The 144,179-nt window shown below is 41.5% G+C and overlaps 1 protein-coding gene across 2 annotated transcripts; it reads right to left on the bottom strand.

Annotated features, from left to right (window-relative positions):
* Window positions 1-31,494: 31,494 nt before the first annotated feature.
* sdr16c5a (short chain dehydrogenase/reductase family 16C, member 5a) lies at window positions 31,495-93,040 on the bottom strand. Of its 2 annotated transcripts, XM_026313658.1 has the most exons (8): window positions 92,759-93,040; window positions 91,546-91,873; window positions 85,493-85,624; window positions 82,429-82,528; window positions 79,680-79,824; window positions 52,350-52,475; window positions 32,094-32,693; window positions 31,495-31,854 (listed from the first exon to the last, which is right to left on the bottom strand). In XM_026313658.1, the coding sequence occupies exons 2-7, from the start codon at window positions 91,864-91,866 to the stop codon at window positions 32,597-32,599; spliced, it is 921 nt and encodes a 306-aa protein (XP_026169443.1). In that variant the 5' UTR covers window positions 91,867-91,873; window positions 92,759-93,040; the 3' UTR covers window positions 31,495-31,854; window positions 32,094-32,596. The 2 variants fall into 2 exon arrangements, with proteins under 2 accessions (XP_026169443.1, XP_026169442.1); XM_026313657.1 differs by lacking the exons at window positions 31,495-31,854; window positions 32,094-32,693 and adding an exon at window positions 41,713-41,896.
* Between the last annotated feature and the right edge of the window lie 51,139 nt (window positions 93,041-144,179).

Raw genomic sequence — 144,179 nt, 5'->3', positions numbered from 1 at the left:
GTAGTTGACAGATGTAATTCCCTGGTTGCCTGTGTTTAACTGAGCTGCACATATTCACTGTGGGTTTACGCATTGACTCTAAACAACCAGGAAAACTGGCTTAGCTGGCTTCACATCAGTAACTTCCTCTAATATGCCTAGAACTGTTCTCTTATTGAGATAAATATCATGCTTAGGGAGGTTCTGAATGGGGACTTTCACAATTTTTGTTAATCCGCAAGGAACATCTACCAAAGCCAAGGACAGTTCTAATCCCTCAGGACAGTTACTCACAACTGGTTGAAACAACATTAATCCGCCACTTGGCCATTCCCTGACTCTGCACTTCACCTCACAGATCTGACCTGCTGATATCATTACACCTTTCTTCCCTATTCTCACACTGCACTCAATCAGAAGTCGACATCTGAAGATCTGAAACTAAGGCCTCCACTCTACTGTCGCTGACACTCAATGCCTCTTTAAGCAAGGCTGTAATATCAGTCTCAGCCCTCTGCTCTTTGTTAGCTTTGATTATCTCTGTTAGGACATTGCTACCCAAAACCGGACAGTTGAGACAGTTCTGATTAACAAGTAATGGTACGTGTATGGTGACATGTCCACAGTTATCACCACAGATCTGGAGTTCAACATCTGCCCACTGCTCAAAGGGTACTTCTGTTCCATTAGCTGCAGTCACTTGTAATGGCTGATCTGAAAGAAGGGACTCCAGGGACTGGATTTGAATGGTGGGAAGTGCTTTCTCAATCCAGGTTTTCCCTACCATGGTCACTTGAGCGCCTGAGTCCAGCAGCATCTGGAGGGGGACACCGTTGATGGCACATGAGACCATGCATCACTTTCCAATTAATTATGCCAAGCATTTACTTGGAGATGATTGACCCATTTCGTCTTGGTTTATAGTGATAGCTGACTTAGGTCTGTGCTGGGGGGGCTCTTCTGTTACTCTGGTCACTGGCTGCCCCTCTCCAATAACCTCCCCCCGTTTCCCAGTATTCTCCTCTGCAAGCAACCAATGGCCCTGTGTCCAGTTTGACCACAGGCAAAGCAGTGAAAACAACTCATATTATTTTTTTGCACACAGTCCTGGCATCTGCCCTTGGTCCCGTTTGTGGGTACTTTAGGGTGGTTTGTTTGTGAGCTGGAGTGTCTGTGTGCTGCACTGTCAGGAGGTCTTACCATCTGAGCCAGATGTTTGTTAAGCGAGGACACTTGTACCGTCAGTTCAGCAGCCCCATTAGCTTGCAACTGCATGTCCATTTTAGCTTGCCTAGCCGAGTCACTGTCGAGCTAAGCTGCACTAACAGTTACTGGTCGAGGTTTAATCTTGCCAAGGCGCCATAGTCTTTCGGCCTCCTCACTAGTGGACTTGGTTATCTGCTCTAACAGGAAGTCATCACTAACCTGCAAGTCAGTAAATAGGGGTTTAAGGTCATGTCTGACATAGTAGTTTTCATTTAACCCTTGATACAATGCATGAAGGAAGGTTCCCTGGACCAGCTTCCTGTCATAGCTAAAATCTGCACCTGGTTTGTTGGGGTCATAAGGTCAAAAGTACAATTGTTGTCATTGTGTAACATGATTTGAAGACAATTCAATTCAATTCAATTCAATTTTATTCGTATAGCGCCAAATCACAATACAAATCATCTCAAGGCACTTTACAAAAACTAAAACTAAAAACCCAACAATTCCCTTATGAGCAAGCACTTGGCGACAGTGGAGAGGAAAAACTCCCTTTAACGGAAGAAAAAACCTCCAGCAGAACCGGGCTCAGTTTGGGCGGCCATCTGCCTCGACTGGTTGGGGTGAGTGGATAGAGCAGAGAGAAAAGAACAGCAACAATAAACAACAAATAGACACTGCAGGTTGGTGGGACCAGTAACTGCACATCAGCGATATACAGCTCCAGGACCAGGGACACCTGCAGAAGGTACAGAGAGAACAGAGAGAGAGGGAGAGAGCACAAACTAGGGGAGAGAGAGAGCACAAGGTTAGTGACATTCAATGGTGGAATATACATGAGGTGGGAGGAGAGGAAGAGAGGGGAGGGGAAAGGAAAGGGGGGGGGGGGTAAAGGAGCTCAGTGCACCGATGGTCCTCGGACAGTCTAGGCGTATAGCAGCATAACTAAGGGATGGTTCAGGGTTGCCTGAAGCCAGCCCTAACTATATGCTTTGTCAAAGAGGAAGGTTTTAAGTCTAGCCATAAAAGTATAGAGAGTGTCTGCCTCCTGAACCCAGGCTGGGAGCTGGTTCCATAGGAGAGGAGCTTGATAACTAAAGGCTCTGCCTCCCATTCTGACAATACCATGTTTGTGTTAGCAGGTGTCTATCTTACCAGATAAACCACATAACTTTTTGTCCTGTGTAAATGATGAGCTGAAACTTCTAACTGCACCCACACATCATGTGCCTTGTTTGTTCCTCACTATAAAAATGAAGGACTGCTCAGTGAAAGGAGGCGAAGGAGAGTCAAGGTTGCATGGGGGAGAGAAGAAAGTCTCTTCTCTCCATCTGCAACTGAGGCCTATTTTCACTGGCAGACATATACTCAAAGTTGTCGTGTGTTTCATTGCCTTCAGGGAAAAGAACCATGTCAGTGTAGCGTAAACCTGACATATTTATTGGTGTTTCCGCCCGGTTTCCAATACGACAGTTTGGATGAAGAGAAGGACGAGGACGCCGTGAATCTCTGCAGAGTCGGCCGTTAGACGGCTGGAGAAAATCCACCCGCGTGAATTCGTTGGGAGGTCGGCAGGACCCCGTCTGGAAAGATCCTCTCAGCCCTACTGTCTGATGGAAACCTTGAAGGCAACCTTCGCATCAAATCAGGTAAAAATCCGCGGGTGAAATTGTGTGAATGGACGTCAGAAAAAATAAAGTGTGAGTCTAAATTAAATACCGTTGTAGAGCGGGATTAGGATCAAATTGATTCGAATGCACGGACGGTGAAACACTGTTAGACAAGACCACTTGATACCTGTCAGGGACAGAGGGATAAAAGATCATGGCAAAATAATCTCCCATGTCAGGCACATGGTCGAGGTGTATCCAGTGTCAGGGACACTAGGAAGGCATTAAAACAGTACTGTGGAGTGAATGTGAATGCTTATTTGTTTGGTTATTGATGAATATTTGTTTGTTTGTTAATGAAAAGGGAATGTTGGACAGGCAATTGCCAACCGAGTAGAACGGTGTCACTTCCCTCTGAAACTGTGTGTTATTTGTTGGGCACAAGTAAAAATTTAAAAGTTGAGTGTGTTGGACGGCTGTATCCCCAGGTAATTAGTACCTGTAGAAGCCTGATACAGTGGACGATCCACACGCTGTTGTGACTGATCGTTTGCTTGTGCTAAGTTGCAACTATGGGAAAGGGAAACAGTAAACCCCAATTAACGGGGGATCCTAAATTTATGAACACTCATTCCCCAGGATCAGTAAGATATTTGAGTGAATGGAAGAAAAAGTATGAGTTTCTGGAAACTGGAAACCTGCGCATGCGATAAATTGGTAACTCAAAAGCAGAAGCTGCTATAGCAGGACCGTAGAAAATTGATAAACTTAAATTACAAATTATAGAAGCTGTTAAATGGCAGGAACAGGCAGAAAGAAGGCAGCTTTGTGGGTTACAGACAAGAAAGGAAAGAGATAAAAAGAAATGTGATAAAAAGTCCCTCATAGCAGCTCTCCAAGAGGATCCAGCTGATTTTGTAGGGCGCCCACAAGCACTAATTCAACAGGAAGAACGCAGAGAGCAGCAGAGACGTCTGCTTGCACAAGCCGCAGCAGTGGCTAGGGTAGGGGAGCTCAGTGCACCGATGGTCCTCGGGCAGACTAGGCCTATAGCAGCATAACTAAGGGATGGTTAAGGAAGGTTTTAAGTCTGGCCTTAAGAGTATAGAGAGTGTCTGCCTCCTGAACCCAGGCTGGTTCCATAGGAGAGGAGCTTGATAACTAAAGGCTCTGCATCCCAGTCTGCTTTTGGAAGCTCTGGGAACCACAAGTAGGCCTGCACCCTGAGAGCGAAGTGGTCTATTGGGATAATATGGTACTATGAGGTCTTTAAGGTATGAAGGAGCTTGATTATGAAGGGATTTGTATGTGAGAAGAAGGATTTTAAATTCTATTCTATATTTTACAGGGAGCCAATGAAGAGAAGCCAATATAGGAGAAATATGATCTCTCTTGCTAGTTCCTGTCAGGACTCTGGCTGCGGCATTCTGGATTAATTGGAGGCTTTTTATTAAGATATTGGGACATCCAGATACTAATGAGTTACAGTAATCTAGCCTTGAGGTAATAAATGCATGGACTAGTTTTTCTGCATCATTTTGAGACAGGATGTTCCTAATTTTGGCAACATTACGCAAATGAAAGAAGGCAGTTCTAGAGATTTGTTTTATGTGTGAGTTAAAGGACATGTCCTGGTCAAAAATAACTCCAAGGTTTTTTACAGTAGTGCTAGAGGCCAGGGCTATGCCATCTAGAGTAGCTATAATTTGAGAAAAGTTATTTCTGAGATTTTTTTGCCCAAATATAATGACTTCTGTTTTCTCCGAGTTTAAAAGTAAAAAGTTACTGGTCATCCAGGCCTTTATGTCAGTTAGACAGGCTTGAAGTCTGGTTAACTGGTTTGTGTTAACAGGTTTAATAGATAGATATAACTGAGTGTCATCCGCATAGCAGTGGTAATTAATAGAGTGCTTCCTAATGATATATCCTAAAGGAAGCATGTACAGGGTGAACAGAATCGGTCCTAGCACGGAGCCTTGTGGAACTCCATAACTAACTTTTGTTCGTATGGACATCATGGACATGAACAAACTGGAATCTGTCCGATAAATAGGATTGGAACCAATGGAATCAGAGAAGACTAGCCCCATGGTATAATTTGCATATTCGTACCTTAAAGCAGGCATCACGAAGGCTGGAAAGGAAGTGGCGTTCCACAAACTTAGAGGAAATTTTTCTAGCCTGGAAAAACAGTCTACTAACATATAAAAAAGCTCTCCGTAAAGCCAGAACTGCATACTATTCATCACTAATAGAGGAAAATAAGAACAATCCCAGGTTTCTTTTCAGCACTGTAGCCAGGCTGACAAAAAGTCACAGCTCTGTTGAGCCCAGTGTTCCCTTAGCTCTCAGCAGTGATGAGTTTCTTTACAAATAAAATCAGAACTATTAGAGATAAAATTCAGCAGATGCTTCCTATACCTGCAATAAATGAATCTTCTACTACAGTAGCTCTTGAATCATCTGTAGGACCTCAGTTATGTTTAGACTGCTTCTCTCCCATAGATCTCTCTGAATTTACATCAGTAGTTGCTTCATCGAAATCATCAACGTGTCTCTTAGACCCCATACCGACTAGACTGCTTAAAGGCACCCTGCCATTAATTAACTCATCTTTATTGGACTTGGTAAATTTATCTCTAGTATCAGGCTACATACCACAGGCCTTTAAGACTGCAGTAATCAAACCTTTACTCAAAAAGCCTAGTCTTGATCCAGGAGTCTTGGCTAATTATAGACCAATATCCAACCTGCCATTTATTTCTAAAATCCTAGAAAAAGCTGTTGCTAAGCAGCTATCAGACCACTTACACAGGAATGAACTATTTGAAGATTTCCAATCAGGATTTAGAGCACATCATAGTACAGAAACAGCACTGTTGAAAGTTACCAACGATCTTCTCTTAACCTTAGATAATGGACTTGTTTCAAAACTTGTCCTCCTAGACCTTAGTGCTGCATTCGACACCATTGACCACAACATCTTATTACAGAGACTGGAGCATGTGATTGGTATCAGAGGAACAGCGTTAAAGTGGTTCCAATCCTATTTATCGGACAGATTCCAGTTTGTTCATGTCCATGATGAACCTTCCACACGAACAAAAGTTAGTTATGGAGTTCCACAAGGTTCTGTGCTAGGACCGATTCTGTTCACCCTGTACATGCTTCCTTTAGGATATATCATTAGGAAGCACTCTATTAATTACCACTGCTATGCGGATGACACTCAGTTATATCTATCTATTAAACCTGTTAACACAAACCAGTTAACCAGACTTCAAGCCTGTCTAACTGACATAAAGGCCTGGATGACCAGTAACTTTTTACTTTTAAACTCGGAGAAAACAGAAGTCATTATATTTGGGCAAAAAAATCTCAGAAATAACTTTTCTCAAATTATAGCTACTCTAGATGGCATAGCCCTGGCCTCTAGCACTACTGTAAAAAACCTTGGAGTTATTTTTGACCAGGACATGTCCTTTAACTCACACATAAAACAAATCTCTAGAACTGCCTTCTTTCATTTGCGTAATGTTGCCAAAATTAGGAACATCCTGTCTCAAAATGATGCAGAAAAACTAGTCCATGCATTTATTACCTCAAGGCTAGATTACTGTAACTCATTAGTATCTGGATGTCCCAATATCTTAATAAAAAGCCTCCAATTAATCCAGAATGCCGCAGCCAGAGTCCTGACAGGAACTAGCAAGAGAGATCATATTTCTCCTATATTGGCTTCTCTTCATTGGCTCCCTGTAAAATATAGAATAGAATTTAAAATCCTTCTTCTCACATACAAATCCCTTCATAATCAAGCTCCTTCATACCTTAAAGACCTCATAGTACCATATTATCCCAATAGACCACTTCGCTCTCAGAGTGCAGGCCTACCTGTGGTTCCCAGAGTTCTCAAAAGCAGAATGGGAGGCAGAGCCTTTAGCTATCAAGCTCCTCTCCTGTGGAACCAGCTCTCAGCCTGGGTTCAGGAGGCAGACACTCTCTGTACTTTTAAGGCTAGACTTAAAACCTTCCTCTTTGACAAAGCATATAGTTAGGGCTGGCTTCAGGCAACCCTGAACCATCCCTTAGTTAGTTATGCTGCTATAGGCCTTGACTGCCCGAGGACCATCGGTGCACTGAGCTCCCCTACCCTAACCCCCCCCCCCTCTTCTCTCCCACCTCATGTATATTCCACCATTGAATGTTACTAACCTTGTGCTCTCTCTCTCCCCTAGTTTGTGCTCTCTCCCTCCCTCTCTCTCTCTCTCTCTCTCTGTACCTTCTGCAGGTGTCCCTGGTCCTGGAGCTGTTTATCGCTGATGTGCAGTTACTGGCCCCACCAACTTGCAGTGTCTATTTGTTGTTTATTGTTGCTGTTCTTTTCTCTCTGCTCTATCCACTCACCCCAACCGGTCGAGGCAGATGGCCGCCCAAACTGAGCCCGGTTCTGCTGGAGGTTTTTTTCTTCCGTTAAAGGGAGTTTTTTCCTCTCCACTGTCGCCAAGTGCTTGCTCATAAGGGAATTGTTGGGTTTTTAGTTTTAGTTTTTGTAAAGTGCCTTGAGATGATTTGTATTGTGATTTGGCGCTATACAAATAAAATTGAATTGAATTGAATTGAATAGCGAAGATCCTAAGCAGCCCAAACATCACATTCACACATGAAGGCATCAACGTGGCAGATCAGATGACAGAGAGACAGCCACACATGTGCAAAGGACAGACAGAGAAGGACACCAAGGTGTGCGCAGACTTAGCCAGTTCAGAGCTAGAAGGAGAAGCAGATGGATGTTGCTACAGGCATCCAACTGAGGGACTGAAAGCAGGATATGCAGTGGTCAGGGACACAGAAGAGGGATATGAGGTGATCAGGGCAGAACAGCTCAGGGAAAGACAGTCAGCACAACTGGCAGAGCTACAAAGCAGTAATTGAGGAACTCAAATGGGGTAAAGGAAAAAGAATTAACATTTACACAGATTCGGCCTATGTGGTAGGAGCAGCCCAGATCGAACTCAGGCAGTGGATCAGAGCAGGATGTCAGACAGCATCTCAGAAGTACGGTGGCCGACAAGGGCAAACGCGCTGCAAAAGAGAAATGCGCTGCAAAAGAGAAACGCTGCAAAAGAGAAACACTGCAAAAGAGAAACGCGCTGCAAAAGAGAAACGCTGCAAAAGAGAAACGCGCTGCAAAAGAGAAAGACGCTGCAAAAGAGAGAACACAATGGAAGTGCGCCAGGCCGATAGGGGGACCCCGAACTCAGGGGTGCTATGAACAGAGGCGAGAGAGACACATGTATTGATATAAGTCACATCTCATTTTGGAGGCTGCGTAATGACGCAGGTTATAGTGTTGAATTGCAACAGAATGAGCGACCTCTGATGATTGTTCTCATGTGCTAATATGTGCTAACAATGTTCTGTTACATTTGTTTACTTGATCAAAAGTGTCATACAACGTTGGGAGACGTGGGGGGGAGATCTGAAGGTGCAGTTTCCATTTATTACTTAACACTTGGCCGTCATCTTTTACAACACAACTTTTATAATACTGTAAAACATGACGGCCAAGTGTTTAAAAAATAATAAATGTAAAACGTACTGTAATGCCCAGCTAAATTCACAGCCAGCAGACGTTCTTTTGTCACTTTGCTTCATTAATTTTTTAGCCAGAACAGGTAACAGGCTTCTGTTTCAGCCGTAGCCACGCTAACTCCCCTCACCGAACAGCTCTCTCTCACCCTCCCTCTCCTCCCTCTAGCTCACCCTACCGACTCCCTAAAGAACACCCTGAACAAGACAACAACCTATAGTCATTACAGCACCTTCAGATCTCCCCCCCCCCCCCCCACCCCATGTCTCCCAACGTTGTATGACACTTTGACGACCTTGATGCTTTCTGTGAAAATTTCAATCTGACTATACTATAACTGAGTCAATTTTCCTAAGTATAGCTGGCAATCCTATTTTATAGGATCACAAACAGCAGACACACAACTGGATCCAAGTTCACAGGTGTTTATTCACAAACCATAGTACAGACAATGAGCTACCCCAGGGTATACTGCCTGTGTTCTTCTAATTCTCTACCTTTATACTTTTAGTCAGAGGGATGGATTCCACCCCCTTAGACCACCCTCCTTCATTTTAAGGTCACAGGTTTTTCCATTATTAGTTTCCCTTTTTTAGACATGTCTGTATACTATTTTCTCCTCATTCCTTTTTGAAGATGCTAGGGGACCATGCCCATGTGGTGGCAGCATAATGTTGTGAGGATACTTTTCAACATGGACAAAGAAACTGGTCAGAGTTGATGGGAAGATGGATGGAGCCAAATACAGGGCAATCTTAGAAAACCTGTTAGTCTGCAAAAGACATGAAACTGGGATGGAGGTTCACCTTCCAGCAGGACAACAACCCTATACACACCCTATACACCCTATACACATACAATGGAATGTTTTAGATCAAAGCATATTCATGTGTTAGAATGGCCCAGTCAAAGTCCAGGCATGAATCCAATTGAGAATCTGTGGCAAGACTTGAAAATTGCTGTTCAGACACTCTCCATCCAATCTTACTGACCTTGAGCTAATTTGCAAAGAATGGGCAAAAATTTCACTCTCTAGATGTGCAAAGCTGGTAGAGACATACCTCAAAAGACTTACAGCTGTAATTGCAGCGAAAGGTGGTTCTACAAAGTATTGACTCGGGGGGCTGAATACAAATGCCACACTTTTCAGATATTTGTAAAAAAAAAAAAAAAATTGAAAACCATTTATCATTTTCCTTCCACTACAGTTATGTGCCACTTTGTGTTGACATAAAATCCTAATAAAATACATTTATGTTTGTGGTTGTAACGTGACAAAATGTCGAAAATTTCAAGGGGTATGAATACTTTTGCGAGGCACTGGAGGTAAGTGTAGAACCAGTACAGAGGACTGACTTGTAAACTGCAACATATGTTTGGATTATGACTGAGGTAGAATTGATCATGAGGACTGGGTTGTTATCAGATTTTTGGTGCATGAAGCATTTTAAGGCCTACTAGTTTTGTACTAGCATGGTTTGGAGGTCGGACAAGCAAGCTAACATGAGGAGGGATTCATATTCCATTGTGTGTTGGTTTCTGTGCTTCTAATATCACAACCAGGCCTTTCACGTTTGAATCTTGGGCTAACTTGGCTAAGTGAGGGTAAAAGGTCAGTATTGTACAAATCAGTTCTTAAGGCATCTAACTTCAATACATTGTTCATTTATTGAATACAAAAAATGTTTCATGTTGGCATTTCTTCTGTTTTGTAAAGGTAAGCTCTTTGCACTGACTGTGGTCAATACAGACTGGATTTTAAATGGGTTCGTCCACATTGGATGTATATTGAAAGAAGTACAGAAGAGCCAGCATGCAGTCAACAAATAAAAATAAACTTTTCACTTTCCACAGTATGCAATATTAATATCTGTACTTCAGCAATTTAGGTTTCTAAAGTGTTTTGGAAAATGTGAGAAATGTAAAAAAAAAAAAGCTCAATTAAAATAGGCTGAGATATCAGCCTTCATCATCTTCATGTTTCTAGTATACAGTCAGGTCCATAAATATTGGGACATCGACACAATTCTAACATTTTTGGCTCTATACACCAACACAATGGATTTCAAATGAAACAAACAAGATGTGCTTTAACTGCAGACTGTCAGCTTTTATTTGAGGGTATTTACATCCAAATCAGGTGAACGGTGTAGGAATTACAACAGTTTGCATATGTGCCTCCCACTTGTTAAGGGACCAAAAGTAATGGGACAGAATAAGAATCATAAATCAAACTTTCACTTTTTAATACTTGGTTGCAAATCCTTTGCAGTCAATTACAGCCTGAAGTCTGGAATGCATAGACATCACCAGACGCTGGGTTTCATCCCTGGTGATGCTCTGCCAGGCCTCTACTGCAACCGTCTTCAGTTCCTGCTTGTTCTTGGGGCATTTTCCCTTCAGTTTTGTCTTCAGCAAGTGAAATGAATGCTCAATCGGATTCAGGTCAGGTGATTGACTTGGCCATTGCGTAACAGTCCACTTCATTCCCTTCAAAAACTCCTTGGTTGCTTTTGCAGTATGCTTTGGGTCATTGTCCATCTGCACTGTGAAGCGCCATCCAATGAGTTGGACCCCCCCCCCCAAACGTCTCCCAACGTTTTATGACCCTTTGATCAAGTAAACAAATGTAACAGAAGATTGTTAGCACATATTAGCACATGAGAACAATCATCAGAGGTCGCTCATTCTGTTGCAATTCAACACTATAACCTGCGTCATTACGCAGCCTCCAAAATGAGACGTGACTTATATCACTACATGTGTCTCTCTCGCCTCTGTAAAAGTTCTTTGTTCATAGCACCCCTGAGTTCGGGGTCCCCCTATCGGCCTGGCGCACTTCCATTGTGTTCTCTCTTTTGCAGCGCGTTTCTCTTTTGCAGCGCGTTTCTCTTTTGTAGCGCGTTTCTCTTTTGCAGCGCGTTTCTCTTTTGCAGTGTTTCTCTTTTGCAGCGCGTTTCTCTTTTGCAGCGCGTTTCTCTTTTGTAGCGCGTTTCTCTTTTGCAGCGCGTTTCTCTTTTGCAGCGTTTCTCTTTTGCAGCGCGTTTCTCTTTTGCAGCGCGTTTCTCTTTTGCAGCGCGTTTCTCTTTTGCAGCGTTTCTCTTTTGCAGCGCGTTTCTCTTTTGCAGCGCGTTTGCCCTTGTCGGCCACCGTACTGATTGGATCGGTAGGCAAACTGCAGGGGGTCCAGGAAGGGTCCAGTGATGTTCTTCAGGTCAGCCAACACCAGTCTCTCAAAGGACTTCATGACCACAGATGTCAGAGCCAGAGGTCTGTTTGCTTTTTATTGTGCACTGTCTCTCAGTTGTCCTGGGAAAGGTAGGTCCAATTTTTATCTGTTGACTTGGGGTTAAACAGAGAAATATATACATTCACAATTCGTTAAAAACAGCAAATATCCTAAAGTAATGTCTCATGCCTATAAAGATATGCACCGGATGTTTGGTGCTTGTGGTTCTTGTAGAGTTTTGCACTTTTCTCTCTCAGTCTCTCTGTCTTCCGTGGTGATTAGCTTTCAAGTATTGACAGGTTTCCATGATGTATTTCTTCACATCCTGTAGCAAAGTCATATAACAGATTACTTAAGTGACATGGTTGAAATATCAAAAAAAAAAAAAAAAAGCAAAATAAAGCAAGTCGACCTTTACTTGGCATCACAGCCAACTGCTTGTCAGCAAAGGGGGAACAGTAATACCTGAATTGCTTTATCTAGAAACCAATAACCAATGACAAGTCAAAATCAGCATCTCCATGTCAAAATATATGTTTTTTTAATAAGGTTTTTGACACATACACCAATGACAGATTTGGTGCCTGTCATCATTTTACCTAAAAGCATCCATCCATCCATCTTCTTCTGCTTAACCGGGGCCGGATCGCGGGGGCAGTAGCCGAATCAGGGATACCCAGACTTCCTTCTCCCTGGACACTTCCTCCAACTCTTCCGGGGAACACCGAGGCGTTCCCAGGCCAGCTGGAAGACATAGTGTCCTGGGTCTTCCCCAGGGCCTCCTCCCGGTGGGACATGCCTGGAACACCTCCCCAGGGAGGCGCCCAGGAGGCATCCGAAACAGATGCCCCAGCCACCTCAACTGACTCCTCTCGATGTGGAGGAGCAGCGGCTCTACTCCGAGCTCCTCCCGGGTGACCGAGCTCCTCACCCTATCTCTAAGGGACCGCCTGGCCACCCTGCGGAGGAAGCTCATTTCAGCCGCTTGTATCCGCGATCTTGTTCTTTCGGTCATGACCCAAAGCTCATGACCATAGGTGAGAGTAGAAACGTAGATTGACCGGTAAATCGAGAGCTTCGCCTTCCGGCTCAGCTCCTTCTTCACCACAACGGACCGGTACACCGACTGCATTACTGCTGCCGATGCCCCGATCAGTCTGTCAATCTCACGTTCCATCCTTCCCTCACTCGTGAACAAGACCCCGAGATGCTTAAACTCCTCCACCTGAGGCAGGATCTCTCTCCTGGCCTGGAGATAGCAAGCCACCTTTTTCCGGTCTCCAGCACACACTGGAGATCCTGGCTCGATGGAACCAACAGGACAACATCATCTGCAAAAAGCAGAGATGAAATCCTGTGGTCCCCGAACTGGACTCCCTCTGGCCCCTGTGCCTAGAAATTCTGTCCATAAAAGTAATGAACAGAAACGGTGACAAAGGGCAGCCCTGCCGTAGTCCAACGTGCACTGGGAACAGGTCTGACTTACTACCGGCAATGCGAACCAAGCTCTTGCTCCGTTTGTACAGAGACCTCAGCAAAGGGCCCCGGACCCCATACTCCTGGAGCACCTCCCACAGGTTGTCACGAGGGACCCAGTCGAATGTCTTCTCCAAGTCCACAAAACACATGTGGACTGGATGGGCAAACTCCCATGAACCCAGTGTTCCACAGCCAGGACGGAAACCGCATTGTTCCTCCTGGATCCGAGGTTCGACCACCGGCTGGATCCTCCTCTCCAGCACCCTGGCATAGACCTTCCCTGGGAAGCTGTGTGTGATCCCTCTGTAGTTGGAACACGCCCTCCGTTCCCCCTTCTTAAAAAGAGGAACCACCACCCCGGTCTGCCAATCCAGGGGTACTGTCCCTGAACGCCACGCGATGTTGCACAGGCGTGTCAGCCATGACAGCCCAACAACATCCAGAGACTTGAGGTACTCGGGGTGGATCTCATCCACCCCCGGTGCTTTGCCACTGAGGAGCTGCCGAACTACCTCAGTGACTTCGGCTTGGGTGATGGACGGATCAGCCTCCTAATCCCGGCCCCTGCTTCCCTTATGGAAGATATGTTGACGGGATTGAGGAGATCCACCGTCCGACAATATCCCCAGTCGAGGTGAGCAGCTCCCCACTTCCACTGTAAACAGTGTTGGTAGAGCACTGGTTCCCTCTCCTGAGGCGCCGGACGGTTTGCCAGAATCTCTTCGGGAGTCCCACAAGCCAACCAAGCTCAGTAGGACTACTTCTTCAGCTTGACGGCATCCCTTACCTCCGGTGTCCACCACCAGGTTCGGGGATTGCCGCCACGACAGGCACCCGAAACCTTACGGCCACAGCTCCTAGCCGCCGCGTCGACAATGGAGGTGGAAAACATGGTCCATTCAGACTCAGTGTCCCAGATGGGAAGCACGGGTATCTTTCGCTCTCTCGTATATATGTCTTATTTATTCTCTTTTTGTAACTTTATCAACTGTGTATATTGTGTTAAAACTTTAAGCATTCGTGTTCAGTGAATGTGAGAATGCAGATGGGAAGCACGGGACTGAGAGAGTAGGTCTTTTGGTGTGTTTGTACTAATTTTGCCTCATACTACTCTTCTTTAAAGGGGAATAAATTCCATCATTCATCCCATCCATTTGTGGTCATGCTTCTGTCCCAAGGTTACTGCTTGACATCTGCTACACCCACAGGAGAATTGCTTAAAAAAGGGCCGTGGCAGAAGGGGGAACAACATCATAGGGGGATCCTCAGATGAAGAATTACATTCTGCCAGCAGATACAGTGGTCTAAGGAACTCTGATAGCCAGGTATGTACCAACGCGCTGCAAAAGAGAAACGCTGCAAAAGAGAAACGCGCTACAAAAGAGAAACGCGCTGCAAAAGAGAAACGCGCTGCAAAAGAGAGAACACAACGGAAGTGCGCCAGGCCGATAGGGGGACCCCGAACTCAGGGGTGCTATGAACAAAGAACTTTTACAGAGGCGAGAGAGACACATGTAGTGATATAAGTCACGTCTCATTTTGGAGGCTGCGTAATGACGCAGGTTATAGTGTTGAATTGCAACAGAATGAGCGACCTCTGATGATTGTTCTCATGTGCTAATATGTGCTAACAATCTTCTGTTACATTTGTTTACTTGATCAAAGGGTCATAAAACGTTGGGAGACGTTTGGGGGGGGTGGTCCAACTCATTGGATGGCGCTTCACAGTGCAGATGGACAATGACCCAAAGCATACTGCAAAAGCAACCAAGGAGTTTTTGAAGGGAATGAAGTGGACTGTTACGCAATGGCCAAGTCAATCACCTGACCTGAATCCGATTGAGCATGCATTTCACTTGCTGAAGACAAAACTGAAGGGAAAATGCCCCAAGAACAAGCAGGAACTGAAGACGGTTGCAGTAGAGGCCTGGCAGAGCATCACCAGGGATGAAACCCAGCGTCTGGTGATGTCTATGCATTCCAGACTTCAGGCTGTAATTGACTGCAAAGGATTTGCAACCAAGTATTAAAAAGTGAAAGTTTGATTTATGATTCTTATTCTGTCCCATTACTTTTGGTCCCTTAACAAGTGGGAGGCACATATGCAAACTGTTGTAATTCCTACACCGTTCACCTGATTTGGATGTAAATACCCTCAAATAAAAGCTGACAGTCTGCAGTTAAAGCACATCTTGTTCGTTTCATTTGAAATCCATTGTGTTGGTGTATAGAGCCAAAAATGTTAGAATTGTGTCGATGTCCCAATATTTATGGACCTGACTGTATACTAGAAACATGAAGATGATGAAGGCTGATATCTCAGCCTATTTTAATTGAGCTTTTTTTTTTTTACATTTCTCACATTTTCCAAAACACTTTAGAAACCTAAATTGCTGAAGTACAGATATTAATATTGCATACTGTGGAAAGTGAAAAGTTTATTTTTATTTGTTGACTGCATGCTGGCTCTTCTGTACTTCTTTCAATATACATCCAATGTGGACGAACCCATTTAAAATCCAGTCTGTATTGACCACAGTCAGTGCAAAGAGCTTACCTTTACAAAACAGAAGAAATGCCAACATGAAACATTTTTTGTATTCAATAAATGAACAATGTATTGAAGTTAGATGCCTTAAGAACTGATTTGTACAATACTGACCCTTTACCCTCACTTAGCCAAGTTAGCCCAAGATTCAAACGTGAAAGGCCTGGTTGTGATATTAGAAGCACAGAAACCAACACACAATGGAATATGAATCCCTCCTCATGTTAGCTTGCTTGTCCGACCTCCAAACCATGCTAGTACAAAACTAGTAGGCCTTAAAATGCTTCATGCACCAAAAATCTGATAACAACCCAGTCCTCATGATCAATTCTACCTCAGTCATAATCCAAACATATGTTGCAGTTTACAAGTCAGTCCTCTGTACTGGTTCTACACTTACCTCCAGTGCCTCGCAAAAGTATTCATACCCCTTGAAATTTTCGACATTTTGTCACGTTACAACCACAAACATAAATGTATTTTATTAGGATTTTATGTCAACACAAAGTGGCACATAACTGTAGTGGAAGGAAAATGATAAATGGTTTTCAATTTTTTTTTTTTTTTTTACAAATATCTGAAAAGTGTGGCATTTGTATTCAGCCCCCCGAGTCAATACTTTGTAGAACCACCTTTCGCTGCAATTACAGCTGTAAGTCTTTTGAGGTATGTCTCTACCAGCTTTGCACATCTAGAGAGTGAAATTTTTGCCCATTCTTTGCAAATTAGCTCAAGGTCAGTAAGATTGGATGGAGAGTGTCTGAACAGCAATTTTCAAGTCTTGCCACAGATTCTCAATTGGATTCATGCCTGGACTTTGACTGGGCCATTCTAACACATGAATATGCTTTGATCTAAAACATTCCATTGTATGTGTATAGGGTGTATAGGGTGTGTATAGGGTTGTTGTCCTGCTGGAAGGTGAACCTCCATCCCAGTTTCATGTCTTTTGCAGACTAACAGGTTTTCTAAGATTGCCCTGTATTTGGCTCCATCCATCTTCCCATCAACTCTGACCAGTTTCTTTGTCCATGTTGAAAAGTATCCTCACAACATTATGCTGCCACCACATGGGCATGGTCCCCTAGCATCTTCAAAAAGGAATGAGGAGAAAATAGTATACAGACATGTCTAAAAAAGGGAAACTAATAATGGAAAAACCTGTGACCTTAAAATGAAGGAGGGTGGTCTAAGGGGGTGGAATCCATCCCTCTGACTAAAAGTATAAAGGTAGAGAATTAGAAGAACACAGGCAGTATACCCTGGGGTAGCTCATTGTCTGTACTATGGTTTGTGAATAAACACCTGTGAACTTGGATCCAGTTGTGTGTCTGCTGTTTGTGATCCTATAAAATAGGATTGCCAGCTATACTTAGGAAAATTGACTGTTATAGTATAGTCAGATTGAAATTTTCACAGAAAGCATCAAGGTCGTCAACACACGACAGAATATTTTCACGACCTTAGTTTCAGTCACAGAGTTTTCACAAAATTTAATGTAAATGGTTATTGTGTCTGAAATTTCATCAGTATCTTTGCAGAACTCAAAGAAAATGTCCCAGTTAGTGTCCATGAAACAGTCTGAGTTGTTCTTTACAGCTGTCAGACCAGACTGTCATGGTTCGGCCAGGCTCCCTCCTCAGACAATCAGCACAATCCATTTCACCTGACTCCTCACCACGATCACCTGCACCTCATCACCACAGTCATCCAGCCACGCATAAAAGCACACTTTATTAAAATAAACCTTCACTTAGTGATGATTTGAAATATTCCACAGACAACGCCACCCTGGGAACTACCCAGGGAAACACAAGGCACACTAGTACGTTTCAACTAATTGATCAGAGACCAGGTATGCATCAGTAAAATAACAATTTTATTGACAATTTTTTTAAGCAAAAGAAATTGAAATTTAATAATAATAAATATAACCGAGCTGAATAAAGTATAAGAGGAAAACCCGTGGATTAAGGGAGGGGACCAAGAGAGGGAAAACACACACGGCAAACACACTACAACAGAAGCTGGGTGCTACTAAAACACCAAAAAGCACCACCACCAAAGTCCCACACCAACACCCTTGTGATCCTCTTTTCCTAAACAAGAGACACACAAATTAATAAACATAAGCAGGCAAAAAAACAAACAACCAAAAAAGGACAAAACAATAAATCCTGTAATAAATAAAAAAAAATTCAATAGTTCAAATACTAAAAAAAAAACAAAAACAGATTATATTGCAGCGCGTGGCTGCAATCCAGATAACCACGAATCCGTGAGGCAACAGTTCCTATGTAGTGCTGACGACCGGCACCGTACAACAAACAGTGTAGTAAAGACTCCATTCCCCAAACTTCGGAGATCGGAACCAGAGTTTAGGCAGAATCAGGCAAACAAAACAGCAGCTCCTATTATTGGAAACAAAGTATATTAGTAGATGCTATAATTGTAATGACTTTTCGCTGCTAACTAACAGAAACACATACCCTAGAAGGCCGCTCCAACCACAAAAGATGAAAGGCGCATCTAATAGCTCGAGCCACACAGGAGGACAGGTAAACACCACGGAAGGCGCTTGCACTACTGGTGCTGCAATCAATAATTGTTTTTTTTTTTTATTATTATTTAAAATAGTGATGGGCAAATGATACCGAGGCTTCGGAGCTTGTGTCACTCTTCCTGAAGCGGAGTGATTCGAAACACTGTGTCGGAGCTTGTATCAAAACACCAGTGTCACGTGACTGATTTCACTGTTTCGCTTCGCGCTTCATTGCTTCAAAATGTTTCAAAGCTTTTCATTGGCTCATAGTTCTGTTCACCCTGTACATGCTTCCTTTAGGATATATCATTAGGAAGCACTCTATTAATTACCACTGCTATGCGGATGACACTCAGTTATATCTATCTATTAAACCTGTTAACACAAACCAGTTAACCAGACTTCAAGCCTGTCTAACTGACATAAAGGCTTGGATGACCAGTAACTTTTTACTTTTAAACTCGGAGAAAACAGAAGTCATTATATTTGGGCCTAAAAATCTCAGAAATAACTTTTCTAAAATTATAGCTACTCTAGATGGCATAGCCCTGGCCTCCAGCACTACTGTAAAAAACCTTGGAGTTATTTTTGACCAGGACATGTCCTTTAACTCACACATAAAACAAATTTCTAGAACTGCATTCTTTCACCTGCGCAACATTTCCAAAATTAGGAACATCCTGTCTCAAAATGATGCAGAAAAACTAGTCCATGCGTTTGTTTCCTCAAGGCTAGATTACTGTAACTCATTACTATCTGGATGTCCTAATATCTTAATAAAAAGCCTCCAATTAATCCAGAATCCCGCAGCCAGAGTCCTGACAGGAACTAGCAAGAGAGATCATATTTCTCCTATATTGGCTTCTCTTCATTGGCTCCCTGTAAAATATAGAATAGAATTTAAAATCCTTCTTCTCACATACAAATCCCTTCATAATCAAGCTCCTTCATACCTTAAAGACCTCATAGTACCATATTATCCCAATAGACCACTTCGCTCTCAGAGTGCAGGCCTATTTGTGGTTCCCAGAGTTCTCAAAAGCAGAATGGGAGGCAGAGCCTTTAGCTATCAAGCTCCTCTCCTGTGGAACCAGCTCTCAGCCTGGGTTCAGGAGGCAGACACTCTCTGTACTTTTAAGGCTAGACTTAAAACCTTCCTCTTTGACAAAGCATATAGTTAGGGCTGGCTTCAGGCAACCCTGAACCATCCCTTAGTTAGTTATGCTGCTATAGGCCTAGACTGCCCGAGGACCATCGGTGCACTGAGCTCCCCTACCCTACCCCCCCCCCCCCCCTTCTCTCCCACCTCATGTATATTCCACCATTGAATGTTACTAACCTTGTGCTCTCTCTCTCCCCTAGTTTGTGCTCTCTCCCTCCCTCTCTCTCTCTCTCTCTCTCTGTACCTTCTGCAGGTGTCCCTGGTCCTGGAGCTGTATATCGCTGATGTGCAGTTACTGGTCCCACCAACCTGCAGTGTCTATTTGTTGTTTATTTTTGCTGTTCTTTTCTCTCTGCTCTATCCACTCACCCCAACCGGTCGAGGCAGATGGCCGCCCAAACTGAGCCCGGAGGTTTTTTTCTTCCGTTAAAGGGAGTTTTTTCCTCTCCACTGTCGCCAAGTGCTTGCTCATAAGGGAATTGTTGGGTTTTTAGTTTTAGTTTTAGTTTTTGTAAAGTGCCTTGAGATGATTTGTATTGTGATTTGGCGCTATACAAATAAAATTGAATTGAATTGAATTGAATAGTGTTTCAGTGTGTGTCATTGGCTCATGGCGTTTCAACGCATTCTGAGGCAATGACAGCTTGACAGGTTTGACAGATTTGAGTGGTTTGGTGCCATACCAGCTATATAACATGCATCATTCTGCTTCAGGATTTGGAGAGTGAGAGTGAGAGTATTTTGGCAAGTTTCACGGCGAGTTCCCCCAATAAGCGACGTTCTAAAGTTTGGGATCATTTTGATCTCAAGAGGTCTGAACTTTTGTTGCTGTCATGGGATTGAAACAGTGCCAGTGCTTCAGTCGTGCTCTTTAGAGGTTGCTATGGCTTCAGTTGTCCACCAGATGTCACCGTCACTGAAGTCTCGAAGCTTTGAATCTTTTTCGGCACAATTGTCAGGAAAGCCTCAGTGCTTCATGAGGCTTCACTTGCCCATCACTAATTAAAAAAAAACAACTATGTTAAGAAAATACACATAGCAACTACCAGTTGCCTACCTGAAGCCGGTACCGGCAACGTGTAAGATGCTGCTAATTGAGTGAGTAAACTAGCTGTCTTTATACTGCACCCCTAGTGGTGATTGGCTATCCTAGTTCTAACAAAATTAGTCCTACTACACATAGAAAAGGTCGAGTGTCTTATTCAGGCAGGTGGGGCAGTCTACGTACTGCTGGGGGGTTGATATATATTGAGAAAGTTCGCATTAGTTAAAATTTCCAAGTATGAGGATTGGCTGGCCCACAGAGCGGGTGAGCATGTCGTTATAGCTCTGTCTGTCCTGTCCCCCTCTGCTTCGTCATTTGGGCCAGAAATCTGTCCAAACTCCCGAGGGAGATATAAGGGTCTAAAACAGAGGTCACTAACACGCGGACCGCGGTCCGGGTGCGGATCCAGAAGCCGCCCCATACGGACCCGAACGTACAGCCAAAACAGAAGATTGTGATTTAAAACCTAACGGGGCGCTTCTATTTCCACCGGAGCAGCTTTTTTAGACTTTACAGTGGTGGAAACGCACAGACCAATTGCATGCGAGTTGAGCCATCCCACGTGATACCACTCAGCCAATCAAGTCTGTGCATCCTAGGCGGTAAATATTACGACTCTACAGTGTAAACAGCGCTAGAGGCAAGTTACACATGAAAACAGTGTTGCCAACTTAGCGACTTTGTGCAATATTTAGCGAGTATTCAGACCCCTCTAGCGACACTTTTTGTTTTAAAAGCGACACCAGACTTTTTCTGGTGTTACTTGAGACTTTTGGAGACTCTGATGTGTCTGTACTGCACCATTCTTACACTTCTCAATTTGCCGCAGTAAGACGGCAAATCAGCTGCAGCCGCGAGCCCCTCCCCCGTCCCAAAGCCTTCACAGGCGGCCCAGTCCTCTCGCAGCAGTCCCTCCCTCCCAGCTGCAGTCACAGCAGGAAATGTTCACGACTCCGCGTCCCGACTGCAAATGAATCGCGCGTGCGATCATGTGTGTGCGTGATCTATACTATGCATGGCGTAATAAAAAATAAAATAAAATAAAAAGTAAAATGTTCTTTGTCTAAAATAAATCACTGCATTTGACTCAAACAGCCTCAGTCATTTACAGCAAGGCAAATGTATTTAGTTCTGAGAACTTATTAACTGCAGGCCGTCATGCTACATTATATGGCACAGTACAAATATTTTGAGTGTCTCTTATTCTGTCCCTTATTTCTTATAAAGAATCACAATTGTCTCTTACTTTCCATTTCTGAAGTTGGCAAAAGCGTCCATCACAATTACAGCATGTGCCATGGACATTATGCAAATTACGCGACGACGTCATTCAGCGACTTCTAGCGACTTTTAGGACATCCAATAGCTACTTTCCTTACTGACGAGTTGGCAACACTGCATTAAAAGACAGTACAAAGAAAAAGAAAGAGAGCGATACATGTAGAAAACAAAGGGAGAGAAACTGTAAAGTGAGACGGAGAAAGAGCGAGAACTTAGTTAATGAGAGAACATTATACATATCTACAGCCATACAGATATGTTCAGTTGTATGTTACATGACAATAAATATTGTCAGAAAGTTTTTGAATTGTACTGAATTCATTTGATTTGACAGTCAGGTGTTGATTACATGCAGATGTTGATAAAACTACTAGGCTACTTAAATATATATCACACTAACTAGTTAGACATTATGATCTTCCGGACCTTTGCTTCAAGAAATTTTCTCTAACTGGACCTCTTTAAATTTTAGTTGAATACCCCTGGTGTAAAAGAAACGGCTAAAATCTCATAATCAGGTGTGCACACTTGTTCCCGTACACAATGCTGTGTGGCCCATCTGTTATCGATAAACATACACAGACCCCCGCCAATAGAGTCATAAGAGCTTTGCTGTCCGCTTTGATCGTAGTGCACACAATATTGCTCTGTCTGAAGTCCCGTTCATACACCGCCCAGTTTAAATTCATACGGTTTATTATTGAGCGAGCGCACATTGGTTAAAGTAATTGCTGGCAGTGGGAATCTGTCACGGCGTCTCCATAGCCGGGGCAGCGGTCTCGCTCTGAACGGCGGCTGAGTTGCTCGGTGTATACCGCACAGTGCTCTCCGGGAGCAAAGGGGATAATGAATGAAGAGGCAGCTGATTGTGGTAGTAATTTATAGTAAGATACTCAGCTCCTCCAACCCCACCCCACTGCTGTCAGTAAGCCACGTGAGGACATTAAAGCTTTACTCTTCTGCACTGTTTTCAAGAGTGATACTGCCTGTTGGAATCAGCATTAAGCTTTACTGGATCTATTGTCAGAGCAGCCTTGAAGCTTGATGAGCACTGCAGCACTGCCACCTGCAGGCACAACAACAGTAACACAGTAATGTCCAGTATTCTGCATTCTACGTTGCTTCTTTCCCTCACTCCCATGTTGAGACAAGGTTAGAGGTCATGTAGAATGAGGTATTTCAGCTTATAACTTAATGCCCAAATTCATCAGTTGTCATTGATATAAGGGGCTGATATTTTTAAAATAGAATACATATTTTGCTGGACAAAATGGACATTAATGAATATTAACAAATTACATTCCTAAATGTTTGACATTTACACTGAAAGAGAAACTACAATTAGAAAGATTTAGGTCGAAAGGTGTCTTTCCCTAAAGCTTTACTACTGAGGTTCACTCCAAAAATAGTTTCCCATTTTATTTGAATGGAATCACTTTGTAAAATCTATTCTATGCACCTGTCTCAGGTGAACACAGAATTGGGAAGTATACATTTTTATTAGCTCCTCCACTTTGAGCAATGTTTGTCAGAACTGCTCTGTCCAAAATAGTTTTCCATTTTCCTCAAAAATGTAGTGGCCATTTCCACTTGAACGAACTAAATGTGCTGATTTGATTTATCTATATTGCATCCTTGTGCAGTTGTCCCATTGCTCCAGCTATCTTTTTGCTGGAACTAATTGATGACACTGATTTATGCCACACATTTAGTGCACGTGGCCTCATCCTAGCGAGCAGAGCTTTCTCCTGTGCTGTGTAAAGCTCCCAGCAAGCTCAAATAAACACTGTTGATGTAACAGAGATGAATGAGATTTGCTAGAATAGATACTACAAACCTGATTTTTGCTCAGAATGAACATCAGATTTCAGTAAAGACGACAATCCAAAAAAGCTTCGAGCATGAGGATGCAGCTGCAGCTGCCAGTTGTAGTTAGGAGAAGGTTTCCATGGATACCTTTATAGATGGGAATGAAAATACCCAACATCACCGCCATGGTCACATCACACAACTATATGTTGTGAAATGTTGCACAAGTAACACTAAAATCTATGGATTTTAGTAAAATGAGATGTGTAAAAACCTTTTGTGTCATTAAGTTGTATTGTATTTGCTATTTTAAACCTTAAACAAATGAACAATGAACCCAGTTTACTTAAAACACAAATACATCTAAGGGTTTTAATGATTTAACAGTTATACTATATACTAATAATTGTTGCTTTATAAAGTAAATAATATAAAGACAGTAGTATCATGACAAAATTAGTATGAAATATAAACAGAGGCCTTTAGTAGATCAGTCTCCCATATTTATCTCCTCATATTTTTCAGAAACAACTGAATTATTTTCCTGTTTATCTTTTTAAAAGTTATGGTGGCCAACAAGGGCAAACACACCATAACAGCCAAAACACATGCAAAAGAGAAATGCTGCAACAGAAGTGCGCCAGGCCTGTAAGGGGACCCCAAATTGAGGGATGCTATGAACAAGGTTTGACTAACTTTTAGAGACGCTGTGTCTCATTTCGGAGGCTGTGCAATGAGACGCAGCTATAATAAGGTTTGAATTGCAACAGAATGAGCATCCTCTGATGATTGATCTCATATGCACAATGTGCTACAAATGTTTTATTAAATTTGTTCACGTAATCAAAAGTGTCATAGAACGTTGGGAGACATGGGTGTGGGTGTGTGTGTGTGTGTGTGTGGGGGGGGGGGGGGGGGGGGGGTGTTCCCCCTACAGGCCTGGTGCACCTCTATTGCAGCGTTTCTCTTTTGAATGTGTTTTGGCTGAGGCAGCGCGTTTGCCCTTGTCAGTGTTATTATCACAATGACAATTCAATGCTTTATTGTCATTGTGATAATAACATTGGTTATAAATAACAACAAAACATTGTTAGAGCATCATACAGCTGCATAGCAATAATGTAACAGAAGTGCAAAAGTGCTGTCCAATATTACTTTGATTACTAGCAAACAAAACAACAATAGATACCATAAATATAGTAGTTAGTGCAGGCACGTTGGTTAGAACAGTAACAGTAATGTACGCGGCATAGAAAGACCATATCAAAAGAAGCCACAATGTTCAGACAAAATAAACCAAATGTATCCACTGCCTGTCTTCCACTTCATTGCTTTGTGTGACCTGGGCTAGGAACATGGAAGGAAATACAAAGCAAAGGCTCATTGCTTTCATTCATAAATGTTTTTTATGATAAAAACATTTTTTGTATGTGTTCAATTTTCTCATCATCATCACTATTGTATCTTTTTTCTTGTAGATTTTTACTACTTACTTAGTAAATTACTTACTTAAATAATGACTGCAGATTAAAACCAGCTTTTCCTCAAATGAAATCTTCCTATATGTGAATGTGGTTGAGTGGAGGGGATTCTTTTCAGGAAGTGCAATGGACTGACTGTTTTAAAAATATGAATCACTCCAAGCCTGTGGCTGGTGTTTGTGCCTTTGTTGAGATCTGGGAGTATATGGGATACTGAAATTCAAACAGCAGCCATTAATCAGTGACCAGCAGGCCAGACTTCAAACTATTTTGTTGCATTAAAGGCCTTTACACACCAGAGGCGAATTCCTGAGCAATTTACTTCATGCCTCAATAATATTTTTAGAACCAATAAGTTGTCAATAGACCATTTCATATCAACAATGGATTTTCGCTGTGAAAAAATGTGGCATTTGTTTTTTTCGCCCCCATGGTCGATTTTACCAACTTTTCGCTGGTGACAGAAACATATCTGCCTAGGGTTGGGAGGAACAATCCAAATAGAGATAGTATCAATACCAACGTTGGTATCTGTATTGACCTTGTTCACCTTGTTCTCCAATGTTATGTGGTTGACTGCAGGGAGCGAGTGAAAACATGATAGTGTCATGATGGCACACATGATGTGTAAGACTGTTCACTAAAGCGACAACACCACTAATCTTTAGACGAAATACCACAAAAAGAGAACCCTGAATTGTGGAAGAAACAGAGAAATACCTCCAACACACACAGACCCAGCCCCCAGGCACAGAGAACACTGGCAGAGAGCCGTATTCAGAGAGGTGAAGAATAAACAGGTAGCTGACAGTTAGTAGTGAAAATAATATTTTTGTCATATTGGATATTCTTCATATTACTGCCATCAGAAGAAAAACAATACTGCCCGTATTGCATTTAAAGACTTAAAACTTTCTCATTTCAATGAGGAAATTCTTTTTCATTACAGTAACTTTAAAAAACCCCAATTTTTTATTTGCCTAAAGACTTTAATTAAAATCTGTCCTGGAGTTTGACATGCACATCATAAAATAATTATCATTTAGTGGTCATATAAACTTATTTAGATAATAATGATGATATTGATGATGCATTCACCAAATAAATCACGACAACACTGATCTCCCCTACATGAAAGTACATAAGCCTGTTTTATTAGTTAAAAAGTATCTGCATTGCTATCAGTGATATTAGTCTGTATTTACTTCTATTGGATCAATACCAAGTTCTGCTGCGTTACAGACTTCTACCTCGGACTAATCACAATGCAGCTTGTACATCCTGACACAAAAAACATTCAACCTGGTGGACTGTGTGTTATGATTCCCCTTTGGGACTTCCTGCCGGGGAACTCTTATTTTGTAAAGACTTCCTTTTCCCTGTGCACTGGTCCCCGGCAGCTTCACGTTCACTATTTGTGTTCATTAGTTTCACCTGTGGTTTATTGTTTATCCCGTTCACCTGTGTTAATCACCTTTGTGTTCTCTGTATTTATACCTCCCTCTTTCCTTTGTTCCCCATCGAAGCATTAGTCAGATTTAGTTGTAGTCGTATTAGTCGATGTTACTTCGTGGAAGTGTTTTTGAGTTTCGACCGTCTCACCCGATCTCTCTTAGTCCCGACCGTCTTACTCGGTCTGGGGAGCTTACGGTCGCATCCGTTTTTTTCTGTTGTTGTTTTGTGCCCTGGAGTCCCCAGGAGGAAATAAAAACCTCGTTTGTCCTGCAATTGGGTCCTACCTTCTCTCCCGCACCTCCACACACACACCAGCTCATGACACCGTGTTATGAGGACAAGGGCAATGTATGGTAAAAGATAGCTGAAGGGCTTTGTCATGTGGTCTGTTTATATCCTACTCAGTAATTTGCGGACAACAGTGACTATGTGAAACCCTTTGCCAGTGAGTAATCTAGGGCCTAGTTATCTAATGGCATAATACAACATTAGAGACAACATCACAACTATCAGAGATAAAATTCAGCAGATGCTTCCTATACCTGCAATAAATGAATCTTCTACTACAGTAGCTCTTGAATCATCTGTAGGACCTCAGTTATGTTTAGACTGCTTCTCTCCCATAGATCTCTCTGAATTTACATCAGTATTTGTTCATTGAAATCATCAACGTGTCTCTTAGACCCCATCCCGACTAGACTGCTTAAAGACACCCTGCCATTAATGAACTCATCTTTATTAGACTTGGTAAATTTATCTCTAGTATCAGGCTACGTACCACAGGCCTTTAAGACTGCAGTAATCAAACCTTTACTCAAAAAGCCTAGTCTTGATCCAGGAGTCTTGGCTAATTATAGACCAATATCCAACCTGCCATTTATTTCTAAAATCCTAGAAAAAGCTGTTGCTAAGCAGCTATCAGACCACTTACACAGGAATGAACTATTTGAAGATTTCCAATCAGGATTTAGAGCACATCATAGTACAGAAACAGCACTGTTGAAAGTTACCAACGATCTTCTCTTAGCCTCAGATAATGGACTTGTTTCAATACTTGTCCTCCTAGACCTTAGTGCAGCATTCGACACCATTGACCACAACATGTTATTACAGAGACTGGAGCATGTGATTGGTATCAGAGGAACAGAGTTAAAGTGGTTCCAATCCTATTTATCGGACAGATTCCAGTTTGTTCATGTCCATGATGAACCTTCCACACGAACAAAAGTTAGTTATGGAGTTCCACAAGGCTCCGTGCTAGGACCGATTCTGTTCACCCTGTACATGCTTCCTTTAGGATATGTCATTAGGAAGCACTCTGTTAATTACCACTGCTATGCAGATGACACTCAGTTATATCTATCTATTAAACCTGTTAACACAAACCAGTTAACCAGACTTCAAGCCTGTCTAACTGACAGATAACAGAAGTCATTATGTTGCATTTATTACCTCAAGGCTAGATTACTGTAACTCATAAACTCCATAAAAAGCCTCCAGCTAATCCAGAATGTTGTAGCCAGAGTCCTGACAGGAACTAGCAAGAGAAATCATATTTCTCCTATATTAGCTTCTCTTCATTGGCTCCCTGTAAAATACAGAATTTAAAATCCTTCTTCTCACATACAAATCCCTTCATGATCAAGCTCCTTCATACATTAAAGACCTCATAGTACCATATTATCCCAATAGACCAATTCGCTCTCAGAGTGCAGGTCTATTTGTGGTTCCCAGAGTTTCCAAAAGCAGAATGGGAGGCAGAGCCTTTAGTTATCAAGCTCCTCTCCTATGGAACCAGCTCCCAGTCTGGGTTCAGGAGGCAGACACTCTCTATACTTTTAAGGCTAGACTTAAAACCTTCCTCTTTGACAAAGCATATAGTTAGGGCTGGCTTCAGGCAACCCTGAACCATCCCTTAGTTATGCTACTATAGGCCTAGACTGCCCGAGGACCATCGGTGCACTGAGCTCCCCTACCCTAACCCCCCCCACTTCCCTTCCCCTCCCCTCTCTTCTCTCCTCCCACCTCATGTATATTCCACCATTGAATCTTACTAACCTTGTGCTCTCTCTCTCACCTAGTTTGTGCTCTCTCCCTCTCTCTCTGTTCTCTCTGTACCTTCTGCAGGTGTCCCTGGTCCTGGAGCTGTATATCGCTGATGTGCAGTTACTGGTCCCACCAACCTGCAGTGTCTATTTGTTGTTTATTGTTGCTGTTCTTTTCTCTCTGCTCTATCCACTCACCCCAACCGGTTGAAGCAGATGGCCACCCAAACTGAGCCCGGTTCTGCTGGAGGTTTTTTCTTCCGTTAAAGGGAGTTTTTCCTCTCCACTGTCGCCAAGTGCTTGCTCATAAGGAAATTGTCGGGTTTTTAGTTTTAGTTTTTGTAAAGTGCCTTGAGATGATTTGTATTGTGATTTGGCGCTATACAAATAAAATTGAATTGAATTATATATAATATATATAATTAACATTATACAATATAATTGTATAATTATAATAATATAATTGTATAAAATAAATAATAATAATAAATAAAATAAATAAATAAATCATAAATAAAATCATAAATAAGTCATAAATCAACTCAAAAATCAAATCAATCAGTCATAAATAAAATAAATAAATAAAAAATAAATAATATAATTGTATAATTAACATTATACAATAGTACACAATAATGCGCAATTAAAACATATCATTACAGTTTATTGCCATTTGTCTGAGAATCATGACTAAATATGGACAAATACATTTTCTGTTCCTATCCTGCTCAAACAGAGATGCTATTTTTGCTGTTTAATTTGCCTCCGAATTTTTCACTTTTTCGTAATGTTTATTCGTGTCATTGCTGGTGTATAAAGGCCTTAGGAGAGTAAAAATCAACCAAACAACCAAAACACATCAAACTGTAAATTATATTGTGCCAATTAGTCATTGAATGTAACTTTGACAGAAGAAAGTTTTATACATTAATAGATAATGTGATGGGACTGTGAATTTTCAGTGTACTCTGAAAAGGACGATTATAATGCTAATAATATATCCAAAACTCAATAACCAAATATCTGAAATAGGAAATTTTATTGATCACAATATTCAAAACTACCCTCCCAAGTAATTTATATGTTAACTTTGTGAGACAGCTATGAAACACAGGACACACGTTAAAATGTACAAATAGATGCATACTTAAAACACTCTGAATTTCTGACATAACATTAGTCCAATACAAAAGCATTAATTTCTACATGAACTCATGCAGTGAGAATCAGGACATATATGACAGATTAATAATAACACACCAATTATTAACTTTTTAAATTAAAAGAATTTGTGATATCTGGATTAAAATCACAATTACATTCTGTTAGATGCTAGTAATGATAGACCCTTATACATGAAAATGAAGATATCTTGAGTGCAAAAGCTATAGACATTACTGGAAATGTGAAAACATTTTCACCCACTAGAAAGAAGCACTTTATTGTCTGCAAGCTGAACAATCAAGGTAAAACACAACCTCCCTGTTGCATTAATAACTAAATGATATCTACACAATGGCTAACTAATAGGCATTATTACAGTGCTAAAACACAGCTGCAATTTCTAGCAAAACACAGAGTAAACTGATTGGAAGCTTTTCAGATTAGTTTGCGAGATAACCTATTCAGTACATTGGTGTTTGAAAATAAAGACGGACTGCAACAACAAACCAGACTTGTAAGTAACATATGATGAAGACTTCCTTCATTTTCAGTCTGAATTCACTTGAAATGCTTTGAGTGCTGTGGCGCATCAGCTTCTAAACATCACAAGATGAGGTATCGCATATGTAAGAAACCCTTTTAGCAGGGTTTACTCTTCCTGAGTATGAGCACTTGGCCCTTGTGGTTGGTTTTTAATATGAAATGAATTAAATTATGAATCACTGAAATAAAACAAAACTGTGCCCAAAAACCTCATATAAATTCTATGTATTATATTATTCTATTCTATTCTATTATTCTATATTAAAATGCTCAAAATAGTCTTATTATTACAATATAAGAGAATATTACTCCATATCAGAGCTCGTAATAACAGCACAATAACAGTATGAAATTTCAGTATTTTCAGCTTTTATAGATAAAGAACATATGTCCACTAAAATCTACAGTGCTCTCTTGTAGTGATAACAGTCCAGAAGATGTTGATATTTGTATTCCATTAATGATGGGTGACAAAGTAAAAAAAAGACACTTGTATTCTAGAGATGGATCCAATTATTAATGTCAAATTCTGGGCAAATACAACAAGTACAAATACAAGTAACATTTGGATCATAAATACTAAGTTATATGCTAATTCAGTTACTTTAATTATCTAGTCTCCTAAATGTTGCTCCTTCTATTGCCCTGTTTTGAATCACTGGTAATTGTGGCTGCTCCATGAATTTGTTTTGGCTTTCATATATTACTGCATTGTTCCTCCTGGATTTGAGGTTCGACCTTCGGCCGGATCCTCCTCTCCAGCACCCTGGCATAGACCTTCCCAGGGAAGCTGAGGAGTGTGATCCCTCTTTCTTAAAAAGAGGGACCACCAAGGCAGGGATGCCCTTTGTCACCAGTTCTGTTCATTATTTTTATGGACAGAATTTCTAGGCGCAGCCAGAGGGAGTCCAGTTCGGGGACCACAGGATCTCATCTCTGCTTTTTGCGAATGATGTTGTCCTTTTGGCTCCATTGAGCCAGGACCTCCAGCGTGCGTTGGGGCAGTTTGCAACCAAGTGTGAAGCAGCTGGGATGAGAATCAGTATGTCCAAGGCCGAGGCCATGGTACTCAACCGGAAAAAGGTGGCTTGCTATCTCCAGGCCAGGGGAGAGATCCTGCCTCAGGTGGAGGAGTTTAAGTATCTTGGGGTCTTGTTCATGAGTGAGGGAAGGACAGAACGTGAGATTGACAGACGGATCTGAGCATTGGCAGCAGTAATGCAGTTGGTGGACCGGTCTATTGTGGTGAAGAAGGAGCTGAGCCAAAAGGCAAAGGTCTTGATTTACCGGTCAATCTACGTTCCTACGTTTTTTGGGTCATGACCGAAAGGACAAGAGCTCGGATACAAGCGCCTGAAATGAGCTTCCATCGCAGAGTGGCCGGGAGCTCTCTTAGAGATAGGGTGAGGGGCTCGGTCACCTGGGAGGAGCTCGGAGTAGAGCTGCTGCTCCTCCACATTGAGAGGAGTCAGCTGAGGTGGCTCGGGCATCTGTTCCGGATGCCTCCTGGACGCCTTCCTGGGGCATGTCCCACCGGGAGGAGGCCCAGGACAGGCTGGTGGGACTATGTCTCCGGGCTGGCCTGGGAATGCCTCGGTGTCCCTCCAGAAGAACTAGAGTAAGTGTCCAGGGAAAAGGAAGTCTGGGTATCACTGCTTAGGCTACTGCCCCCACGACCCGGCCCTGGATAAGCGGAAGAAGATGGATGGATGGATGGATATTACTGCATCATCAGGAATGGTGCTAAGTATGTGGTCAAGAATGTTGGCTAGCTGAATTTAAGAGGCCTTACAAACACTTATATAACATCCATCCATCCATTATATATACCTTATTCCTATTTAGGGTCACAGGGATCTGCTGGAGGCTGTCCAGGCAGGGGTACACCCTGGACAGGTCACCAGTAGATCACTCACACTCACTTCTATGTTTTTGGACTTTGGGAGGAGTGCCTGGAGAAAACCCATGCAAGCATGCAAAATCCACACAGAAAGGCCACTCCTGGGTTGAAAACCAGGAACCTTCTTCCTGTGAGGCAACAGTGCAAATCACTAATCCACTGTTCAGCCTACATGACACCAAATTTTCATAATATATAAGGAATCCTTCAATTACCTTTTTATCTGTCAGAACATGTAATTTTCTAAACAGTCACAAAGTCCTATATCACATTTTATTTTCACTAATTATAATGTAATTTAAAGATAATTGCATTAAGTATATAAAATTTTAAAACATGAATTATACAGTGTAAGATATAGAGAGATAACAGGCATTCAGTATTTGGGAATACAATATGTTAAAACATGAAAATTTCAATCATCAGAAATCATCACAGACTGTTATGGAATGAGATTTGAGACAGTAAGAACTGAACAGAAATGAAGACACTGAAAGTAAACAATTATTTTTTCAGTTTCCTCTTTCACTCCTGCTTTATGGCACGTCCCTTGAACTTGTCCATGAGGTTGAAGGCTCCTAGGAACTGGCCCAGAAGAATGCCCTGCTTCATGGGGAGGATGCTGTGGAGAGAAACAACAAAGTAGTCAGGTGGCCTTCCAGACCTTGTGGCTGGTTCTTGTCTTTTGGGTTTGTTTAGGTAATAAGTTCGGTTTAGATTTACAAAGTTTAAATGCAAATTTAGTTGTAACTGAGAGAAGATTTAATTCTCATTTAATGATTTGCTATACTAATTTCAGTATAGTAAAAGTTGGTCTGTACAGCATCTTCAAGAATAATAACTTAACTTAATCCCAGAGGAACTAACATGATCTAAGGAGTAATTTAAGGCTTAATTCTTATGCTGTTTATTTAAATTTCAATTCCATTGTCTGTAATTATGAAAAACAAAATCACATCATTTTGTTGATGCCAACAAAACATACTTTATCTAACCAATGTTTCAAGTTTACTTAAAGCAACAAGTTTACTGAACAAATTAATGATCTGATGTGTCCACACCGTCCATTAGCTAAATACAAACAAATCTGAGATAACTATTTATGCAGAACCATTTTTTTGTTCAAAGGAACTTACAGTAAGTGCATACAATCTCAGCAGTGCCATAATGTAGACACCATGGAACATTTTTTAAAGGCACATGTCCAAAATCAAATATGTTATAGGGTTAAATGGAGGCAGATGATTCGCTGTGGCGACCCCTGAAGGAAACGAAGAAGTCCAAAATCAAATGTGTTAAGGTTTTTCTTAATGTGTTAAGTTTTTTTAATGAGATATGTTAGACATGGTAGTTAGATATGGTAGAAACTGTATTAAACCTTAAACACATTAAGGTTAAGGAGATTCTCTCACAAGCTGTAAAGAATCTAGATAGATATGCATTCATTTGTCAATGCAGCCATGTCAATAATGTTACTATGTCCTGCTGTGGTGACTTTTACATAAATGTGTTTATTCAAACATGAGATTATTAAATTAACAACGGTGTATGCCTGAAAGTGGCTTAAGAGGACTACAAAGTGAAAGGAATGTATTTGATTTTGATTCAATTTGAATTTGGTATGAATGGGTATGTTCAGTTTAGGATAGTATCCTGCATAAATTAAAAGGTGTACCTTTTATTTATGAATCAATAACCTGATACTTTCTTTGGCCAACATGGTTTAACATATATGTTTATTAGGCTCATGTCTGGCTCTGCTGTGCAGCCAAATTATGTCTGATGTGGTGGCAAAGTGTGTGAAGTTAAGCTCCTATTTTGCTCATATTTTGTTTCCAAAGCTATATAATTGTATTTCTAATGTACAATAGGACAACGATTTAACGATTAAAAAAATAACATAAATTAATTCTTATTGATTAGGATCTTTCGAGAATAAATTCTTTAATGCCCAGCCCTAACATAAACCTAAATAACATAAACCTAAATTTGTTATATTATCAAGGGGACCATCATATTTCAGGAAGTAAGAGTGCTGAAAACCTTAGTTATCAGCATTTTATGTGAAATTAAGATTCATGGGTTTTGCTTGTTTTAGCATCACCAGTACAATTCCTGTGCATAGATTGTAAAGTGCTAAATTGGAAAATTCAAAACATCTGAGATCTGAATGGCAGCAAGTCTGAATAGCTCTGTGTCTCTGGCCTCCAGCACTACTGTGAAAAACCTTGGAGTTATTTTTCACCAGGACATGTCCTTTAACTCTCACACAAAACAAATCTCTAGAACTGCCTTCTTTCACCTGCGCAACATTGCCAAAATTAGGAACATCCTATCTCAAAATGATGCAGAAAAACTAGTCCATGCATTTGTTACTTCAAGGCTAGATTACTGTAAATTATTACTATCAGGATGTCCCAGTAACTCCATAAAGTTAACCTAGATTGCTGCAGCCAGAGTCCTGACAGGACATCAGAGATCATATTTCTCCTATGCTAGCTTCTCTTGGTTGGTTCGCTGTAAAATACAGAATAGAATTTAAAATCCTTCTCCTCACATACAAATCCCTTCATGATCAAGCTCCTTCATACCTTAAAGACCTCATAGTACCATATTATCCAAATAGAGCACTTCGATCTCCAAGTGCAGGTCTATTTGTGGTTCCCAGAGTTTCCAAAAGTAGAATGGGAGGCAGAGCCTCGAAGTTATCAAGGTTCCTGTGGAACCAGCTCCCAGTCTGGGTCAGGAGGCAGACACTCTCTGTACTTTTAAGGCTAGACTTAAAACCTTCCTCTTTGACAAAGCATATAGTTAGGGCTGGCTTCAGGCAACCCTGAACCATCCCTTAGTTAGTTATGCTGCTATAGGCCTAGACTGCCCGAGGACCATCGGTGCACTGAGCTTCCCTGCCCTACACTAACATTCTGTGCATGTTCTACCACACTGTCATGGCAAGTACACTGTTCTATGCTGCTGTATGTTGGGGGAGTGGCATTATGGACAGGAACTGTAGGTGTAACTGTAAGTGACTGGACAAACTGAAAGAGGCCAGTTCTGTGCTAGGCAGGGGGCTGGACCCTCTAAGAAATGTGGTGGAGCAGCAGACACGGAGGAAGCTGCTTGCTATAATGGACAATAATAAACACCCCCTCTATGATATACTGACTGAACAGTGTAGCAGCTTCAGTGGGAGGCTCATCTAACTGTACTGCAGAACTGAGAGGTTGAGGAGATCCTTTGTCCCCACAGCCATTGGACTTTTTAACATCAACTGTTGATATTGTATATAGTAAAATTTCTGTGTAAAGTAAATATAAGAGCTGCTGGACAATCTGAATTTCCCCCATGGGGCATGAATAATGTATCTATCTATTCATCTATTGACAGAATAGTCCTTTAAAACCAGGCAGACATTCCAAAGACTGATTCATTGTTCGTGCTGATAATAAGAATGAATTTCTCAAACAGCTCCTAATGGAACAAATCATTTGTGCTAATGTAAAAAGACTGTTAAATAATTTGTGAGGGCCTGAATGATGCCTTCCTGCATCTCTTCCTAAATCAGCCAGTATTAGCAGATTTTGAATGACTAACAGACCTCTGATTAACAAAGACTGTCTTCATAGAGGGAGCAGAGACAAGGCTAGATAATACAACACCACATTATTAAAAGCTTGAATAGAATAGCTTTTATGTAAAATTAACAGAGGTGACAGGCGAGGCACTATCTGCATTTGTGTGAGTTGTGTGTTTTCAAGAGCTTTCTAATAGAGAATAATGGTTCTGTCCCCAGACAAATAGGCGAGAGAAAGAAAAAAGAATATGAGAACAGAGGAAACATCTCCAGAATGCTCTCTTATCAAATATAATTAAAAGGCAAAACAATTGAGCTAAAGCACTGAGGGTTTTACCTATCAGAGTCATGGTTATCACACACATTTTTATTACCATCTTACGTCAATGATATTACACGTTCAAGTGATTTGGGTCAGATGACGGGAAGTGCCATCAGTTATCTACACTCTCCTCCTGCTGTGAAGGCAAAGCAGAGACTGATGTGTTTCTAACTTAGCCTAGTGTGGCCAGACTGTGCAGACAGTTGCTGGATGATGAAGGCATGGATATCTACTGTTTAATAATAATAATAATAATGATACTAATAACTTTTATTTATAAGGCGTTTTAAGAACAGCAAGAGCTGACACAAAGTGCCGTACACCAAAACAAACAGAAAAACAAATATAAAAGAATAAATAAAAATTATAATAATAGGTTATAAGTTTTATAAAAATAAAACAGTAAAAAACAGTCCATAACCAATCCATCACACCTGTCCAAAGGCTTGAGTATACAAATAAGTTTTAAGCAAATTGTTCCACAGCCTTGGGGCAGCAATAGAGAAAGCTCTATCTCCATGGAGCTTCCTCCTCGTTTTTGGCACGTCAAGAAGCAGGAGGTCGGCTGATCTAAGAGAGCGGGTAGGAGTATAAGGGTGAAGGAGTTCAGTGAGATAAGATGCGGCAAGGCCATTTAAAGTTTTAAAAACAAATAATAAAACCTTAAAATGAACCCTAAAAGACACTGGCAGCCAATGAAGTCCAGCCAGGATCAGTGTGATGTGCTCGTTTTTTTGCATTCCAGTTAAAAGATGAGTCGTTGCATTTTGGACCAGCTGGAGACGTGAAAGGGATGCCTGACTAAGGTTTAAAGTTACATGAGGCCAAAAAAACAACAACAAAAAAAAACTACCTCTTTATTTATTTATCTATTGATGTCCATATACTGTACATACACATAGGCACATATTGTACACACTTATAGTTTTTGTAGCTTTAAATTAATTTATTTTTAATTAAATTAAATTTTTGTTTTTTAAAATTTCTTATTTATCTCACATCTTTGCTACTTTTGGCACTCTGCTGTGTACTTGTACTTTGCTGCTGCAACAATGCAATTTCCCCATTGTGGGACAAATGAAGATTTTCTTATCTTTATCTTATCGAGACAAAACACTTGACAAACACCACTGCTGCCCTGACTGCTGGTTAGTGTATTTAAGGCAAAAATAGTTAGGACATGGGGAACAAATGTCTATTTCTTTAAACTGAAAAGACAGAAATTCTGCAAGGAAAGGTTCTGAAGGTTCTGAAGTTCAAGAAGGTTCTGTTACTCATAACTGAGGAGATAAAAAAACAAAACAAAAACAAAAGGGAAGTCTTGTCACCCTGCAGGCAGTTTACGTCACATACCCTTTTTACAGAGCACTGCCTAGTTAAAGTATGCACGAACATCTAGGCGTTTTTGTGTTCTTTTAACAAATTTCTCTATGAAACAAACTAATGAAATATGAATTTCTATATTTTAATTATTTTAACTTATTGTTACTGTTCCACGGCTGAAATAAATGCAGTTTACTATCCTCTTCTGTTCACATTCAGAACATGGCAAACACAGAAAAACTGTCCCATTTTAAGAATGGGCTTGCTGAGTGGTGTAAAGTACTGTGGTGAAGACACACAGTACATAGATATACAGATAGTGTGTATTTCACACTTCTCTACTGTGTAGCGCAATCTCCACACTGCATCCGAGCTAAATACCAAGTTTTCAAATCGACTTTAAAACAGAGAAATCGCTAATGATATATGACACAAATGTTTAGACTGACAAGAACTTTCAATTGTCTACAGTCTCAATGGCCATGCCCACCACAGCCACATGCATGCCAATATCACCAGTGCCTCGTCCCTCGGGACACTGAGCGTGTCCTCTGCTGTCTGTCGTCTCATCTGAATCCCTGTGATGATCTATCCACTGGCTCCTTCTGTCAAATAGCCGGATCATCACAGGCAAAATCAGCAAAGATTAATGACAAGCGCTGTGTTATTGGCACAATTAAAATTTAAAATGAGTGAGGCACATGACATTACAGACGATAGAAGGCTGTCTTTGTAACTCAGGCAGGACGCTCAGAGATGTTAAATATTTTGATCAGCTCTTGTTGGTAGAGAACCACAGAAGCCTCTTATTAGTTAAACGATAAAAAGGCTGCTGAAAGGCTTCCTGATATTGTGCAGAATGGAATGGAATATTTTTTAATTTATTGTTCTTCTCAAATATGTGAAGGAGGAGCAGAACAGCAGCTCATAAATACTACCTGTTAATCTGAGGTCATTGCCAACTGCTGATCAAAACTATAGTTTGACTGTGACTCACAAAGTGAATATACGTGCATACAGGAGCAGCTGCGTGATAGCTGATAACAGTGTTCAGTAAATCTTTGACTACATATATCAAATCCTGTCCAACAGAATATAATTATTTATACTGTATATGTATTTATATACAATGAGGCATTTCAATAGCTGTCTTGAAACCCAGACAGAATAATTTTGAGAGAGTTGTTGACTCCTTGTTGGAAAAACACGAGTGGTGGCTTTGGAACACAGTGAAATGTGTTTTTGACAGTGTATGCCCAGTCCTTTTTGCAGAAGCTCAGACTATGACATGAATTGAAATACTATTCTTAATTTATAAACATGTATGTTTATGCATACACCTGCACATAAAACATATTTTTAAAGTTGATGACATTTGGATGTGCTTTGGGCATTGATGCTGAACTATAAAACAATTCTTGTACTTTTAATCTGTCACAAGCACACGTACTTTTTATATATCCCATGTTTTTATTGATCCATTCGTCAACTAGAAGGGGGAATAAGGGTTGTCAGATATGACCCACTATGAAGTTACAGCTGCAAGCATCTCACTAAGTGCTTGGTAAAGATGCATAATTTAAAATCTCAAAATAAATCCACTTTAAAGTATAAAATAAAAAAGGCTTATGGGGAAAAAAGACAAAATATCAGGTTCCACTGCATCAATAGAGACATACTGACTCAGATAACCCCAACAATTTGGGAGAACTTTGTTATAACTCTTAATTATGTCAAATCATACCTTTTTTCAGTCTGTGATTAAATTCAGATTTATGCAGAGCCACTATTTCACATCAGCTATAAATACTGTGGTTACCAGCTCTTACATGGAATTTTCCATCCATGTCTACATTGGCCTGATTTTTTTTGTGTCCCACAATTGCATAGTTAATTTGATCTAGGTATGTTGCTTATAATTTTCTGTCTCCTTTGTTTATTTCCTCTTTTTAAAGCACCTGATTGTGATAAAATTTTGCATAAATAAATAAACTTGGACCAGAACTCAATTACAACAGAAAAAAAATAAATCAGCAATTGTATAATGTGTGTAAAGATAATGAGGTAAATAAATGGAGTGCACTGAGGCAAGAAAAATTAACTAAAGGGAAATGCTTTTACAAGTGACAAAATTGAAAAAGGTCCACAAGTTCCTGACATCCCTCAGTGAATCATTGCACAATGATCATGTTTTTAAAAAATGGTTGAGCTGAGAAGTTCTCAGGTTATGTTTCCTCATTTATCAAAAACACCTACACACAACTGTCATAGCTGTAATCATGGCCGCCCAAACTGAGCGCAGTTCTGCTGGAGGTTTTTTCTTCTGTTAAAGGGAGTTTTTCCTCTCCACTGTCACCAGATGCTTGCTCAAAAGGGATTTGTTGGGTTTTTTGTTTTTGTAAAGTGCCTTGAGATGATTTGTATTGTGATTTGGCGCTATACAAATAAAATTGAATTGAATTGAACTTTCACAACAAGACTACTTGAATTTGTGTTGGGGATTAAGAAAGCTTATCTATTTATCTTATCTATCATCAGACTCAGAATCAGAAAAGCTGCAGATAACATCCAACATTTTTGTCCCGAATTAAAATGTCACCAGCATAATTCCAATTCATGACTAAATGCAAAATCCTTATTAAATATTTTGCATTTCCAGAGACAACTGACCAACAAGGCACATTCATTAGGTACATTTTAGTGCTTGACTCTGAACTTACTTGAGGTAAATTTATTTAACTGACACTCACATTCAATCAAATTTTCTACAAGCTTTCATCAAACCAGAGGACTTGCTTGCAGAGTCATGATTTGACATTACCTGGAGTGACAATGCCAAGTGGTTTGACAGATACTGGCCAACATGGGCATCACCAAACAAAAAAGAACATGATCATTCCACTGTACATGGACCTGTCCAACACAAACAAACAATATAACTTCACATACTGTTTTGCAGTCAGTTATCTTCAGAAGTCCTTTTATCTGCAGTGTTTGTCTCTTGGTGACATATGAACAGGTTCTGTTTTGCCCCTGGGTAACAGTGTGGCTTGTTTATGTCTGAAAGCACACTTAAACTCTCTGAGGTCAAAACAAACTATGCTTTCAGCTCTATTCTTCAGAGGAACAGCCCCATGAATCAAGAGAACAATCAATTCAGAGACAATTCCTTTTAAAAAGTGCCCTCAGGCTATGAGAGTGCTGCATGCTTAAGCCACAACCACTTTGATAACAGAGTTCTCTTACTTTGTTTATAAGGTTATACAAAGTCCTTGAATTCAGATTTATACAATAGTACTTTTTTGTCTTTTTTCTTGTCGTTATCAGTGCACTAGAGCTGTCACATAAAAAGAAATCTAAATTTGAATGAATCAGAACTAAGACATAATTTGGCAGAATTTATTAGAATGCAGCCCATGTAACCTATCCTAATTTAATTTTAGAACTGATGTGATTCTTTTCATTTGTAGTGCCTTGGCTACCTCACTGTTATAGAAATGTTAGGGTAAGCAAGATAAAGCAGTCTACCTCTTTTAAAAGCAGTAGACTGCTCTATCTTTGTTCATGTATGCTCCTATTGAATCCACATGGTTTGTAAACAATTAAGTCTTCGATAGATGTCCATTTTACAAGCACAAAGATAACAATAACAATAATAATGTTATGACTGTGTAGCTTACCGATTGAACAACAGGTTATGCAACACACCAGAATGCATTTTATGTACCACCTACCCTCCCCTAAATACCACACTTATCTGACCATTGAACTTGGACACATCTAATATAGCACTACTTTCTCACATTTGAATGGCACTTCACCTTTTGAATGAAAAGAGACAGCCCTAGTGTGTTTAGTTTTTCTGTTCAGTCACAGGTTATAAATGACATTTCCGGGTCACTCATTTCAGTTTTAGTGACAAGAGTGGTTTACATAATCTAAATATGACAACATTTCCTTGTGCTTTCTCCGCGCTCAGCATTCATCCGTTTCTTATTGACTTTTTTTTATACATGCCCCCAACGGGTATATGTGGGGGGGCATTGTCGATATTGCTTTTAATCTGTAAAGCACTTTGTGTTACATTTAATGAACGAAAAGTGCTTTATAAATACAATTGATTGATTGATTGAATAAACTATCAACTACTGTGCATAAGCAGGTTGCTTATTCACTTCAATAACTTTGAAAAGTACAGTGTAATCTCAACTTAAGTAAATTGTGGTTACAAATACTAAAGTAAGGCTCAAGGTGCAAAAAAAAAAAAAAAAATCCCTTTTAAGTGCACTGTAATAAAATAAAATTTTATAAAATTTTAATTTAGGTTTTACATGTAGTCAAGACGATTTATGCCTTCGCAAAAAAATAATTAACACGTGTATTTTGATCTCTCATTTATCCCTGCATTTATTTATACAACAGACACACAATATGCAACATTATCCCATAGTATCATGGTAACCCTGCTAGCTGTGACAACTATTTTGATGCAGAAAAACACAGTTAGTGCAATCTGGTGCGCAGGCTGAGGTTAGTGCGGCAGTCTATTTCAACTGAAAATCCCAGGTAAGAGCCAAGGAGGGCAGTCAGCTTCCACTGCAGAACACTGAAGAGAATGATGGAGGGACAGGGTAAGAAAAGAAATATATAAACATAGAACTTTACTTTTTTCAACATGAACATGAACTGGACTGTTATTGACCTCTCTACTACTTAGTACTTATTATTTTCACTACAAGACTACAGCTCATTGCATAGCTGCAGATAGTGTATCCAGTGTTTTAATGTATTAATATACTGTATCTGAAAAAACAAATGGTAATGGAGACAGCTGGTATAGTACCTCCCACCTTTCTGCTACTGATAATGCTTGTGACAGATTGAAATAATTTTTCATACACATTTTAGAACTGGGTCAATTAAAGCAGTACGCAGGTAGCTGGAAAAATGAATATATGACAAACATTCATGAAGCCGGTAAACACATCCATCTATACTTTGGTTTATCTTTGTAACAGTCTAGTTTTCTATATGTACAGTGGGTACGGAAAGTATTCAGACCCCTTTAAATTTTTCACTCTTTGTGTCATTGCAGCCATTTGCCAAAATCAAAAAAGTTCATTTTATTTCTCATTAATGTACACTCAGCACCCCATCTTGACAGAAAAAAAACAGAAATGTAGAAATTTTTGCAAATTTATTAAAAAAGAAAAACTGAAATATCACATGGTCATAAGTATTCAGACCCTGTGCTCAGTATTGAGTAGAAGCACCCTTTTGAGCTAGTACAGCCATGAGTCGTCTTGGGAGTGATGCAAGTTTTTCACACCTGGATTTGGGGATCCTCTGCCATTCTTCCTTGCAGATCCTCGCCAGTTCTGTCAGGTTGGATGGTGAATGTTGGTGGACAGCCATTTTCAGGTCTCTCCAGAGGTGGTCAATTGGGTTTAGGGCTCTGGCTGGGCCAGTCAAGAACGGTCACAGAGTTGTTCCGAAGCCACTCCTTTGTTATTTTAGCTGTGTGCTGCTGAAAGGTGAACCTTCGGCCCAGTCTGAGGTCATGAGCATTCTGGAAGAGGTTTTCTTCCAGGATATCTCTGTACTTGGCCGCATTCATCTTTCCTTCAATTGCAACCAGTCGTCCTGTCTCTGCAGCTGAAAAACACCCCCACAACATGATGCTCCCACCACCATGTTTCAGTGTAGGGATTGTATTGGGCAGGTGATGAGCAGTGCCTGGTTTTCTCCACACATACCACTTAGAATTAACACCAAAAAGTTAAATCTTGGTCTCATCAGACCAGAGAATCTTATTTCTCATAGTCTTGGAGTCCTTCATGTGTTTTTTGGCAAAGTCTATGCAGGCTTTCATGTGTCTTGCACTGAGGAGAGGCTTCCGTCGGGCCACTCCGCCATGAAGCCCCCACTGGTGGAGGGCTGCAGTGATAGTTGACTTTGTGGAACTTCTCCCATCTCCCTACTGCATCTCTGGAGCTCAGCCACAGTGATCTTTGGGTTCTTCTTTACCTCTCTCACCAAGGCTCTTCTCCCTTCTCCAGTTTGGCTGGACGGCCAGGTCTAGGAAGAGTTCTGGTCATCCCAAACTTTTTCCATTTGAGGATTATGGAGGCCACTGTGCTCTTAGGAACCTTGAGTGCTGCAGAAATTCTTTTGTAACCTTGGCCAGATCTGTGCCTTGCCACAATTCTGTCTCTGAGCTCCTTGGGCGGTTCCTTCGACCTTGTGATTCTCATTTGCTCTGACATGCACTGTGAGCTGTAAGGTCTTATATAGACAGGTGTGTGCTTTTCCTAATCAAGTCCAATCAGTTTAATTAAACACAGCTGGACTCCAATGAAGGAGCAGAACCATCTCAAGGAGGATCAGAAGAAATGGACAGCATGTGAGTTAAATATGAGTGTCACTGCAAAGGGTCTGAATACTTATGACCATGTGATATTTCAGTTTTTCTTTTTGAATAAATTTGCAAAAATTTCTACGTCTGTTTTTTCTGTCAAGATGGGGTGCTGAGTGTACATTAATGAGAAATAAAATGAACTTTTTGGATTTTGGCAAATGGCTGCAATGACACAAAGAGTGAAAAATTTAAAGGGGTCTGAATACTTTCCGTACCCACTGTATATATATATAGGTCTCCCCTACAATCAAGTGTCTGCCATAACTGGTATTCACATTCTCCATCGCTGTGGAGGAATTTTGGCGACTGGATAGCTCAGTGGTTAAGGCCACTGACTTCACCAGTGTGCCCTTAGGCAATGTCCTTAACGCTACTAGCCTACCTCATTACAAATGAGCGATAGGGACCAGGACAACCTGATGTCCTGGACGACGTGGACGAGAACAGAGAACTGTTGGAGTGCTACTACATGAGTAACCCCAGCGATAGGGGCTACATGAAGAGGATGTGGGACCTGTGGAAATCAGATACCCCGCTGGCATAATAAGCTGCCCAAGAGAGGACATAGAAGCCACTGATGTCAAGACAAGGAAGCGCTTCACAATGCATGGAGGACTTCACCCCAAATCCAGCATCCTGAGACTGTACACTAAGAGGAAGAAAGGAGGCCGGGGACTGGTGAGTGTCAGAGCCACCATCCAAGATGAAACAGCAAAGATCCATGAGTACATCAGGAAGATGGCCCCAAGCAATGGAATACTTATATCTCAGACAACAGAAGCCCAATGCAGAGGAAGAAGAGCAAGAACCATCATGACAGGACAAACCCCTGCACGGCATGTACCACCGACAGATACAAGAAGTGGCTGATATCGAAAAGCCCTACCGGTGGCTGGAAAAAGCTGGACTGAAAGACAGCACAGAGGCACTAATTGTAGCAGCACAAGAACAGGCCCTGAGCACAAGATCGATAGAAGCCGGGGTCTACCACACAAGGCAGGACCCCAGGTGCAGGCTGTGCAAAGATGCCCCTGAGACAATCCAGCACATAACAGCAGGTTGTAAGATGCTAGCAGGCAGAGCATACATGGAATGCCATAACCAAGTGGCCGGCATAGTGCACAGGAACATCTGTGCCGAGTATGGGCTGGAGGTCCCAAGGTCAAAATGGGGCACACCTCCAAAGGTGAGAGAGAATGACCGAGCTAAGATCCTGTGGGACTTCCAGATACAGACCGACAAACTGGTGATGGCTAACCAACCGGACATAATAGTGGTGGACAAACAGCAGAAGAAAGCCGTAGTGGTAGATGTAGCAATCCCAAGTGACAGCAGCAACAGAAAGAAGGAACATGAGAAGCTGGAGAAATACCAAGGGCTTAAGGAAGAGCTAGAAAAGATGTGGAAGGTGAAGGCAACAGTGGTTCCTGTGGTAATTGGCACCCTCGGGGCTGTGAGCCCGAAACTGGGAGAGTGGCTCCAACAGATCCCAGGAACAACATCAGTAATCTCAGTCCAGAAGAGCGCAGTGCTTGGAGCAGCTAAGATACTGCGAAGAACCCTCAAACACCCAGGTCTCTGGTAGAGGACCTGAGATTGAGGAAGACACACATAGGGGTGAGAAGGGAAACACCCACACATACATACATACAGTGGTAACTGGGGTAATGTTCAGCAGCTGTACATCAGGCCAAGCTCCTGGAGAGATGGGAGACAGCTGATCACCTTCTCAGCAGAGTGGACAACACGCTGCAGCTTGGTCTTGTTTTTGGCTGTGGCTGCAGCAAACCAGACCATGATGGAGGATGTCAGGATGGATTCGATGATTGCAGTGTAGAAGTTCACCAACATCTTTGAAGGGAGGTAATACTTCTTCAGCTGCCGCAGGAACTGAGCCTTCTTGGTGAGGGAGCTGATGTTCTGCTCCCACTTGATGGTGGTGCCCAGGAAGCGGAAGGACTTGACAGAGGTCACCGGAGTGTCACAGATAATGAAGGGGTGGAGGGGGGGCTGGGTCCTTCCTGAAATCCACAATTATCTCCGCTGTTTTGAGGGAGTTGAGCTCCAGGTTGTTAGTGCTGCACCATGGCACCAGATGGTCCATCTCACTCCTGTAGGCCGACTCAACCCCATCAGGTGGTGACTGACAGACTGGTGACCAGATGTGCAGCAGAGGAGAAATGGTAAATGGTCTTATACTTGTATAGAGCTTTTCTACACTCAAGTGTACTCGAAGCGCTTTTACACTATTTGTCCATTCACCCACTCGCTCACACATTCATACAACCACTGGGGGCAACTTGGCTGCCCAAGGACACTTCGGCCTGTGGACCAGAGCAGCCAAGGATCGAACCACCAACCCTCTGGTTCATGGTCGACCTGCTCTACCTCCTGAGCCACGGCCAACCCAGAAAGGACACAGCCCTGTGGGGGGGGGGGATCCAGTGTTGATGGTCTGGGAGTCAGAGACATGCTTTCCCAGCCTCACGAACTGCCGCCTGTCTGTCAGGAAATCCGTGATCAAGCTGCACATGGAGTCAGGCACATTCAGCTGGGAGAGCTTGTCTCTAAACAGAGCTGGAACAATCGTGTTGAAGGCAGAGCTGAAGTCCACAAACAGGATCCTGGGGAGTCCAGATGCTGGAGGATGAAGTGGAGGGCCATGTTCACAGCATCGTCCACAGATCTGTTGGCTCTGTAGGCGAACTGTAGGGGATCCAGGAGAGGGTCTGCTATGTCCTTGAGGTAGGACAGGACGAGGCTCACCATGTCAAAGGGTCACTTGGACCATGCATGGTATGTGGTTTTTAGTGTTTTATTGGTTTAGTGTTTTAGAGGCTTGTAAATACCTGCCAACAATTTGTTTAGTGCTGGTAGAGGCCTGACAATAGAGGACACCTGAACAAACATGTAGGGTCTTTTCCAATATGAGTCCACCCCTTTTGACAAAGATATATAAACCTGATTCTGTAACACAAAGTCAGAGATTTCTGATAAAACCTGAGATGATTCATTCATACACTGAGAATTAGCAGCTCTCAAACTTAAAGAAATTTCCACGACAGGGTTCTGTCATTTGAACAGTCTATTCACATCTCCCTCTTTGATGGAGAGAGGTGTGAGGGGAAGGGGGGCGCAGAGATGTGGAGCTGTGTAAGTGATCCAGGTATGGAAATGGACATGGGGCTGCTGCTGATCAATGACTTTCCAGACAGAGGCAAAGTTGTTGGCTGAGAATTGCTGTTCCATTCTCTCACCATACACTAATTTAGCTCTTCTCACCTCCTCACTAAATCTGTATTTAACCTCCTTATATTTTTCTCTGTCCCCACTTTTGAATGCGGCCTCTTTCTCTGACCTGAGCTGTCTTGAGTTTAGCTGTGAACCAGGGTTTGTCATTCTTATAACTCACCCTGGTGCGTGATGGAATGACGCTGTCCTCACAGAAGTTAATGTAGGACGTCACAGTGTCTGTGTACTCATCCAGACTGTTGGTTGCAGACCTAAAAACATCCCAATTTGTACAGTCCAAACACTCCTGAAGTTACCCCGCAGCCTCACTAATGCTAGTGACTACTCGACAAAATGACTGTAAATATACACATATAAGTCACTTCGCTATATAAGTCACAGAACAAGCCAATGGATAAAAAAAAGTGCGACTTATAATCTGGAAAATACGGTAATCGGACAAACCCACTACAGGGATCCTGCCAAACTTTTAAACATACGAGTGACATGATGGATCAAAGACAGAATATATTAAATCTATCTGTAAAGTCTGTAATAAAGATGAGTGCAAAGTTTTGGTGCTGTCCACACAGATGAGTAGATTTCCTAAGTCATTTATATCACTCAAATAAGATTAACATGCTCCATCCAAGACCCTGGCATGGTTTTATGTTATTTTACTAATATTTTTACACACACACACACACACACACACACGCTCGAGACCATTCACGCTGCCTACAAAACATTTAGAATTAAAAAATCCAAATGAAAATCTGTTACATAACTTGAAAATCATTGTACACCAGTGCAGTCAAGCACACAGCCAATCAGACCTTCTCCAGATTACAGGCTGCCTTTGATGACTTGCAGACCCCCTTGTTTAATCTAAAACTTGTTCTGAATGAAAAAAAAGACAAAATGTGTTGAGTTCAAAGCACATAATCATGACCCCAGATCCCAGGAAGGATTGGCTTTAACAGTTTTTATATCAATTCTGTGCTGGGAAGGCTGGCTTCTGTTACTATGCACCTAACAATTATAAGGAGCTGTAAAAAATCATGAAGTTAGAGTCACTCATTCCCCAGAGAGATTTTAAAACTTTAATAGTTCATCTTAAAAGTAATACTTGTGATTGTTAGTGCTGCAGTATATTTTTGTGCTCAGGTTCAGGCTGCTTTTTTTTTTTTAATTGGTTCATCATCTCTGTGACCCATCTCAATAATAACTGTATGAAATAAACAAAGCAATGGAATTCAAGGACTGCCACTAGAAAGTCAACTGCAACCAAGGCCAAGACACAAAAACATGACATGTGTGACAAAAACTTGGACCTCTGGTCAATGGAAAATGTTAGGATCAATCATCCCCTACACTGTGTGTTACATCCACACTGGTTTCTGGTCATTAGGACAGAAACAAAGAAAGCTTCAACTCACTATGCAACTCAATCATTGCCATGTGTTAAACATGTAACAGTCACGGTTAGTTGAAGTTTAGTTCAGCATAGGTAAAACAGAAACTAATTACAGTGGGATTCGTAAGTTTGGGCAGCCTTGTTAATCTTCATGATTTTCCTGTATAAATCGTTAGTTGTTCCGATAAAAAATTTCAGTTAAATATATCATATAGGAGACACACACAGTGATATTTGAGAAGTGAAATGAAGTTCATAGGATTTACAGAAAGTGTGCAATAATTGTTTAAACAAAATTAGGCAGGTGCATAAATTTGGGCATTGTTGTCATTTTATGGATTCCAAAACCTTTAGAACTAATTTTTGGAACTCAAATTGGCTTGGTAAGCTCAGTGACCCCCTGACCTCCATACACAGGTGAATCCAATTATGAGAAAGAGTATTTAAGGGGGGCAATTGTAAGTTTCCCTCCTCTTTGAATATTCTCTGAAGAATAGCAACATGGGGGTCTCAAAACAACTCTCAAATGAGCTGAAAACAAAGATTGTTCACCATCATGGTTTAGGGGAAGGATACAGAAAGCTGTCTCAGAGATTTCAGCTGTCTGTTTCCACAGTTAGGAACATATTGAGGAAATGGAAGACCACAGGCACAGTTCAAGTTGAGGCTCGAAGTGGCAGGCCAAGAACAATCTCGGATAAACAGAAGCGACGACTGGTGAGAACAGTCAGAGTCAACCCATAGACCAGCACCAAAGACCTACAACATTACCTTGCTGCAGACGGAGTCACTGTGCATCGTTCAACTATTCGGCGCACTTTACACAAGGAGATGCTGTATGCGAGAGTGATGCAGAGGAAGCCTTTTCTCCGCCCACAGCACAAACAGAGCCGCTTGAGGTATGCTAAAGCACATTTGGACAAGCCAGCTTCATTTTGGAATAAGGTGCTGTGGACTGATGAAACTAAAATTAAGTTATTTGGGCATAACAAGGGGCATTATGCATGGAGGAAAAAGAACACAGCATTCCAAGAAAAACACCTGCTACACCTGTAGCACCTGTAAAATATGGTGGTGGTTCCATCATGCTGTGGGGCTGTGTGGCCAGGGCAGGGACTGGGAATCTTGTCAAAGTTGAGGGACGCATGGATTCCACTCAATATCAGCAGATTCTGGAGACCAATGTCCAGGGGACAGTGACAAAGCTGAAGCTGCGCCGGGGCAGGGGAAAGACAACGACCCCAAACACTGCTCAAAATCTACTAAGGCATTCTTGCAGAGGAACAAGTACAATGTTCTGGAATGGCCATCTCAGTCCCCAGACCTGAATATAATTGAAAATCTGTGGTGTGAGTTAAAGAGAGCTGTCCGTGCTCGGAAGCCATCAAACCTGAATGAACTAGAGATGTTTTGTAAAGAGGAATGGTTCAAAATACCTTCAATCCAGACCTTCATTGGAAGCTATAGGAAGCATTTAGAGGCTGTTATTTCTGCAAAAGGAGGATCTACTAAATATTGAGTTCATTTTTTTTTTGTGGTGCCCAAATTTATGCACCTGCCTAATTTTGTTTAAACAATTATTGCACACTTTCTGTAAATCCTATAAACTTCGTTTCACTTCTCAAATATCACTGTGTGTGTCTCCTATATGGTATATTTAATTTAAATTTTTTTCTCACTAAGATGAGCTCTTATAATATAATCAGATATACTATCTATGGTTTATAGTGGCACCGTATACTACTGGGCCAAAAGCACAATCGCAGCATTTACAGTAGGCAGAGGTGGACAGTAATGAAGTAAATTTACTTGAGTACTGTACTAAAGTACGGTTTTTGAGAATTTGTACTTTACTTAGTATTTTCTGGGGAAACTTATTACTTTTACTCCACTTCATATGAAAGCTAAATATAGTACTTTTTACTCCACTACATTTCTATAAAGATTCTTGTTACTCGTTACTTTTGCAAAGAAACTGTCTTAAAACCGCAATTGATCATGTTCATCAAGTTTCTTGTTTGAGATACACACTCCAGTACAGTAGGTGGTGGTATGCACCTTTGAATGCTGGTTGCGACCCACCAAGATGAAGAAAAAGAAGGTTTGTCCCACTGGTGTGGCCGTACCAGTTACATCATGCTAAAATAAGGCAGATTGTGGTGGTAATTTAACCTTGGTTCAGCCCTGGTCTAGTCCTGCTTCAGTCTTGGTTTAGACTTGGTCTAGTCCTGCTTTTGACCCTAGTTTAATAGGGCTAACATAAGACCTGGGTTAGACCTGATTTTGTCCTGGTTCCATTTCAGTTTAACGTTTAGACATGTCCTCTAGTCCTCACATCTAATGTGAACTGTGTAATATTCAATATTTAAAAAAAATCTAAATACTAACTTTGCTTAGACTTGCTGCAGCAATGTTTAATAAAAAGGTGGTGTTTGATTACATTGAAACGGTGCCACCTCTGTCTTTAAATCTAAAGTTTCCTGTTTCTCATTTACTGATTCTGAACAAACTGTCTACAAAATGTCTGAAGTTATTCTAATCTAAACTATATGTAATATTCAATCCAGTGAACTAGTACAAATACTGCAGTCAAGAATCTTTCTCACACTGTAGTTATTACTATAGTTAAAGTACTGGAGTATGTGCTTTCAAAAGTACTTAAGTAGTCAGTAATAACTACAGCGTGAGAAAGATTCTTGACTGCACTCATTTTAAAATGTATTTTGGAAAAAAAACATTTCCAAATTTTATTTAGATACTTACTGACTACTTAAGTACTTTTGAAAGCACATACTCCAGTACTTTTTTCCTGAAATGTTTTTTTTCCTCTCCATTTGATAAGTTGTCCTTGCACACCAAGTGCATTTCCAACGATTTCACTCTGTGCTCAATTGACATTTTTGTGCAAGACATAACATGAGGGGTGGTTTTGACATTTTGAGGGTGAGCTCATGGATGTTTCTGGTTGCTTTTGTGATTGACTGTACATTGAATTGACTATGACTGATTGACAACTGCTCCAGAAGTTCAAGATGGCAACCAAGGGCGAGCATCTGAAAACCATGTCATTATATCATGCAGTAAATACTCTAGGGAAAGGGTAGATATGTTTCACAATGATCAGAGATGAGTATAAGTAGAGTTGATTTTGGAAAGAGTAGGACTGAGTGTATAAAATAGGATGGTGGTATAGTATTCACACATTAGCTGGCAGCAAACACAAGATGTAAGTAATGGAGTAACATTACAGGTAACTGCAAAGGTATGTGTCGCGGTCTGTTTCCCAGTCTGTTTCTGTTTTATTAACATGCCTTTTCTGATTTAAGCTTATGCTCAGCTGCTCAGTGTCATTAAATTAATCATTATACGATTGTTACTTTCAGCATTATGTAAATATTATAATTTATCTGACACAAGTAGCTTATAGAATCACGTCAACAAATTAAATGTTACCCTCATTTTCTGAGCAGGTTACATTAGTGTAAGCATAGCCTAGAATCACTTTCTAGTGAAGAGTAACAGGGAAGAGACTTCAAGGAGAGACACAGAGGTCTTCTGGCTAACAGAAAAATATAAAAAAATTTCAGTGGATAACTGCAATTACAAAATTAATTCAATATTAATGCAGTTTATGTGAACTACTCAGTGACCTAAGTTCTGCATCCAACTGGTTCCTACCTCTTGGAGCCTCCCTCAACCTGAAAGTCACTGTAGTCCCTCATCTTGAAGACTGTCCCTAAAATCTTACTCCTGCTCTGAAGATCAAGGATGTTTGGAAGAGACATGAGCAAGGACGCACAGAACTATCCTATGTGAAAGTCTCATGGACCCACTCTTTATCGAAAGGAAGGGATGTATCAGGAAAATACTTCTTTCCTCAAATCCTGACATTTATTTCCTTGCATCTTATGTCAGTTCAAATGAGGGAAACATGGAGACAACATGGAGTGGGATTTATCCAATGGAAGTGTGGAGAACAGAAACAGCACCAACTTTTTGAGAGCAGCGATGAGATACATGCTCCTGGGTAGCAGCAGGTAGATCTGGTCTGTTAGCACAGCATGGATGATCTTCTTGGCAACATAGTCTGGATTCAGGATTGGCAGCAGTCTTGGCCACCTGATGAAGACAGGAAAATGGATTAAAAGAAAAAAATTCATTAATTTATCACAGAACCTCTTACTAAACATTAATAGGATCTCCATTTGCCTTGTTAGAGATGAGATGTTGCTAGAATCTGTAATGGGTCTAGTTTTAGTTGTATAGACTCATAACAAAACGCTGTGCTTTTGTTAAATAAAGAAAGCAGACAGGGTGTGCTCACCTCCGTGAAGTTGGCCCCCCACCCAACGCAAAATTTCGCAAAAATAGTCTCAATCGTTTGTGCTGTAAAAATTTTGTTCTGTTTTGGTTTTTTAGATATAAAAGATTTATTTAAATGGTCATTCTCCGGTCACTCAGCCTCCCCACATGCTCCAAATTTACCACAACTAGTCTCAATCGTTTGTGCTTCGTTTGTGCCGGTTTGTGCTGTAAAAATTTTCGTTTGTGCTGTTTTGGTTTTTAAAATATTAGACATTACATTTTTGGTGATGACATCATCAGCCCCCCTACGTGCTCCAAATTTACCACTAGTCTCAATCGTTTGTGCTTCGTTTGTGCCGGTTTGTGCTGCTCGAAGCTCCGTTTGTGCGGTTTTGGTTTTTCTTAGTACAGTTGAAGTAAGGTAAGATCGAAACGGATCCAAATTTAGTTAAGTTACCGATCGACTGTGTGTTTCCAACTTATACCAGACACAGCGGCTCACAAGAAGTGTGGAGTGTAACACCAATTCCAAGGTAAATGTTTTTACTTGCTACTGTATATCATTATGTTAATAACAATAGCATGTCATACAATATGCTTGCTGTATCTCTGTGCTTATACATACATAAGCTTTGCATGTGTATTATATGCATGTATGTAGAAATGTACCTCATGACTCAATGAATTAAGCCAAAATTATTTTACTTGTGAAACTGAATTAAAGTGTACTATCGAACATCCATTAAAAATTTATCTCTAGACATTATTAGCTACGTTAACAGCACATCACATTATGGTGACGATTGGACAGTAGCATTTGAGATAGATAAAAAGCCTGTAAAGTTCAAAATTGACTCTGGGGTTGATTGCAGTGGAATAAGTGAGCCTGTATACAAAACACTTAAACCAAAACAGCTTTACACCAAGTAAAGCACTGAGTGGCCCTGGGGGACAGTTGAACTGTTTAGGGCAGTTTATCACACAGACCACCTACAAAGGCAAAACATACACATTTAGGCTTTATATTATTCAAGGTGAAAATGTGAATACCCTGCTCAGCTGTCCTACATCCATAGCAATTGGATTAATCAAAAGAGTGAACGAGATAAGTAGCAGTGAACAGGAGTTTGGCCTACTCAAAACCCAGCCTGAGAAAATAGTGCTACAAGAAAATGCACAGCCCTTTGCAATGGGAACAGCATGCTGAGTCCCCATACCACTGTTAAAAGCTGAATGGAGGCAAATGACATCATCAAGGCTGTAACAGAACCAACTGAATGGTGTGCCCTGAAGGTGCCTGTCCCAAAAAAAGACTGGAAAAGCACATATCTGTGTAGACCTAAAAAGACTTAATAAAGCTGTTAAAAGACAGAGATTCATCCTGCCAACATCTGAAGAAATGACAGCTCAGTGGCTCCACCATATTTTCATCACTGGCTACTGCCATAGGATTTTGGTAGATTCTCCTGGACAAGGACAGCCATAACACCATAGGGAAGATACGTCTTCAAATGTCTTCCTTATGGTATCTCCAGTGCACCTGAATTATTCCAAAGGAAAATGATTGAGACTGGAGGGGCTACAACAAGTTGCAGTCTATATGATGGCGCTGTGACAGCAGCTGCCTGTCTTAGCCATGAGTGTTTGATTCTTTGTTTGGTGGTATGTCGTTTCTAGTGTTTGTGTGTAATTTTAGAGACCTCAACTTAACCACTAACTGCACAGTCCAGAGCCATGATGATGATGGCTGGGAGGGTTGGAGATTTTTTACTGTTGTTCTTTGTGCTGGGACTCTATACTACGGGAAGTGGTGCCTGGCATAGTGTATACGTGAGCTGAGGTGAGGTGACAGCACTGAGAAATGTAAGCCTGTTTGATGGAGGACGGTTCACTATACTGGTGGAGCTACAGAGGAGGAAAGACAGGGGCTGTCAAGTCTGGTGTCAGCATTTGAAACAGAGGAGGTTTAAGCCCTGCGGTCATTATGTGAAATGTACAGTCCCTGGTAAATAAAGTTGGAAGCACTTACCAGGACACGGAGAGAGTAGAGGAAATGCAGTATCATGTGCCTCTGTGAAACATGGCTTCATGAGCAGGTGCCGGATTCAGCCATGACCCTCCGTAACTTCCATACCATCCGAGCCGATAGAGACACCACTATGAGCAGCAAGTGTAAAGGAGGGGGATTGGCTGTGTTTGTAAATACCTGGTGCAATCCAGGGCATATTCATGTGGTGTGTGTTGCCCAAATATTGAGCTTATTGCCACTAGAATGCAACCATACTATCTTCGTAGGGAATTTACAATTGTCATTGCCATCTCTGTTTACATTCTTCCTTCCGGAAAAGCTGATGCTGCCTGTGACGTCATCCATTCTGTCACAGCAGATCTCCTATCAGTTCATTAAATGCACAAGAGAAAATAAGTCTTTGGACTTGCTCTATACAAATGTAAAAAATGCCTATATCGCCAATGTTCCCCCCCACTAGGTAGATTAGATCACAATTTAGTCCTACTTACAGCTGAATTCAAGCCTGTTAAACAACAACAGGTTATAGTGAGGACAGTGAGGAAGTGGTCCCCTGAGGGTTTGGAGACACTGTGGTGCATTGGAAGCCACTGACTGGGAGGTTTTTTATAAAGCTTATGGGGACAATATAGATGACTTAGACTATATCTCCAATGTAGTTGAAACAGAAACATCTGCAAGAAAATGTTGGTGGAGAAACTGGAGAACAATAAAGTCAGGAATATCTGGAGTGGGATGAGAGAAATACCTGGCTTCAACAGTAAAGGCGGGGGCACTTTGGAAGGGAATATACAGTGGGCCAATGAGCCAAATCAGTTCTTTAATATGTTTGACCTATCCACCACTAAAAGCAGCACCTTTCCCCCTTCACTCACCTGGGAATTTTACCACACTTTCTGACAGCTCAGCTAGTTTTAGTATTAGTATTACTGCTGACCAGGTGAGAAGAGATTTGGAAAGGCTACACCCCAGGAAGGCTCCTGGACTGGATGGCTGATGGCATGTACTGAAGGACTGTGCGAACCAGCTGTGTGGAGTCTTGAAGAACTTGAGACACTAGTGTGTGTAGCCCAAGACCCGCTGCACCACCAGCAGTCACAGCAGACACAAGCAGCTGTGGAATTGTCCTGTTACAACTTCATGGTGAGGACTGGAGACCAGCAGCATTCTGTTCAAGGTGACTGAATAAGGCTGAGAAAAGGTACGCTCAAATAGAAAAGGAATGCTTAGCATCAGTGTGGGCATATGAGAGATTTGAAAAGTATCTATATGGCCTGGCTGCTTTCAAATTAATCACAGAACACAAACCCCTTGTTCCATTCATGAACTCTCAAGACCTTGACAAAACACCTATTTGCTGTCTAGATACATGCTGTCTAGGAGCCCACAGGATGGAGAAGAGCAGAGACAGTCAACAGACATCGAGTGTTATGTTGCTGCAGTGATGAGAAGCGTCCCCACATCACAGACAAAAATGGATGGCATCTGAGTAGAGACAGCTGCTGATGTTCAACTCCAAGAGATAATCAGGTACATTAATATTGGGTGGCCTGAACACATTTACACACGAATGTTAGGGAGTACTTTCATGTAAGAAATGAACTGTCTGTGCATAATGGACTGGTTGTCAGGGGGAGTAGGATAGTAATACCAGGGTCGTATGCCAGGTCGTATGCATATACATCAGGGTCATCAGGGGCTTAAATGTAGAGAACGAGAGCCAACTCCTCATTATGGTGGCCTAGCATGGCTTCATAAATCACACACAAAGTAGAGAACTGCATGTACTGTACACAGAACAGAGAACCTCTCAACACCTCAACCAGACAGCATGGACAAAGATTGGCATAGACCTCTTTAAGCATGGAAAAGAGAACTTTCTCATCATAGCAAACTACTACTCCAGGTACTTAGAAATGGTACACATGGCAATAACAACAAGTGATCAGTTAATCTTAAAACTAAAATCAGAATAAGAAAACCTTTATTTGTCCCACAATGGGGAAATTGCATTGTTGCAACAGTAAGTACAGTACACAGCAGAGAGCCAGAAGCAGCAAGATGTGAGATAAATAAGAAATTAAAAATATTAACCCTCCGGGGTCGACGCACACGCCAGCGCGTTTTGACGCATCTTTTTCTGATAACGCCGAAACAAACTTAAATTACTCCGTCAATTCTGATCGTACAGATAAAGAAGCATATCATTCAAATCTGTAAAGGGTCTAGTTTTAGTGGTATACCATCATAATAACAACAAAACCTTGTGCTTTTTTTAAATAAAGAAAGCCGACAGGGTGCGCTCTCGGACTTTTCTGTCTCTGTCATTTCTCTTCACAGACAACCGTAAATAAAACAACCAGAATCTCAGCGAATACTTGCCTCATAAAAATAAGAATTATATGGCTAGAAAGCTTGAAATGTTTTCTTTTAAGTGAAACAATTCAAGTCAAAAACAAATCATCACTTTTGATTTAATCCGTATGAACGTAAGGAGAAGTCCGTTTTCTCACCTCATTACAGGTAATGCGGTCCCGCCTTGTACACTGTCCACATGTAAATAATCTCAGGTGAACCAGGTAAATATGTGCACACCCCCGAGAAATGACACAAAATATCAAACTTCATCATAGAATTTACTCACTTTTTCTGCGTGTTTGGATGATGGCGCGTTACGCACGTGAAGCGGCGCTCCTTACATTCCGCACAGAGACAAATAGTTTAGCTTGTCCTCAGAGTAAAAACACTGATTTTAACTCAAATGAGGATCATTTGGCTCCTCATTGTTTTGTATTGTGCTGCACTAATCCGTCCCATCTACATTGACTGAAAGGCTCATTATGCGTCAGAGGGTTAAAAAAGTACTAAGGAATAAAACTATAAAGCTACAAAAACTATAAGTACATACAATATGTGCCTATGGGTATGTACAGTATATGGACATCACTGGATATATAAATAAATACCAGGTAAAGTGATGTTACGTCCCCGCCCGAGTGGAACTTAACATAAAGTTAAAAGGGAAGGGAAAATGGAAAGGAGAAGGCAAAAACAGCTCACATAATGCTTAACAGTTTAGTATTTATTTTAACAATGACAATAAGGTGACTAATGACTATTTACAAACATACAAACAGTCGAACAACAAGACTAACGCAACAAAGTGTAAGACAGGAACAAAACGAACCAACACCAAATAAATAGTTGCACACGCGAGTACACCGAACGGATCGGCAATCCGTTCAGCATGCTCAGACCAACAAATCTAACAACCAATGCTAGATCTACAACAAGATAAATGGTATCAAAGGTTTGCGAATGGTGAACTGTTCACTTCAAATCCCAGTCCACGTCTGAGTAAGGCTTTTTCGGTCCTTATAAGCAAGACAAAATGATTGGCTGAAGTCTCTCAGCTGGCGCACATCCTATGTCAACCAGCCAGCAGCCAAGGATCATAGCCGGAGTGTCCTAGGGAGTGTCAAACGGTACCTCAGGGACCGTAACACACTCCCCAATAAAATTTCACCTGTAAAAAAAAAACAAAACAAAAAACAGGGGAAATCCATAACTATATTAAGGCTGACCATTAACAAAAGTCAAGGAAGAGGTGACCGGGACAGTGCATCAGCGATGACGTTGTCTGCTCCCTTCTTGTGCTGGATTTCCAAGTCAAATTCCTGTACGATTAATGCCCAACGCATTAAGTGCTGGTTGTGGTTGTACATACGGGAAAGAAATGTCAGTGGATTATGGTCGGTGTACACAATAATGGGCACAGAGCTTGATCCGAGGTAGACTTCAAAGTGTTGTAGCGCCATGACAAGTGTGAGCATCTCTTTCTCAATTGTTGAGTAGTTACACTGTGCCTGTGTAAACCTTTTTGAGTAGAAGGAAACGGGATGGCCTTGGTGGTCCTTTTGTAGCAGTACAGCACCTACGCCAACAGCGCTGGCATCTACCTCCAGCAGAAACGGTCTCTGGTTGTCTGGAGCTGAAAGGACTGGAGCATGACATAACAAGGACTTGACATGTTCAAATGCAACATTACATTCATTTGACCAACTGAACACAGTTTTGGGGCTAAGTAGGTCAGTCAATGGTTTTTCCACAGATGAAAAAGTTTTACAAAAGCATCTGTAATAACCTGCTAGACCCAGAAATTGTCTCAAGCAACGTCTAGTGCACGGAACAGGAAATTTCTGAATGGCCTGGATTTTGGATTCTAGTGGTCGGACTTGACCTTGACCTACAGTTCTACCTAGGTAGGTAACCGTCCCTTCTCCAAACTGACACTTTGCTAGGTTGAGAGTTAGAGAGGCTTGAGCTAACCTATTGAATACTGTGGTGAGAGTTTGAACATGTTGTGGCCAGGAGTCTGAATAGATGATGAGATCATCAAGATAAGCTTTGCAGTGATCTACATCTCTAAGGACTGTATCAATTAACCGTTGAGAAGTAGCAGGGGCGTTACATAAACCAAATGGCATGACAGTATATTGCAAAAAATAGTCGGGGGTTACAAAAGCACAGATCTCAGCTGCGTGGTCTGTAAGTGGTACCTGCCAATAACCTCTTAGTAAATCCAACTTAGTGACAAATTTAGATTGTCCAATACTGTCAACACAGTCTTCCATTCGTGGAAGTGGATATGAATCAGGTATGGTTGCTGCGTTGACCTTAGGAAAGTCGGTGATAAATCTGGGTGATTTGTCTGGTTTGAGTTCAATCAGACAGGGGGAACTCCAGGGACTTTGACTAGGTTTAGCTAGACCTAGTTCTTGCAGGTAGTCAGTCTCCTTTCTCGTAATGAGCCGCTTTGTGGGATTTAACCTGTACACGTGTTGCTTAATTGGAGTTGGGTCTTTTAATTGAATATCATGTTTTAATACATGAGTTTGGGTTGGATGATCACCGAACAAGGTGGGGAAACTGTCAACAAGCTGTAATATGTCAGTAGCTTGTTCAGAACTTAAATGAGCTAACACAGAAGGGAGATTAATTCTTTGCTTCAGAGTTGGGCAGTCGCGGTCTGAACGGAACGTCTCTGGGTTGAGGAGTCTTTTCCTGAACCTGTGAGAATAGAGTTGCTAATGCGATAGGCTGAGGTGTAACACAGGTAGATATAGGATTTGACGACAAATCAGAACGAGAGTGGTAAGGCTTAAGGAGATTGACATGGCAGACTCGACTTTTATGTCGATTTTTAGGAGTTTCAATACGGTAGTCGGCGTCGTTAATTTGTTTTAGAATGGTATAGGGCCCTGAAAAACGTGCCGACAAGGAATTACCTGAAACTGGAATTAATGCCAATACTTGATCTCCTGTGGTGAAATGTCGTGGCTTTGCTTTCTTATCGTAGTTGTGTTTCATTTTTACCTGAACGGTAGCGAACTCTTTTTGTGCCAGGAAGTGAGCTTGTGGAGTCGTTGATGAAAATTTTCTACGTACTCCAACAAATTTTTGTGGGATCTCTGAGGAGAAACTAAGCTCTCCTGTAAAACTCTCAAGGGACTGCAAACGGTGTGTCCAAACACAAGCTCATTGGGGCTAAATCCTAAGGATTCTTGAACAGTGTCACGGGCAGCAAACACAGCGAAAGGTAAACCCTCATGCCAATTACCTTGGTTCTGTAGACAATGAATGAACTATTTGAAGATTTTCAATCAGGATTTAGAGCACATCATAGTACAGAAACAGCACTGTTGAAAGTTACCAACGATCTTCTCTTAGCCTCAGATAATGGACTTGTTTCTATACTTGTCCTCCTAGACCTTAGTGCTGCATTCGACACCATTGACCACAACATCTTATTACAGACACTGGAGCATGTGACTGGTATCAGAGGAACAGCGTTAAAATGGTTCCAATCCTATTTATCAGACAGATTCCACTTTGTTCATGTCCATGATGAACCTTCCACACGAACAAAAGTTAGTTATGGAGTTCCACAAGGCTCTGTGCTAGGACCGATTCTGTTCACCCTGTACATGCTTCCTTTGGGATATGTCATTAGGAAGCACTCTATTAATTACCACTGCTATGCGGATGACACTCAGTTATACAGTGGGTACGGAAAATATTCAGACCCCTTTAAATTTTTCACTCTTTGTGTCATTGCAGCCATTTGCCAAAATCAAAAAAGTTCATTTTATTTCTCATTAATGTACACTCAGCACCCCATCTTGACAGAAAAAAACAGACGTAGAAATTTTTGCAAAGTTATTAAAAAAGAAAAACTGAAATATCACATGGTCATAAGTATTCAGACCCTTTGCAGTGACACTCATATTTAACTCATGCTGTCCATTTCTTCTGATCCTCCTTGAGATGGTTCTGCTCCTTCATTGGAGTCCAGCTGTGTTTAATTAAGCTGATTGGACTTGATTAGGAAAGGCACACACCTGTCTATATAAGACCTTACAGCTCACAGTGCATGTCAGAGCAAATGAGAATCATGAGGTTGAAGGAACTGCCCAAGGAGTTCAGAGACAGAATTGTGGCAAGGCACAGATCTGGCCAAGGTTACAAAAGAATTTCTGCAGCACTCAAGGTTCCTAAGAGCACAGTGGCCTCCATAATCCTCAAATGGAAAAAGTTTGGGACGACCAGAACTCTTCCTAGACCTGGCCGTCCAGCCAAACTGAGCAATCGTGGGAGAAGAGCCTTGGTGAGAGAGGTAAAGAAGAACCCAAAGATCACTGTGGCTGAGCTCCAGAGATGCAGTAGGGAGATGGGAGAAAGTTCCACAAAGTCAAGTATCACTGCAGCCCTCCACCAGTCGGGGCTTTATGGCAGAGTGGCCCGACGGAAGCCTCTCCTCAGTGCAAGACACATGAAAGCCTGCATAGACTTTGCCAAAAAACACATGAAGGACTCCCAGACTATGAGAAATAAGATTCTCTGGTCTGATGAGACCAAGATTGAACTTTTTGGCGTTAATTCTAAGCGGTATGTGTGGCGAAAACCAGGCACTGCTCATCACCTGCCCAATACAATCCCTACAATGAAACATGGTGGTGGGAGCATCATGTTGTGGGGGTGTTTTTCAGCTGCAGGGACAGGACAACTGGTTGCAACTGAAGGAAAGATGAATGTAGCCAAGTACAGAGATATCCTGGAAGAAAACCTCTTCCAGAGTGCTCAGGACCTCAGACTGGGCCGAAGGTTCACCTTTCAAGAGGACAATGACCCTAAGCACACAGCTAAAATAACAAAGGAGTGGCTTCGAAACAACTCTGTGACCGTTCTTGACTGGCCCAGCCAGAGCCCTGACCTAAACCCAATTGAGCATCTCCGGAGAGACCATCCAACCTGACAGAACTGAAGAGGATCTGCAAGGAAGAATGGCAGAGGATCCCCAAATCCAGGTGTGAAAAACTTGTTGCATCATTCCCAAGAAGACTCATGGCTGTACTAGCTCAAAAGGGTGCTTCTACTCAATACTGAGCACAGGGTCAGAATACTTATGACCATGTGATATTTCAGTTTTTCTTTTTTAATAACTTTGCAAAAATTTCTACATTTCTGTTTTTTTCTGTCAAGATGGGGTGCTGAGTGTACATTAATGAGAAATAAAATGAACTTTTTTGATTTTGGCAAATGGCTGCAATGACACAAAGAGCGAAAAATTTAAAGGGGTCTGAATACTTTCCGTACCCACTGTATCTATTAAACCTGTTAACACAAACCAGTTAACCAGACTTCAAGCCTGTCTAACTGACATAAAGGCCTGGATGACCAGTAACTTTTTACTTTTAAACTCAGAGAAAACAGAAGTCATTATATTTGGGCCAAAAAATCTCAGAAATAACTTTTCTAAAATTATAGCTACTCTAGATGGCATAACCCTGGCCTCCAGCACTACTGTAAAAAACCTTGGAGTTATTTTTGACCAGGACATGTCCTTTAACTCACACGTAAAACAAATCTCTACAACTGCATTCTTTCACCTGCGCAACATTTCCAAAATTAGGAACATCCTGTCTCAAAATGATGCAGAACAACTAATCCATGCATTTGTTACTCATTACTATCTGGATGTCCCAATATCTCCATAAAAAGCCTCCAATTAATCCAGAATGCCACAGCCAGAGTCCTGACAGGAACTAGCAAGAGAGATCATATTTCTCCTATATTGGCTTCTCTTAAGTGGCTCCCTGTAAAATATAGAATAGAATTTAAAATCCTTCTTCTCACATACAAATCCCTTCATAATCAAGCTCCTTCATACCTTAAAGACCTCATAGTACCATATTATCCCAATAGACCAATTCGCTCTCAGAGTGCAGGTCTACCTGTGGTTCCCAGAGTTTCCAAAAGCAGACTGGGAGGCAGAGCCTTTAGTTATCAAGCTCCTCTCCTGTGGAACCAGCTCCCAGCCTGGGTTCAGGAGGCAGACACTCTGTACTTCCTTTTTGACTAAGCGTATAGTTAGGGCTGGCTTCAGGCAACCCTGAACCATCCCTTAGTTATGCTGCTATACGCCTAGACTGTCCGAGGACCATCGGTGCACTGAGCTCCTTTACCCCCCCCCCCTTTCCTTTCCCCTCCCCTCCCCTCTCTTCCTCTCCTCCCACCTCATGTATATTCCACCATTGAATGTCACTAACCTTGTGCTCTCTCTCTCCCCTAGTTTGTGCTCTCTCCCTCTCTCTCTGTTCTCTCTGTACCTTCTGCAGGTGTCCCTGGAGCTGTATAATCGCTGATGTGCAGTTACTGGTCCCACCAACCTGCAGTGTCTATTTCGTTGTTTATTGTTGCTGTTCTTTTCTCTCTGCTCTATCCACTCACCCCAACCGGTCGAGGCAGATGGCCGCCCAAACTGAGCCCAGTTCTGCTGGAGGTTTTTTCTTCCGTTAAAGGGAGTTTTTCCTCTCCACTGTCGCCAAGTGCTTGCTCATGAGGGAATTGTTGGGTTTTTAGTTTTAGTTTTTGTAAAGTGCCTTGAGATGATTTGTATTGTGATTTGGCGCTACAGAAATAAAATTGAATTGAATTGAATGCTTCGTCAACATACTTTGTAGTTTTAGATGCCATCTTTCTTGTACGCCCTGGGACTCTGGGTGGAAGGCACTTGAAGTAAAGTGTGTAAAGTTCATTAGTCGAAGTACTTGTTTAAACAATTTCGATTGAAAATTCGTTCCTTGGTCAGTCAATGATTTTTGGCAACCCAAATGTGGTGAAGAATTGCGTGACAGAGGCAGTTATGCGATGAAGTGGATTAGCTTCAGGATAATGTGTGGCAACGCATATTATTGTGAGCAAATACTGGAATCCACCTTTGGATTTTGGCAATGGTCCTACACAGTCTATAACTATGTGCTCAAAAGGTTCACAAGTGACAGGTACTGATTTCAGTGGTACTGGTGGAATCGTCTGATTTGGCTTACCGGCTACCTGACAAACGTGACAAGTCCTGCAGTACTTTACAACGTCAGTTTTTAGACGGGGCCAATAAAAGTACCTGAGTATGAATTGTAAATCTTATGTATTTCCTAGGTGTCCGGACCATTTGCTGTCATGAGCTAGTTTTAACACCTGCGCTCTGCAGTTGGTCGGTACCACAACTTGTACACCCTCAGTCTCTCCTTTTACGGTAGAGGCTGGGGATAACCATTTACGCATAAGTATTCCATGGTCAAGATAATAGCTAATGTGATCTGTTTATTTATATCGGTAACAACGGCATCAAAGTATGGTTGAAGAGTAACGTCAGACTTTTGGGCACTGATAAACTCTTCACGGGTCATAGGAAATTTGAATTCCGACAATATGGATGAGGAATCTGTTTGTCCTAGTACAGATATCTTTAACTTTTTCGAGTTGTTAGATGTACAATCAGCTACTGAAACATCATTCTGCATAACTGGACACAAGATCGTGTCTGCCAGGTCTATCTCCTTCACTTCCTGTTCGAGAGCTTGAGCTCGAGTCAACACGCATACAGGGAATATAGGAGAAGACGTGACAGGCGAAGGAACGGGAGTGTTTAATATTTCTAGGGTGGGAGTTAACCTTACCTCCAGCGATATCATTTCCTAGGAGTACAGCTACTCCCTCTACAGGAAGTGCTGGGCATACTGCGAAAGAGAATCTTCCAGTAGCCAAGGAGGAACTGAGATATACATAGTGCATGGGTCTGGGCGAAAGCTGCATAGCTATACCTTGTAGTACACTGGAGTATCCACAAGACGAGTTTTCTGAGAATGACAAAGAGTTAAAAAGTATCATGGAAGTTGACCAACCAGTGTTCCTAAGCATCTTAACTCTGACATGATCAGTGTTTTTATCAGAGAGCGACACAGTTGCCTCATGAATGAAAGGTTGGAAACAACTCAAGTTTAGAAGCTTGAGGAAGGAACACCGAAAAATTATCTGAAGTAGTGGGTGTGTGAGCACATGCTAAACCAACCCGTTTTACCTGAGAAGATTTTTGCATTTGAGCCTTTTTCTGTAGACTCAGACATTTTGCGATGAAATGTCCAGGTTTATGACAGTAAAAGCAATTTGAAATATCTCTAGAGGTGCGGCTACTTTCAGTGAGATATGAGATAGGAGCTGGAAGAGGGCGGTTACTACCTGAGGAATAAAACACGTTTTTTGGTCTATGTGTCAACTCGTATTCATTTGCCAATGTTGCAGCAGCCATCAGAAAAAGTCTGCTTTTCATTTAAATATGAAACAATAGATTCAGGCAAGCACCGGTTGAATTCTTCCAACAACATTATTTCTCGAAGAGAAATATTAACTTGAGACTGAACAGCAGTACACCATTTAACAAAGAAAATACCATTTTCCCGAGCAAATTCTACATATGTTTGTGCACTCGACCTTTTTAATCCTCTAAATTTTTGACGATATGCTTCTGGAACTAACTTGTATACCTTAAGGACAGCATTTTTAACTGCTTTGTATGTCAGGCTGTCTGAAAATGAAAGTGCTGCAAGTGCTGCTAGTGCCTTTCCCTGCAATCTGCACTGGAGTAGGAGTGGCCATGTATCACGTGGCCAGTTTAACGTAGTTGCGATACGTTAAAACGCAATGAAATAAGAATCTACATCTTCCTCTGAGAATATGGGTACTAACTCCAGTGCCGTGCCAAAATCAATTTTGTGAGGAGTACGAATGTCACTGGGTGAAGTTGCAGTCTCAGACTTACCCCGGGGGTCCTGTTGGGATGCAAGCTCGAGCTGTCTGATTCGAACAGCCATCTCAGCCTCAATTTCCAACCTCTTGACTTCCAATCGGAAATCTAGTTCAACTTGGTGTTCTTTCTCCCGTCTCTGGTTCTCAAGCTTGAGTTGTGTTAGGCGCACCTTGAGTCGGGCACTCTGCCGTGAGCTACCAGATTCCGTAGTACTCACCTCTGTATGAGTTGTGACATCGTGTGTACTCACCTCACCTAAGTGTATTCCCTGTTTGGTTAACTGCTGGATTAAAATCGCCTTAATTTCATGCTTGTGTGATTGTGTGGAAAAGGGAATGCAAAAATGCCGGGCAATTTCAACTAGATCAACTTTCTTACACTGCTCCAATACTCTCAGTGAGGGTGCAGAGAAAGCGTGTCAAATTACTAGTAGTCTCCATGTTTTTCACCTCTACTTTGTAACTGCAACCAACAGAATTACGTGAGCATTTTGGTGCCTTCTATCGGGCGTCTATTATCCCGAGCAAATTACTGACCTGATACGGGACGTGGTTATTCAAGAATGTATCCCGGATGAGCCCCCATTTATGCTACGTCCCCGCCCGAGTGGAACTTAACATAAAAGTAAAAGGGAAGGGAAAATGGAAAGGAGAAGGCAAAAACAGCTCACATAATGCTTAACAGTTTAGTATTTATTTTAACCCTCTGGGGTCTGAGGGGGTTTTTGGGGCCTGGACAAATTTTGACATGTCCTGACATTTGTGCTTTTTTCTGTGTTTTTTAAACATATTAATGTCTAAAGTCTAATAACACTGTAATCAGCACAAAATTGGCTACAATAATATGTGAGCATCAAGTTTATACATGATTGTGTTTTTGAGAAAAAAGTGTTTATGCATGGTTAGTGAAAAACTACAATTTTTTACTCACTGAAATAAGACCATAAAACACAAACAGAACATTGGTTCACAAGACTTTGGAGACCTGCATGTTGTAGGCCTCCTTACGTTCATACGGATTAAATCAAAAGTGATGATTTGTTTTTGACTTGAATTGTTTCACTCAAAAGAAAACATTTCAAGCTTTCTAGCCATATAATTCTTATTTTTATGAGCCAAGTATTCGCTGAGATTCTGGTTGTTTTATTTACGTGTCTGTGAAGAGAAATGGCAGAGACAGAAAAGTCCGAGAGCACACCCTGTCGGCTTTCTTTATTTAAAAAAAGCACAAGGTTTTGTTGTTTTTATGATGGTATACCACTAAAACTAGACCCTTTACAGATTTGAATGATATACTTCTTTTATCTGTACGATCAGAATTGACGGAGTAATTTAAGTTTGTTTCGGCCTTATCAGAAAAAGATGCGTCAAAACGCGCCGGCGCGTGCGTCGACCCCAGAGGGTTAACAATGACAATAAGGTGACTAATGACTATTTACAAACATACAAACAGTCGAACAACAAGACTAACGCGACAAAGTGTAAGACAGGAACAAAACGAACCAACACCAAATAAATAGTTGCACATGCGAGTACACCGAACGGATCAGCAATCCGTTCAGCATGCTCAGACCAACAAATCTAACAACCAATGCTAGATCTACAGCAAGATAAATGGTATCAAAGGTTTGCAAATGGCGAACTGTTCACTTCAAATCCCAGTCCACGTCTGAGTAAGGCTTTTCCGGTCCTTATAAGCAAGACAAAATGATTGGCTGAAGTCTCTCACAGCTGGCGCACATCCTACGTCATCAGCCAGCAGCCAAGGATCATAGCCGCAGTGTCCTAGGGAGTGTCAAACAGTACCTCAGGGGCCGTAACAAGTGACTACAGTATATCGCATTGATGTGATTTACATTATACTACACTATTGTACATGATCACAGGAGATGGATGACAAATGTACAGTTAGCAGTGATCATTGTAGAGTCTGACAGCAATCTCTCCTTCACACAGCGAAGGTGAATCAGTCTATCACTGAAGCTGCTCTCCAGGGCAGACGTCCTTCAGGGGGTGAGACTCATGGTCCAGCATAGAAGTTAGTTTAGCCAGGACCTTTCTGTCCCCCACCTCCCTCACTGAGTCCAGAGGACAGCCTAGGACAGAGCTGGACTTCTTAGCTTCTTCCTTTCCCTCTCCGTGATGCTGCTGCTCCAACAGACCACACCGTACAGGATGGCTGATGCCACCACAGAGTCATAGAAGGTTCTCAGGAGTGCCCCCTTCACCCTAAAAGACTGCAGTCTCCTCAGGAGGTAGAGTTGGCTCTGGCCCTTCCTGTACAGTGCATCTGTGTTATAAGTCCAGTCCAGTTTGTTCTTCAGATGAACACCCAGGTACTTATAAGAGTAACAAGCAACGTTTGCTTGTTATGGCATATATGGGGTTGTCAGTAACAATGGACCACAGTTCAGTAGTGACTGTTTCAGAGAATTTGCGCATGCAATGGTTTTTAAGCACACATCTACCCCCCCAGAACACACAAGATATTGGTGATGCTGAGTGTGTAGTGCAAACAGCCAAAAGAATACAATAAAACCTCACAGAGGTAAATGGGAGCCAGTGTAACATCTCCAAGACAGGAGTTACATAGTCCCCAGCCCCGGTCAAAATTCTAGCTGCTGAATTCTGCAGATATTGCAATTTATTAAGAGAAAAGAAGTAGACACTCCAGTGAGAAGAGCATTACAATAATCAATTCGTGAGAAAATAAAAGAGTTAATCAGTCTTTCAACAACAGAAAAGGGCAACGTACGCCGAATCCAAGCAATATTTCTGAGATGAAAAAAGGAGGTCTTTACCATGTTCCGCATATAAGGCTCAAACAACAGAGTGGCATCAAAGATAACACCAAGGTTTTTTTAGTGTACTTTCAAGCTCCAGGGTAACACCATCAAATGACAGATCTATAGGTGCAGCCTTTTACAGTTGGTGGAAAGATTCAAGAAGCATAACTTCTGTTTTTGAGCTGTCCAGACACAAAAAAATTTGAAGACATCCACAACCTAATCGCAGAAATACAGCTGGAGACATGAGAAACATCCACAAATCGACCAGGTTGTGAATGTATGTAAATTTGTGTATCATCAGTTGCTGTGATTATTGTCAATAAGCTGGGAAAAATATGAAGATCTTGCCGATCAATTTCTGCTTTATACTGGCCCAAAATGGTCTTCCAAGCTTGATGAAAAACTGACAGGCCAGAGCCGAGCCATTTGCTCTCCAGTTTGCGACATTCCACCTTTTTTGCAATCAAGTTATCATTATACCAAGGAACTGTATGTATGAAAGAGACTTTTCGTGTTTTAGTCGGAGCAAAAATGTCCATTTTAGCAACAAAGGCATTATTAAGTAAAATAATTTTTTGCTCAGAGGAGGCAGAAGACAAGTCTTCTGGGTCATCAAGGCATGCAATAATCGAATTCGCAAAAGCCACAGGGTCAACTGATTACCATTTACGGAAAGAGACAGTACGTGTAGCAGGCCTTGGACAATATGGACCCTCAAAATTAAAAAAGACGGCTAAGTGATCAGAGGGTCTGAGATCTGGAGTAGCGAGATTTGACACTGAAGCACCATTTGCCGTAACTAAATCTAATGTATGGCCTTTGCAATGTGTAGGAATTTTCACAAATTGCATAAGATTAAAACAGTCCAACAAAGATAAAAGTCCTTGGGTAAAACACCAGAGAGTCAGAATTCTCTCACATTTTATGCACAGCATTGTCAACAATTTAGCTAATTCTGACAGAAATTCTGCAGTTCAGAAATTATTCAGAAAGGGAAATTTCCTGTGCAAAGGTTCACACAAGTTGAGTCCTTAAGAACAGTCTGTAAGTCTAACGATGCACCTGAGTAGATAGTTGAGTAGCTGAGTTGTGGCCTAATGGTGGAGTGAATAGCCAGCGCTCTCTCCACCTTCAATACCATGATTGTGGCACCAAACCCCAAACTGCTCCACGGACACTGCAGCAATGGCTGCCCACTGCTCCGGGTGTGTGCCCTTATTAATGTAATTAATAAGGGTAAATAACTAACTAATATTTTATGGTCTAGTCTTATATATATTCTTATCAAGCTTGTTTATTCTGTAGCTATTTCATATGTCACTCTTTTCAGCCTAAGTCTACTGACTGTAAAAATTAAAATTAAAAAAATGCAATTGTCATTTCCTGTAAAGTTTTAAGTAACCCCCTTCCCATCCCCCCCCCCCCTCAGCTTACCAAATGTAAATTACTGATATAGTTTCATCTGGCCTCAAATGTCAATGCGCAATGTAAAACAATTTCTATGCAATTTGGAAACAATTCCTGCTTCCTGCTTCTGTAGAGTGTAGACGCACTTCTGCTTGCTCCTGCCAGTTTTACTTTGCTTTTATTCTTTTACTTCATGCATTCTTACCCAATGATTTTATAATACACTTTTTAACATTATTTTACCCCTTTTTTACCGCATTTGGAATTTTAGTGAGGATTTTATTTTTAATTTTATTTTTGATCAACCTCCGATGACCATGCCTCCCTTCCCTGAGGACAATCACAGCAAACTCCTACAGAAAATCACTATGCTGGAAACTAAAGTGCAAAGGTTAGAGATGTACATGGAGATAAATGGACTATCTGGGAAAGAGGACACTACTCTACCACTCTACCATAGTAGCAGACAAGAGCATGCTAGTATACAGATAACTAGCACTAACAAGACCGAGCAACAGGAGGGTTGTGTCCGGGTAAATAAAACTACTGGTATCAGTCCTCCCTGGAACGCTCTCGGAGCAAAGCCAAAGACTAAATCAGGACAAGCAACAGGCAGAACTCAGCGCCCAGAAATCTGTGATGCGACAGGCTGGCCAGCGTTACCATCCTCCTCAACTCCTGTGCAGAGGAAAGCACAGCCATGGATAACAGCTAAAGGGAAAAGGAGCAACAAAACTCCTAAGAAACTAACTGTACAGCTACAAAATAGATTACCTCCACTACTGCAGGACCCTGGATCTTCATCTGATCACTTGGACAATCCTCCACATCCACAGAGGGGTAAGATCTGAAAACTCAACAGAAGACAGAAAACTAAGAGGAAAGCTAACAGGGCCTCAGACTCTGATTGTGGGCGACTTGGCCATAAAAGACGTGAGACGGATGTGCAGTAACAACACAAAAGTGCTGTATTTCCCAAAAGATATGGTCTCTGACACTACTGACAAAATCCTGAGCATTGTTGCAGAAAACCCAACTGTGAAAAACCTCGTACTACACACAGGGGCAAATGATATTGTGAAGCAGCAGTCCGAAGGACTTTAATAATCTGCTAAACATAGTAAGGTCGCTAAATGCAGAGGTTTTTATCAGTGGACCTCTACCACCAGTCAGAGGAGGACCTGAGAAATTCAGCAGGTTACTAGCACTGAACACATGGCTTTCAACTGCATGTGATGTCCACTCAATACATTTTATTGATAATTTTAACCATTTCTGGGATCGCAGGCATCTTTTTAAGGGAGACGGATTGTCTCTAAATAAATCAGGAGTTAAAGCTTTCACCTCCAACCTATTTTTCTTCCTGCGCCACAACCTTCCCCTCTGCCAAGGACAAGATACGACGGGAATCTGCGAAGGACAAGATACGACGGGAATCTAAACAAAATGAAGAAACATCAAAACATCCAGAGCCAACACTCCCCCCCGAATGCTCTAACATGGAGAGAAGTCAGAGCAAAGATGAGGGGGCCACACCCCCTCCACTAGCAGACACTGCCTGTGAGGATTCACTTCCCACAACCCCGCAAACCCTACCTAGTTCACCATCTTCCCGGGGCATCCCATTCCCCATCACCAAGAACCTCGCCCAGCTAATGAAGCACATCACTACTGGGCCCAAACTGACCTCCTCCCCCAGTGTCATTTTCACCCCCAGAAGTCCCTCAAAGCGGCATGCCCCACCAATTCCTCAGCAAGCTCTGCTGCAATCACAATTGCAGCATCCACCACCCCCTCCTCCACGCCGTCACCAAAATCATTCTTTGTCTCCACAGCCTGATAACAGCACAGTAAGCTCTAACTGATATGTGCTGGGTCCAGGCTGTAATACTGTTAGTCATGGCTCTCTCCAGGAAAAGCCGGGGCCCAGTATGCAAATAGCTGTTTCAATCCCAGTTTTGATAGGTAACAGAAAAAGTTTGGTAAATCTACAGAGAAATAAGATTTACCCAATGCATTCTGCAAATTTATGTATCCCTTGCCAAACACAGTATGGCCCAGAACATGGGGAGAACAATGTTTTTAACACACTAAATTTAGCTCTTTTAAATGTCAGGTCTTTGGTAGGCAAATCATTTTTAATCAATGATTTTATTATTAAGCACAAGCTTGATTTTATGTTTTTAACCGAAACATGGTTAGGACAAGATAATAATGCTGCAGTTCTTATTGAATCAACCCCTCCAAATTTCAGTTTTATGAGTGAAACAAGAATACATAAGAAAGGAGGTGGAGTTGCTATTTTATTTAGTGATAGCCTCAAATGCAAAAACATATCATATGGAAAGTTTGACTCCTTTGAATATGTTGCTATTCATACCAAATCCTCCTGTCGAGCAATATTTGTAACTATTTATAGACCCCCAAAGTACAATGCACATTTTTTTGACGAGTTTGCTAAATTACTATCTATTGTATGCATTGACTTTGATTGTATTGTTTTAGTGGGTGACTTTAACATTCATGTTGATAATCTCAATGATGCAAGTGCAAATGAACTCTTGAACATCCTGGACAACTTTGGACTTTCTCAGCATGTAACAGATCCAACACACATCAAGGGACACACACTGGATCTAATAATCTCTAAAGGTCTTAATATTTCTGAGGTGGAGGTGACCGATGTTGTTCTTTCTGATCATTACTGTGTTTTTTTTAAAACAACCACCCCTGCTATTTTGCACACAGGCGAAACAGAGGTAGTCAAAAAGCGGAACATCAACGAGAAGAGCTGTGCATTATTCATTCAGGCTTTTACATCATCACCAACCATGCCATCAGCCCCTGTTGATGATCTTGTAAGCAGTTTCAGTTCCAAAGTTATGACTGTTATTGATTCCATTGCCCCAATTAGGACCAAGGTATTGTCAGCAAGAAAAAAGTCAAAGTCACCTTGGAGAAAAGCCACAGTGGTTAAAATTCAGAAAAGAATATGCAGACAAGCAGAACGCAGGTGGCGAAAAACCAAACTCCAGGTTCATTTTGACTTGTACAAAGAGAGTCTTCACAACTATAACCAAAAACTAAAAAATGCAAGGCAATCATTTTTCTCAGAGGTTATCAATAGAAACAGCAATAATGCCCGTGCATTGTTTTCTGTTGTAGACAGACTCACAAACCCAGCACCCTCTCTTCCTTCTGAACTACTGTCCAAAAATTAAAGATAAGACAAACTATATCTAGCTGCAGTCCTAGGAACACGACAATATCACCTGTGCCTCCTTGTTCTCCAGTGAATCTAGAACATTTTGATCTCCTTGATCACAGAGCTCTGGCAGAAACGCTTCTACAATTAAAATCTACATCATGCTGCCTTGATATTTAACCAACAAATTTTTTTAAAAATGTTTTTAACAGCTTAGCTCCAGATGTATTGCAGATTGTCAATAGTTCTCTTCAGTCAGGGCAGTTTCCCCAGGCCTTAAAAACTGCTGTTATAAAACCTCTTCTTAAAAAGCCTAATCTAGATGCTTCAGCAGTAAGTAACTACAGGCCAATATCAAATCTTCCATTTCTGGGAAAAATAATTGAAAAAGTAGTTTCTCAACAAATTCACAGATTTATGGTGCAAAACAATCTTTTTAATGCACTTCAGTCTGGATTTCGCGCACACCACAGCACCGAGACTGCACTTACTAAAATTTTAAATGATTTACATTTAAATAATGATGAGTCCAAAACCCCTGTTTTAGTACTACTGGATCTCAGTGCTGCATTTGACACAGTTGATCATGATGTGCTGCTTCATAGACTAGAAGCTTGGGTGGGAGTTACTGGCTCAGTGTTAAATTGGCTAAAATCTTACTTACAAGATAGAGACTATTTTGTCTCACTTGGTAACTATGAGTCTGAGCGAACAAAAATGAAATGTGGGGTTCCTCAGGGGTCTATTCTTGGTCCTCTCTTATTCAATATCTACATGCTGCCCCTTGCTCAGATTATGGAATACTACAACATTGACTACCATACCTATGCAGATGACACCCAACTTTATATATCAGTGTCATCTCATGATTATAGTCCTCTAATTTCATTATGTGAGTGTATTAATCAAGTCAAAGAATGGATGTGCCAGAATTTTCTCCAGCTCAATACAGACAAGACAGAAGTGATTGTTTTTGGCCCCAAAAATGAAAGGTCAAAGGTCATTGCTCACCTTGACTCCATGTCATTGAAAGCTACAAATCAAGCCAGAAACCTTGGTGTAATCATTGACTCAGACCTGAATTTTAACAACCACATAAAATCCATCACTAAATCTTCCTATTACCACCTGAAAAACATTGCTAGAATAAAAGGTTTTCTGTCTACACAAGAAAAACTTGTTCACGCATTTATCTTCAGTAGGTTAGATTATTGTAATGGCTTGTTCACAGGTCTTAGCAAAAAGTCAATCAGGCAGCTGCAGCTAATCCAGAATGCTGCTGCCAGAGTCCTTACAAACACCAAGAAACTGGACCATATCACACCAGTTCTCAGATCACTACACTGGCTTCCCGTTAGTCAAAGGATAGATTTTAAAATTTTATTGCTAGTTTATAAAGCACTAAATGGTTGTGGACCAAAATATATCCAAGATATATTGGTTCCCTATGAGGTTTCCAGACACCTCAGGTCATCTGGGACAGGTCTATTGTGTGTTCCCAGAACCAGAACCAAACAAAGTGAAGCAGCATTTAGTCACTATGCTCCTCAATTGTGGAACAAACTTCCTGAACACCTGAGGTCTGCTCAAACTGTCAGCTCATTCAAATCTGGACTGAAAACTCTGTTGTTTACTGCTGCCTTCGAATAATTGTTATCTTTGTTTTCTTAATGTGCTTTTATGTTTTATATTAATTTACTTTACTTGATTTAAATTTATTTTATGTTAAATGTCTTTATTTTTAAATGCTCTTTTCAATGCTTTTAATGTAATTGTATGCCTTGTATGCCACTTTGAATTGCGTAGTGTATGAAAGGTGCTATACAAATAAATTTGCCTTTGCCTTTACACTTTTTTCACTGCTTATAGACTGATTATAGCATTTTCTTATTTGTATTGTGTATGTTCTGATTACTTTGGCTATTTCCTTTTCTTTTTAGGTATTATGCATCTGACTCCTCTGTGCCAAAGTCTATAGCTTGGAAAATCAACTGCATAAACCCAAAAAAAAAAAATTGTGGCTGCAGATATTAAGTTTAAAAAGTAAAAATTAAAAGATAAAACATTAAAATTAAAATTAACCACAGTCTACCTGACAAAGCATAACTCGCTTTGACACTTGACTTTGGCACTTTGAATCGTTATATTCATAGAAGAGCCTAAACAAGACAAACAGCCTTGTAATTAAGGGACAGGCAAAACAAAGGAATAGACAAACATGTCAATTGCATAGATAGTTTTGTCGCTGTAGCCTCTATTGGATAAGAGCTTTTTATTCAAATGTTAATGCAGTTACTTTTTACTGCAACTTAAAAAATAAAAAAAAATGTTTTTGTGTCATGGCTAGACACCCTGCTACTGGTAAAAATAATAATTCATCAGGATTACTAGGATTTGGGAAACTGTAGTTGTTGAATTTTTTTACAAGGTTTAAAGCCATTTATCATGTTTGCCTTACAAGGTCTCTTAAATGCAATTAAATGAAGACTTTTAAGATGATATAAGCTGATGGGACAAAAATCTAACTACTACATTGAAGCATAGGGGTGGCAGCAACATGCTATGAGGTTTCTTCTCAGCACCAGGAAAAATACTGGTTTAGGATTACTTAAAACTTATGAGACCTTGTAAGGCAAGCAGATGATAAATGGCTTTAAACCTTGTAAAAACATTCAACAACTACAGTTTCCTCTAATAACCTGACAGAGGTTTTGAAAGTAAAGCCAAGTTTAAACTGTGCCACAATCATTACAGGTTTATATGGAGAAAAAAAGAGGCAGCCTATGATGAAAGAACATCATCCCAATTGTGAGGCATGTGTATGCAAATACTCTGCACTGGCAGACTCCAGACTGCGACTAATTTGGTCGCAAATGCTACCAAAAATCTGTTGCGTGTGATTAAATATTTTTCTTAGTCACACTGGTATGTGTAACATTTGGCAGGTCTGTTTGTTTGACTGTAACATTATGTTTCTGCCCCAGGAAAGGTCAGCTGTCCTTAACCCTGACCCAGCGTCGGAGATGGAAAAGGCATTAACTCCAAGACAGAAAAAGAAGGAAATAAACAAAAACGTATCCCTTTTATAAAGATTGGTTCACATAGTTCCCATGGTTGAGATATGACAAAATTAGCAATGTAATGCATTGCATATACTGTATACAAATGTGGACAGCCATGGCCGAAAGATTGCTTTTGTGTTGGTTCATCAATATTCTGCACTGAGAGAGAAAAAACCCCCCAGCATGACGAAGAAGCATGTTGTGTTTTGTGATAAGGTGTGTGGCAATTATGATTGATGGAAACATACGATTCCACAAATGTGTTTGATCATTTCAGTTTGAAAAGCAATTTAGACTTGGGCACTTTTTAAGTATAGTTTTAAATTAATGTAAGTTTTTTCAATTTTGTTTATGCTGTAAGCTAACATTGGGGTTATATAGTAAGCTAATATTGGGGTTATATGACAGGTAAAAGCACAGGAAATGCACAAAGAGCACTAAATATCAGCAAATTCTGGATTCAGATGTCCTAGTGTCAGTCAAGAAAGTGCATGAGTGAATGTGACTTCTACAGAACGACAGTGTTCCAAAGTATACTCCAACACAACTAGAAGATTTTTTTCTTAAGTCATTAAATAAAAAGTAATAATGTGTTAATATATGAAGAAAGGTTTGTTTTTAACGAACTGTTTGCAGCAGTGGTTATATTTCGAGCTGAGTGGACAAAGGTATGATTTCTGCTGTTTCTGGTAATAGTTATGTCTTATGTTACTGCTACCACAATAACCCCAGTTCTCCACGATAAGAAGATTTTCACCTCATGACATATTAACCCTCTGGGGTCTAAGTGTGTTTTGGGGCCCTGAACAAGTTTTGACATGCCCTGACATTTGTGCTTTTTTCAGTTGCTTTTAAACATATTAATGGCTCAAGTCTGATAACACTGTAATCAGCACAAACTGGGCTACAATAATATGTGAGCAGCAAGTTTACACGTGATTGTGTTTTTGAGAAAACAGCGTTTATGCATGGTTAGTGAAAAACTACAATTTTTAAGTCATTGAAATAAGTCCATAAAACACATACAGCACATTGGCTCAGAAAACTTTTAAGAAACGCATCTTGTAGCCTAAAGTGTTTGATTCAAAATGATGTGAAAGCCATCTTGTTCATTCATTCACAGAAAACAATACACCGATTTAACCTTTTTCTGATAAGGCCGAAACAAACTTAAATTACTCCGTCAATTCTGATTGTACAGATAAAAGAAGTATATCATTCAAATCTGTAAAGGGTCTAGTTTTAGTGGTATACCATCATAAAAACAACAAAACCTTGTGCTTTTTTTAAATAAAGAAAGCCGACAGGGTGTGCTCTCGGACTTTTCTGTCTCTGCCATTTCTCTTCACAGACACGTAAATAAAACAACCAGAATCTCAGCGAATACTTGGCTCATAAAAATAAGAATTATATGGCTAGAAAGCTTGAAATGTTTTCTTTTGAGTGAAACAATTCAAGTCAAAAACAAATCATCACTTTTGATTTAATTCATATGAACTTAAGGAGAAGTCTGTTTTTTCCTGTCTCCCCTCATTACAGGTAATGCGGTCCCGCCTTGTACACTGTCCACTGTTCATATGTAAATAATCTCAGGTGAACCAGGTAAATATGTGCACACCCCCGAGAAATGACAAAATATCAAACTTCATCATAGAATTTACTCACTTTTCTGCGTGTTTGGATGATGGCGCGTTACGCACGTGAAGCGGCGCTCCTTACATTCCACACAGAGACAAATAGTTTAGCTTGTCCTCAGAGTAAAAACACTGATTTTAACTCAAATGAGGATCATTTGGCTCCTCATTGTTTTGTATTGTGCTGCACTAATCCGTCCCATCTACATTGACAAAGGCTCATTATGCGCGTCTTTGTCTGGTCGTTCAGTGCGTCTTTTGTCTTCTCAGGTAAATCACATGACTATTCATCCTCAGACACACCCTCTTGCATATGGCCTTTCTGGACAAAAAGTGTCTTAGAAAATTTAGATCAGTGTATTGTTTACTGTGAATGTGTGAACAAGATGACCTTCACAGCACTCTGAAGTAAACACTTTAGCCTCCAACAAAGTCTTGTGAACCAATGTTCTGTTTGTGTTTTATGGTCTTATTTTAGTGAGTAAAAAATTGTAGTTTTTCACTAACCATGCATAAACACTTTTTTCCAAAAACACAATCATGTATAAACCTGCTACTCACATATTATTGTAGCCAATTTTGTGCTGATTACAGTGTTATTAGACTTTAGACATTAATATGTTTAAAAAACACTGAAAAAAGCACAAATGTCAGGACATGTCAAAATTTGTTCAGGCCCCAAAAACCCCCTCAGACCCCAGAGGGTTAAATTTTCTAAGACACTTGAAAAAAACACTTGAAGAAAATGAATAGTCATGTGATTTACCTGAGAAGACAAAGACCCGCACAGTGAGCCTTTCAAGTCAGGATTGTGGCTGAGAGGGAAATAAGTGCAATACAATGCTGATGCAAACATTAGTCATCTGAGTCGTGTTTTTCCTCTGAGGACAAACTAAACTATTCGTTGCTGTCTGGAACATACCAAGCCCTTCTTCACCCGCGTAGCGTGCCATCATCCAAATGCAAAGAAATGATGAGTAAATTCTATGAAGTTTGACATTTTATATCATTTCTCAGGGGCATTTACCTGGTTCACCTCAGATTATTTCCATATAAACAGTGCGCTCAGTGCTAGGCAGGATCACATTAGCTATAATGAGGTGAGACAAGAAAAACTGTACCGCTCTTTACTTTCATAAGGATGAAATAAAAGATGATTTGTTTTCAACTTGAATTGTTTCATTTAAAAGAAGACATTTCAAGCTAGCCATATATTTCTTATTTTTATGAGCCAAGTATTGGCTGAGATTCTGGTTGTTTTATTTACGGGTCTGTGAAGAGGGATGACAGAGAGTGCGCCCCGTCTGCTTTCTTTATTTTACAAAAACAAAGCATTTTGTTATTATGCGCATATACAAATAAAACTAGATTCTTTACAGATTCTAATGATATATTGCTCTTATCTATACAATCAAAACTGACAATTCAAGTTTGTTTCTGTGTTATCAGAAGATGCCACCAAACGTGCTGGCACGTTCGCTGACCATGGAGGGTTAAACACTCTGCTCATGAGCTTGTTTGAAATGAAGAAATCTGCCTCTGAACCAGAGCTGACTGAGCCAATGTATAAGCTTCATCATAGCAGTTTTACAGAATCCTCAATGTTAGAAGCCATATAACCCAAAGAGAATCACAAACTGATCATGCACCTTGATACAGGCTTCCAAATACACACATTTAGACATGCAAATTATGAATAAGTTTAATTAAAAATAAAAGGTAAAGATGAAAATGTAAAGAGACCTACTTAGTTTGACATCCATCGAACATTCCAGTGTTGATGAAGTATGGGCATACAATAGTGGTCTTGATGCCATCTTTCCCAGATGCCAGCAGCTCCAGACCCACAGACTCTGCAAAACCTACTGCGGCAAACTTACTTGCACAATAGTCTGCAGGGAGAAGTGTCACAGGTATGGAAAAAGGCAGTGAAAAGGATATTCACTTTAAAAAGGTTACAAAAGCCAGCTTACATTCCTATCTGTTGTTTTTACTACTCTGTAGTACAATGTGCTAAAAGCAAAGAAATGCCCACTGTCTGCCCTATTTTCCACATTAGTGTCAAACTATATCAGCGCCTGAGGTGAGGACAAAAGTGACATGCAAAACAGAAATTATTTTTCAGAGACAGAGCTATACTATAGACTTCAAACTGCAAAGTTCGGAGTGAGTGACAGCATTCAGGCAACTCGAGAGAGGACAAACTTCAAACAGCCCGCTCCAACCCCTCCTCCCATGAAATTAGTGCTGTACAAATTAAAGAACCCCATTTTGGCGCCCAAATATTCATGCTCTTAGTTCTGTCTAATCTTGACATCCATGCAGAGGTACGTTTGCTGTTGCTCTTAGTTTACCTTGTTTTTAATTCCTCTTAACTGGACAAGACAGACTCCGGTGAAAGTGCACTGACCTCCACTCTACATGTATAGCTGACATGTCATGACATGTTTGCTTATCACAATACAGGACTAACAATTATATGCCATGGAAACGCCTGTTACATAATCTGACTAAGGGGCCAGGCAGCATTAGAGATGATAAGGAATAACATAGGTGAGAGGAATGTTCAGTCTTGAAAAGTGATGAGGTAAATTATAATGTTCTCTGGGGAAGACTTTCATTTTACTTTTCCAAATTAAAAAAATCAAATATGTACAACAACCATTTTTTTCCTTTACACTTATTTAGAAATTTATTTCCAGCAGGTGAACAATCTTCTGTCCATTGAGCAAAGTCTACAAACTGATAACCTTTTCTATCTGATGTACAGTAAGACTTGAGTCTAAAAAAACATCTGCAGATTGTGTAGTCCTGGCATGTATGTTGGTAGTTGTACATTGTAGTTGTACAATGACATGACCATAATAAGATCAGAAGTGTTGCAGAAAAAATGTGGGATTCCTCCTTTAATCTTAAAATTATTTATAAATTTATTTAAAGTTACAACCCCTGTTTTCTAAAACCATCTCAACCATAAATGTTTTTCAAAGCACTACAGATCTTAGAAATGACAGAAGATGACAGATTTACCCACACAGTGGGCTAAGAGCACTAAGGTATCTGAACATTGCAGATGAGCATTACATTACAAGGAATTTCAATTTGCATTTATGTGGTTGTATTTTTTTTTTTTTTTGCTGTACCTGCCAAAAGACTGCAAATGGAAATTAGCTATTAGTTAACACTGGTGCAATTTCTCATAATTTCTCATTGCATGTGATTAACGTTACACAGTTACACAGGGACCCTAAAAAAAGAACCTTAATGGAATTCACTCATGGAGATGGATACTTTTAAGTTACAGGTCGCTAAGAAGCCTGGTTGTGAATAATCAACATAAAACGACCAGCTCTGACAACAAGGCCTGTAATATGAATGAACCCTAAAAACCGTTTTTTGTTTTTTTGACATGAATTCAGCCCTGCTCTGCTCCCTCAGACAGTGTTATCTGAGGGATTATTTCACTGAGGTGGTTGCCTGCAGTGTTTACTTTGTGCTGTTCCACAGTTTTCAGAGACCACAATGAAGTGTCTTCTACAATTTGTGTAACCAGAGCGCAAGTTGTGGAAGACAACTATACGAAAACAGAAATAAAAAACAAAACAAAAATAACCTTAATTTCCAAATGGACATTAAAATAGGTAAATTCTAAAAATTTGAAGAAATTCATCTATGATATGTAAAATTTTTGCTGGTTAACTAGTTGGGGAAATTTCATCAGGCATAAAAAATGCAGTCAGGCATTAATTGCACTACCTTTACTGGTAGAACCTCTGGTTATCAAAAGAATGCTGAACATGGCCTTTACCCTAACTAATCTGACATTTTTAATACTACACTACAATACTACTCTTTCTCTCCTTTCTTCTCTTTCAAAAGCACTACCTTACTCTGTGCTTGTCAGACAACCTGTTTTCAACTTTGTTATAGATATTTCCTTAGTACCACAGGGGTGTCTGTGTATTATTTTGGCCATATAGTGTTTGTAAATAAAAGGGACAAAAGCAACAAAAATAAGAGAAGAAAATGTAAATATCTGGGGTTTCTCAATTTGGTGATTATGAATGGTTGCAGGACTGAAAGGCTAAAAGTAACTGTCCTAATGTAGTTTGGATCAAGACCTCTGAATCTTAGGTTTTTTTAAATTAAGCAACACGAAACATTAAGTTGGCTAGGCAGGTTGTTTTAAATTGACAAAATAAATGAATCATTTTCTTATAATGACACTACAGATATTAAGTTTACAGTTCCAATCAATAGCTACCACAAGCTTCTGTATCAACTGAAAATGATATGGATGGAAAAGACAGATCAAAAATGTTATGTTGAAAAAATAATGTGGCACGAAAAATGGCCATCCCATAATCAAATCAATGTTCAACAGAATTATACTTTTCTACCAACAAAAACCTGACCCTGGAATCACATTAATATCTGGACACTAACATTATTCTATGTTATTCTACTTTAGAATTAGTGAAAGAGAAAACACAAACCTGCCAATCCATTGACTCCTATGAGTCCAGCAGAACTGGCAATGCTGACAAGATGGCCATGATTGTTGGCAATCATGGCAGGAAGGAAGGCCTTGTAGGTCTGAATTGAGAGAGACAAATGAAAGAAAATACGGAAATCTAAAACGGTAGGCATTTGATTGTACAGTTTAGAACAACTTACAACCATTCTGTAGTACAACTTGAAAACAGGGCTTGTAATAAAAAAAAAAAAAAAAAAATCTTGATAATTATCAAAAAGTGACGATAAGCTGGTGAATAAAGTATCTTAGGTCTAAGTATCAGTTGTACATTTTCTTTCACCTGTATCTGCACAATCACTATATTAAGCTACAAAGAGAGCTGACGTGCAGTCAAAACATAGCCAACAAAAAAGGAAACAAACTTTACATACAATTTTTACAAGCTCAAAAAAGTTGAATGGCATGTATGCATATAGAAATAAACCCAACTGTAAGTAATGTGAAACATCCGTGTATCATAACATGTTGACTTCTCATACTGTATATTTAATAGCATCATCATATTCATTTTTGTTTTTTTATATTACATAAAAAAAGTATGATTCCCTTAAATTTACAGTATGTGTTTTTGTAGGTCTCTGTAAAAGAGCATAAGGATCCACAACACAGAAAACATGGGGACAAAGCTGAAACTGAGAAGCTTAGTATTTTATATTTAGGCCAGAAAAGGGATTTAACAGACTCCGAAAAGTTAAAAATTATTAAAAATCTTTCAGAGGGACGCAGCACTCTTGAAATTGCCAAGATATTAGGACGTGACCACAGAACCATCAAACATTTTGTTGCAAATCCCCAAAAGGTCACAAGAAACGTGTTGAGAGAAAAAGACGCCAATTAACTGCCAAAGATTTGAGAAGACTCAAACGTGAAGCTACCAGGAACCCATTATCCTCCAGTGCTGTCCTATTCCAGAACTGTAACCTGCCTGGAATATCCCGAAGTACAAGGTGTTCAGTACTCAGAGACATGGCCAAGGTAAGAAAAGCTGAAATCTGACCACTACTGAACAAGACACACAAGTTGAAACGCCAAGACTGGGCCAAGAAATATCTGAAGACTGATTTTACAAAGGTTTTATGGACTGATGAGATGAGAGTGACACTTGATGGACCAGATGGATGGGCCCGCGGCTGGATCAGCATCAGGGGTACTGGTATGGGCTGGAATTATTAAAGATGAGCTTGTTGGAACTTTTCGGGTGGAAGATTGACTCAAACTGAACTCCCGAACCTACTGTCAGTTTCAAGAAGAAACTCTCTTCAAACACTGGTACAGGAAAAAGTCCGCATCTTTCAAGAAGACCATGATTTTTATGCAGGACAATGCTCCATCTCATGCATCGAAGTACTCCGCTGCATGGCTAGCCAGTAAAGGCCTTAAAGATGAAAGAATAATGACAAGACCTCCTTCCTCACCTGACCTAAACCCTATTGAGAACTTTCGGGCCTTTCTTAAACGTGAGATTTTACCTCTCTGAACGCTGTCTGGGAGGCTGTGGTTGCTGCTGCACAAAAAGTTGATGGTCAAGAAATCAAGAAACTGACAGAGTCAATGGATGGAAGACTTTTGAGAGTTATTGAAAAGAAGGGTGGCTATATTGGGCACTGATTTATTTTTTAAAATTATAAAAATGCTTATTTTTAAAGTTTGAGTTGTTTCTTTATTATTCTCACATTAACAGATGAAAATGAAAAAGTGAGATGGGAAAATTTTTGTTTTTCTTTGAGATGCGTAATAATTCTGCACACTAATATTTGCCTAATAATTGTGCGCACACAGATATTCTTGTACAAAAGCCAAATCCTCACATTCACTTATTTAAATATTCAGGTTTGAAGCTTATAAACATTTTGGTTTGACCAAGAGCACTGTTGTTAAATAATAAATATAATCATCAAAAATGGAACTTGCCTAATAATTGTGCACACAGTGTATTATAATCGCTCAATAGGCCCAGAGTGAATAAGCGGGTTAGTGTCAACCAGGAAGCGTTCGGTATTGACCCTTACCCCACCTCGGCACCAGTGTTAATTTTGAGAGCAGATTTTAATTTAGTTTAGTCATAGTCTTTTGACTAAAATGAAATTTTAGTTTTAGTCATATTTTTGTCATCTGCTTTGTTTTATTCGACTAAATAGCATAAGATTTTAGTTGACTAAATCTACTGTGGATTCAGTTGACTAAAATATATTGGGTTTAATTTAAGTGTGAGTTTGTTAAACTATTGTAATACACAAAATATTCTAACTTAAATTTAATTAAAAACAAGTTTGATTAATATATAGAATATGGCCTTTCCATAAAAGACCAAAAATTAGATACGCATTGTTTATAACTTGCATATGACATTCTTTAAAGCAAAAGTGCAACTCCAAAATATTTTTTTCACAAATGTGCCACGAACTGACAGAGCTATGCCTGCGCACGTACATTATTGATTTTGTTACATAACCAATTCAATTTGAGCAACAAATACCATTTATTATCTTAAGGATGTCAATCGTTTTTAATGTATGATCTAACGGAGTCACTTCTCTACTTAGTAGCCTACAACAAAGCACACAAAATAGCATTAGCAAAAATGTCGTCCCTACCTTTGAATTTCAGGATGATTCCCTTGCAGATGTTACTTTAGATTTGTTATGTTTTTACCAGCGATTTCTGCTCCACACGGTTTACACAAGGTATTTTTGTCTTGACATCAAATGTGAAACTGACCCATATATCGTCTCTCTGTTTTCTCCCAGCTGTTGCCATTTCATTATAGTTTAAGTCGGACAGAGGATTAATTCTGATTGGATCTTTTCCAAAAACGTCCCTCACTCACATTTTCGTCTCGTTTTTATTAGTTAACAAATATGTCAATATATTTTAATTATAGTTTTCATCATTATCACTTAATTTTTTAGTTGTCGTCTCGTTTTCGTCAGTGAAAACTTGTCCTGCGAAAATGAGGGCCGTTCATCGCTGCTTGCAGCTATATTTAGTATTATATCTCTTCATGTCTTATGGGTCTGACTTACCCAGAAGTGAGCCATGGCATTGACTTCCACTGTCTTCTCAATCAGGGAGTCAGGAGCATCCATAAATTTCTTTCCTGTCACAATCCCAGCATTATTCACCAGTATGCTGATGTCACCGACCTCTTGCTTTACCTGTATGGAGTAAAGGACAATATCTGTCACCTGTGATACAATACCATTTTGTACAAGATATTCCCAAGAGCAGATAGAACCTTTACTTGAAGTGTTACCAAGCTGAAGACTGTCTACACGACATATTCTGAATAAAGCCAACATTACTAAAATCAGATTTTGTACATTGTACAAGACTATGTACAAGTACACAAGCAGCCTATGATCAATATGCACATTGTAGTTTGTATCAGTCAATAATAGGCCACAAAATGCAATCCATCTGAAAGGTGAAGGGTAATAATATATTGTCACAATGTCATACTAAAAATCCTAATAGTTTTCTCCATTGCTATGAAAACTCAATGACACAACATGGATCTATACATCCACACAGGCAGAAATGAACATTTATGCCTGAAGATGAATTAAACGATCATGGAACCCAAGCACACTGAATATACCATGTTCTGGCTTTGTTTCCCTGACTTCTCACAATTATCAACATGCTGCTTCTGCTTTTGTCCTGATAATGGAATACACAAACTCACCCTTGTTTTGAAACACTTTCATGATATATGAAAGTATATATATATTTATTATATATTTATATATATTTTATTTCTGCCAGCAATGCAGTCTCCCTCCTTTGTGTTTAATATGTTTGAGGCTGTGTCCCTATCTCTCCTCTTGGAGGTTATCCAGCAGTTATCTCCAACTAACTGCCCTCTGGACGTTATTCCACCCAGGGTGCTAAAACAAGTTTCAAACAGAGTGGTCTTCTGTTATTCATTAATAACTGCCACAGTTCTGGGGTCGTCCCGGATGTATTCAAGCATGCCGTGGTGTTAGAGAAATTAAAATGTTACCCTCAAGTTGTTAATCTGCTTTACTTTAATGTAAGTCAAAAACACTTTTGAGTAGGGCCTGTTACCTCTTGCCTCTTCCTAAGGTCAGTCTGTTCTGACCTTCACTTTCTGATAAGACACTTAGTATCGAAACCCAGATGTTTTGCAGTGTCATGGGAAACTGCCTCCTCTTTCTTCTTCTATCACATGACTGTTTGTATCATAGCATTAAAATGATGTGCTGCCCAGCTAAGGGCCAGTGATCCTCATGCTGTACTAACGTGCTGTGTGACTGTTACTCCTTGCAAGTAAAACCTCTATATAATCTTACCGAAGTTCGTCCTCTGAGTCTATTTGTTAAAAAGAATTTACCTAACACGTGGTCAGGCCTCTTCTCAAAAAACCCAACCTTGATTCTGCACTGATGTCCAACTTCAGACCGGTGTCTTATTTGTCATTTCTGTCTAAAGTGCTGGGAAAAGTTGTTTTCATCCAGCTACATTCTTTTTTGGAAAATATCCACATTTTTGAGAAATTCCAATCTGGCTTTAGAACTCGACACAGTACTGAATCTGCTGTAGTGAAGGTTCAGAATGACATCTGAGTGTCTCTGGACTTTAAAAAAAAAAACCTGTGCTGCTAGTAATGGACCTCACTGCAGCATTTGATACTGTAGACCATTTCATCCTCCTGACTTGTCTTTCACATCTAGTTGGCCTGCAGGGACCTGTGCTTGGTTCAAGTCCTATTTAACAAATAGAAACTTCTCTGTCATGACTGGTGATCTTTCTTCTTCTCCAGCTCCCATGACCTCTGGTGTCCCACAGGGCTCCATTCTGGGACCCGTTTTATTTTCTTTGTACATGTTACCATTAGGCTCGTTCATTACAAAATATGATATTTCACTTCAATTGTATGCAGATGATCTGCAAATTTATCTGCCTGTTGTTTCTAACTCCTCTGAGACTCTTAGATCCCTCTGTAGATGTCTGGATGACATCAAATACTGGTTATCACAGAATTCTCTTAGTCTAAATGAAAACAAAACAGAATGTACCCCCAACATCCCTAGTTTCACGTCTTCTGGTCTGGACCCTTTGGTACCTCACCTCAGTCAGATGGTTAAAAACTAATTTTTGGTCTCAGTGAGAAGTGACTGTTACTCCTTGCAAGTCTAACATTATATCTTTCCGGTCCTTTACTCCCTCCATTGGTTCCCTGTTCAGTTTCTGATTCATTTCAAGGTTTTGTTATTTATTTTCAGTGCAATTAATGGAATGGCACCTTCATACCTATGCGAGACTTTAAGCCTTCACCAACCCTGCAGAGCCTTGTGTTCTGCTGGCAAACTTCTGCTAGAGATCCCATGCTCAACATACGATCAGTGGGATGATCATTTGTTTGCAGTAGCAGGTCCTAAACTCTGGAAAAGTTTACCCATTAAACTACGTACCATCATTGACCTCCCCTTGTTTAAAGCTAAACTTAAAACTCACTTTTTCACGCTGGGTTGTTCTAAGGTGCTATATAAAAGTTTTGATTGATTGATGCTCATCCTAACACTGGGGTTTAACCAGGATGATAGGAGTAAGATTCAGAAATATTTGTGCATCTTCTGTTATCTGCTATGATGCATGGAGTTGCTCTCCCTGGACAAAAACTTCAGGGTCAGTATGCAAGTCAGATGTCAGACCTCTCCTAAACACTTCCATACCTCCACAGGTATGTCATCAGGACCAACTGCCTTTCCACTCTTCTACCTCTTCAACGCCTTCCTCACTTTGTCCTTACTGATCTTTGCTACTTCCTACTCCACAACAGTCACCTCTTCTACTCTGTGCTCTCTAACATTTTCCTCATTCATCAACTCTTCAAAGTTTTCCTTCCATCTTTCCATCACACTTATGGCACCTGTCAACACATTTCCATCCCTGCCCTTAATCACTCTAACCTGCTACACATCCTTCCCATCTCTGTCTCTCTGCCTCGTCAACCTGTACAAATCCACCTCTCCCTCAGTGTCCAACAACCTATCATACAAATCCTCATACGCCCTTTGCCACCTCTACCTTCACTTTACGCTGCATCTCCCTGTACTCCTGTCTGTTCTCTTCTGTCCTCAGTGTCCCACTTCGTCTTAGCTAACCTTTTCCTCTTAACACACTCCTGAACTTCCTCATTCCACCACCAAGTCTCCTTATCTGCTTTCCTCTTTCCAGATGACACACCAAGTACCCTCCTACCTGTCTCCCTGATCATTTTAGCTGTAGCTGTCCAGTCATCTGGAAGAACCTCCCTGAAAGCCACATAATACTTCCTTTTTCAACTTCCACCACTTGGTCCTCTGCTCTGCCCTTGTCGTCTTCATCTTCCTCATCACCACAGTCATCCTACACACCGCCATCCTATGCTGTCTGGCTACACTCTCCCCAACCACTACTTTGCTGTCACTGATCTCTTTCTGGTTGTAACATCTGCACAAGATGTAATCAACTTGTGTGCTCCTGCCTCCACTCTTATATGTCACCCTATGCTCCTCCCTGTTCTTGAAAAATGTGTTCACTAGAGCCAGTCTACTGCCATCTGTCCCTCTGCATTCCTGTCCTGCATACCAAACTTACCCATCACTTCCTCGTCACCTCTGTTTCCCTCATCAACATGTCCGTTGAAGTCTGCCCCAATGACCACTCTCTCACAACTAGGGATACCTTGAATTACATCATCCATCTCCCTCTCTACTAACTCACATCCTACCTGTGGGGCATAACCACTGACAACATTCAGCATCACACCTTCAACTTCCAGCTTCAAGCTCATCACCCTATCTGACACTCTCTTCCCCTCCAGAACATTCCTAGCAAAATCCTCCTTCAGGATAATTCCTACTCCATTCCTCTTTCCATTCACACCATGGTAAAATAGCTTGAACCCTGCTTCTAATCTATAGGCCTTGTTACCTTTCCACCTGGTCTACTGAACACACAAGATATCCACCTTTCTTCTCTCCATCATATCAGCCAACTCTAGTTTTACCTGACAAAGTCCCTACATTCGAAGTCCCTACTTTAAGTCCGACACTCCTGCCCTTCCTCTTCTCTCTTTGCCTACGAACACGCCTTCCTCCTCTCCTTCTTTGACCAACAGTAGACCAATTTCCACTGGCATCCTGTAGGTCAACAGCACCAGTGGCGGTTGTTGTTAACCCGGGCCGCGACCAATCCGGTATGGAAGTCATGTTTGTGATTCGCATGTTTGATTTGGCTTAAATTTTACAGTGGATGCCCTTCCTGCTTAGCTTTTTTTTTTTTTTTTTCCCTTTTCAAAAAACCATTCAATGGTACAGCCAAAAACAAGATGGTCATTAAAAACTTCAGGATTTAGATTCATAGATTCTGTCTGGGCTTGTCTTAGGGTTGGAGATATTTAATAATATAATAAACAGCGTTACACCATTAGGAGTGTGCAACATGCGCTGCTGCCATGTGTCTAAGTGACTGTTTCTGTTCTGTTGCCTGTGTAAAAAATAACAAATGAAGTTGGACAAAACTTAGATAGGTTGACCCCACCTTACTGCCACAAGAGAACTGGAATAGAACCTAAGCTTCCGCTACGCTTTGTATGGTCACCATCCTCCCCAACAATCAGCCATAAGCTGTTTTTTTTTTTTTTTTGGTTTTTTTTGGAACACAGGGTGAGTGAAAAAGTAGTAGTAATTTTAGAGAGTTGATTTAAAATAGACAGTACAAGCGTACAGTTAAGCCTCTAGTCTCCCCTCTCTGTGGTCAGCTATATTGTTTTAATGAAGCTCAGTTGACAATATTTTTGCTGATAAAATGAAAAACAGTTGTGACAGCAGCTGTGATATTTCAGATTTGAAATGAGTGTTCACAAAGATGTTTTCATTCTAACAAACTGTACATGTTGTTTACTACTTTAGTAACTTATGGTGTTGTGCTCCATGTGTAATACATCTTTGACTATTTATCTGCCACGGTATCTGCATATTTGCACATCCATAAACAGACTAATATGTTTTGCAACAACTGGTGGCAGAAAGGTGAACTGCACATTGGATTTTTTTTAGCCCAGTGCAGGATTAAACCACTGCTTTTCTGATGCACTGCACTGCAAGCATAGTGTGGTGAAAAGTATGACACTTGGAATCACTATATAAAGATAATAAGTAATGCACTCTGAATATTGGATGAATATTTACAGTTTTTAACAGTCTTTGATAAACTGGGGCTGAGGGGGTTGTGTCAACTTGAAGCAGTGCTGGTTATATGATAGCAGGAGGAAGTAAGGACCTGCAGTAAAACGCCATCACACACTTGAAACGGCGTGAAGCAGTCTATCACTGACAGAGCTGCCCAGTTCCGTCAATCACATTCATAGGGTGGGAGTCATTCTCCTAGCCAAACTAGCATCTTTCTGTCTCCCACCACCTGAACTGGGGCTTCCCAGTACAGCGTTGGCCCTCGTGATTAGTATTATATTTTTGTTATACATTTGATGCCAATTGAAAAGGCATTTACTGGCTAGAGGGAGTTTTGCTGAAGTAGTCTGAAGTAGAGCCCGACTTATATGGTTTTTTAGGGGCCGATGCTGATACCAATATTATGAAGTTAAAAAAAACAAAAAAAAACAAATCTGATATCAATATATCGGCCGATATTATTTAAGTGTATATTATAGTACAGTACCAATCTCAAAAGTTTGGATACACTTGCACAGGCAATGACATTTCAATTCATGTGTCCAAATTTTTGACTGTACATAGAATACATTATACATAAACAGAAAAAAAATAAAATACACATATACACACACACACATATACATTAACACATTTTAAACACATTAAAAAAATGTTAATATTGGCAGCATATTCGCCAATACGGATATATCTGCGATAGGCTCGTATCGGCTGTTAAAATCGGCAAAACTATATATCGGTTGGGCTCTAATTTGAAGCATGTTTCATAAAAAATAATTCACTGCATCATTTGAATAAACCTGCCACCCGGAGGCCAACAAGATGCAGCTAACTGACTGCAGCAATGAAGACTAGTACTGGAATTCAGGGAACCTTACCTGGTCAGCCACACTGTAAACCTCATTCTTGTCACTGCAGTCACACAGATAGTAGTGGACTCTGTTGGCACCACTCTGTTTAGCCAGTTTAGCAGTTTCCTTCATCCCCTCCTGGTTAATATCCCACAACACAAGCACGGTGCCAAGAGCTGCAAACTCCTGAGCCATGAGGCGACCAATCCCACTACCTGCCCCCGTAATCAGCACCACCTCACCAGCTATGTTCTTGCTTTTTCTGGGCACAAAGAGGTGGATGAAAGATTCCACACTGTACCAGATGGACAATAAAATGACTTGGATTGTTTCCAGGAAGAAATTCATTATGGATCTAGTAAAAGAGAAAAGGGATATATTAGTCAATCATAAAGAGATCACAGGGTGAACTCATGTAATAAGTCGAAATATTTGCATAATGTTTGCTTTTATTACATTACTACTGAACTGAATACAAATTTCATAACAGCTGCGGGGTTGCTACAAAAGATCAGACAGACCTTATGCAACTTTACAGATTATATGCCCACACCATATGAATCAACTGACCAGCCAAGGCACGTACACTGACCATAAACATATACCCCAGTCAGTTCTGTAAACCAGACATTCCAGTAAAGTTTTATTCAGAAAGGTGGCTGCATCCTCAAATGTTCTTCACTGTTAACCTTAACAAATAAAACTTCCTGTCATACACGTTCAAGGGCAAAAGCTAATATTTATGCTGGCACCTACTAACTAAATGAGAAAAAAATGTGTCTTTGAAGTTTTTGGTTGATGAATACATCAAACAGTTAATCAAAAATGCTGGCAAAAGATTTTCGATTGATTGACTAATCTATTAACTAACTAAGCACTGTATACTGGATTTACTTATTTGTAAGCTTTTCTCCAAATGCTTAGTGTGTAATGTATTGTGCAAATGTGGATACACCTTAAAAAGTACACTCACTTTCACAGATTACAAACTCAAAACTTCAAATTATGTGAACAGTAGTAATGGGTTTGAACACGTGGAAACACAATACTGGTGGTTTGTCCTGGAGAGACTGACCTAACGTTAACGATTAACGTTACTTCAAACTCCTATTGAAGTCCGGCTTCACATGCCACCAATTCTTTTAACAGTTATCTATGCGCACGAAACAAAACGAAATGGTTAACAACGGACTCGGCTCGACAACGCCATTGTTCAACCCGAAACTAACGAGTAACTTACCAGAAATATGAGTCGTACTAAGCTAACATAGCAAGCGTGTCGTCCCTGGCCTATCTGCACCAGGTGTGTCAGCTTTAACTGAGACCTTTGCTCTAACGTTACGACACAGAGCCTTAGCCCCAGTCTGAAGTGTGTTATCTCACTGACGTTAAGAAAAACAACACACAGTGTGTGCTGCCAGACCCAGAAGTCAATGCTGGGGCTGCTCTCTAACGGGGTTTGGTAGTTTTAGTAGCCTGCGGGAGAATAAACCAGGATGTCACATCAAACACAAGGAAAAACGCTGCTCAGCATAGAGAGACCGGATGTGTCACGTGACATGTAATAAACCTATCCCAGCTTTGCGGGCAGCCTACCGTTGCACTTCGAAAGTGTGGCTTAAAAAGTAAAGATGAAAACATCACATTTACATTTAATGCACAGCAAACACTAACTAGAAAATTGCATTTCCTACGGAAGATGCGTGTGAATGCTGAAAGCTGAATGAAGCTGCCCAACAATGCTGAAAATGGCTGAAACGCATTGCTGAATAAGCTGAAGGCTGAAATGCAATGCGAAGAATCGTGGAAGCTGAAATGTAAAACTGGAGTTGGAAGCTTAACCTGTTTAGCTAAAAAAACTATTGAACGTTGCTGAAAATGGCTGAAATGCAATGCTGAAGAATCCTGGAAGCTGAAATGTAAATGGATTTTGAAGCTTAACTTGTTTAGCTAAAAAACTATTCAACATTGCTGAAAAGGCTGGAAAGAGAATCATTGGATGTAGAAATTGCTAAAGAAAGAAGTGTTAAACTAACATGAAAGAAGACAGTGTAGTGAACGATGGAAGAACTAAAGGATTTAAATATATGAGTTAAAGAAAAAAAAAGAAGAATGAAACAGCAAAAAAGTGAACTTGTAGAAAGACTGTATTGACAGAAACAATGTATAGTTTAAAAACTAATAAATATTGCTGAAAAATAAGGTAAAGGCTGTGTAAGCAAATCACGAAAAAGAGCAAATATTAGCATTTCTTAGCTTCTATGTTGAAAACATGAAATAAAAATGCTTTTATTTTAAAAGGCAGCCTGCTGCAGGAGACTCATGTAACCATGACTTAAGATCTGAACTTTAATTTTGATTATTTGTTATTCTTTGGAACACTGCATTAACTTCCTGTAAATAACTGTAAACTTTTATTGTGAAAGTCTCACCATGTCCTGAAAAAGGGGGGAGAAAAATAAGAATAAAGACACAGGATAACAATAGTGTGAATGCTGAAGCAGCATATTCACACCTTCAAGAGTTAGAAATCAAGACTAAAGACAAAACTGTAAATCAATGTGGCTGAATAATTATTACCGTAATGTTATATTACTATTAATGTAATCATCAAAGTTCTTCACGAATACAAAACACAACTTTAGTCAGTTTTACTTGGTAAAGTACACTTCTGAATGATATCTGACCAGTAAAATAATACAAAGAAAAAAATTATTTATTAATAAACAAATAGCCCACAATGCATAACTGTCTCAGATCTATATTAACACTACAGAATCTGATTAAACGGAAAGAAAGGAGTAAAAAATCAGCCACTTTTTACATATCACCTTCTTAAAATAATGGCCTAAGTCATTTTTTGACAAAAATGTTTTTTTTTCTTTATGATGCTGGCCACCTCTGGTAAAATCGCCTAAATCCTCAGTTGAACAGATCATGCAATTCTAACCCCATAATATAATTGCCTATGTCAACAGTGTGACTTAGGCCATTTTAATTTGCCCAAGTCACAAGACAGAGTGGTTTAGGCTACTTTATAAGTTTTTCAAGATGGTGGCCGCTTCACAAAGAAAAATTCTTCCTAGCTAGCAAAGTTATTGCCTTAATACAGGACACAGACTCCACTAGTAAGTGATAAGATTCAAAAACCCAGCAAAGATAAGGTGGAGGGAGAAGTGAGGAGATGCATGTGTCCTTTTGTTTAATTGTTTAGTTGTGCACAGAGTTGAACAATCATTTCACATTATCACAGAGGAAAAGATTATCTGCCATTTGTTTGGTTTATCTAAGAGTGATTACAGATTTGCTGTTGGAGTTTGCGTTTACTGAATTAAAGGGCCACTCACTGCTGAGTGCACTCACTGTGCTCCACCGGTATTTTCAAATGTTTGTGGCTTACACTTCCTCATGGTCTGTCACAGTAATGGGAAAAAAAGAAGTGCACTGTTTTACCGAAGTCATTTATTCCAGAAATAATATGGCCAATGTCAGGCTCAAAATTGAGTAAGTTGCAAAGGCAGGTTCATAAATGTTTGGCCTAAGTCATCTAATCCTCTTATATTACATAACTGAATGACAGCATTATTTGCATGTCAATAGTCATGTGTTGTCATAAAAAACTTGAAAATAAGATTTAGGCCATTATTTTAAGAGGGTGATGATATGATGAGTCTACTGTCTATTTATAGCAAACAACAGTTGCTATCAGGGCCGTCAACATGGGAACCTTGAGGGGTCAGTTGTCTTGGGCTGTGGATCATCAACTTTTACATAATCGGCTGGAATAATATGCCAAAAAATCTTTTTAGTCAAAACAATTTTATTATAATGCAAAAACATGGTTTGGTCCATCAGGCTACTATGAGGTCAACATTTAACATCCAGCCGTGCTTCCATACCCCCAGTAAAAATGGCCCATCACCCAAAAAACAGAAGAGTCACAGCAGAGGTGCAAATGACTATCGAAAGGGACAAAATAACCCTATTGATATTTCAATTTCAATTAAATTCAATTTAGTTATATTGCAAAAAATCACAAAACATACATCTTAAGGCACTTTGCAAAAACAAAACGCAACAAACTAGGGGAGAGAGAAGGCACAAAGTTAGTGACATTCTTTGGTGGCATGGGAGCTGGTTCCACAGGAGAGGAGCTTGAAAGCTAAAGGCTCTGCCTCCCATTCTACTTTTGGAAACTCTGGGAACCACAAGTCAAAACCTGCACTCTGAGAGCAAAATGCTCTAGTGGGATAATATGTTATATATGGTATATATAGATATATATATATATATATATATCTATATATATGTAATATGGTACTATGAGGTCTTTAAGGTATGAAGAAGCTTGATCTTGAAGGGATTTATATGTGAGAAGAAGGATTTTAAATTCTATTCTGGATTTTACAGGGAGCCAATGAAGAGAAGCTAATATAGGAGAAATATGATCTCTCTTCCTAGTTCTTGTCAGGACTCTGGCTGCAGCATTCACTAACAGTGAAGGACTGCATCAGCACTCAAGACATTGAGCTGATGGTGGTTGGACTGAGGCCATACTACCTGACCCATGAGTTTTCACACACCATTGTTGTGACTGTTTATTCCTCCATCAGCTGCAGCACAGAGTGCATGCAACATCATCCACACATCCAAACATCCAGCGCCCTTATAGTAATTAATGGGGATTTTAACCATGTCACTATTTCGGGAACTCTGACCAACTTCAAACAGTAGAATCTCAAGAAAATGAGATTCTTGATCTCCTTTATGCCAATGTGAAGGAGGCATACAGCTCTTCAGACCTCACCCCGTTTGGTGGATCAGACCACAACTTAATATATCTAGTACCAACATACAAGCCCATAGTAAGACAGCAGTCAGCTACCAAGAGGTATGTGAAGGTTTGGTCAAAGGATGCTGAGGAGGCCCTGCAGGAGTGCTTCAGGGTTACAAACTCAGACCTTTTCATGGATGCTCATGGTGAGGACATCATAGGCATCTTTCACTGCATCACACACTACATCTGCTTCTGTGAGGACAATGTTGTTCCATCCAAAAAAGTTTGTTGTTTCCCCAATAATAAGGCATGGATAAATAAGGACATTAAAGGTCTCCTTAACAAGAAGAAGAGGGCGTTCATGGCAAGAGACAATGAGGAACTTGAGCTGAGCATAAGGAACTCAAGAGGAAGCTGAGGGAGGCAAAACCGCTCTATAGAGACAGAGTAGACCACAAGTTGAGGAATGGGATGAAAATAATGACTGGCTATAAGAAGTCACACACTGCTGTGGAAGGAGACTCAAAGTTTGCTAATGAACTTTACCTGTTCTTCAATAGATTTGACACCACCTCTCCTTCTTACTCTGACCCAGTGTCCTCACACACCATCCCTCCTCCCTACACCACCTTAGCTGATGCCTTGGGGTCTCTTCACATCCCCCCACCCAACATCTCTGCCAATGCTGCCTCCCCATTGCCCACTAATGCCATCTCCTCTATCAGCAGCCATACAACATTGAAGTATATCTCACCTCCAATAACTCCTCCCCTGCCCTCATCATCTGACTCCTCATCAACACAACACACAGCCCCAGCCTTTGCCACAGAACAGGTGAGGAAGGAACTAGCTAAACTAAAGGCCAACAAAGCAAAAGGACCAGATGAGATCAGTCCCAGAGTACTTAAGGTGTGTGCTGGACAGCTTGCAGAGGTTTTTCAGAAACTCTTCAACCTCTCTCTGAGGCTCAAAAAGGTGAAGAAGGAAAAGTTCCTGTATTGTCCCATTACAAAAAAGAGGCCACCCCAGTAGTGACTCCAGACCAGTAGCCCACATGCCATGAAAGTGTTTGGGAAACTGGTCCTGAAACACCTGAGGTCTCAAGTGTCTGAATTTCTTGATCCCTTGCAGTTTGCAGCACTATTCAGCCCCACCTGCTTAGTGCCAAGCTGCAGGATATGGAAGTTCCCGCAGACATAGTGGAGTGGATCACAGACTACCTCACTGAGTGGCCACAGTTTGTTTGCTTAGATGGCTGCGTATCTGATGTGGTGATGAGCAGCACCAGTGCACCCCAAGGAACTGTACTGGCACCATTCCTGTTTACACTCGACACCTCAGACTTCCGCTACAACTCAGGAACCTGTCACCTCCAGAAGTTCTCTGATGACTCTTCAATCATTGGATGCATCAATAATGATAACAATGAGGAATACAGACACTTGATAAAAAGCTTTGTTGATTGGTATAACAACAACTACCTAAAGCTCAATATAAAAAAAAACAGAGAACTGGTGGTGGTTTAGGAGGAGCAGGAAGATCCCAGTCCCTATTTCCATCCTTGGAGAGGAAGTCAAGATTGTGGACTTGTACAAATATCTTGGAGTCCACCTTAACAACAAACTGGACTGTTCAAATAATACAGATGCACTCTTCAAGAAAGGACAGAGCAGACTGTTCATCCTCAGTAGACTTTGTTCCTTTGATTTATGCAACAAGCCACTGAAGCTGTTCTATCAGTCTGTAGTAGTGAGTGCACTGTTCTTTGCAGTTGTGTGCTGGGGAGGTGGCATCAAGGCTGGTGAGGCCAACAGACTAAATAAGTTGATCAGAAAGGCAATTGTTGGAACTGGACAGTCTGGAGGCTGTGGCAGAGAGGAGGATGGTGGACAAAATCAACTCCATACTGGATAATTCTGCCCACCCACTTAATGAGGAACTGTGGCAAATGGGAAGTTCATTCAGCCAGACTTATTCCTCCTAAAGCCAAGACTGAGAGATTCGGGAAGTCTATTGTGTCCACGGCCATAAGACTCTATAATTCCACAATATAAACAATAACGCACACAAACATATGCACGCACACACACACAAACCCCAAAAAAAGAAAAACTGCTGTAACAATTGAATTTCCCCTTGGGGATTAATGAAGTACTCTTCTTCTATTAGTTTTTCAGTGGTGGGGCAACAGTTTAATTAGTGTGTGCCCTATTGCTTTGTGCAAATGGATCATGATATATGTGTGTATTATGTAGCAGACCTAAGGCAGGAAAATATGTTCACATTCCAAGACTTGTACCCTCTGGGAATTGATGGCTCTAAAACATTTAGTGACCTACTAAGGTAAACAACAGGAAGTGGTACAGCTGTCAAGACTTCATTTGAAGAAGAAGAAGAAGAAGTACTTTATTAATCCCCAAGGGGAAATTCAGTTGTTACAGCAGTTATTAAATTTGAGATTATTTAAATTATATTGATTAATAGTAATTCATGAAGTAATTAATAAAGTAATAAAGTAATTAACTAATTATTTATTTGGGGGGGGTTGTGTGTGTGTGTGTGCATACATGCATGTGTGTGTGTGTGTGTGTGTGTGTGTGTGTGTGTGTGCGTTATTGTTTATATTGAGGAATTATGGAGTCTTATGGCCGTAAACTTTGCTGGGCGGAAAAAGAAATGATTGTTCCCATCTTAGAAAACATTCTTAAAACTTACAACACTTAAAGAATAAGTTAATCTTGTCATGTGTCCCTGTTGGGACTTCCTGCCAGGACCTTTACTTTGTATGGACTTCCTGCTTTTCCCCTGCACTGGTCCCTGGCAGCTTTACATTAATGACGGTAATCACTTTCACCTGTTACCAATCACCTTTTGTTTTCCCCCTATAAATGATTCCCTTTGTTGTTGTGGAAGCATTGAAGATGTTTAATTGTGCACCCTGTATGGCAATTGAGATCGTTTCAATCGGTTATTATAGGTTTGCTGTTTCATTTGGATTCCCTTTGTATGTTTTCCTGAACCTTGGTATTTCCAGGAGGGAAATAAAACCTTCATTCTTGTCCTGCATTTGGGTCCTACCTCTCCTTCTTCTCTCCAGCACCACAAACACATACCAAATCTATTGATTCACACAGACCAGTGAGACTGTTAACCAACCACATCGTGTCAAGCACAGTCAAGGGACAAACCAGATGGATTCCCCACCCAGCGTGGCTAGACACAAAAGACAGTACACAGACAGATGTGATTGAAGACATGTACATGTAAATCCCAAAATACTCTACGGGAACAGGTGGGATCAATGGCATGCACAAGAAACTAATTATGGACAGTTTGGAGACTTTGCTAAAATAAGTCTTAGTGAAAAGTAAATGTATACCAAAACTAAAACTAAATACAGGATAGAGAGCAGGGGAAGCCTGCCCAACTATAGGAGAGAGAGATGGGAGGGGCATGGTCCCCTAGCATCTTAAAAAAGGAATGAGGAGAAAATAATATACAGACATGTCTAAAAAAGGGAAACTAATAATGGAAAAACCTGTGTGACAAACCTGTGTGACCTTAAAATGAAGGAAGATGGTCTAAGGGGGTGGAATCCATCCCTCTGACTAAAAGTATAAAGGTAGAGAGTTTAGGAGAACACGGGCAGTATACCCTGGGGTAGCTCATTGTCTGTACTATGGTTTGTGAATAAACACCTGTGAACTTGGATCCAGTTGTGTCTCTGCTGTTTGTGATCCTATAGAAGAGGATTGCCAGCTATACTTAGGAAAATTGAATAGTCAGATTGGAATTTTCACGGAACGCATCAAGGTCGTCAACACACGACATTTGGCGAGCCATCCAAGAGGATCGGGGGAGGGCCTATGGTGGAGGACTGGGCCAGACAGGACAGTAAAGCTCAGGGGCCCCAAAACTCACCAAAAAAAAAGTGAGAAAAATTTTTATATTAAATTTATGAGCATAACTGTCCTCTATTGTTCCAGACCAATGTCCCAGGTACTGTTAAGCCTTTCCTACAGAACCTAAAGCTAATTGAGTAAAATTGAGAAAATTAAGTAAATATAAGGGCATGATTAAAGTGTTTAGAAAGTAAGGAAGCTGAATCCAAAATTAACAGGTGTTTATAAATGTGTGTCTTTTTAAATGTGCAAGTTGATGTTGCTGGATAATTGGTTTGCTTAATGTGCATATTGTTGATTGTGATTAATGTTAACATTGCATAGTTGTTAATCCCAATATAGAGAAAATAAATATGATAGAAATAGTAAGATTGAATGGATGAATGAGAAAGGTGTTTGCTAAATGTGGTTATATTCATATAGATTGAATTGTGTTTGGTGTGTGTTGGGGGAATGATATGGTACATTGTTAAGTATGGAAAGATAATAAGGTCAGTACTTAATGAGATACAGTTGAATGTCCAGTAGTGAAGTTGTGTGTTGTAAAGTAAGAGATAAAGTGAGTGTGGAGTACTCAAGTGTGAGTGAGGTAATTTACTAATGGTAAGTGTAGACAGAGATTGGAAATAGAGCTCAGTGCGACCCGTGCCGGGAACTGGGGGTCAAGAGGTGAAGTCTGATTAAATATCGCTGTGCCCTCACAGGGGCGATACAGGCTAAAAAATAACCTAAAGGCAGGTCTGACCAATATCACCATGCCCTCTCAGGGGTGATAGGTAGACCTTCAGGGCCTAAAAGAAGATATACTGTAGATACAGTGCCTGTGATAGAGGACTGTGAGTGTAGCTACCAGAAGAAGAGATTAGTAGAAGTAGAAGTAGAAGTAGAATTAAGGCCTTGTATATATATGTAAAAAGCTGCTTGATGATGAATAAAGAGTAAGTGCAAATGAGTAGCGTGTAAAAGGGTTGCTTATGAAAAGCTGCTAATAATAAATATATGTTATTGCTTGTAGTGTTTAAAAATTTCTAAGGTATAAACTATAAAGTGTAAACTAACTAATGAATAGTAAATTGGGTGTGTTGGAAAGTGTAAAATATAATTGATAAAATAGATAAAGAAGAATAAAGTAATAAAAGATATAAAGTGGGAATTTATGAAAAAGGTGCAGTAAGGTAATACAGGAACACCATAGACTGTATCTTTTAAGAGATAACCTAAAATAATTAAACTAATAATAATAATTATTATAATGATAATAATAAAAAAATATAAGGGCTAGAATAACTACTACAGGCTCACTGTACCCAGCCTAGCCCCCAAAAGACAATGGGAGTAAGATATAGTAAACAAAAAGATATAATAACACTGGTGGAATTAATTATGTTAAAACACCCGACCAGACAACGGAAAATTCAACAGTGCATGAGAAGATGGCACAGAAAAACACCAGGAGGCCTCATCAGTAAAGCCTGAACTGGAGGCAGAGAAAATTAAGCCCACAGCACCAGAAGCAGAAGCCCAAGCTTCAGTTTGACAATGTCCACTGACTGTAGAAACAGAAATGGAGGGCAGTATTGAAGGAACTTTTACTGTTGAGTTAAGAGAAAAAGAAGAATGCATGACAGAAGAATATACATACACACACGAGAGAAATGGAGAGTGGGAGATCAAGTCACTCCACTGCACTTAAATAGATCAATAGAAGCAGGACATGACATGTCCCCAGAGCTGCCAGACCTGGGAAAGAAGACAATAGGTAGAAAAGATACATTACATATGTATCCAGATCTAAGCAAAATAGACATCGAAGAAACTCATCCATTAATGGATGTGAGCAGAACAGGAGAGTGTGAAACAGAGAGAAACAGATGGCGGCATGGGGACTATTGGAAACCATAGAACCCTTTCTCCAACAAATATCAGAAATCAACTGAACAACTTAGAGATTCTATAGACAACCACAGACAGAAGAGTCTGGAGAAAGAGAATGAGTGGAATAAAATAATTAAACAGGGAACCCAACAAAGTAAAAGAAGAGGTTCCATGGACATAGAGGAAACAGCCCGTTACATAGATGAACTTCAAGAGATAGTGCAGCGGGAAATGTGAGAAGCAGAGTAGAGGGAATACAGCCAACAGAGAATGCCTCACACAAAGAAAGCAGCACAAAACTTCAGCATACACATCAAAGGTGACATTCAGCCAGCAAGAGGAGAAGTCACTAGACCCATGATCCTGAGAAGTGGGAAAAGGATAAAATTCCCAGCAGAGACAGGAAACTCAAATTCAGAAGAAGAGGAGGAAGAGGAGCAGGAGTTGGAAGTGAGAGAAGGAACTTCGTACATGGCACCGTTATTACAAAAAGGACCCAATCAAGCAGCCAGATATGTACCATGGAGTTTCATGGATATGGTGGGATTGACAAATCGCCTACCAGCCCTGACAGATGGAGCAGACAAATGGATCACAGCTTTTGAAGAAAACACAGAAGGAATAACGCCGGCTATGGGAGACATCAAGGCTCTGCTGATGCAAATAGTAGGAAAACAAACTACTATGGAAATCCTGACAGAGGGAGGCACGATAGCAGTGGTCCAAGACTTTCGTTATGATGGAGTACCATTTGGAAATTACAGATCAGAAATATGGCAGGCACTATGAGAAAAATACCCATCTAAGATGGATCCCTCAAAGTTGGAAAAAGAGACATTGAAAGATGAAGAAAGTCCAACTCAATTTCTTCATGGATTCCAGAGGAAATGGAAGGATGAAACAGGAAGTGAATGGAATGCAAATTAAACAACTAAATCTCTTTTCAAGCTGATGGTGAAGAAAGCCATGCCAGAAGATGCAAGAAAGAAACTAGACAATGTGGTTGGATTAATGAAAATGGACTGGCCAATGTTCTCTGAACACATTGTGCTTTATGTGGAAGCATAAAAACAAAGTCAAGAAGAAACAACTAAAATGTTAGCCGGTAAGCTAACACAACTCCAGATATGAGAACTGACAAAGCAGAAAAAAGTGAAGACACAGGCATCATTGACTGTTGCAGTACCAGCACTTAAACAAGATCCGAAACCTGAATCCAAGCCTGAATCAGTGGTAACACAGGCCCCGGTAATATCTGCTACCACTGCAATGCCACATGTACCACCTGCCACACAGCATCCATCATATGGGCCTCCACTGTCCGCACCTATGCAGCAGGCTCCTTCCATACATGTACATCTTAACCAGGGAGGAAACACAAGTTATTCCTTCCAGGGTAGAGGAAGATTTAATCAAAGAGGAGGACCACCTCAGAGAGGAAGATGGAGACGGGGTCCTCCCCAAATACAGTACCAACAGCAACAACAACAGCTTCCAGCAGGACTGCCTATACAGCCAGAAGCATTGAGAGGAGAGCACAGTGGCAATAGGGATGACTAGAGAAGCCTAAAGGGGAAGTAATTACACCTGTCATCATGATGCAACCATAAACTGAACCAACCATAGGAATCACAATTCAAGATCGACAATATCAATTTATGGTGGACACAGGAGCAACATATTCATGTATTGGAAACGAAGGAGCTGAACTTCCCCTATCTACTTCAAAGATTTGAAATGTTGGCCTCTCTGGGAAAACCCAAGTAATACCTATGACAGAACCGGTTCCAATGAAGGTTGCAGGAAAAACTGTTTATGCTCCACTCCTCTATTCAGAAAACACACCAATAAATCTGTTAGGAAGAGATATCCTATGCTCACTGAAAGAAAAAAAACTGTGTACATCAGAGGGAGTTTCTTTTGAAATTCCAGAAGAAGGTCAGAGCACTATGATGTCAATGATTGAACCCATAATGGATCAAGACATGGCAGACAAGACAGAAGAAGCACAAGTATACTGGATGAGAATAACATCGCAATACTCATTCGTAAAGCAAGAATGGGAAACTTGGAAATTGTTCATAACTCATTACTATGAAAAGGCACAAGAGCCAACTCTCCCACTCCACTGCACCATGTTGTATGACAAAAATCAAACTCAGGAGGATTATGAAAAATGTTGGGATGAACTGATGAATCACACAACCTCAGCCATTCAGTATGATGACATTATATTGGGACCTCGAGGAGCTGCAACAATAGTTACACTCCCGAATGAGCTAAAAGCATGGTTCCAAGTCCCAGAATCAGCACCTCATGTCACATTGCTCATAGCAGAAGGCTATGAACCAAAACTTGGGGCCGATGATTAAAGAGGCCTTACAGGTCAGTGAATGGACTCACACAGATTGACAATTCATCCAAGTTTCACCAGATAAATATTTCATTAGAATCACTAGTAAGCAGGCAGATGAAGTAATAGCAGAAAAAGTAAGATTGTTATGCAAAATTAATATAATAATGCCACTAACAGAAGAACATGAAGAATTGCTAAAACAGGTTCCACCACAGGTATGGTCAGCACACAAAACGGATGTAGGATTAGTGTAATCAGCAACTCCTCTCCAATTCCAAATAAAAATAGGAGCAAGATTACTACATAAAAAGCAATATGCCCTAAAGCAGGATGCGATAGAAGGAATAAAACCAATTATTGACGGGTTATTATTAATCAGAACTAAAAGTGCATGCAAAACTCCAATCTTTCCAATAAGAAAACCAAATTCTAATGATTATAGGTTAGTGCATGATTTAAGAGCAATTAATGCAATAGTTGCTGAAGAAAATCCTGTAGTACCTGATCCACATACATTGTTGTCCAACATTTCTCCATGGGCAAAGTGGTATACGGTGGTTGACCTGTGCGCTGCATTTTTTAGTGTGCCTGTTCTTCCAAATTCACAGTGTTTGTTTGCATTTACATATCAAGGACAACAGTATACCTATCAAAGGTTACCCCAAGGGTTTGTGCACTCCCCCTCAATATTTAATCAAGTGCTAGCTGAAGACCTTCAGCATATGGACATTCAGTCCACTACACTCATGTATGTTGATGACATCTTGATTTGCTCAGACAGCAAAGAGCAGTGTGAAAAAGACTCCATTGCAGTCTTAAAGGCACTGGCAGCTGGAGGACACAAGGTCAGTAAAAGTAAACTGCAATTCTGCCAACAAACAGTTGAATATTTAGGATGCCAACTAAGCGGTGGAAAAAGACATATTGCACCCACTCAAGTGGAAGCAATAACCAAGGCCCCAAAGCCACAAACGGTGGGCCAAATGTTGTCCTTTCTGGGGATGGCTGGCTACAGTAGACCCTGGATCTGTGATCATGCAATTAAAGCAGCCCCATTGAGAAACATGATACGTGTAGTTGGACAAACAAACCGTTCAGCTCCACTGGAATGGACTGAAGAGGCTGAAGGAGCATTTCTAGTCCTGAAAAGGGATATGCAGACTGCCCCAGCTTTAGCTAACCCTGATTACAGCAAACCATTTAATTTGTATGTGGCTGAACGACAAGGCTATGCCTGTGCTGTATTAATGCAGGATTCCCCTACACGGAAGTAACCTATAGCTTATTATAGTACAAAGTTGGATAAAATAGAAGAAGGACTGCCACCCTGCTATCAGGGTTTAGCAGCTGCAGCATTTGCTTACAAAAAACCATCAGTTTTGACAATTGTACACGTCCCACCAATTGCATGTATTACTCACGAGTCCACGGTTTGTAGTCACTCAAGACAGACGGACAGGCTATGAAGTATTGCTGTCTGGAAAAGAACTAACAGTACAAAGATACACTACTATAAATCTGGCAACGAGAATGGTACTGCCAAATGAGGGAAGTCTTCATGATTGTATTCAGGAAACTGATAAATTTATGCAGGTACGTGAAAATCTGCATAATCATCCCATCCCTTCAGAGGTAACTGTGTTTGTGGATGGATCATACATAAGGGATGAAGCAGGTACCCGTGCAGGTTTTGTTCAGCTGAAACCAGATGGCACATTTATTATAGTACAATCAATGAGCTTAGATCAGCCATGCTCAGCTCAATTGGCTGAAATAAAAGCTCTCACTGCAGCCTGTCAGATGGCAGCAGTAAAAACAGCCACTATCTATACAGATAGTGCATATGTGTATGGAGTATGTCACATCCATGCCAGTATATGGAAACAACGAGGCTTCTTCCGTGCAGATGGCACACCTGTTGTGCAGGGTGAAGCAGTGGCGCAATTGATTCAAGCTATGCAGCTACCCAAAGAGTTAGCCATAGTAAAATGTCCAGCACATCAAATAAACAGCTCTTTAGTAGCAAAAGGAAATAACCTAGCTGACGAAGCAAAAGAAGCAACCAAAAGTGTAATACAAGCTCCAATTTTGTATGAAAAAGACGCAGCACCTATAACTAGTTTGGCCTCACTAATAGAAGCTGAAAACTCAGTACCTGAGGCAGAAAAGAGACTATGGGTCCAAAGGGGGGCCATCAGAACAGCCACAAGGGTTGTGGAGAAGTAGCCATGGTTACTTTGTATTACCTTTGGCTTTGTTGCCATTTGCTATTAGAAAGATGCAATGAACCAGATCATTATTCACAAGCCCATGTGTTGAAAAAGTTGCAAACTGTGTGGTGGTCACCCTACATGACACTAATGGTTTACAGGGAGTTAGCTTTGTGTCAGCACTGCCCAAAGTACAATGTGAGGAAAATGTTCACTCACCCAATAGCTCATATACCTGTGCCTGAAGGACCATTTAGGCATTTGATGATGGACTATGTTGATGTGATAGATCGAATCAGGAATAAAAGGTATCTTTTTGTGGTTGTGTGCAGATTTAGCAGATGGATCAAGCGTGTCCAACTACTAGGCCTGATCATAAGGCAGCAGCCAGGCTCTTGTGTACAGAAGTCTTTCCTAGGTTTGGGATGCCAGATACCATCTCATCGGATAATGGTCCTCACTTTGTGCCAGGAGTAATGCAAGAAATGTTTAAAATCCTAGGTGTCAAACAGAAGTTTGGATGTGTGTATCACCCACAGTCACAGGGATCAGTGGCGAGTGCTAATGGTGTACTTAAAGCTAAAATATGTAAAATCATAGTTGATAGTGGAAGGAGATTAACATGGGTGGATGCAGTGCCTTTTGCACTAATGTACATGCGCTCTCAAACTAGCAGACTAACTCACCTAACCCTGCATGAAATGCTTATGGGACGTCCCATGCCACTCCCACAATATTGTGGTCTCATAGAAGGACCAACGCTGCAACAGCTTGAAAGAGAATTGGGGGATTATCTGAGGGGTCTAACTCAAATCCACAGACTTGTCTTCCAACAGGTGAAAGAAGCCAACAGCAAAGGAGAAAATAGAATCCCAGTGGATGCACGTGGGATTCAAGTGGGTGACCAGGTTTTCATACGAGTGTTTAGACGTCAGTGGAACGAACCCCGTAGAGAGGGTCCATTCAAGGTTGTTTTGACTACTCCTACTGCTCTAAAAGTAGAAGGAAAGGACGTCTGGTATCACCGTAATCATTGTACTCATCACCGGCCGCCAAACCCGACGGGTCATCTTCTCATACCAGAGCAGGCTGAAGGGAATGCTGAAGGCACACCACGAAGCTCTACAGCCGACTCACCAGCCTCACCTCAAGGAAAGAGACGTTTTGCTCGATTGCTGGAGTGTTGCAGAAACAGACTAACCTCACCAGAGGGAGCACAAAGCCCCTCAACTAGTAACAGTAACACCAACCAGTGTAGTGCAGTAGTCCTGCTTACAAGCCCTGAATCCTCAGATGAAGGACCCTCAGCTAGGGATAAGGAATTCGTTAATGCACCTCACACACCTGGAGGGGAAGGGCACCAAACTGACGAATTTGATTCAGAGTAATCCTGTTTCTTTTATCCTATCTCTGCTGTTGTTGCTTACCCTTTCGGGTTTCGCAAAGGGGGAGATTCTGATAATTGATCCTCCCATAATCAGCACCATAAACACCCACTAGCAGATTGTGCAATGGCTATGATCACTCTAGCAGTCAACAAAGGTATAGTACAGTAGTACAGGACACAAACAACATTTCATGTATGTAAAATCTGATGCATATCACTACGTATTGACAACTGAGCTTACAGGAAGACACTGGCTGGGGTATCCACAAACAGATGACTGCCAAGGAGGAGGTATGGTGACCATGCAGGTAATGTGCATGAACCTCAAATGCTATGACACTGACATAGACCAGGTAATGACACTGCCAGAAGCCAATAAACTCATTCGACTGTTGGACAAAAGAGAGAAACGTGATTTGGACAAATTAAGAACTGCGCAATGGGAGTCAAATTTATTTCAAAAATGGTTACACTATTCAGCAGAGGCAGTATTCAAAGCAAAAAGAGAAAAGAAACAGGATTGCATTGCCTGTTATAATGCAAAAAAGATCCCACAAACTAAACCACTGCCAGGAAGCAAAATAGGAAGCTGTCCTGACTTGTCAGTGTGTGCCCATTGTGCACTGCATATGGCAGGGAAATTGCAAGGATGGAGCGATAATTCCAAAGTATGTCCATATAGAGCCAATCAGATACATAAAGATTATGATATAACCTTGGTATTGCCACCAGTAATACGAAAACCTGATTCAATGATTTTTCCTATTTGTATAGCGCGAGGAGGAGAGTTGGAGAGGGTGGTGACAAGAACAACTCCCCTTGTGACAGATGCAGCTGGATTGGTGATATGCAGCAATGAAACTTGGTATCCAATTGTAAGAAGTGATAATATTACAACTAATGTTACAGCTACAATTAAGATGTGTAAAACTAGCCCAAAGGCCTGTATCCAGTGTGCCCAGATAGCTCGAAATAGAGGACATGTCATTTATCAAAAAACTACACATACATAGCTCAGTATCGATTGCCAGATTATACTGATGGAACAGCTCCATTGGCGGATGTTTTTTGGACTTGTGAAAATAATGCCACAGTAATGCACAGATTGCCACAAAATTGGGAGGGAATATGTGCAACAATAATGTTAACAAGACAACTGAAAGTACTCACAGGGGGACAGACAAAGAACTGCAGCAGCGGCAGGAAGAGGAGTGCACACACCACCCAGAAGAAGTATATGTTTCATGGGACCAGGTTCTCTATGGAATTCCATCAGAACATGAGGCACTAGGATCAGACTGGATTATATCAGGAAGAGTAGCAGGTAGTGTCCCCTTCACTGGACATATTCCAAATGCGCAATATATTGCTAGAAATAACAGATGGGTAAATTACCTTTGGTATAATCAACAGAGATTTATAAATTACACTCTATTGGCTTTTGGATTGACGACGGAACAATTGCATGCCACCTCGGTGATGACCCTACAAAATAGGTTTATTATGGAAACTATACTAGCTAAAGATCAAGGAGTGTGTGAGGAATTTGGAGATGATTGTTGTACAATAATACCAGTGCATACAGGTTCTGAGAGTAATTTGACCAAGGTGCTAAAAGAAATGAAAAGAATGCGGGAAGAACATGTGAATAACTCAAATTGGAATACTAAATTAAATGGCTTCTGGGACTGGATAAATAGGATGTGTTAGGCCCCAAGATCTCCGTTTCTTGTCTGTCCCTTATTTTGGTCAGTTTCCTGTGTTCTGGTTCTGTTTGTATTAATCCCAGGTAGCTTTGTGTTTTCGTTTGCTCATTAGTCATATTCTGTTCACCTGTGTTAATTAGTCTTTAGTTCTGTGTATATATATCCCGTGTTCCTTTGTTCCCTGCTGGAGCATTATAGTGTGTAGGTGATGCTTACCACAGCCCGTGTTTCGCGTTCCCGTTCTTGTTCCAGTTCTTGTCCTGTCTGCCTGCCTGCCCGCCCGCCTGCCCGCCAAGTGGCGGAGATTACTTATGTTTAGTACCTGAGCCTGGAAGAGCCAGGTAAATAAAGAGTGTTGTTCTGCACGTGGGTCCTCACCTCTTCCTTCACCACACGCCACACCGAGATTGTAACAGAATGCTCCGGCCACATGCGGACCCAGCGGACACCGACAAGGGAGCATACAAGGAGGACTTCTTTGCACGTTCCCTCCGCGCTTTTCAGTTCGCCCTCCGGACCTCCGGAGATTATCCAGAGGTGCTGGCTTCGTGTGCTCAGCAGGAGCGGGAGCTTCGGTGCTCTTCCGGCGATGCACCGAGGGAGGACGTTAAGGTATTGCTAACCGTCTTTCTTTCCCTACACACCTCTCTAGAGGTGTTTAGAAACCTGCCGGCCCCTTCTCCTTGGCAAGGCAGCTGTGTCTGGACTGGATCCGGCCGGCCGACTCACCGTCCCTGGGGCCGTCCGGACCTCAACCGCCAGAATGTCAGTTGGTCTCCCTAATTAACTACTTAGAGCTTCTTCCAAAACTGTGTTTAGACCTCAGACTGAAACACAGTACGTAAATTAATTTCAAGATTTCTTTTCTACCACTGCAAATAACCTATTGTTAGACTGTTATGTTGTATTCATGAATTCAGCTACTTTCTCAGATCAGTTCTTCCTCCATTTCCCCCTATGTAAATAGCATGTATATATTGTAACTAGCTGAATAAATCTTAAAAAGGCAACTGTGACTGGCATCATTAATTTCATTTCACACAGTAAATACATCATTGAATTGCGAGAACTCTCCCTTAGATTGTAGACCACTATCCTGTATTGTTAATTAATAGACCGGTTGGATCTGGTGCCCCAAATTATGAAGATGGTTTATGATATTCCTAATTCATAACCCAGACATAATAAACCTACATGTTCAATACATATATCCATACATATTTAATTTTGCTACATATTTGGTGCCTTGTGTGAGGCCCGAAACAAACCAATTTGTGTGAAATACATTAAAATAACAGGTAGTACAGAGAAAAGTGGAGCCCCCCTTGTGTTTACAGACACAGCGTACAGTTCTTTCTCAATCTGTGCATAATTTTGTTTTGTGCTGTTGAGTGATTTTGATGCGTAGGCAACTGGTTTGCCATCTTGAAGCATAACAGCACTAAGGCCACTTTTCGAAGCATCGACTTTGAGCCGTAGCTCTTTCAGGGGGTCAAAGTATGTGAGTGCTGGGCTACTGTGTTATCGGGTCCTTCATCCGCTGGAGTGCTCTGTCATGTACAGCGTCCCACACAAAGTCTTTGTCCTCATTTAGAAGCTGTCGTAGTGGTGTGGTGATCTTGGAGAGGTGAGGGGCGAATCGGGCTAAATAAGTGAACATTCCTAGTATTGTCTCTAACTCTGATTTGCTCTGTGGTGGTTGCATCTCATGGACAGCTTTTATCTTTTGTGAATCTGGTTTTAACCCTTCATGTGACAGTGTGTGTCCGAAGTAGGTGACCTCTGTGGGGTTCAATTTCACACCTCTTTCTTGTGCGTTTTAGCATGGCTTCAAGGTTACGATCATGCTCCTGTTTGGTCTGTCCAAACACCAATATGTCATCAACGATAGCAGCGACACCCTCGAGGTCTTCATATGTGTCATCCATGTGCCGCTGGAACTCATCTTGGGCTGAAATGATGCCAAATGGCAGTCGAAGTAAACGGTATCTGCCAAACACTGTGTTGAATGTTGTTAACAGTGATGATTCATGGCTCAGCTTGATGTTACAGTAGCCTGATCTTGCATCAAGAATGCTGAAGTGTTTCACTCCAGCGAGCTTAGAAGTGACATCCTCTAGAGTTGGTAGAGGGTAGTGTTTCTCTGTCATCCAGCTCTTTCTTCAGTCAGCCTCAGAGGGCAAAGGGAATCCTGCGTGGTGGGCAAACTACAGGTGTAATGTCTGGGTCAACGTGGAAGTTGCATTACCCTGGAAATTCTCTGATGCCCTGGAACACATCTGCAAACTCCTTTAGTAGCCGCTGTGACTCTGTCTCTCTCTTCCTTCAGTTACAGCCATTACAATTTTGATCAAGTTCTATTCTTTGCAGGCTTTCATTACCAGCACGGGCGGGGTGCTAGTGTCAACAATGTGGAAACTCAATGTTCGCAACTGCTCTTTGTTTGCATTTCAGATTACATTTACCATATCAGTGTGACATCTTGGAATAGGTTATGGAAAATGTTAGCTAGAATGGTGTTGGCCTGTGCTCCAGTGTGAAACGTATTTTACAGGGGGTGGGGGGGTGAGCCAAGCTCCAGCTCTGCATATGCCTGTTCATTACTCTTCCCTTCGTTTTCTATTGTAATGCCGTCTAGGTAAAGTCCTGTGTGTGCTCTTCATCTGTGCCACTTTCATAGTCATCTTTACTTTCTCTGACAGAGTGAACCATCTTGTGGTGGGTTTTTGATTGGGCCAGGGTCCTTGACTTACATGCTTTTGCAAAGTGGTTGAACTTTTTACATTTCATGCACTGTTCTCCTTTGGCTGGACATATCTCTTTGTCGCCATGTCGTCCCACACAGTAGCTGCATGGTCTGTGGATGGCTGAGGAATAGCAATGTATTGTCATCCACAAACTATCTATTACATAAAGAACTATAAGTATGTATGTTCCTAAGGTAACAGCACAGCATAATGTGGGCTGCAATGTGGCAGCAAGTCTTCTTTTCATATAAATAATGCTAAAAACAAAGGCTTCCTCTCACTCACTGTCTCTAAAATCCTAGGAGACACATACAATACATGGCATAGCAAGTTGCTCTTGTGGATTTCTATGATGGGTCGAGTTTGTATGGATTTTTGCTTATAGTGTGGATTGTATCGTGGTGATCTTTTGGGTTTTCTATGGTCTTTAGCTGTTTTGCTAGTTCGTGTGGCCATGCAATGTCCATGGCCTCCTCCAGTGTCAGCTCTGAGCCTTGGCTGAGCAGCTTTCCACAAACATAAGGTGAATTGGTTGCAAACACGAAGTGGTCTCTGACCATCTCGTCACTGTTTGGGTAGTTGCAGTCTTTGACTAACAGTCTTACAAACTGTTCAAATGACTCATGCTCACCTTGCATCTTCTGGTGAAACCTGTATCTCGCGAATATGGGGTTGGTTTTGGGTGTGATGTATGCTGTGTATTTATTGTAATAAGTCTGCAGCTTTTTAGCTTCCTCTGCGTTGAGGTTCCATGTGCTATGGACATCGCGTCCCTTCTCCCCGATCCATAGCAGGAGATAGCTGCACTTATCTGCGTCTTCCTTTTCGCAAAGTGGGCCCATGAACATGCTGCCGAAATCTCCTCCATGACTCTGGCAGGTTGGTAGAATCCCAGTCCATCCTCGGAGTAGGAACACCGTAAGACTCCATTTCACATGCTGGGTTGTCAGGCGATCCAGTACTCCCATACCATGTAATGTTTTTTATACTGTGGGAATGCAGACACACTTTGACTAGTATCGGAGCATAGTGTGTAAAGGGTAATCCTATAGGCTTAGACACGTGAGAGTCACTTCTCTTTACTATAGGGGAGACATAAGGGAATAACAACTCCATATATGGTAATAGACTAAATTCTTTTAGGTGGAAAAGTACTGGTATGGTAGGGCGGTGGCCAACAGCTATATACATTGTATAGTTTCCACCTATATTTCAGATCTCTCTACAGGTTGCATGAGGGTTGATCTCCGGAGCACTCTGTATTGTTTAATAAAACCTGTACTCAGCTGAACACTCCAACTGCCTTTGTGTACTTCCTCATCAAAGGACCTGATGAAAACCACAGGTGTATTCAACAATACTTTGTGACGCTAGATCGTATTGTCAGTTAAATGAGCACTGGAGACGATTGGGTCTTTTACTTGTTTACTCCACCATACTTGATCACACCAAAAAAATCTCCTTGTGAGACCTTCAGTAACAACACACATATGTCAACCATTGTGATTCTAGTGAGACACCTAGTGGCTGGGATGTTACAATTGTCACTCCGTTGACGTCTGACTTTTGAATTCTCCCAAACCAAACCAACTGGCCACCTAGTGGTCAACGTAGTGTTTCAAATATGGATGTTCCAATTTTAACAGTGTAAATCAGGAATAGTAACAATCCATCTTTCCAGCTATTAGGTTAACTTGTACATAGCTCAGGCTTTTGAACAAGCTCCAATTATTGGTCATTGTAGCAACATAGCTCATTGATGCTTATCAATGATGCTAACCATTGCTGATAATAATTAATGCTAATGCTATAAATGAGTAAGTAATGCTAGTGCTATCCATAATAAGCTAATGTTGCTAAGCTAAAGTTAGACAATAGCAAAGCTATTGCTGATGCTGTTTATACCAATGATCCAGCAATGCTAATCCAACATTACCTGCTCATTCTTTTGCTAGTGCTATTATAGAAACAAATGACTAAAAATTCCTAATTAGTCAAATTTTATGAAAATTCTTACATTTTAAATAACATATTTAAATCTATAAATCAAGCCTAAAGAACAAGGAAAATCACATTCTTCCTGAATAAAAAATTCAGAAAAGAACTAAGACAAAACAGCATGTCTCACTGAGATAAGCCCACGAAATATGACCACGAAGATGAGGCCCAGCCAGGATAACACCCTGTCTGAGTATGAAGCAGTGTTAATGAATTTGACTAAAAATCTGTTACCAGGATATGAAGAACATATTCCAAACAGCAGTCCGTCTGATTTTCAGTCCACTCTTTCTGGTCTGTTAGCTAATGGTAAAACAAAGACAATGATGATGATGACCAAAACTAAAATGTTGGGCTGCCTAGCCATAACCATGGTTACCAAGCTAAGACAAGCTAACTACTTGTTAGAACAAGCAAACCAAAGATTGCATGAACACAAACAAGAGGTTGCATATCTGGAAGATGAAATCCTGCTGTCAGAAAATGCACAACACAGTGCACAAAAACTCCATGAGGAGCTAATCTCTGAACTAGAGGCAGCAGAGACAGAAAGAGATGAGTTAAGAGAAGAGAATTATGATCTTAAGCAGACACTTCAACAACGGGAAGAGGAGCTGACTGCAACAGAACCAGCTTACTGAGGTAAAAGCAGAACTAGTGGACCTGAAAACCCAACGAGCAGGTGCACAGCTGTCCCCTCAGCATACTTCTTTAAGGATCCATGATCCTTCTGATATATCATTAGCAGGACACAATCCATTTCTTCCTGATCATACTGATCAGCATCCAATCATCTGTAATCTTGAAAAACTTGCGTGACACATCAGATGCTTTTATCCGGGTCCAGAGGTATCCCAGGACATCCATTTCTACTTGAGAGACATTGAGTTCTATCTACAAAGATTTCCGCAGGATACAGCCTATGACAAAGTCTACTTAATCAGATTAACATCCAACCAGGATGTTATTGATTTCATTGAACGTCAACATCACAGAGACTTCACACTGCTCCAACAAGCGTTAGAGCAGGAGTTCACTGATCACTTAACCCAAACTGGATTACTTGCTGCCCTGGAAGTCCAACAGAACCGCCAGGAGCCTCCTAACGAATACTACCACAGACTCCTTTGAGTCTATTTTGGCTCCAGAAATGAACCAAACATGGAAGAAGATGCCCATTTTAAAAAAATCTCCACCCTGCCACTAGCAGACTAATGGGCAATACTTAAGGGTGTTGTACATCCATAGAATTTAAAACATATCATTTAAGTCAGTGGTTCCCAACCCTGGTCCACAAAGAACACTGCCTTGTGCCCTGTGATATCAAACACTGTGTTTTCCCCCATGATATGTATTGTGGTGTGTGGTTCTATTCTATTCAGTTCAATTCAATTCAATTCAAGTCAAGTCAATTCAATTTATTTGTATAGCGCCAAATCATCTCAAGGCACTGTACCAAAAAAAAAACGGAAAAAAATCCCTTATGCGCAAGGACTTGGCGACTTGGCGACAGTGGAATTGTGCTCTGTGTTCCATACTCGGAATTTGTGCTCTGCATATAAACCCCCCAAGTGCACACACACTCGGAACAGTGGGCAGCCAATGCTGAGACGCCCGGGGGTCCGGTGCCTCGCTCAAGGGTCTCACCTCAGTCATGGTATTGAAGGTGGACAGGGTGCTGGATATTCACTCTGTGCCACCGACAATTCCTGCTGGACCTGAGACTCAAACCTGCAATTTTCAGGTTACAAGTCAGACTCCCTAGCTATTAGGCCACGACTGCCCAGGAAAAACTCCCTCTAACGGAAGAAAAACCCTCTAGCAAAACCGGGCTCAGTTTGGGCGGCCATCTGCCTTTACAGGTTGGGGGGAGTGGATAGATGAGAGAGAAAAGAACAGCAACAATAAACAACAAATAGACACTGCAGATTGGTGGGGCTTGTAACTGCACATCAGCGATATACAGCTCCAGGACCAGAGACACCTGCAGAAGGTACAGAGAGAGAGAGAGAGAGAGGAGAGAGAGGGAGAAAGCACAAACTAGGGGAGAGAGAGAGCACAACGTTAGTGATATTCAATGGTGGAATATACAGTGGGTACGGAAAGTATTCAGACCCCTTTTAAATTTTTCACTCTTTGTGTCATTGCAGCCATTTGCCAAAATCAAAAAAGTTCATTTTATTTCTCATTAATGTACACTCAGCACCCCATCTTGACAGAAAAAAACAGAAATGTAGAGATTTTTGCAAATTTATTAAAAAAGAAAAACTGAAATATCACATGGTCATAAGTATTCAGACCCTGTGCTCAGCATTGAGTAGAAGCACCCTTTTGAGCTAGTACAGCCATGAGTCTTCTTGGGAATGATGCAACAAGTTTTTCACACCTGGATTTGGGGATCCTCTGCCATTCTTCCTTGCAGATCCTCTCCAGTTCTGTCAGGTTGGATGGTGAACGTTGGTGGACAGCCATTTTCAGGTCTCTCCAGAGATGCTCAATTGGGTTTAGGTCAGGGCTCTGGCTGGGCCACTCAAGAACGGTCACAGAGTTGTTTCGAAGCCACTCCTTTGTTATTTTAGCTGTGAGCTTAGGGTCATTGTCCTGTTGAAAGGTGAACCTTTGGCCCAGTCTGAGGTCCTGAGCACTCTGGAAGAGGTTTTCTTCCAGGATATCTCTGTACTTGGCTGCATTCATCTTTCCTTCAATTGCAACCAGTCGTCCTGTCCCTGCAGTTGAAAAACACCCCCACAACATGATGCTCCCACCACCATGTTTCACTGTAGGGATTGTATTGGGCAGGTGATGAGCAGTGCCTGGTTTTCTCCACACATACCGCTTAGAATTAACGCCAAAAAGTTCAATCTTGGTCTCATCAGACCAGAGAATCTTATTTCTCATAGTCTGGGAGTCCTTCATGTGTTTTTTGGCAAAGTCTATGCAGGCTTTCATGTGTCTTGCACTGAGGAGAGGCTTCCCTCAGGCCCCTCTGCCATAAAGCCCCGACTGGTGGAGGGCTGCAAGTGATAGTTGACTTTATGGAACTTTCTCCCATCTCCCTACTGCATCTCTGGAGCTGAGCCACAGTGATCTTTGGGTTCTTCTTTACCTCTCTCACCAAGGCTCTTCTCCCACGATTGCTCAGTTTGGCTGGACGGCCAGGTCTAGGAAGAGTTCTGGTCGTCCCAAACTTTTTCCATTTGAGGATTATGTAGGCCACTGTGCTCTTAGGAACCTTGAGTGCTGCAGAAATTCTTTTGTAACCTTGGCCAGATCTGTGCCTTGCCACAATTCTGTCTCTGAACTCCTTGGACAGTTTTCCTTCGACCTCATGATTCTCATTTGCTCTGACATGCACTGTGAGCTGTAAGGTCTTATATAGACAGGTGTGTGCCTTTCCTAATCAAGTCCAATCAGTTTAATTAAACACAGCTGGACTCCAATGAAGGAGCAGAACCATCTCAAGGAGGATCAGAAGAAATGGACAGCATGTGAGTTAAATATGAGTGTCACTGCAAAGGGTCTGAATACTTATGACCATGTGATATTTCAGTTTTTCTTTTTTAATAAATTTGCAAAAATTTCTACATTTCTGTTTTTTTTCTGTCAAGATGGGGTGCTGAGTGAACATTAATGAGAAATAAAATGAACTTTTTTGATTTTGGCAAATGGCTGCAATGACACAAACAGTGAAAAATTTAAAGGGGTCTGAATACTTTCCGTACCCACTGTACATGTGAGGTGGGAGGAGAGGAGGAGAAGGGACGGGAAGGGAGGGGAGGGTTAGGGTAGGGTCAGGGAGCTCAGTGCACTGATGGTCCTCGGGCAGTCTAGACCTATAGCAGCATAACTTAAGGATGGTCCAGGGTTACCTGAAGCCAGCCTTAACTATACGCTTAGTCAAAAAGGAAGTACAGAGTGTCTGCCTCCTAAACCCAGGCTGGGAGCTGATTCCACAGGAGAGGAGCTTGATAGCTAAAGGCTCTGCCTCCCATTCTACTTTTGGAAACTCTGGGAACCACAAGTAGACCTGCACTCTGACAGAAAAGAGCTCTATTGGGATAATATGGTACTATGACGTCTTTAAGGTATGAAGGAGCTTGATCCTGAAGGGATTTGTATGTGAGGAGAAGGATTTTAAATTCTATTCGGGATTTTACAGGGAGCCAATGAAGAGAAGCTAATATAGGAGAAATATGATCTTTCTTACTAGTTCCTAACAGTGAAGAACTGCATCAGCACTCGAGACATTGAGCTGGTGGTGGTTGGACTGAGGCCATACTACCTGCCCAGATAGTAATGAGTTACAGTAATCTAGCCTTGAAGTAACAAATGCATGGACTAGTTTTTCTGCATCATTTTGAGATGGGATGTTCCTAATTTTGGCAACATTATGCAAATGAAAGAAGGCAGTTCTAGAGATTTGTTTTATATGTGAGTTAAAGGACATGTCCTGGTCAAAAATAACTCCAAGGTTTTTTACAGTAGTGCTGGAGACCAGGGCTAAGCCACCTAGAGTAGCTATAATTTTAGAAAAGTTATTTCTGAGATTTTTTGGCCCAAAAGAAAGCATGTACAAGGTGAACAGAATCGGTCCTAGCACAGAACCTCGTGGACTTCCATAACTAACTTTTGTTCATGTGGAAGGTTCATCATGAACATGAACAAACTGGAACCTGTCCGATAAATAAGACATGCTCCAGTCTCTGTAATATGGTGCTGTGGTCAATAGTGTCAAATATAGCACTAAGGTCTAGCAGGACAAGTATAGAAATGAGTCCATTATCTGAGGCTAAGAGAAGATCGTTGGTGACTTATAACAGTGCTGTTTCTGTACTATGATGTGCTCTAAATCCTGATTGAAAATCTTCAAATAGTTCATTCCTGTGTAAGTGGTCTGATAGCTGCTTAGCAACAGCTTTTTCAAGGATTTTAGAAATAAATGGTGGGTTGGATATTGGTCTATAATTAGCCAAGACTCCTGGATCAAGACTAGGCTTTTTGAGTAAGGGTTTGATAACTGCAGTCATAAAAGCCTGTGGTACGTAGCCCAATACTGGAGATAAATTTGCCAAGTCTAATGGAGATGAGTTAATTAATGGCAGGGTGTCTTTAAGCAGTCTAGTCGGGATGGGGTCTAAGAGACATGTTGATGATTTAGATGACGCAACTACTGACGTGAATTCAGAGAGATCTAGGGGAGAGAAGCAGTCTAAACATAACTGAGGTCTTACAGATGATTCAAGAGCTACTGTAGTAGAAGATTCATTTATAGCAGCTATAGGAAGCTTCTGATGAATTTTGTAAAGAAACTCATCTTTCTTCTTAATGTTACACAGTAAGAATTGCTCAGTCTCCAATTCATGGTTAGGTACGTAGTGAGTACGTAGTGATCTGTTATTTTTGTCATTTAACTATTTACACAATGTCATGCCAATGTTAGGCATATTAATACTAAAGCTTAATATCACCATGAACAATGGTACAATAACAGAAATGGCCTTCATAGGGCTTTAACCCAATACATCAACAGAAAACATAATAAATAAATAAATGGGCCATGGTCTGTTGCTTTTCCGGCATCTATGTTGGGAGTGTTATCACTGATGCAGGTGCCCTGCTCTTGTGTAAGGAAGGCAGTACTAATGCTCAGACTGCCTGCGCTGATTGATTTAGTAAACCAATTCCAGTGTTGCTATTAATTGGTGTTCATGAAAGAAAATAGGGCTGTATTGTGAAATGTGTAAAGTAACGATTGTAACATGTAACACAACTTAGATTAGAAATGTAGTGAAGTAGAAAGTATAGATATTCACTTTTAGATGTAGTGGAGTAAAAGTCAAAGTAGCCATAATAAGATCTACTTACGTAAAGTATAGATATGTGAAAAATGTACTTAAGTACAGTAACAAAGTACTTGTACTTAAGATAGTAGTTAAGATAGTAACGAAGTACTTCGTCACTTTCCACCACTGGAACCTATGTAATGGTGTATTGAATGTCCCTGCTATAATTCTATTACTTTTGCTATATCTGGAACAGACTCAACCTTCTAAGCCTTTTGATGTGTTATTGTTTATCTGTTACTTGTGATTGTGAGGTGCAGAGGTGTAACCTTTCTGCATCATGCTGCACAGATCAGTAAAACTGCACCTTTGCAGCCAGGTGACTGTGTACCACTCACCAGTGAGGACTGAGCACCTTCCCAGACCAACCAGGTTGTCCCAACCACAATGACTGACCAATCAGATAAATTTCCAACTGAGTGTGGCAGAAAACAAAAGCCGACAAGAATAACAAGGAGAAGCAGCAAATCAGGGAGACGTGCACTGAGCAAGGGGACTCCCGCCAACAAGAGTCAGGCACATTACAGCCGTCTGAAGGGAAAGACAGACAGACAGACGATATGAGGGACCGTACATTCTGGCCCTCTCACGTACACATATTCTCACACACACACACACATAAGTTCTCATTCACATATACTGTATGTATTATGTCTCAGATATTTTTATACACAAAGTATAATATACGTACATACTGTACGTATGAGAAGAATATACATGTGTGTAAGGTAGAATATATGTACGTGTGTGAGAAAGAATATATGTACGTGTTGCGTCCTGGAAATATGTTAGAAATTCTTTGCTTTGACAATGTATAAGTTAAGTTTTACGAGGGGAACATAATCAATTTAATTACTATTTTGCAATTAGTTTTAATATTTTTCAGATTTGTTTTACGGCTAAGAGGTCGGGGGTAATCATTTTGATGATGTCATTTGTTTTTTAGTATGTGCAAAGAGTGAGAGAGCGCAGTGCATGTATTAGCAGTGTGTGGGTAAGATCTCTGTGTGTAACGTTAAAGAAAAACTCCAACAGTGAATCGGGAGAATAAATGTTGTAGAGAAAAGGAAAAAAGGGAGACGAAGTCTGATTCAGTCTTGTCTGTCCAAGGGTGCAACATACGTGTGTGAGAGAGAACATCTGTATGTATGATAGAGAACATATGTACGTGCGTGAGAGAACGTGTATGTACTCGCTGCTTGGCTACAGGTGATGCTATGGAGCAGCGGCTCGAGGACGGCAGCCAACAGGGAAATTGACTGAAGCTGTGGGGTATTAGAGCCTAATCAGCTCTGTATGTATACAGGGAGTGGAGTGACAAGGAGAAGGTCGGCACAAGGAGAGCGGGTAATGCTGCCGCAGAAGCCGACGACTACAGAAGAAAACACAAATAAAGAAAGTGAAAATGTTTATGCTGTGTGGTTGTGTGTCTGTCTGACAGGGGAAGGTACCTGCATCGTAGCCGGAGGTGCTACACTGGAGTTGTTGGCAGGATTTTGTTTTTTTCTCTCTTCTCGTCTGCAGCATGTCTCAACCTCAACAGCCATTAGTGGCCCTGAGGCAACTCCTGGTGGAGATTGCTCAGACAAACAGAGAGCAGGCAGAAAGGACCCTTCACATGATGGACTTATTGAACCAACTGGTGGAAAATCAAGCAGAGGTGCTGTAGGCGACCAAGCCAAGGGGCCCTACTGACAGCCCTCCTACCGCCTTGACAATCACCCTGCAAAGGATGATGCCCGGAGATGATCCGCTGAGCTTCCTGGAAATATTTGAGGCTATGGCCACAGCATGCCAAGGGCTGAGGGCGGAATGGGGACTGCGCCTGTTGCTGACCGGTGGAACAGCAGCAGCCCTCGCACTAATGGCTAGCCGCTGGACCAACTTTGCTGATATTAGTCGAGCGATCCTGGACAGGATGGGGTTCGCACCAGAGGACTATCAGCGCCGATTCCAGGACAATGGACTGGGTTGTGGGACCGGCCGTTAATATACATCCAGAAACTACGGGATGTGGCAGCATGATGACAGGACATGTTGGAAAAGATAGTCTTCAAGCAATTCATGGCTGGGTTACCAACGGAGACGTCAGAGTGGGTGAGGTGCCATTGGCTGGCATCCATGCAGGCGGCCATCACGCTGGCCGAGGATTTCCTGGCCATGCATCCTCCCAGGGAACAGGGGAGCAGATGACCGGGAGGCAACAACCAGCCGGTTCCACGCAAACGACATCCCGCTCCTGGGCCACCGCAGCAACCAAGGGCAGGGATCCGGCAGACAGCAGCACTACTCCTTGGCCCCATTTCCACCCTCGTTCTCTGACGACAGCCGTTCCTCCCCCATCGACAGCTCCTCCAGCGCCGGGTCAGGAATGTTAGCAGTGCGGAAGGCCTGACTGTCCACTGATGAAAGTGGGACAGGTGGTGCGGGTGGTCAGCATGGCAGCTTCCATACCTGGTCTGGTGGAGACGTACAGCTTCCCGGTAAGGATGCAACGGGGTACATACCAGGAGATGATGGATTCAGGCTGATTGCAGACCTTAATCCATCAGAACCTGGTTCGACCTGGGGCACTGGTGGAGGTTGGGTGAGGATAAGGTGTTTACATGGGGATATTCCCCCTTACCCGGTGGTGCTGGTGAAAATTAGATACAAAGGGAAAAAGTATAAAGTACAGGCAGCATTTCTGACGCACCCTCTAATTCTGGGGATTGATTGGCTGGGGTTTAATGATGTAGTAAAGCAATGTGTGGGGGTGCAGTCATGACTTGTAGAGGTAGGAGGGGAGGGCGCTGCGCACAGTGGTGACGCAAGGTTGTCTGGGGAACTTGGGGGAGAGGAAGGTCTGGCGGTGTTACATCCCATAGAGGACTTCCCCCTCAAACAGTCCCGAGATGATACTCTACCTCACCTACCTGATACTCAACCTTTGACCAAGTGATGAGAATTGATGGTCAGATGGTGTGCCCTGAAGTGGCGCTCACATACCCACTTTTCAATTATTAGAGATAGGCTGCACAGGCTGAGTCGTGACACCCAAACGAATGCAGAGAACAAAGAGCCGTCAGATGGTGGTTTTCAGGTGGTTCATTATAACCTGATGTCCGGCCACATGGAATATGACAAAACACACCACCGGATCATAGATCAGTTTTATTAGTCGGGGATCCGGGCGGACGTATTGTCCAGATTGTCAGCTAGCCGCCATTCTGAGAGTGTGGTACATTGTTCATGTCCCACACCATTAAGGAGCTGTATGGGCTGTTGGGCATCAGGGCAGTTTGCACCAGCGTGTACCATCCACAAACGGAGGATGGCCACCTGCATGGATGCCAGCGCTGGACTCTGGCTCTGGTTCTGGCTCTGCAGCGCTGGACTCTGGCTCTGGCTCCTCAGTGCTGGACTGGAATTGGCATCTTGGTCGCGTGGTCGAATTGGTCGCGTGCGTCGACCCCAGAGGGTTAAACATATTAATGGCTAAAGTCTGATAACACTGTAATCAGCACAAACTGGGCTTCATCTTACAGAACACTGGTTCACAAGACTTTTGAGAACTAGATCTTGTAGTCTAGAGTTTTTGCTTCAAAATGATCTTCACTCATTCACAGAAAACAATATACTGATTAAAATATTCTAAGACACTTTTTGTTTCAATCTCACGTTCCGTTTAGATTGACAGACGGATCGGGGCATCGGCAGCAGTAATGCGGTCGGTGTACCGGTCCGTTGTGGTGAAGAAGGAGCTGAGCCAGAAGGCGAAGCTCTCGATTTACCGGTCAATCTACGTTCCCACTCTCACCTATGGTCATGAGCTCTGGGTCATGACCGAAAGAACGAGATCGCGGATACAAGCGGCTGAAATGAGCTTCCTCCGCAGGGTGGCCGGGCGCTCCCTTAGAGATAGGGTGAGGAGCTCGGTCACCCGGGAGGAGCTCGGAGTAGAGCCGCTGCTCCTCCACATCGAGAGGAGTCAGTTGAGGTGGCTCGGGCATCTGTTTCGGATGCCTCCTGGGCGCCTTCCTGGGGAGGTGTTCCGGGCATGTCCCACCGGGAGGAGGCCCCGGGGAAGACCCAGGACACGCTGGAGGGACTATGTCTCCCGGCTGGCCTGGGAACGCCTCGGTGTCCCCCCGGAAGAGCTGGAGGAAGTGTCCAGGGAGAAGGAAGTCTGGGTATCCCTGATTCGGCTACTGCCCCCGCGACCCGGCCCCGGATAAGCGGTAGAAAATGGATGGATGGATGGATGGACTTTTTGTTTCAAAAGGACATATGCAAGAAGGCATGCATGATCATGAATAATCATGTGATTCACCTGAGAAGACAAAGACCCACATAATGAGCTGCATAACGAGCCTTTCAGTCAGGAATATGGCTGAGAGGAAATTACTCATCAGGCATTATATCCTCCACTGGGTCCAGTCGCTCTTCAAAATGCAAACATTCGTCATCTGAGTCGCATTCTTCCTCTTCGTTACTGTCCAGAACAATCCAAAGTGCTTCTTCATAGCGTGCCATCTTTCAAACGTGCAGAAAAAGTAATTAAATTCTATGATGAAACTTGACGGTTTATGTCATTTCTCAGGGGCGTGTACATAATTACCTGGCTCACCTCAGATTATTTCCATATGAACAGTGTGCACAGTGCGAGGTAGGATCACATTAGCTATAATGAGGTGAGACAGGAGGAACCGTACCACTCCTTACTTTCATATGGATTACATAAAAAAGAGATTATCAACTTAGTTTCATTTAAAAGTAGACACTTCAAGCTGTCTATACATATATTTTTCATGTCTTTGAAGCAAGTATTCGCTGAGATTCAGGTTGTTTTATTTATGTCTGTGTTTAGGTTCTTTTCAGCGTTATCGGGAGAAGATGCCACAAAACTTGCCCCAGAGTGTTAATCTCTTTTGCTGGAGATTTGAAATACTTATATAAAGGCCCAGCATTTTTGTACATATTTCACTGGTCAGGTTCACTCAGAATTTTTGTTTTTTTTTTTTTTTTTTCTGGAAGTCACTCACCATAATTGACTGGGAGTTGAAATACTAAGTCCATCGGCGTATTGCATGCTGTTCTGAAGGAACATCCAATGGGGTCAATTTCACACAGACTGTCAAACTCGCCCCCTTTAAATGCATATCCCACATGACCTCAAGCTCCTATGCACATACCTTTCACCTGCATTTGTGATATACTGGAGAATTTCAGGCTGTCATTTCACAGTGTTGCATATGTCATCAGTTGAATACCAAGCCACTGTCTATGCCTGTGGAGGGTTTGCTCACTCAAAAGCATGTTGCAGGGCTTTGCCAGTTCATGCCAGAGACATTAAATGGGAGATTTGCTCAGTTGAAATGCCTTGATGTCGAGTCCTGACAGATAGAGGCAACAGTTCATAAATGACCTGGTTCTTTGTCTGGTTTCATAAGCAGTCAGCAAAAATCAAAGATATCCATGCAAGGTCTGTAATGTATGCCTGCTTCTCTGGTTCTTACATCGTCAGCAAATCTTGATATGAACAGAAATTCAGGTAAGGTCTGAGTGTGATCATGGAATTCCCTGTACAGTTACTGTTGGAGTAAGTAGCAATGAAAATTATATTATACATTTTTTAATATTGGTTTTGAATGTAAATCCCAAAATCCAAAACACTCACAAAACTTTAAACATATGCAACAAAAGCAAATATTTCCACCAGACACTACAACATGTGGTCAAATTAATACTGTCATGTGTTGGAGTGCTAGAGAGAAGAAGGAGAGGTAGGACCCAAATGTAGGACAGGAACGAAGGCTTCATTTCCCGGGAATATCTCCAGGCTCAGGATAAACACAAAATACAAAACCAAATGAAACGACAAACTAAGAATTAACTAACATAACTAGCTAATTATTAACTAACTAACTGAGTGAGACAGTTAACAGAATTAAGCACACTGTGGGGGTTTTACACCATGTCAAGGGGTCACTTGACTGTTTGCTTGACCCATTTCTGGTATGTGGTTCTGTCTCTTTTATTGGGTTAGTGTGTTATGGTTTTAGAGTGAGGATTTTACAACAGAGCAAATGGTCACTAACTTAAACCAATGTGTTGGCTGACTGCCAACAATTTGTTTCTTTGATGGTAAGAAGACTGAAGATAGTACCTGAACAAACAATGTGGGGGTCTGTTCAGGATTAGTCCAAAATACGGTATATAAACTGCTCTTGTAACACAGACAGCAGAGGATTTCTGCAAGGACGTCCTCTCCGGGCCCGTGATTAAACTGAGATGATTCATCACACTTGTGGTTCTGAGAATTAGCAACTCTCAAACTTAAAGAAATTTCCACAACAACATACACACAATCTAAATCCACAAAGCATTGTGTTACGCCCCAGCCTAGGGGTTGCCGGAGCGTAACACGATTGTGGAGTTTTCCTCCAAACCTTTTCCACTCTCAACAAACACGAACAGTACGAACTACAATTAACAAGAATATTTATTCTGTCGAAGACACAGAATACAATACGGAAGTTCAAAACAAACAAAATGCTCCGTGAGCCCTACAATGTTACACGATACGAATACTGGAAAACAAACACAAACGCTAAATATAGCCCTATGGTCTCAAACAAACAAAAGATCAAATAACAAAAACGCTAAACAGCCCTATAATAGCTAATCCAAAGAAACAACACAAAATCACAGGTCGTCAGCTTGGAAACTCCTAAAACAAAACAGGAGAAAACAAAACACAAAACGTAGCCTAAATGTCTAACTTCTTAATCGAAAACAACGAAAATATTATTAACACAAAATCTTCAAACAAAACAACTCTAATCTTAGCGCGAAATCGAAATCTTTAGCAAAATGGCTGGGAATGGCAAAGGTGGGAGAATAGCTCTCTTGAACAGCAGACCTCCCCCCCTAAGACCAAACATTTTCCCAAGAAAAAATGTTTTGCCTTTTTTTTTTTCAACATCTTGACAGAGCATCTGCCATGACATTATCTAAACCCTTTTTATACCGAATTTCAACATTATAGTCTTGTAACAACAATGACCAGCGCATAAGACGATTGTTGTTGTTCTGCATCCGAGTCAAAAATACGAGAGGGTTGTGGTCAGAGAAGACGAGGGTCTGCTGTGTATTTGAACCAACGTACACTTCAAAGTGTTGTAACGCTAACAATAAGGCTAATGCCTCCTTTTCAATGGTGCTATAATGCAGCTGATGTTTCTTGAATTTCTTCGAGAAATAACAAATTGGATGGTCTATGCCCACATCATCAGCACTAGCGTCCACCTCCAGTTTAAATGGACGGGCAAAGTTTGGGGCAGCAAGAACAGGAGCACTACAAAGTAAAGCCTTGGCGGCCTCAAAAGCAGACTGACATTTCTCTGACCATTGGAACGGAGTTTTTGGACTTACTAAGCTCGTGAGAGGAGCTACTACTTCAGAAAAGTTTTTGCAAAATGCTCTATAATATCCAGCCATTCCTAAGAATCGGCGGAGCTCACGGTGTGTCAGAGGGGCTGGAAAATCAAGTATTGCTTGCACTTTGGTAGCAATGGGAGAAACGTGGCCTTGGCCAACCTGTTTTCCAAGGTAGGAAACTGCTGCTTTGCCGAATTCACATTTAGCTAAGTTGAGCGTAAGGGAAGCCTGTTTTAACCTGCCAAAAATTTTTGTTAGCGTGTCTAAATGTGCGGACCAGGTGTCAGAATATGCCACGATGTCATCTAAGTACACTTCACAATTGTCCACACCTGACAGTACTATGCTCATTAGCCGCTGAAAAGTGGCTGGTGCATTTCTTAATCCAAACGGCATGACTGTGTATTGCAGAAAGTGGTCCGGAGTCACAAACGCAGAAATTTCTGAAGCACGAGGTGTCAGAGGAACTTGCCAATAACCTTTTAGTAGGTCTAATTTTGTGACATATTTCGCGGCACCCACACGGTCGATACAGTCATCCATACGTGGCAACGGGAACGAGTCTGGTTTTGTAATGGCATTTACCTTTCGGTAAAAATCGAAATGTCTGATCAGGTTTAGGAACCAGCAGAGACGGCGAACTCCAAGGGCTAATACTTGGGACAGCGAAACCATGGTCTAGAAGATAGTTTACTTCTTGACGCATTATTGCACGTTTCTCCGGGTGAGTACCGTAAGCATGTTGCTTAATGGGCTTATGAGTTTCAACATCAATGTCTTAATGTCATCAATGTCAATGACTTAACACGTTAGTTTGGGTGGGAATTCAATTCAATTCAATTTTATTTGTATAGCGCCAAATCACAATACAAATCATCTCAAGGCACTTTACAAAAACTAAAACTAAAAACCCAACAATTCCCTTATGAGCAAGCACTTGGCGACAGTGGAGAGGAAAAAACTCCCTTTAACGGAAGAAAAAAACCTCCAGCAGAACCGGGCTCAGTTTGGGCGGCCATCTGCCTCGACCGGTTGGGGTGAGTGGATAGAGCAGAGAGAAAAGAACAGCAACAATAAACAACAAATAGACACTGCAAGTTGGTGGGGCCAGTAACTGCACATCAGCGATAAACAGCTCCAGGACCAGGGACACCTGCAGAAGGTACAGAGAGAGAGAGAGAGAGAGAGAGAGAGAGGGAGGGAGAGAGCACAAACTAGGGGAGAGAGAGAGCACAAGGTTAGTAACATTCAATGGTGGAATATACATGAGGTGGGAGAGAAGGGGGGGGGGGGAGCTCAGTGCACCGATGGTCCTCGGGCAGTCTAGGCCTATAGCAGCATAACTAACTAACGGATGGTTCAGGGTTGCCTGAAGCCAGCCCTAACTATATGCTTTGTCAAAGAGGAAGGTTTTAAGTCTAGCCTTAAAAGTACAGAGAGTGTCTGCCTCCTGAACCCAGGCTGAGAGCTGGTTCCACAGGAGAGGAGCTTGATAGCTAAAGGCTCTGCCTCCCATTCTGCTTTTGAGAACTCTGGGAACCACAAGTAGGCCTGCACTCTGAGAGCGAAGGGGTCTATTGGGATAATATGGTACTATGAGGTCTTTAAGGTATGAAGGAGCTTGATTATGAAGGGATTTGTATGTGAGAAGAAGGATTTTAAATTCTATTCTATATTTTACAGGGAGCCAATGAAGAGAAGCCAATATAGGAGAAATATGATCTCTCTTGCTAGTTCCTGTCAGGACTCTGGCTGCGGCATTCTGGATTAATTGGAGGCTTTTTATTAAGATATTAGGACATCCAGATAGTAATGAGTTACAGTAATCTAGCCTTGAGGAAACAAATGCATGGACTAGTTTTTCTGCATCATTTTGAGACAGGATGTTCCTAATTTTGGAAATGTTGCGTAGGTGAAAGAATGCAGTTTTAGAAATTTGTTTTATGTGTGAGTTAAAGGACATGTCCTGGTCAAAAATAACTCCAAGGTTTTTTACAGTAGTGCTGGAGGCCAGGGCTATGCCATCTAGAGTAGCTATAATTTTAGAAAAGTTATTTCTGAGATTTTTAGGCCCAAATATAATGACTTCTGTTTTCTCCGAGTTTAAAAGTAAAAAGTTACTGGTCATCCAAGCCTTTATGTCAGTTAGACAGGCTTGAAGTCTGGTTAACTGGTTTGTGTTAACAGGTTTAATAGATAGATATAACTGAGTGTCATCCACATAGCAGTGGTAATTAATAGAGTGCTTCCTAATGATATATCCTAAAGGAAGCATGTACAGGGTGAACAGAATCGGTCCTAGCACAGAACCTTGTGGAACTCCATAACTAACTTTTGTTCGTGTGGAAGGTTCATCATGGACATGAACAAACTGGGATCTGTCCGATAAATAGGATTGGAACCACTTTAACGCTGTTCCTCTGATACCAATCACATGCTCCAGTCTCTGTAATAAGATGTTGTGGTCAATGGTGTCGAATGCTGCACTAAGGTCTAGGAGGACAAGTATCGAAACAAGTCCATTATCTGAGGCTAAGAGAAGATCGTTGGTAACTTTCAACAGTGCTGTTTCTGTACTATGATGTGCTCTAAATCCTGATTGGAAATCTTCAAATAGTTCATTCCTGTGTAAGTGGTCTGATAGCTGCTTAGCAACAGCTTTTTCTAGGATTTTAGAAATAAATGGCAGGTTGGATATTGGTCTATAATTAGCCAAGACTCCTGGATCAAGACTAGGCTTTTTGAGTAAAGGTTTGATTACTGCAGTCTTAAAGGCCTGTGGTACGTAGCCTGATACTAGAGATAAATTTACCAAGTCCAATAAAGATGAGTTCATTAATGGCAGGGTGCCTTTAAGCAGTCTAGTCGGGATGGGGTCCAAGAGACACGTTGATGATTTCGATGAAGCAACTACTGATGTAAATTCAGAGAGATCTATAGGAGAGAAGCAGTCTAAACATAACTGAGGTCCTACAGATGATTCAAGAGCTACTGTAGTAAAAGATTAATTTATTGCAGGTATAGGAAGCATCTGCTGAATTTTATCTCTAATAGTTGTGATTTTATTTGTAAAGAAACTCATAAATTCATCACTGCTGAGAGCTAAGGGAACACTGGGCTCAACGGAGCTGTGACTTTTTGTCAGCCTGGCTACAGTGCTGAAAAGAAACCTGGGATTGTTCTTATTTTCCTCTATTAGTGATGAATAGTATGCAGTTCTGGCTTTACGGAGAGCTTTTTTATATGTTAGTAGACTGTTTTTCCAGGCTAGAAAAATTTCCTCTAAGTTTGTGGAACGCCACTTCCTTTCCAGCCTTCGTGATGCCTGCTTTAAGGTACGAACATGTAAATTATACCATGGGGCTAGTCTTCTCTGAATCACTAACTTCTTTTTCAGAGGGGCTACAGAATCAAGCGTTTCACGCAGTGAGGTTACAGCGCTGTCAACAACATGATCAATTTGGTAGGGAGTAGGATTAAGGCAGCTGCCCTCCACTATGTTTATACTTGGCATAGATGCAAATAAAGATGGAATCATTTTCTTAAATTTATTAACAGCGTTGTCGGATAAACATCTGCTGTAGTGGAATTTTCTTCCAGACGCTGCATGATCCATCATTTTAAATTCGAAAGTTATTAAAGAATGATCTGACAAAACAGGATTTGGGGGAAAAATTATTAGATGTTCAATTTCGATGCCATAGGTCAGAACAAGATCAAGGGTGTGATTAAAACAGTGGGTGGGTTTATTAACGTTTTGAATGAAACCAATTGAATCTAATATAGAATTAAATGCAATGAATGTCATTGAAAAGTGCTAGGTTATTGTTAATGAGCTTATGAACGTCAGCTCGGGGAGGTTCTGGCAAATACGCCAAGTAACTGTCTAAATGGTTCAATTCTGAGTTCTGAAAACATACACAGGGGACAGAATCATGTTTGTCGCTTAACCCGTCATCACTGGGTTTGTATGATGGCTGAGTGACAGACACGGGGGTAACAGGAACTGGTTTAGGAGAAGAAAGTTCTTCCTTTCAACCAACATACTGATTCAGCATGTTGACGTGACAGACACGAGAGGTTTTCTTTCGGTCTGGAGTCTGAATTACGTAGTCAGTCTCGCTGAGCTGACGATCAACAACGTAGGGGCCAGAAAATTTGGTTTGTAAGCCGGAACCAACAACGGGTAACAGAACTAACACGCGGTCGACTGGCTGAAAAGTCCGTGTAACCGACTTTTTGTCATAATGGTCCTTCATTTTGGACTGTGCCTTGACTAAGGACTCACGCGCTACATCACAAGCATGATGTAGTCTTTCTCTGAATGAACTAACATAGTCCAAAATATTCTTTTCAGGGCTTGGCTTCTCTGAAAACCATGTTTCACGGAGCAAACGCAATGGTCCACGCACAGTGTGACCAAAAACTAAGTCAGCCGGACTAAATCCTAACGACTCTTGGCAAGTTTCCCTCACGGCAAACAACAACAATGGTAAGCCTTCGTCCCAATCTCGACTTGACTCGGAGCAAAACTTTCGTAACATACTTTTCAATGTTTGATGAAACCTTTCCAGTGCACCCTGACTCTCGGGGTGATATGCACTAGACGTGCGGCGTGTGACTTTGAGCTCTGCCATGACCTGAGCGAAAACTTTCGACATGAAGTTAGAACCATGATCACTCTGAATATGCTTGGGCAAGCCAAATGTGGAGAAAAATTTCACAAGTGCCTTGACTATGGCACGAGCTTTTAATGTTCGGAGTGGTACTGCCTCGGGGTAACGAGTGGCAGCACACATTATCGTAAGGATGTATTGATTTCCGGATTTGGTTTTTGGCAACGGACCAACACAGTCAATAATGACGTGTTCAAATGGTTCCCCAATTACAGGAATTGGTTTTAATGGGGCAACAGGAATTAACTGATTGGGCTTACCGGACACTTGACATGTATGACAGGAACGACAGAATTTTACCACATCGGACTTGAGTCCGGGCCAGAAGAAGTAACGAAGAATACGATCATATGTTTTTCGTATTCCCAAATGTCCTGCCATGCTGTGATCATGGGCTAGGGTCAGAATTTGGAAACAAAAGGGCTGGGGTATTACTACCTGACAAACAGAGTCATGTACATTACCAGAGCTCGGAGTCCAACGTCGCATCATCACACCGTCATTCACAAAGTAAGACACATCTCTTTTACAGTTTTCACTTTTCACAAGAGACATACAGGAAGACAAAGTAACATCAGCTTGTTGTGCCTTAATTAGCTGTTCTCTGTCCACCGACAGAGACAATGTTTTGTCATCAGGTTGTAGTTCAACACACACATTCTTCTTTTTCACATTTAGGTACAACACTTGGCGGATCAGAAGTGCTCACGAAAGTATCACTGAGATCCACCAAGTTTCCAAACTTTCGTGCTTGAGCACGGGTTACAGCACACATGGGAAATACTACAGGTGAGTTTAACACAGAGTCATCTGACACACATGCGGAAGCGATCGGACTTTCGATCACTTCCGGCGACGGGAACACTTGTCCGCCAGCTAAATCATTCCCAAGGATAAGATCTATCCCTTCTATTGGCAATTTTTCTCTAATGGAAACTTTACACTTGCCGGACAGAAATTGGGATGACAGTTGAACAAAGTGTAATGGGGCACGTACCACATTCATTTCAACTCCCCACATTAAGATGTCGGACCCGCAGTAAGACTGGGCCGAGAAATGTAGTACGTCATTACGTAACAAAGACTGCTTTGCACCAGTATCTCTTAGGATAGTAATTGGTACGTGGGTTGACTCATTTGCTAAGGAAACAAACCCTTTTGTAACAAACGGCTTAAATGCCTTGTCCACTTTGTTACTTCCATCCATGCCGACAAGTGGCAGGGTAGGTGGCGGGGTTTGTATAAGAGCCAATGGAGATGATGACTTAGCAGATTTAACATTTCTATTTTGTTCTTTTTTCTTCAGAATGGGACAGACAGCAATGAGGTGACCCTGCTCATGGCAGTAGAAGCACTCGCGTTTTTCAGTGGTGACTGGGAATGTACGTCGGAAACTTTTTGGAGAGGGATTTTTCCTCTCAACTGAGCTTAGATCATGTCGGACTGGTGGAGAAAAAACGCTCTTATGCGTTAAGGCAAATTCGTCAGCCATGACAGCAGCATTATCCAGAGATATAACTTTCTGTTCGTTCAAATAAAGCACAATTTTCTCTGGTAGTTGATTCTTAAATTCTTCCATTAACATTAGCTCACGCAAATTTTCTAAGGTTCTAACCTTACTGGCCTGACACCATTTATCAAATAGAACGCCCTTCTCTCATGCAAACTCTACATACAGTGGGTACGGAAAGTATTCAGACCCCTTTAAATTTTTCACTCTTTGTGTCATTGCAGCCATTTGCCAAAATCAAAATAGTTCATTTTATTTCTCATTAATGTACACTCAGCACCCCATCTTGACAGAAAAAAACAGAAATGTAGAAATTTTTGCAAATGTCTGTGTAGCAGTTTTTTCACAGTTTCTGAATTTTTGTCTATAAGCCTCTGGCACTAACTCATATGCACGGAGGACTGTGGTTTTAACTTTGTCATAATCTAAGCTATCGTCTATAGATAACGATGCACATACCTCTTGGGCTTTCCCAACAAATTTGCATTGTAGTAACAGAGACCATACATTCCGTGGCCAATTTAAGGTGGCAGCTATACGCTCAAATGCACTGAAATACGAGTCTACTTCAATTCAATTCAATTCAATTTTATTTGTATAGCGCCAAATCACAATACAAATCATCTCAAGGCACTTTACAAAAACTAAAACTAAAAACCCAACAATTCCCTTATGAGCAAGCACTTGGCGACAGTGGAGTGGAAAAAACTCCCTTTAACGGAAGAAAAAAAACCTCCAGCAGAACCGGGCTCAGTTTGGGCGGCCATCTGCCTCGACCGGTTGGGGTGAGTGGATAGAGCAGAGAGAAAAGAACAGCAACAATAAACAACAAATAGACACTGCAAGTTGGTGGGGCCAGTAACTGCACATCAGCAGAAGGTACAGAGAGAGAGAGAGAGAGAGAGAGGGAGGGAGAGAGCACAAACTAGGGGAGAGAGAGAGCACAAGGTTAGTAACATTCAATGGTGGAATATACTTGAGGTGGGAGAGAAGGGGGGGGGTTAGGGTAGGGGAGCTCAGTGCACCGATGGTCCTCGGGCAGTCTAGGCCTATAGCAGCATAACTAACTAAGGGATGGTTCAGGGTTGCCTGAAGCCAGCCCTAACTATATGCTTTGTCAAAGAGGAAGGTTTTAAGTCTAGCCTTAAAAGTACAGAGAGTGTCTGCCTCCTGAACCCAGGCTGAGAGCTGGTTCCACAGGAGAGGAGCTTGATAGCTAAAGGCTCTGCCTCCCCTTCTGCTTTTGAGAACTCTGGGAACCACAAGTAGGCCTGCACTCTGAGAGCGAAGTGGTCTATTGGGATAATATGGTACTATGAGGTCTTTAAGGTATGAAGGAGCTTGATTATGAAGGGATTTGTATGTGAGAAGGATTTTAAATTCTATTTTCTTCCAAGGTTTTTTACAGTAGTGCTGGAGGCCAGGGCTATGCCATCTAGAGTAGCTATAATTTTAGAAAAGTTATTTCTGAGATTTTTAGGCCCAAATATAATGACTTCTGTTTTCTCCGAGTTTAAAAGTAAAAAGTTACTGGTCATCCAGGCCTTTATGTCAGTTAGACAGGCTTGAAGTCTGGTTAACTGGTTTGTGTTAACAGGTTTAATAGATAGATATAACTGTCATCCGCATAGCAGTGGTAATTAATAGAGTGCTTCCTAATGATATATCCTAAAGGAAGCATGTACAGGGTGAACAGAATCGGTCCTAGCACAGAGCCTTGTGGAACTCCATAACTAACTTTTGTTCGTGTGGAAGGTTCATCATGGACATGAACAAACTGGAATCTGTCCGATAAATAGGATTGGAACCACTTTAACGCTGTTCCTCTGATACCAATCACATGCTCCAGTCTCTGTAATAAGATGTTGTGGTCAATGGTGTCGAATGCTGCACTAAGGTCTAGGAGGACAAGTATCGAAACAAGTCCATTATCTGAGGCTAAGAGAAGATCGTTGGTAACTTTCAACAGTGCTGTTTCTGTACTATGATGTGCTCTAAATCCTGATTGGAAATCTTCAAATAGTTCATTCCTGTGTAAGTGGTCTGATAGCTGCTTAGCAACAGCTTTTTCTAGGATTTTAGAAATAAATGGCAGGTTGGATATTGGTCTATAATTAGCCAAGACTCCTGGATCAAGACTAGGCTTTTTGAGTAAAGGTTTGATTACTGCAGTCTTAAAGGCCTGTGGTATGTAGCCTGATACTAGAGATAAATTTACCAAGTCCAATAAAGATGAGTTCATTAATGGCAGGGTGCCTTTAAGCAGTCTAGTCGGGATGGGGTCCAAGAGACACGTTGATGATTTCGATGAAGCAACTACTGATGTAAATTCAGAGATCTATAGGAGAGAAGCAGTCTAAACATAACTGAGGTCCTACAGATGATTCAAGAGCTACTGTAGTAAAAGATTCATTTATTGCAGGTATAGGAAGCATCTGCTGAATTTTATCTCTAATAGTTGTGATTTTATTTGTAAAGAAACTCATAAATTCATCACTGCTGAGAGCTAAGGGAACACTGGGCTCAACAGAGCTGTGACTTTTTGTCAGCCTGGCTACAGTGCTGAAAAGAAACCTGGGATTGTTCTTATTTTCCTCTATTAGTGATGAATAGTATGCAGTTCTGGCTTTACGGAGAGCTTTTTTATGTTAGTAGACTGTTTTTCCAGGCTAGAAAAATTTCCTCTAAGTTTGTGGAACGCCACTTCCTTTCCAGCCTTCGTGATGCCTGCTTTAAGGTACGAACATGTAAATTATACCATGGGGATAGTCTTCTCTGAATCACTAACTTCTTTTTCAGAGGGGCTACAGAATCAAGCGTTTCACGCAGTGAGGTTACAGCGCTGTCAACAACATGATCAATTTGGTAGGGAGTAGGATTAAGGCAGCTGCCCTCCACTATGTTTATACTTGGCATAGATGCAAATAAAGATGGAATCATTTTCTTAAATTTATTAACAGCGTTGTCGGATAAACATCTGCTGTAGTGGAATTTTCTTCCAGACGCTGCATGATCCATCATTTTAAATTCGAAAGTTATTAAAGAATGATCTGACAAAACAGGATTTGGGGGAAAAATTATTAGATGTTCAATTTCGATGCCATAGGTCAGAACAAGATCAAGGGTGTGATTAAAACACAGACTCTCTAAATGGTGGTACTAATGCTATGTGCCTACTCACATCAAAGCCTTCGTGGGGTCGTAAAACAGGTGACTGAAAGGAGGGACTGGCAGCGATAGCAGCTCCCTGCTCCAACTCCAGAACCCTTACCTTTAGGTGCATTGCTTCCACCTCCAACTGCTTGTTCCGTAATTCCACCTCCCGAATCTGCAGAGTAACCCTTAACTCCTCTGTGTTTAGTCCAGCTTGGACTGGGAGGTCCTTAGGTGGGGTAGGAATACCAGCTGCATCACCCGGCCCGACTCCATTTGTGGGAGTTGGCCCACCAACTGACCTTCTTTCCGTCAGCTTTGATATGATTAAGCTCCTCCTTCTTTGCATTTAATGGCACAGGCACGTCAAAAAAGTTGGCGATTAGCACCAAATCGGCCTTGCGGCACCTATCCAACTTATCTAAAGTAGGATTCATAGTGAAATCCTCTAATTTAAACTCCATGCTGCCACCACCACAAAAAGAAAAAACTGCGACACAGACCAAGAGAATTCACACTTACGGACCTCGCTGATGAAACCGGCCAAGGACGGACGACACACACAAGAAAAAACAAAATCGAAATCTTTAGCAAAATGGCTGGGAATGGCAAAGGTGGGAGAATAGCTCTCTTGAACAGCAGACCATGGGCTTCTTCCGGGAAGTGTTGGACCAATCCCGGAAGTCCAATCCACGGTCCTCGAGTCCACGCCCACTCCAGCATCCGACACACACACATACACACACACGAAATGGGGAGGGGAGAGCGAACAACACACCAACCACACACATAATGACTCCTAGGGTCATAACAATTGGCAATGCTTCCACAAGCATACAGGGAAGCTGAGCACATATATAGTGGAAAGAACAAAAAGTAATTGAACCCAGGTGAAAGTGGTTAGGTTGATGATTAGCTCAAAGTGTGAAGCTGCCAAGGACCAGTGCAGGGGAGAGAGAAAGTCCTTTCAAAGTAAAGGGTCCCCAGCAGGCAGTCCCAAAGGGGAACCATGACAGTACCCCCCCCCCCCAAGGGTCAGCTCCCAGACGACCAAAAGTCCTAACACAGTCCTGGATGAGAGGAGGGAGAACGAAGAGATAGGCGGAAAGGGCGGGTGGGACAGAGACAGTCCAAAGTCCGGGGGTCTCCCCCAGTGATGCTCACGGTGATAGGGAGGATGGAGAGAGCAATCACTTCGGTCGTTGAGTGACTGCAGTCTCCCTGGAGGTCGGCCGTTCCAGAAGCAAAAGCCCTGGACCCGCTCCGGAGGATGCCCTGAGGGGCAGACAGAGGTCCGGGGCCATTTGGGAGGATGGCTTCTGAGGCGGACGGAGGTCTGGGGCCGTTCGGGAGGATGGCCTCTGGGGTGGACAGAGGTCCGGGGCATTTGGGAGGACGGCCTCTGGGGTGGACGGAGGTCTGAGGCCATTCGGGAAGACGGCCTCTGGGACGGGTGAAGGTCCTGGACCATCTTGAAGAATTAGGCTCTGGGGGCGCGGGTCGAGGAAGGGGCACTGGGAGCGCTGGCTGAGGAGGTGGCACTGGAAGCGCTGGCCGAGGAAGCAGCACTGAACTGGAGGCGCTGGCTCGGGCTGCTGCGGCTCGGGAGACTCTGGCTTGGGCTGCTGTGGCTTGGGAGACTCTGGCATAGGAGCCAAAAGGCTGGACGGGAAGAATAAGGACCCAAGCATTGAAGCCGGAGGCCTGGGTAAGGAGGCTGTAGCATCAGACTGCTGCATCTATGAAGGTTCCGGTGGCGAGGAGAATTCCGGTTAGCAGCGAGGCGAGGCTCTGGCTGGGCAGTGAGATGAGGCTCCAAAGATAGGCTGACCGTAGCTTGAGGTGAAACGTTGGCAAGAGGCTCCAGTGACTGGCCAGCTGGAAACTCAGGTGTAAGGCCTGCCAGAGACTGAGGTGAGGAGCTGACCCGAAACTGAGACGAAGGGCTAGTCGGGGACTGAGGCGAGGGATCGGCCGGAGGATCAGATGAGGGCCGGGCCATAGACTCAGGAGAAGAGCTGGCCGGAGACTGAGGTAAAGGGCTAGCCTGAGGGTCAGATGAAGGATTATCTGAAAACTGAGGTTTAAGGCCGGCCGGGAACTGGGGTGAACAGCTGGTGGGAGACTCAGAGGGGAAGCCTGCCGGAGACTGAGGTTACGAGCTGGCCGGAAACTGAGGTGAAGAGCTAGTCAGGAACTCAGGGGAGAAGCCTGTCAAAAACTCAGAGAAAGGGCTGGCTGGAGACTGAGACGAAGAACTAGCCAGAGACTCAGGGGAGAGGCTGGCTGGAAATGGGAAGAGGACCTCAGTGGGAACGTTGTCGTAGACACACTGAAGCTTGGGAAGCGGTACTGGGACCTCAGCGGAACACTGTCATCACCGCATTGGAGTTCTGGGAGTTGGACTGGAACCACAGCAGGGATGTGAGTCTTGGCGCACTGAGGTTCAGGAAGCAGTACTGGGATTCGCCTCTTCGGACAGCGGTGACTCCATAGTCGTCAAGGCTGCTGGTCCAGTGGTTCTGTCTGCTGCTGTTCTGGGATTTCGAGGTGCTGCGGTACAGGTGGGTCAGCGGCAAGGAGGTCGCTTGGGGCTCTGGTTGCGAGAAGGCAGCGAGAGGTAGGCATGAGAGGTAGAGAGAGGGGACCCAGGCTGGGAGAGCGAGAGAGAGAGAGAGAAAGAGAGAGAGGGGACCCAGGTTGGGAACGAGAGAGAGGGAAACAGAGAGGCTCAGACTGAGGGGAAACAAGAGGCTCAGACTGAGGGAGAAAGAGAGACTCAGACTGAGGGAGAACGAGTTCAGACTGAAGGAGAGAAACCTCAGACTGAGCAAAGGAAAACACAGGCTGAAGTGAGGAAGCCTCAGACTGAGAGGAAGGAACCTCAGGCCGAGGTGAAGAGACCTCAGACTGAGGGAAAGGAACCTCAAGCTGAAAGAGAGAGGCCTCAGACTGGGGGAAAGGAACCTCAGGCTGAGGAGAAAGGTACTCAGACTGGGGGAAAGAAAAACCAGGCTGAGGGAGAAAGTACTCAGTCTGGGAGGAAGGAAGCCCACACTGAGGGATAGAGACCTCAGACTGAGGGGAAGAAACCTCAGGCTGAGGAGGAGATTACTCAGTTTGGGAAAAAGGGAAACCAGGCTGAGAGAGAGAGAGAGACCTCAGACTGAGGGGAAGAAAGGCCTCAGGCTGAGGGAGAGCGAGCTCAGACTGAGGGAGAGAAACCTCAGACTGAGGAAATGAAAACACAAGCTGAGGTGGAAAGACCTCTGACTGAGGGGGAGAGTACTCAGACTGAGGGAGAGAAACCTCAAACTGAGGGGAAGGAACCTTAAGCTGAGGAGGAAAGAACTCAGACCGGGGGAATGGAAAACCATGACGAGGAAGAGAATACTCAGTCTGAGAGGAATAAAGGCACTTAGGCTGAGAGAGTGAGGAACCTGACTGGGAGATGGTAAGCTCAGGCTGATGAAGAGAGGCCTCTGAGTGAGGGAGAGAAACCTCAGACTGAGGGAAAGAAAATTCAGGCCTGGGTAGAAAGGCCTCTGACTGAGGGTGAGAGGACTCAGACTGTGGGAGTGAGGCCTCCAACTGAGGGAAAAGAACCTTAGGCTGAGGAGGTAAGTACTCAGACTGGGAGGAAGTAAGACCAGGTTGAGGGAGTGAATACTCAGTTTGGGAGGGAAAAAGGCACTCAGGCTGAGGGAGTGAAACCTCATGCTGAGGGAGAGATGCCTCAGACTGAGGAGAAAGATCCTCAAGCTGAGGGATTGAGGCCTCAGACTGAGGGGAAGGAACCTCAGGGTGAGGAGGAAAGTACTCAGACTGGGGGAAAAGAAAACCAGGCTGAGAGAGAGAGTACTCAGGCTGAGAGAGTGAGGAACCTGACTGGGAGATGGTAAACTCAGGCTGAGAGAGGAAATACTCAGGTCTTTTGGCTGGAGATGAAACTTACCCCCTACTGCGTCACCGTCGAAGTCGGGTAGTGGGTGTGCCGCTAGCTGGGACGAGAACAAGGTCCCATGGAGCCCGGGGCTGAGCCATCAGCTCCTGCCAGATGATAATAATAATAATAAAATTCATTTATAGAGCACTTTTCTAAACATACACTACCATTCAAAAGTTTGGGGTCACTTAGAAATTTCCTTATTTTTGAAAGAAAAACTTTTTTTTCAATGAAGATAACTTTAAACTAATCAGAAATACACTCTATACAGTGTTAATGTGGTAAATGACTATTCTAGCTGCAAATGTCTGTTTTTCGGTGCAATATCTACATAGGTGTATAGAGGCCCATTTCCAGCAACTATCACTCCAGTGTTCTAATGGTACAATGTGTTTGCTCATTGTGTCAGAAGGCTAATGGATGACTAGAAAACCCTTGTGCAATCATGTTAGCACAGCTGTAAAGAGTTTAGCTGGTTAGAGAAGCAATAAAACTGACCTTCCTTTGAGCAGGTTGAGTATCTGGAGCATCACATTTGTGGGGTCGATAAAACGCTCAAAATGGCCAGAAAAAGACAACTTTCATGTGAAAGTCAACAGTCTATTCTTGTTCTTAGAAATGAAGGCTATTCCGTGCGAGAAATTGCCAAGAAACTGAAGATTTCCTACAACGGTGTGTACTACTCCCTTCAGAGAACAGCACAAACAGGCTCTAACCAGAGTAGAAAGAGAAGTGGGAGGCCCTGCTGCACAACTGAGCACGAAGATAAGTACATTAGAGTCTCTAGCTTGAGAAATGGACGCCTCACAGGTCCTCAACTGGAAGCTTCATTAAATAGTACCCGCAAAACACCAGTGTCAACATCTACAGTGAAGAGACGACTCCGGGATGCTGGCCTTCAGGGCAGAGTGGCAAAGAAAAAGCCATATCTGAGACTGGCCTATAAAAGAAAAAGATTAATATGGGCAAAAGAACACAGACATTGGACAGAGGAAGATTGGAAAAAAGTGTTATGGACGGATGAATTGAAGTTTGAGGTGTTTGAATCACACAGAAGAACATTTGTGAGATGCACAACAACTGAAAAGATGCTGGAAGAGTGCCTGACGCCATCTGTCAAGCAAGGTGGGGGTAACGTGATGGTCTGGGGTTGCTTTGGTGCTGGTAAGGTGGGAGATTTGTTCAGGGTAAAAGGGATTTTGAATAAGGAAGGCTATCACTCCATTTTGCAACGACATGCCATACCCTGTGGACAGCGCTTGATTGGAGCCAATTTCATCCTACAACAGGACAATGACCCAAAGCACACCTCCAAATTGTGCAAGAACTATTTAGAGAAGAAGCAGGCAGCTGGTCTTCTATCTGTAATGGAGTGGCCAGCGCAGTCACCAGATCTAAACCCCATTGAGCTGTTGTGGGAGCAGCTTGACCGTATGGTACACAAGAAGTGCCCATCCAGCCAATCCAACTTGTGGGAGGGGCTTCTAGAAGTGTGGGGTGAAATTTCTCCAGATTACCTAAAAAAATTAACAGCTATAATGCCAAAGGTCTGCAATGCTGTAATTGCTGCAAATGGAGGATTCTTTGACAAAAGCAATGTTTGAAGGAAAAAATTATTATTTCAAATAAATATTATTTCTAACCTTGTCAATGTCTTGACTATATTTTCTATTCATTTTACAACTCATGTGGTAAATAAAAGTGTGACCTTTCTTGGAAAACACAAAATTGTCTGGGTGACCACAAACTTTTGAACGGTAGTGTATGTTACAAAGTGCTTTACAATAAAAGACATAAAAGAACAACAAAGTCCTAGGTACTAAGGAGGATAACAAGAAGATAAAAGCTTGTCCCCATTTAACCCTCTGGGGTTGACGCACGCGTCGGCGCGTTTTGACGCATCTTTTCCTGATAACGCCGAAACAAACTTAAATTACTCCGTCAATTCTGATTGTACAGATAAAAGAAATATATCATTCAAATCTGTAAAGGGTATAGTTTTAGGTGTATACCATCATAATAACAACAAAACCTTGTGCTTTTTTTAAATAAAGAAAGCCGACAGGGTGCGCTGTCTGTCTTTTCTGTCTCTGTCATTTCTCTTCACAGACGCGTAAATAAAACAACCAGAATCTCAGCAAATACTTGCCTCATAAAAATAAGAATTATATCGCTAGAAAGCTTGAAATGTTTTCTTTTAAAAGAAACAATTCAAGTCGAAAACAAATCATCACTTTTGATTTAATCCGTATGAACGTAAGGAGAAGTCCGTTTTTTCCTGTCTCACCTCATTACCGGTAATGCGGTCCCGCCTTGTACACTGTCCACTGTTCACATGTAAATAATCTCATGTGAACCAGGTAAATATGTGCACACCACCGAGAAATGACACAAAATATCAAACTTCATCATAGAATTTACTCACTTTTTCTGCGCGTTTGGATGATGGCGCGTTACGCACGTGAAGTGGCGCTCCTTACATTCCACACAGAGACAAATAGTTTAGCTTGTCCTCAGAGTAAAAACACTGATTTTAACTCAAATGAGGATCGTTTGGCTCCTCATTGTTTTGTATTGTGCTGCACTAATCCATCCCATCTACACTGACTGAAAGGCTCATTATGCGCGTCTTTGTCTGGTCGTTCAGTGCGTCTTTTGTCTTCTCAGGTAAATCACATGACTATTCATCCTCAGACACACCCTCTTGCATATGGCCTTTCTGGACAAAAAGTGTCTTAGAAAATTTAAATCAGTGTATTGTTTACTGTGAATGTGTGAACAAGATGACATTCACAGCACTCTGAAGTAAACACTTTAGCCTACAACATGCTGGTCTCCAAAGTCTTGTGAACCAATGTTCTGTTTGTGTTTTATGGTTTTATTTCAGTGAGTAAAAATTAGTAGTTTTTCACTAACCATGCATAGACACTTTTTTCTCAAAAGCACAATCATGTATAAACTCGCTGCTCACATATTATTGTAGCCAATTTTGTGCTGATTACAGTGTTATCAGACTCAGACTTTAGACCTTAATATGTTTAAAAAACACCGAAAAAAGCACAAATGTCAGGACATGTCAAAATTTGTCCAGGCCTCAAAAACCCCCTCAGACCCCAGAGGGTTAACAAGGCTGTTGGTAATCTTCTCTGACCC

Source organism: Mastacembelus armatus, chromosome 17, assembly GCF_900324485.2.
Source record: "Mastacembelus armatus chromosome 17, fMasArm1.2, whole genome shotgun sequence".
Classification (NCBI taxonomy): domain Eukaryota; kingdom Metazoa; phylum Chordata; class Actinopteri; order Synbranchiformes; family Mastacembelidae; genus Mastacembelus; species Mastacembelus armatus.
The sequence above is the reverse complement of the archived record's forward strand: the minus strand, read 5'-3'. Positions and strand labels throughout refer to the sequence as shown.

Coding starts and splice junctions, on each gene's coding strand:
- sdr16c5a (XM_026313657.1), bottom strand. CDS start 91,866: ATGAATTTCTTCCTGGAAACAATCCAAGTCATTTTATTGTCCATCTGG. Junction 82,529..85,492: donor ATGCCATGGCTCACTTCTGG/GTAAGTCAGACC, acceptor CTCTCAATTCAG/ACCTACAAGGCCTTCCTTCC. Junction 41,897..52,349: donor CTCATCGCTGCTCTCAAAAA/GTTGGTGCTGTT, acceptor CATTCTCTTCAG/TGTTCTGCAGTGGAAGCTGA.